Source organism: Chionomys nivalis, chromosome 6, assembly GCF_950005125.1.
Source record: "Chionomys nivalis chromosome 6, mChiNiv1.1, whole genome shotgun sequence".
NCBI classification, from domain to species: Eukaryota; Metazoa; Chordata; class Mammalia; order Rodentia; family Cricetidae; genus Chionomys; species Chionomys nivalis.
Genome location: NC_080091.1, coordinates 4,857,247 through 4,987,518, shown reverse-complemented (window position 1 = coordinate 4,987,518; position 130,272 = coordinate 4,857,247). Strand labels below are relative to the sequence as shown.

The 130,272-nt window shown below is 55.8% G+C and overlaps 5 protein-coding genes, 1 long non-coding RNA gene and 1 pseudogene across 18 annotated transcripts; 5 read left to right on the top strand and 2 right to left on the bottom strand.

The window, feature by feature from the left end:
- Positions 1 to 49,731: 49,731 nt before the first annotated feature.
- Positions 49,732 to 72,562, top strand: Tcf3 (transcription factor 3). 6 transcript variants are annotated; one of them, XM_057771844.1, is made up of 18 exons: positions 49,732 to 50,059; positions 52,242 to 52,373; positions 55,211 to 55,283; positions 61,449 to 61,522; positions 61,617 to 61,695; positions 62,583 to 62,650; positions 63,127 to 63,259; positions 63,874 to 63,923; positions 65,052 to 65,154; positions 65,230 to 65,387; positions 65,467 to 65,596; positions 65,924 to 65,982; positions 66,077 to 66,155; positions 66,790 to 66,863; positions 67,057 to 67,339; positions 68,488 to 68,620; positions 71,491 to 71,717; positions 71,849 to 72,562. In XM_057771844.1, exons 2-18 carry the CDS (start codon positions 52,302 to 52,304, stop codon positions 71,989 to 71,991), a joined length of 1,938 nt encoding a protein of 645 aa, XP_057627827.1. In that variant the 5' UTR covers positions 49,732 to 50,059; positions 52,242 to 52,301; the 3' UTR covers positions 71,992 to 72,562. The 6 variants fall into 6 exon arrangements, with proteins under 6 accessions (XP_057627827.1, XP_057627825.1, XP_057627828.1 ...); XM_057771842.1 differs by lacking the exon at positions 71,491 to 71,717 and adding an exon at positions 68,768 to 69,003; XM_057771845.1 differs by having other exon boundaries at positions 67,054 to 67,339; positions 71,494 to 71,717.
- Positions 72,563 to 75,224: 2,662 nt separating this feature from the next.
- LOC130875936 (cytochrome b-c1 complex subunit 10) lies at positions 75,225 to 79,288 on the top strand. Of its 4 annotated transcripts, none has more exons than XR_009057263.1 (3): positions 75,225 to 75,506; positions 77,395 to 77,545; positions 79,056 to 79,288. XR_009057263.1 is itself a non-coding variant. In XM_057772252.1 (3 exons), exons 1-2 carry the CDS (start codon positions 75,304 to 75,306, stop codon positions 77,513 to 77,515), a joined length of 171 nt encoding a protein of 56 aa, XP_057628235.1. In that variant the 5' UTR covers positions 75,225 to 75,303; the 3' UTR covers positions 77,516 to 77,545; positions 78,837 to 79,288. The 4 variants fall into 4 exon arrangements, 1 of the variants encoding a protein (XP_057628235.1); XR_009057262.1 differs by having other exon boundaries at positions 78,837 to 79,288; XR_009057264.1 differs by having other exon boundaries at positions 75,225 to 75,512; positions 78,837 to 79,288.
- A 2,017-nt stretch (positions 79,289 to 81,305) lies between these two features.
- Mbd3 (methyl-CpG binding domain protein 3) lies at positions 81,306 to 88,857 on the top strand. Of its 4 annotated transcripts, none has more exons than XM_057772645.1 (7): positions 81,306 to 81,658; positions 85,901 to 86,060; positions 86,208 to 86,429; positions 86,830 to 86,920; positions 87,327 to 87,504; positions 88,148 to 88,333; positions 88,413 to 88,857. In XM_057772645.1, the coding sequence occupies exons 1-6, from the start codon at positions 81,549 to 81,551 to the stop codon at positions 88,326 to 88,328; spliced, it is 942 nt and encodes a 313-aa protein (XP_057628628.1). In that variant the 5' UTR covers positions 81,306 to 81,548; the 3' UTR covers positions 88,329 to 88,333; positions 88,413 to 88,857. The 4 variants fall into 4 exon arrangements, with proteins under 4 accessions (XP_057628628.1, XP_057628629.1, XP_057628627.1 ...); XM_057772646.1 differs by having other exon boundaries at positions 81,312 to 81,562; positions 86,292 to 86,429; XM_057772644.1 differs by having other exon boundaries at positions 81,398 to 81,562.
- On the bottom strand, positions 83,402 to 84,077 carry LOC130876194 (40S ribosomal protein S13-like; annotated as a pseudogene).
- Positions 88,858 to 93,121: 4,264 nt separating the features above from the next.
- Mex3d (mex-3 RNA binding family member D) lies at positions 93,122 to 99,401 on the top strand. Its single transcript, XM_057772076.1, has 2 exons — positions 93,122 to 94,182; positions 97,995 to 99,401. The coding sequence occupies exons 1-2, from the start codon at positions 93,366 to 93,368 to the stop codon at positions 99,386 to 99,388; spliced, it is 2,211 nt and encodes a 736-aa protein (XP_057628059.1). The 5' UTR covers positions 93,122 to 93,365; the 3' UTR covers positions 99,389 to 99,401.
- Positions 99,402 to 109,368: 9,967 nt separating this feature from the next.
- LOC130876562 (uncharacterized) lies at positions 109,369 to 110,533 on the top strand. Its single transcript, XR_009057287.1, has 3 exons — positions 109,369 to 109,490; positions 109,872 to 109,973; positions 110,334 to 110,533. It is a non-coding gene; the product is annotated as an uncharacterized LOC130876562 (long non-coding RNA).
- Positions 110,534 to 113,413: 2,880 nt separating this feature from the next.
- On the bottom strand, positions 113,414 to 122,431 carry Plk5 (polo like kinase 5 (inactive)). Of its 2 annotated transcripts, none has more exons than XM_057773100.1 (15): positions 122,227 to 122,431; positions 120,255 to 120,362; positions 119,977 to 120,093; positions 119,470 to 119,599; positions 119,290 to 119,377; positions 119,116 to 119,211; positions 118,342 to 118,540; positions 118,132 to 118,258; positions 117,911 to 117,987; positions 117,381 to 117,450; positions 117,045 to 117,122; positions 116,105 to 116,261; positions 114,914 to 115,043; positions 114,726 to 114,836; positions 113,414 to 113,993 (listed from the first exon to the last, which is right to left on the bottom strand). In XM_057773100.1, exons 1-15 carry the CDS (start codon positions 122,332 to 122,334, stop codon positions 113,799 to 113,801), a joined length of 1,791 nt encoding a protein of 596 aa, XP_057629083.1. In that variant the 5' UTR covers positions 122,335 to 122,431; the 3' UTR covers positions 113,414 to 113,798. The 2 variants fall into 2 exon arrangements, with proteins under 2 accessions (XP_057629083.1, XP_057629082.1); XM_057773099.1 differs by lacking the exon at positions 122,227 to 122,431 and adding an exon at positions 120,483 to 120,863.
- Between the last annotated feature and the right edge of the window lie 7,841 nt (positions 122,432 to 130,272).

The window sequence follows — 130,272 nt, the reverse complement described above, 5'->3', positions numbered from 1 at the left end:
TCAAGGGGAGAGAACCACGCAGTGGAAGGGTCGGCAGGAGTGGGGGTGGGCGGTGGGGTGGGAACTTCACCCCAGCCCCTGGCATCCAGGTACCCAGAGAGTCTTGAATGCTCAGGTGGAAACTCCATCCCAATCTCCCTCCCCACTCTCTCTCCAAACCCTGCTGCACCTCAGAAAGCTCTCGCCAGAGATGCTCAAGACCTCGCCCACCAGAAAACAGACACATGATTCTGTCTCTTCCTTTCCTGTTTCCTCTCTGGGGGCCTGGAAAATCACCCAGGGGCGCTGTACCCATTAAACCTGGGCTTTTTCTAATTTGGTTCGATTTGGTCTGATTTGGATTGCTGTGTCAGCAGAGAGGCTTATGGGGTACACAAGCTTTTCATGGAGGCTGGGAGGATGGGACTGGGAGGGTGAAGGAGGCTGGGAGAGTGGAGGCTGGGAGGATGGGACTGGGAGGGTGGAGGCTGGGAGGGTGGAGGCTGGGAGGATGGAGGCTGGGAGGGTGGAGGAGGCTGGGAGGATAGGACTGGGAGAATGGAGGCTGGGAGGGTGGGACTGGGAGGATGGAGGAGGCTGGGAGGGTGGAGGAGGCTGGGAGGATGGGACTGGGAGGGTGGAGGCTGGGAGGGTGGAGGCTGGGAGGGTGGGACTGGGAGGATGGAGGCTGGGAGGGTGGAGGAGGCTGGGAGGATGGGACTGGGAGGGTGGAGGCTGGGAGGATGGGACTGGGAGGGTGGAGGCTGGGAGGATGGGACTGGGAGGATGGAGGCTGGGAGGGTGGGACTGGGAGGATGGAGGCTGGGAGGGTGGAGGAGGCTGGGAGGATGGGACTGGGAGGGTGGAGGCTGGGAGGGTGGAGGCTGGGAGGGTGGAGGGTGGGACTGGGAAGATAGAAGCTGAGAGAGAGCAGGCTGGGGAGGGTGGAGGCTGGAAGGGTGGAAGCTCCCAGAGGAGCCCTGCAGCTGGGATTGATTCTCCCATCGATCTTAGGGGAGCTGGAGCCAGCAAGGATGGCTCCACACTGGGAGGCAGGGGGAGGAGAAGGGGAGGGAGGGGGACAGGGAGGCACCTCCTTCCTCATCCAGGCCCAGCAGAGCCTCATTGGAGAGCATCAGGGGACAGATTCTGAGGGGGCAGCAATGCTGCCCCTACCCTGGCAGGGTTGAGGCTTCCTGTTGTGGCCTGCTGGGTTCTTCCAGACCCCACTTCTGCCCTGTGTTCACCCTGATTTTCCCAAGAGACCTTTCTTCGATTTCTCTCCTCTTCATCTCCTCTGTCTTAAGTAGCCCAGGCTGGCCCCAAATGCACTAAGTAGCTAGGGATGACCTGAACTCCTGATCCTCCTGCCTCAGGCTCTGATAAACAGTGAATTCCAGTCCTGTCTGGGTTTTGTGGGTGCTGAGCCAACCCTCCAGCCCGACTGCATGAATTTTCAACGCCGTGTTCCCACTGGAGGGGTCTCAGCATGTTGAGAGCCTGTGGGCGTGTCTGTGTGAGCCTGTGGGCGTGTCTGTGTGAGCCTGTGGGCGTGTCTGTGTGAGCCTGTGGGCGTGTCTGTGTGAGCCTGTGGGCGTGCCCTGTGAGCCTGTGGGCGTGTCCATGTGTCCCTGTGTACTCATCTGGGAAGAATCTTTTTTCAAAATTGCTTTATTTTCTGTGTATTACACCACATGCATGCAGTACCCATCATGGCCAGAAGGGGGGCGCAGGGTCCTCTGGCGTTGAGTGACAGCAGGTTGAGAAGCTGTCTGTGGGTGCAGGGAATCGAACTCCTATGCTCTGCAGAGCAGTGAGCATTCCCAACTGTGAGCCCGCCCTCCAGCCCTGGGATCTTTTCTCTTTGCTTTTTGAGAGGTGATCACCACGAAAAGATGTAGCCCTGGCTGTCTGGGAATTTGCCTCAAAGACCAGGTTGACCTTGAACTCACAGAGAGCCTCCTGCCCCTGCTGGGATTAAAGGTGTGTGCCACCACCGCCCTACAAGGGCACGGGTGTTACCTGCCTCCTCCTTAGGAGTCAAAGAGATGGAAGTGGGAGACACAACACAAGAACTAAGACAAGGTAGCCGTACAAAATAAGACAGGATCGCGGTGGAGACATGGTGTTGGGGAAACCAGCCCTTCAAACCCACAGCAGCCGCTGTGAAAGGCTGGACACCAATGGTCTGAGCTCCCCAGCAGGCAAGGCCTTTGAAAGGCTTGTGGCCTGGGTCCCAGAAGCCATCTCTCGGGTGTGGACAGTTAGACCCCGTCACTGTCAAGGTGACCCAAACCGGAACCACCTGGGAACTGGGACGTCAGTCAGACTGGCGTTTCCTTCTTTGCTAACTGATGTTGGAGACCGGTGATGCTGTCCTTGGGCCCGTGGGCTGGCTGTGTCAGAGGACAAGCTGAGCTAGCCTTGGGGTGCGGACTGGACACAGAAGCGCCCTCCAGGGCCTCAGCTCAGCTCCTTCCTTGCTGGAATGTGAGCCTTAAGTCAGATAAATGCTCTTCTCCCTGTGTGCTCCCCACCAAAGGGGAAGAAGCCTTTCGCCATCCACACAGGAACAAAACCTTTTTCCTCTGCTCCTCTCTCACTGCCTGGTACAGTGAGCTCCAACACAAGGAGCGGAGCGCACACGCACACACACACACACATACAAGGAGTGCACACTCACATACAAGGACCGGAGTGCGCACACACACACACACAGAGCGGAGTGCACACACAAGGAGCGGAGTGCACACACACAAGGAGTGCACACACACAAGGACCGGAGTGCACACACACACACACAAGGAGTGCACACACAAGGAGTGGAGTGCACACACAAGGAGTGGAGTGCACACACAAGGAGTGGAGTGCACACACACATACAAGGAGTGCACACACACATACAAGGACTGGCGTGCACACACACACATACAAGGAGCGAGGTGCACACACACACACAAGGACCAGAGTGCACACACACATACAAGGAGCAGAATGCACATACACACACAAGGAGAGGAGTGACACACACACAAGGCGTGCACACACACATACAAGGACTGGCGTGCACACACACATACAAGGAGTGAAGTGCACACACACACACAGACCAGAGTGCACACACACACACACACAAGGAGCAGAATGCACATACACACACAAGGAGAGGAGTGACACACACACAAGGCGTGCACACACATACAAGGACTGGCGTGCACACACACATACAAGGAACGAAGTGCACACACACACACACGGACCAGAGTGCACACACACACACACAAGGAGCAGAATGCACATACACACACAAGGAGAGGAGTGACACACACACACAAGGCGTGCACACACACACACAAGGACCGGAGTGCGCACACACACAAGAGCGGAGTGCACACACACACACAAGGAGTGCACACACATGAACCCTTCTCATTGTTCTTCCCACACTACACAGAGTCTGGTGCCTCAGTTCTCACAGCTGCTCAAACACTCCCAATCACCCAGAGATGATTTCCATCTTTAGCCCAGGCTAACCTTGAACTCACTATGCAGCTGAGGAGGACATTGAATTTCTGAACCTGCTGGGGTGTGTGCCCAGCCCTCACCAAGAGGTGATCTGAGGTCATGGGACGATGGTCACAGTTCTCAGTGGACACAGAGCCACCGCGCACTGGGAACCCCGTTATCCGTGAGACTGATGTCACACCGGTGCCCAGAGGGGGGTCTCCAGATCACAGTGTCTCTGGTGATCCCACACCGGTGCCCAGAGGGGGGTCTCCAGATCACAGTGTCTCTGGTGATCCCACACCGGTGCCCAGAGGGGGGTCTCCAGCTCACAGTGTCTCTGGTGATCCCACACCGGTGCCCAGAGGGGGGTCTCCAGATCACAGTGTCTCTGGTGATCCCACACCGGTGCCCAGAGGGGGGTCTCCAGATCACAGTGTCTCTGGTGATCCCACACTGGTGCCCAGAGGGGGGTCTCCAGCTCACAGTGTCTCTGGTGATCCCACACCGGTGCCCAGAGGGGGGTCTCCAGATCACAGTGTCTCTGGTGATCCCACACTGGTGCCCAGAGGGGGGTCTCCAGATCACAGTGTCTCTGGTGATCCCACACCGGTGCCCAGAGGGGGGTCTCCAGATCACAGTGTCTCTGGTGATCCCACACCGGTGCCCAGAGGGGGGTCTCCAGCTCACAGTGTGAGGTGGGGAGCCTGTGGCACAGTAGAACAATGAGCAAGCGCTTGGTACCATGAGACAGGGTAATTCTCAGCTGCACAGTTAGCTGGAGGCCTAACTGGCTACATTGGACCCTGTGGGATTTTGTTTGTTTGTTTAAGGCCTGGTATGGTGGCTCATGCCTTTGATCCCAGGACTCTGGAAGCAGGGGCAGGCGGGTCTCTGTGAGTTCCAGGATGGCCAGGACTACACAAAGAGACCCTGTCTCAAAGACATACAAAGAACAAAGACAAAGTCTCACTATTTAACTCACGCTGGCCATGAACTCACAGCTGGTCTCCTACCTCAGCTTCCACGCGCTGGAACATAGGTGCCTCCCGCTCCTCTCGGGACTCTTGCATCTCCAAGAACCCCTTACCAGGTTTCACCAGTTTCTAGTCACACTCGTTGGGGCTGTTTGTTTGGGTTTATATTTATTTATGCGTGTGGGTGGACGTGCCATGGCTGGCATATGACACCAGAGGACAAATTCTGGGAGTCGGTGTGCTCTGCCATAGGAGCGTGGGGGACTTGAACTCAGATTGTGAGGCTTGGCAGCAAGCCCCTTCCCTTGCTGAGCCCACTCGCCTAGCCTCCTCTGCTGTCTCTGAGGATGGAGGGGCCTGTATGTCCTGCCAGGGGCTTGACACACAGTAGGGACACACAGTAGGAGCCAGTCACTGCAGGCCACGGACTGAAGGTTCCTACCTTCCTGCATCTCCAAGGCTGGAGAAGAAAAAGAAGCAAATTTTAGACAGACTGAGTGGGAGCGGTAAGCTGTGGCTCCCCAGGCGGGACATCGACCCAGCTAGGGGCGGGCGTCTGGCTTTGTTTGGGCGGAGGTGGGGGGCTTGGGGTGGGGGCGTCCCTGCAGACAGGGCTGCCTCTGCAGCGAGTGCTCTCTCTCTCTCTACACACACAAAAGCAGGAAGCGCGCATTAAGTCCATTATCAATATTTTGCCTGGAAAAAAATACGAAAAGCATTTTCTTCTCTGAAAAATTAATAACCTAGAAGGAGGGGGTGGGGAGCCACGCTTGAGCCTGGGAGGGAGAGGGAGGGCCCTGGCTTCTCTCCACACAGAGTACCAGGGTGACTCCTCCAACACCTGACTGTGCCCCCCTCCCCCGGGCTTCCAGTCTCCACGAGATGGTCCTGCCACCTCCACCTCCAGCCTCCCCCTCTGAAGATGGGCATCTTCCACACTAGGTCAGACACCAGCTCCCACCTCCCCACAACAATCCTGCCTCTCCAGGAAACTACTCTATCTGCAAAGCCCATTGCTGGTACTGGCCACAGTGGCCTTATACCCACCTGTGCATCTCCCTCTGTTCCCACATCTGGGCATCCAGGAGCATCCTGGGAGCCCCAATCACTTTCGGAACCTGAGTATCACCTGTATATACATCAAGTCATCAAGACAAAGAACAATGCCCTGTGTGTCCCTTGCTTGTCCTGGAGAGAAGATTCTAAAACACGTTTGGAGGGAGGGAGGGAAAAACACCTTCTTCCTGGGTCCCAAGTTTCTTTTCTTGTGACAGGATCTTGCTGTGTAACCAGGCTGGCCTCAAACTCACAACAACCCCTACCTCAGCACCTGGAGTCCTAGGATGATGGCTGTGTAACACTGTATCTGGCCTCAGCCTCCGAGGGGTTCTGAACGGTCCGATCTTGTTGGGTCATGGACTGAGCCTTCTGTTCCTGCGACCCTGGTGGAGCCCCCTTATGTGGAGAGACTGCAGTGTTCTGGAATAATTCAGCTGCTGCAAAACCTCACAGGCAGCATCTACAGCCAGACACAGTGGCGCTCCCCGCTTATCACCACAGTAGGAAGGAGAGAGGATTGGGGTTCAAGGACATCCTCTGGCATCATGAGTGTGAGGCCAGCCTGGGCTACATGGGACCCTGTCTCAAAGCAAAACAGTAATACTGTATGCCCACAATCCTCCTGGCCTCCCAGAGGACAGGTGTGAGGCCAGTTTTTGGGGGACTCAAAGGCCCAAGTAGGATCCGAGAGTCCCCAAATCACCAAGGTTAAGTTGTTGCTGCTTGGAACCCCTCTTATAGGGGCCCCCGACTCTGGTTTCCCCAACTTATAAGGCATCCTGGGACATCCAGAGAAGCCCAAAGCAGTTCTCAGGGCTGTGGCTGGGAGCAAGGGGTCTGGTTTGGGGGTACCTTCTATACCTGTCCACCTTGTCCATCCTGAGCCCCCACCTACGGTGTGCTCTGGATCTCCATCTCCCCTCTCCACACAGGCTGAACCTTTACTTGTCCCTGAGACCCAGCTCCCTGTCCTGGGCATAGCCTTGCCTCTTCATTATGGATGAGGGGGGGGTTGCATTGAGATGTCTCTGCAAGACCCCACACAGCTCCCCGAATCCAGCTGTGCCCAGGTCACCAAGGCACAGAAAACAGCACCACCCTCCTCTTCCTCTTGTCTCACATCCAGGCTAGCCTAAAACTCATAGCAATCCTCCGGCCTCAGCCTCTCAAGTGCACCATCACACTGGGCTGAGAGTATAGACTTTTAACCTGTGGTGGGGTGATCTGGGAGGGCTTTCCTGGGAGGTGACTGCATCTGAGGTTGGCGATGGTTCTCCTCACTCCCAACCTTGACCCAGTCCTGTTGGGTAGACAGACTACCTCAGGACAGGGGTCCTGGACCTGCCTCTGTGGAGCACAGCCTGGGGATGCGCAGGGGAGGGCTGCCTGACAGGAGGGAACATTTTTTCCGAGGCGGCTGCCACGTCTCTTCTAAGGCCGATATTGAACCTTCTTGTCAATGCTGGAGCTGTAAGTGGAAGAAAAAAAAATCGCTTAATGGGCTTCTGGAGGCTGGCGCAGGCGGTGGGCGCCCGGGCCGCCAAAAAGGAGGTGGCGCTGAGCCCTTGAAAAGGGAGCTTCACACATCCGCTAATCACCTCCCAGGCGCTCACCCCATTTGCGCCCCCCACGCCCACGCGACGGAGGAACTTCCATGTCCCTAGCCCCATCTCCGATGAGGACTTGAGTACTCTCCCTCCACGGATGGTGTGCGGAGCCTGGAGCAGGGTGTGGGGTGATGGGCTGGAGGCGGGGGTCTCGGTCTGAAACGCAGAGAGGAGAGGGAGCCCTGGGGTTGCATCTGGGGGAAGAAGGGAACCCAGTGTAGACTGAAGACTAGAAGGTCACTAAGCAAGGGTTAGACGGGTTAAGGGCAGGGAAGGCGGGGGGGGGGGGGGAATAAGGGACACCTCCACTCCCACCCCACCCACCCCCTCCAGCTAAGGGAAGTAACAAGAACCAGAGGCTTTCTTCTTTTTCTTTCTGGAACTGCGGATGAAGCCAGAACCTTGCACAAGGCTAAAAAGTCATTCAACCCCTGACCACGCCCTCAGTCCCCCAACTGGGGTCTTCTGGGAGGGCTCTACCTCTGACCACACCCCAACCCTTCCCTGGGGGACTTCTCAGCGGGATTCTACTTCTGACCTGGCCCCCCAACCCCTCATTGGATAATTCCAGGCAGGCCCTCCACCACTAAGCCGCAGTCGGACACCAGATTCGACTTCAGAACGTTTTTTATCTCTACAGAAGCCTTCCCTGCGCAAGCTATTTTGCAGGTGCAATTGAAGCACCCAAGTGACTGAGGAAGATTGCCCAAACCTGGAAGTCAGCCTTAGCTACAGACTTATACCTTATTTTAAGAAGGCAAAGTCTTGGGCGGTGGTGGCACATGCCTTTAACTCTGGCAATCATGAGGCAGAGGCAGGCGGATCTCTGTGATTCTGAGGCCAGCCTAGTTTTCAGAGTGTGTTCCAGGACAGCCAGGACTACACAGACCAACAGACAAACAAGCAAAATAAGAGGGAGAAGGCTTTTTTTTTTTTAATATTTTTGGCCTAATCTTTGGTTGAGACAGGGTCTCCTACACAGCCAGGCTTGTAGCCCAGGGTGACCTTGAACTCCGGATTCTCCTGCCTCCACTTCCAGAGTCCTGGGATGATGGCTGACACACCTGGCACCATCCAGATTTTATGACTGCCTTTTAAATTCTGCCGGTGAGTGTGTATTGCTTTCTAGAAAGATCCAGCAGGAGAGATCCAGCCGGCAGCAGCCTCTGAAAGAATTGATTGGAATGTAGTATGATCTTCGGCTAAGAGGATCTAGCACGCCCCTTCCTAGGGACACTGTAGCTGGAGATGGGGGTGGGGCAGCAAGCGGACTTAGTCAATCACCTGACCCATCCAACTGGGTTAATAAAAGCCAGCTGGGGAAACACCTTCGGAAATCCATACACCTGGCAATGTCCGGGGGGACACCGTGCTAGGGCACCAACCAAGGCTCATCCGGATGCGGGGGACACGCCCTGGGTGTGTGACGTGTGTGTGCTAGGAGTCTGGATGATGTCCGTGGGACACGGTCCACAGTCATTTTCTTCTGTCACCCAGAGCTCAGTTGTCAGTCCTGGGGACTAAGCAATGTTCACAGTGACCTGGGCTTTCATCCCAGCACTCGGGAGGCTGAGGCAGAAGGATTGCAGAGAGTTTGAGGTCAGCCCTGGATAGGAAGGAGATGAACATAGCTGAACTCCGAAGCAAGACCCTGTCTCAAAAACAAACAAGCAAGCAGGGGCTGTTGAGATGGTGAACTCAGTGCCCTGCATTACCCTCTGACCTTCACGTGAGCAGGCTCATACACATGCACACCAAAGCTGAATAACTGTCATTTTAGAGACTTTCAGCAAACAGCATGGGCTAAGGAGATGGCTGACTTCAGATATCCAGCACCCACATAAAAAGCTAGGTCACGCAAGGCTGCCACCCCAAACAAGACAGGTACCTCCACTTTTTGCACACTGGGGTGACAGGCATGTACCACCATACCTAGCTGCTTTTGTTCATTTGAGACAGGATCTCACTGTGTAGTGCTGTTTGGTCTCAAAATTTCAGCCATCTTCCTGTCTCAAGCCTCCACAATGTCACCATTTTATTTTAGTTTTTTTGTTTTGTTTTGAGTCAAGATCTCTTTGAGTGATTCTAGCTGTCCTGGAACTCACCTATAGACCAGGCTGACCTCGAACTCACAGAGATCCACCTGCCTCTGCCTCCCGAGTGCTGAGATTAAAGGCTGTGCCACCACCACCTGAGTGGTATTAATCTGTAAATTAACTAATGTATTTTGTGTATGAGATAGACAGCATGGTACATGTGTAGACATCAGAGACAGTTTTGGGGAACGGGTTCTCTCCTTCTACCGTGTGGATCCTGGGATCTAAGTCAGGTCACCAAACTTGGCACTCACCTCACTTGTATTTTATATGTACATTCGTGCGTGCGTGTGTGTGTGTGTGTGTGTGTATGTATGAGTGCCTGTGTGTTTGTGCGTGTGTGTGCCTGTGTGTATTGTGTGTGTGCATGTGCATGTATGTGCCTGTGTGTGCATGTGCGTTTGCATGTGTGCGTGCCCCTGTATGTTCGTGTCTGTGTGTGAATGTGTGTGTGTGCACGTGGTGTGGGGAGAGAGTTCGGCATCAGTACCTTCTCCAAGGACTTTTCATTCATTCATTGTAATTTTACTCTGTATGAATGGGAGCTTTGCCTGGGCACCATGTGTGTTCAGTATCTGCAGAAGCCAGCAGAGGGCGCCAGCAGAGGGCGCCAGCAGAGGGCGCCAGCAGAGGGCGCCAGCAGAGGGCGCCAGCAGAGGGCGCCAGCAGAGGGCGCCGGATCCCTGGGAACTGGAGTCCCAGACAGTTGTGAGCTGCCATGTGGGTGCTGGGAACCAAACCTAGGTCCTCTACAGGAGAAGGCAGTGCTCTTGGCGGCTGATCCATCTCTCCAGCCTTATTTTGCTTTATTTTGTTTTGTTTGAGACAAGTTCTCACTCTAGACCAGACTGACCAGAGAGAGCCACCTGTCCCTGCCTCCTGAGTGCTGGAATTAAAGGTGTGTGTCACCGCACTCCACTCCGATTTTGTTTGTTGGAGACAAGGTCTCAGTCTATAGCCCAGGTGGCTATATAACCCAGCAAGTCTCCAGCCTTGGACTTTCAGAGTGCTGGGGTTACAGAGGCTGTATGGGTTGCAGCTGCAGCATGCATGGGGGTTACAGAGGTTGTGTGGGTTGCAGCTGCAGCATGCATGGGGGTTACAGAGGCTGTGTGGGTTGCAGCTGCACCATGCGTGTTCAGGCACAAATGTGGAGCTGCCAAGAGGGCCTGCGCACTCACGCGCACTCTGGCTCTAAGCTTCCCCAAGCTCTCAAAGACAATCTCCTCCAGCCCACCACGTCCATTAGAAGGGACATCAGCCAGTTGCCAACCAGTTAGTCCTTTGATGAGAGCTGTCTTTTATCTTCAGCACGCCCCGCCAGCTCCCGCCTCCCTCCCCATCCCCACTCGATAACCAGGTTAAGATAAAAATTGAATCCCAGTGTCTGCATTCAGAAATAACCCTGCAGAGCCCGGTCAGCAGCTCATGCTTCAGCCCTGAGAAGCCGAGCCCAGAAACCAGGGAGGGGTGGGTGCAGGGGGGACCAGAGAGGAGCAGAGGAGCTTACAGGGGAGCAGGGGGAACAGGGGAAGCAAGGGAAGCAAGGGAAGCAGGGGGAGCAGAGGAGCAGGGGGAGCAGGGGGAGCAGAGGGGAGCAGAGGAGAGCAGGGGGAGCAGAGGGGAGCAGAGGAGAGCAGGGAAAGCAGGGGAGCAGGGGGGGCAGAGGGGAGCAGAGGGGAGCAGAGGAGCAGGGGGAGCAGAAGGGAGCAGAGGAGCAGGGGGAGCAGAGGGGAGAAGGGGGAGCAGAGGGGAGCAGAGGAGAGTAGAGGAGCAGGGGGAGCAGAGGAGAGCAGGGTGAGCAGAGGAGCAGGGGGAGCAGAGGAGAGCAGGGGGAGCAGAGGGGAGCAGAGGAGCAGGGGGAGCAGAGGGGAGCAGAGGAGCAGGGGGAGCAGAGGAGCAGAAGGGATCAGAGGAGCAGGGGGAGCAGAGGGGAGCAGAGGAGCAGGGGGAGCAGAGGGGAGCAGGGGGAGCAGAGGAGCAGGGGGAGCAGAGGGGAGCAGATGAGCAGGGGGTGCAGAGAGGGAGCAGAGAGGAGCAGGGGGAGCAGAGGGGACCAGGGGAGCAGAGGAGCAGGGGGAGCAGAGGAGAGCAGAGGAGCAGGGGGGCAGAGGAGCAGGGGGAGCAGAGGAGCAGGGGGAGCAGAGGGGAGCAGGGGGAGCAGAGGGGAGCAGGGGGAGCAGAGGGGAGCAGGGAAGCAGAGGTGGCGAGAGGGAAAACAGCAAATGTTGTGTCTCCTAGACCAGGGCAGAGCCTCAGCCAGGTCAGGAGACTATGGAGCTGGTGCCCACGGAGTGGTGACCCACACAGTGTCCTTTTCTTTCTTCTTCCTTTTTACATTTTCCTTTATTTTGCATGTGTTCTGGAGGTCAGATGACAACCTGCATGTCTCTCCTTCCACCATGTCCCAGGGATCAAAATCAGGTCATCAGGTTCAATGGCCCTGTGCCAACACTGGCCCTTACGTTTCATTTTTTTTTTTAATTTTTAAATTTTATTTATTTATTTTTATTTTTTCTTACGTTTCATTTTGACACAGGGTTTTTACTAAAGGTTTCTCTGTAGTTTGGTTCCTGTCCTGGAACTCATGCTATAGACCAGGCTGGTCTCGAACTCACAGAGATTCGCCTGCCTCTGCCTCCCGAGTGCTTGGATTAAAGGCGTGCGCCACCACTGCCCGGCGCCCGGCTTATTTTTTGAGACAGGGTCTCACTATGTACCCCTGACTGTCCTGGAACTCACTCTGTAGATCAGGCTGAAATCAAACTCATAAAGATCATGCCTCTGCCTCCAGAGTTCCAGTATTAAAGACGTGTGCCACCAACGCCTGGACTAGCTTTTGATGATCTATGCTACATTTTGTTGTATTATTTTGGTTCTGGGGATGGAACTAGGTCCTCTCGGCTGACTACACACTGAGCTCCTACCCCCAAAACATATTTCTGTTTTATTTTGCATACCTGGCAAGGGCTTTACCACAAACAGGGCATTTGGCGGGTTGTTTAGTTTTTCTGTTTTGAGACATCCATAATCCAGGTTGGCTTTAATCCTCCTGCCTCAGCTTCTGAGGGCTGAGATTATCAAAACGGACCTGTGAGATGGTTCAGTGGGTAAAGTGCCTTGCCAACAAGCTGGCCACAGGGTTCAATTCCCACATTGTGGAGACAGACACCTGACCTCCACACACATGACATAGCACATACAGGTAAACAAATACAATCCACAAAACTTTTATATAGGTCAGTGTGAACCATGGTGCCCGACTGTCCCCGCGCACAGCCGAGGACAGTGGGCTGGGGGTCCCTGGTGTGGCAGAGATGCCCCAGGCCCTGGGCGCGAGCCTCTGACTACGGCCCCGCCCCCGTGCACTCTGACCTCACCCTGACGGGGTCGCATCTGCAAAGACTGTCTGCACCCCAGGGGAATGAGGGCGAAGTCCGAAGGTTTTAAACACGGAGGGCTTCACTCAAGTGGCCTCACGGGACGCTCCTCCTCCCGCCTCCTCTGGGGTATCAGGTCCCCGCCGCGCTCTCCCGCTCTCGGTTCTCCGGCTCTCCCGCCCCGCACCCTCTCCGGCCTGCATCCCGGAGATAAGAAACAGGTCAATAAAGTTTCTCGGCCGCGATCCACGCCGCGCGTCCCGGGAAGGTCAGGGGACGGCGGCATCGACCCGCGCCCGGAGCCAGGCCCGGGGCCGCGCTGACCGGCTGACCGCACCCGGAGCCGTCGGCCAATGGGAGCGCGCACACCGCGGTTGCCTAGCAACGCGTTGGCGGAGGGGCGGGGCTGGCGGGGATGCCGGCGCAGTCGATGCGGAGCATGCGCGGTGGGGGCGGGCGGGAGCTCGGCGCCCGCGGGCCATCGATTGCCCGCGCGGCTCCAGGAGAAGGACCCGTTGGCAGGCGCCCGGCGAGCCGCCCCCTCGGCAGCCCCCGACAACGAGGGTTCGAATCCCGCCGCCCCGACTGGGGCGTGTTCGTCTCAGAGGAGGACCTAAGGGACAGGGACAGCGGGGTGACCTCTCCCCAGCTTCCTCGTTCTCTCTCCTTCCTTCCTCCCTACCTTTTCATTACTTCTCTTCTTCCTCTGTCTCTTCATATTTCTCTGTGTGGGTTTCCTGGGTTGGTGCTCATGTTGTTCTGCATGGGCTTTGGACGTTGGAGAGAAGCTCCACAGACCTCGTTGAGCCCACAGCGACACTCCTCCAGTTCCCAACAGGTTCTTGCTGATCCTCTTCAAACCAAGCAGAGTTGGGGCATGGGAGGGGCAATAATGAGACTCTGGTGGGACTGGGACTGGGGGTGTCCCCCTGCCGCTCCTCCTGGGGGCTAGCCTTCTTTGGCTTGTGCGTGCGTCCTTCTGCAACCTCTGCCTCTTTTTCTAAGGACTCAAGCCGTTGTCCCAAGCTCCTCCTCCAGGCATTCTGATAGCATCCAGACTGGGCCACATCTCTAAATACCTGTGGACCCCAGGAACCGTTGTCAGAGCCTAAAGCCCCAGCAGTTGTGAGTTTTACATAAGCAGCCCTGATGACACCCCTACTTGCCCTGCCCACTTCAGGAGCTTGGGGTGAACCCTGCTAGTATTTCTCGACTGCCTCTCCGTCCAGGGAGAGACAGTCGTCCCTGAGGCTTGTGCTGCAGGCAAGTAACAGAGAATTTGTTTGGTCAAACAGCAAGACAGCTGCATCGGGGTGGGGTGGTGATGGTTGAACGTAAAGACCCCTCACTCCCGACCACGTACAAAGGCAGATTGTTGCCCACCTCCCTAAAATGCATACACAGTGATATCCTGGGCTATAATGAGATGAAATTCATGTAACAAAAAGTTAATGATTTCAAAAGCAAAAGTCGCAGGCATTTTAGTTTAATCGCGAGGTCGTATGGCAATACCATTATCTAGTTCCAGGGTATTCCCTGCCTCTAGAGGAAGCCCCATCTGGACGACTATCATCCTGTCCCCCTCAGCCTCTCATGGTCACACATCTACTCCTTGCTTCCCGTCTGCATGGTTCCTGTCGCAGAGGCCACAGTGTGGCTCTTGGGTCTGAAGCTCTCCTGCAGCAGGATGTCCTCGAGGCCCCTCCGCCGATCTTGCTCATGGCTGAGTAGCCCTTGGTGTATGGATGGACCACTCTTTAGTGTCTGTCACTGATGGACTTGCGTCCCTCTTGGCCGGTCAGTGTCTGTCAGTGTCTAGACAAATCTAGGAAGAGGGAAGACCAGTTGAGGAAGCTCCTCCATCAGATTGGCCAGTGGTCAGGTCTGTGGGCATTTTTTTTTTGCTTGAGCATAGATGTGGGAAGGCCCAGCACACACAGGGTGCCATCCCTTAGCTGGTAAGGAAGCAGGCTGAGCAAGCCATAGGGAGTAAACTCTCCACGGCCTCTGCTTGAGCGGCTGCCTCCAGGGTCCTGGCCTGACTTCCCTCGGGGATGGGGCTGCCCCGAGAGCTGAGCAGAAGTCTGTCCTCCACAAGTGGCCTCAGGTCAGTGTTTTCTCTCAGTGAGACAGCAGTCAACCACATCCCTTCCTGCTCCGGTGAACACGGCTCTCTGCGAGGTTTGCTCAGGTGACAAATGGGCCCCACCCGCCTGAGACAGAGCTTCGAGTTGGAGACCCAGGGAAGGTGACATGGGACAGGTCTTGCTCAGCTGCAGGCTTGGACGGGAGGAACGCACTTGGCTCTGTGTCCCTACGCCAGTAGCCCTTAGGTGGGTGGGTGCTGTTGGTTTGTTTGATTTGTAGATTAGGTCTTCTCTCTGTAGCCCAGAGCTCAGAATCCTCCTGCCTCAGCCTGTACCACTGTGACTAGCTTTGAAAAGACAAGCTTGTTTCTTAGTTTATGGAGGCAGGCTCTCAGGCAGCGCAGGCTGGCCCCAAGCTCACTAAGTACCTCAGGATGACCCTGAGCTCCTGATCCTGCTGCCTCCACTTTCTGAGTCCTGGGCCTGTGTCCCCCAAACCTGGTTTCTGCAGTGTTGGGGATGCACCAGGGTTCCTGGCGTAGCAGGAGTGCATTCTACCCATTGAACCGGAACCACAGCCCATGATAAAGATTTTTTTTTTTTTTTGAGACAGGGATTTCCTGTATAACGGCCCTGGCTGACCTGGAACCCACTCTGTAGACCAGGCTGGCCTAGAACTCAGAGATCTGCCTGCCTCTGCCTCCTGAGTGCTGGGACTAAAGGTGTGCGCCACCACACAGATTAAGGAACCTCAAACCCTTGCTCTGCCTCCTCTTCCTCTCAGGTTCCCTTCCATGTGTCTTAGACCATGGAATTCTCTTGATTGTCCCAAATCCCGAAGATATCCATTTTCTTCAACTGCTACTCATTCGGGACCAAGAGACAGGAGTGAGTGTAACCCCGTGATTCTAGCAGAGAGGGTGAAGGTGGGGTAGGGAGGCCCTGGACTCCAGATGGGGTCAGAGGGGTCAGAAGGTAGCCCGGCTGGGAAAGTCTGGACAGGGGCTGGGAGGCATGGAGGGGCTAATGACCTTCCTGCTCCTTCCCTCTGGCTGTGCTCAAAGGCAGGAGGGGCACAGGGGTCAGGATGCCCTGTGACGTGTGCCTCATTTCCCATAGCTGCTGGAGCAAGCTTTTGGCTTTTGAATCTGGTTTATTCTTCAAATTCACAGGTGACCTTCATCCCCACCCTGACATTCCTGGGGTTCCCTTACTTGACCAGAAAGAGAGAGCCGTGTAGCCCAAAATCTGGGGAGACCTGCCTTCAAGAAAATGGGGGGGCCCTGCCAGGCATAGTGGTCCAAGGACTTGGACTCGTCATGGGGAGCTGCAGATGTCTAGAGCAGCAGATGGAGGTTGTGGGTGGGAGCAGAAAAGAAACATTAAGGAACGTGCATTCATTCGACATCCGAGGCACAGAGAGGTTAAGGAACCCATTCAAAGTCACACAGCCACACAGTAGACCAGCCTTCACGTGTGTGAGGGTCAAAGGTCAGCGTCAGGCTTCTTCCTCCAACCTAAGATTTTCGTTTGTTTTGAGACAGGGCTCCACTATCGCTATGGCTTCGAAGTCATAGTGATCCTCCTGCTTCTACCTCCAGAGAGCTGAGATTAAAGTGTGTACCACACGACAGCCCCCCCTACTTTTTTTCAGACAGTCCCTGACTGAACCTGGAGTATATAGGTTTGGCTAAATGCCGGTCAGCCAGCCCTGGCATTTAGTGGGTGGAGGAGCCTCCGAATGCAGGTCCTGAGGTTTCCGTGGCAAGTACCAAGCCAGTTCCCAGCCCTACTCTTTCTCCTCTGTGCCACCCAAAACAGCCAGGGACGGCATGTGGTTATTTATTTACAATCGGGATCTCCTGAGTCTTAAACCGACCTTTTCCCAGTCCTCACATAGTCGAGGATGACCTTGGATTCCCGGTCCTCCTGCCTCCCCTTTCCCAGCTCTGGTTTGTCTGGTGCTGGGGATGGAGCCCAGGTTTTGGTTCATTCTGTGAAAACAACCCTGGCCCTGGGGAAGAATTCTGAAATGCCCACGGCCCCCCGCCCCCGGTACAGGTGGAAGCTAGGGACAATCTTGCTTGAACCCCAGCTCCAACTGGCATAGGTACAGACCTGCTGTTGCAGCCTGTGTGAGGCCCGGGGATCTGGGGGGGGGCTGCGCTCCCCTGCTCCCCCTCCCTGCCCGGGCCTCTGCCCACCTCCCCCAGCCCACTGCAGAGGCGCCGATCAGCAGCCCCAATCGATCGTATTGAGCACTTTTCAAGCTCGGGTGAGTTTTGCGGATTCAGTGTAAACCGCAGGCTGGCCCCCCCCACTCCTCCCTGCTCGCATCGACCTGGGCGAGGGAGCCCCCTCCTCGCTGCCGCACTGACAACTCCGCACCCCGTGCAGGGCGCCCCAATCCTCCCAGGACCCTGCAGAGAGAAGGAGGGGGCTGCACCAGGGGACAGGGCAGTGTGCACGTCGGGAACATGGCAGCCCTGGAGGATGGTACACAGAGAGGGAGGTCTCTCGCTAGGGAGGTGCAGAGGCTGGGGCACACAACTGCCTTCCTCAGTAACCATAACTTCCTGCCTAAATGTCTTCTGCACCCACCTGACCCGATCTTGTGACTCAGCCAGAGTGACAGGCCTCCAGGTTGCTGTCCCCATTCCTGCTCAGGCCTCATCAGAGCTGTCCATGTGGGTTCAGTGCCAGACACATAAGATGTGCTTGGAAAGAGTGGAGGGAAGCTAAGGACCACGCCAGTCACGGGAGCAAAAGATTAGCCATAACTTCATACATCCATGCTGCCCACTTCTCCCCAAACTTCCCTCAAACACCACTCCAGGCTCCCTGTCCTCATGCATCCATCTATTCCTCAATCCACCCATCTACCCACTCATCCATCTACCCATCCATCCACCCAACCACCCACCCATCCATCCATCCATCCACCCACCCATCCGTCTGTCCATCCGTCCTTCCATCCATCCACCCACCCACCCACCCACCCATCCATCCATCCATCCATCCATCCACCCACCCATCCATTTGACCATCCACCCACCCACCCACCCATCCATCCACCCATCCACCCACCCATCCACCCATCCATCCACCCACCCATCCATCCACCCATCCACCCACCCACCCACCCACCCACCCATCCACCCACCCACCCATCCACCCACCCACCCATCCACCCACCCATCCACCCACCCACCCATCCACCCACCCACCCATCCATCCACCCACCCACCCACCCATCCACCCACCCACCCACCCACCCATCCACCCACCCATCCACCCACCCATCCACCCATCCACCCACCCATCCACCCATCCACCCATCCATCCACCCACCCATCCATCCACCCACCCATCCACCCATCCACCCACCCATCCACCCACCCACCCATCCACCCACCCACCCACCCACCCATCCATCCACCCACCCATCCATCCACCCACCCATCCACCCACCCATCCATCCACCCATCCACCTAACCGTCCATTTGTCCATCCACACATCCATTCATCTGTCTCCCTGCCCACCCATCATGAATGCACCACCCATCTCTTGAGATGTTACTCCATGCCACCCTTGTCCGGGATGAATCTGGCTGTGTTCTGTAAGGAATGTAGTTGAAAATTCTCACACTGTAGCCTACAGTTCCTTCCAGTTGAAGGCAATGCTCTGGTGGATATGGCTGCTCTCCTCTTCCTCTCTTCCACAGAACACAGGCCAGTCTCGTCTGTGTCTCCAACTCTGCAACCGTATCTGTGAAGCTGGGTGTGGTGCACACTTTTAATCCTAGCACTCCGGAGGCAGAGCCAGGAGAATTTCTTAAGTTCAAGGCCAGCCTGGTCTACAGAGCTAGTTCCAGCACAGGCTCCAAAGCTACGGAGAAACCCTGTCTCGAAAAACAAAACAAAACAAGAAACCATGAACGCTTGTGAAAGGACTAATGGATGAGAGAAATGAAAGACAGATGGGTGGATGACAGTCTGCTAAATGGGCAGACAGATGGACAGATGGACAGGTGGATGGAGAATGAGTGGAGAGAACAGGTGAACAAAGAGATGCCTAGGTAGTTGTTGTAACTGTTTGTGGATGGGTGGGTGGAGGGGTGGAGGGGTGGAGAGATGAGAGATGAGGGGTAGATGGTGGACAGTGGAGAGGACGCTACAGGGGTGGATAGATGAGAGACGAGGGGTAGATGGTGGACGGTGGAGAGGGCCCTGCAGGGGTGGATAGATGAGAGACGAGGGGTAGATGGTGGACAGTGGAGAGGACGCTACAGGGGTGGATTGATGAGAGACGAGGGGTAGATGGTGGACGGTGGAGAGGACGCTGCAGGGGTGGATAGATGAGAGACGAGGGGTAGATGGTGGACAGTGGAGAGAGCACTGCAGGGGTGGATAGATGAGAGACGAGGGGTAGATGGTGGACAGTGGAGAGGACGCTGCAGGGGTGGATAGATGAGAGACGAGGGGTATATGGAATATGGTGGAGAGGGCATGCAGGGGTGGGTAGATGAGAGACGAGGGGTAGATGGTGGACAGTGGAGAGGACGCTGCAGGGGTGGATAAATGAGAGAGATGAGGGGTAGATGGTGGACAGTGGAGAGTGCCCTGCAGGGGTGGATAGATGAGAGACGAGGGGTAGATGGTGGACAGTGGAGAGGACGCTGCAGAGGTGGATAGATGAGAGAGACAAGGGGTAGATGGTGGACGGTGGAGAGGGCCCTGCAGGGGTGGATAGATGAGAGAGACAAGGGGTAGATGGTGGACGGTGAAGAGAGCCCTGCAGGGGTGGATAGATGAGAGACGAGGGGTAGATGGTGGACAGTGGAGAGGACGCTGCAGGGGTGGATAGATGAGAGACGAGGGGTAGATGGTGGACAGTGGAGAGGACGCTGCAGGGGTGGATAGATGAGAGACGAGGGGTAGATGGTGGATGGTGGAGAGGGCACTGCAGGGGTGGATAGATGAGAGACGAGGGGTAGATGGTGGATGGTGGAGAGGGCACTGCAGGGGTGGATAGATGTGTGTGTGGGTAGATGGTGGGCAGTGGTGAGTGGTGCTGTTCCTCATGCTCCTGGCATCTTTACCTCAGGCTGGCCCAGCGCCTTCCGTGGATGTGGAGAAGAGCAGCCGTGCTGAGCGCCACTCAAGTTCTAGGCAAGACTGAAGGAAAAGCAGACACAAGAGCGAGTTACTCGCTGTGGGGCAGACTCCAGCTCCTGGTGCACGGGCAAGGCTGAGCGTCCCTCAGCCTCCTCCTGGTGGGGGTACAGACTTTGGGAACCACAGTCCTAGCCACCAGGAAGCAGGCGATGGGGTATCTAGACTGCTGTGTCCTGGCACAGGCAAGAGCTGGCAGCTCTGAGATCCCCTTCATAATTAATAAATGAAGACGCTTGTTCATCGACGGAGCTGTGAAGAGAATATTGATTTTTAACCCAGTGCTGGGCGTGTGTGTGTGTGTGTGTGCGTGTGTGTGGTTTAGCTTTTTACACCTCATTTGGAAGTAGGCTTCCCTGAGGAGTTTTAAAACCAAAAGATACTTGCAAGACCCAGCAGGATGGGAGTGGGGAGCAACATCAGCCATGGGCTATGAAAAAATGGTGAGATGGGTAGGGGTGGGACCGGGAGCCAAAAGAGGCAAGAAAGTCTCATTTATTGTGGAAGTCGCTGGTGCTGAGGCTGCCGGCCTCGCAGAGCATATTTGAATATCTGATTGAGGATCAATTATTGGCTGAGTGGAGAAAGTTCACTGGGCAGTTCCCACCAGGCCATGGGGGAGGCTTAGGGGTGAGAAATGGTGCTGTGGTTTTTATTTTTTTTGTTCCACCCACAGTGCATGGTGAAGGGTGTGCACTATGGTAAAATAAACTCGATTGATGAGCACAAACCCACGGAAATGTACCAGGCCCCTATCTCTGAGAGCATTGTGAGGTGTCAAGGGCATGTGGATTGTGTGGGGAAAGGGAGTTCACGAAATCAGCCAGAGATGAAACCACCATCCCCGTCACCATGCCTGGCTGCTCTTTCTTTCTGATGGAAGAGAAACACACCACGGGGAGGAAAGGGAAGGGAAGTAGAGCCATGTGAAGGAGGAGGATATTGGCATTGTTTCTGGAAGATGCGCTGAAGCCTGGTCCGGACCCAGGGAGGGGCGTAGAAGGATAAGGAGTCCCAGCCCTGAACTACATCACAAGCCAGAGATTAGCCTGGGCTACATCTTACGGGCTCTGAGGCTGAGGACGCTTGCTGCCCTTGCAGAGGACCCAGGGTTCGGTTTTCAGCTCCCACGTCAGGCAGCTCACAAGTGTTTGCCACTCCAGTCCTCTTGTGGCCCCCACAGGTGCCAACACACTTGTGGCCCACACTCACACAGGCAGTTTTTTAATTTTAAAGAAAACGGTACCACAAATCAGTGCACTCCTCCCGTTCCTTTTTGTTTGTTTTCCTTGGCTAGGTTTCGAGACTGGGTCTCTCTGTAGCCCTGGCTGTCCTGGAGCTCACTCTGTAGACCAGGCTGGCCTGGAACTCACGGAGATCCACCTGCCTCTGCCTCTAGAGTGGGAATGAAGATGTTCACCGTGCCTGGCTTCCACCTGGTTTGTGTGTGCCTGTGTGTGTCTGTGTCCATATCTAGTGTGTGTGTGTGTGTGTGTGTACATATGTGTGCATGCCTGTGTGTTTCCATGTTCACATGCACACTTGTGGTATGGGGGGTGGGGACAGAGCCTGGAGCTCCCTGAGTCAGTCAGGCCTCTCAGCCAGCCCCAAAGGCCCCTCCTTTCTTTGCCTCCTCAGAGCTGAGGCTGCAGGGAGCACTACCGCAGCTGACCCTTCTGTGGGTGCTGGGGATTTGAACTCGGGTCCTCATGCTTGTGCATGTCTTCCCAGTCCCTCTTTCTGGACTTTCTCCCTGCCTTAGCGTCCTGGGTACTAGGAAAACAGGCGTGAGCCACAGAGTGTGAGGTGATACTTATGCCGGTGACTGCATGGCCAAATTCTTAAAACTTATTCCCATCTTTATATTATGTGCTTGTTGTTTGTCTGCATGTCTGGGTACCACCTGTGTGCCCGGTGCCCCACAGAGGCCAGAAGAGGACGTTGGAGCCAACATGTGGGTGCCGGGAACCTTTGCAAGGGCAGGCGCCGCTCTGACCACTGAGCAACCTCCCCAGCACACACTCCATCCCAAACTCTGACTGAGCCCTTGTCTACAATGTCCCAGTGAGGTGCCCAGATAGGAGGATCAAGTGGGCAAGGTCATTCTGCCACAGATGGAGTTCGGGACTGACGGCTACACGAGACTGCCTCAGAACAAGATAAATAGCAGTTTCCATGGCTCAGCGGTGGACACTGCCCATCTGCCAGGTGTGGCGGGAGAGGTTGAGAATCCCTGTTGCTGTATTGTCGCAGCAAATGTCTTCCTACCAGAAATAACAGATCTCACTGTCTCTTCAGCTAGTCCACGCTTGTTAGCTTTCAGACCAACAGGATTGGAATCTGTACCTGTCTACAGCTGAGGCTGGAGAGATTGCTCAGTGGTTAGAGCACTGGCTGTTCTTGGAGAGGACCCAATTGTGGTCCCAGCACACATCCGGCCGTCCATGACCACCTGTGACACCAAGGGATGTGACATCTTCTCCTGGCCTCCAGAGACACCTACACAGACATACAATACATTTTAAAATTAAATTAGCTGGGCATGATGGCGCACGCCTTCAACTCCAACACTTGGGAGGCAGAGGCAGGTGGATCTCTGTGAATTTGAGGCCAGCCTGGGCTACAGAGCGAGTTCCAAGACAGCCAGGGCTACACAGAAATCCTGTCCCAAAAAACCAAACAAAACATTTGGTGGCTTCAAGTATGTAATTTTCACCTCTGTGTGGTCGTTCCTGAACTGAGGTGTACGTGGGAGTCTGAGCCATCTCACTGGGCTCATCTGGACACAGCCGGCCTGGGGCTTGCAATCGTCTTGCCTCGGTCTCCCCCGGAGTTGGGCTCACAAGTGTCCTCATGCCCAGCACACATGTGAATTTTAGCATAATTTTATTGTTGCCCCTCTATAGAAAAGAAAAAAGCAAGACTACACTTGATTCCCCCCACAAAGAGGCCAACACGGGGGACATGGAGCTGGATCTGTGACTGACAGTGAAATGGAAACGTGTGGATTTGTAGCGAGGGGAATGACATTTCTGCGTCTCTGGTGCCCTTTCACCTCGTACACGCGCTCCGTGTTCGTCTCTGGCTTCTCAGAAGTCTTTCCACTGCATCATCATTGACCTCTAACCAACAAAACTGTATTTAAAGCGTTTTCTTCTGGTTTTAAAATTTATTCATTCATGTGTGTGTGTGTGTGTGTGTGTATGCGCGTGAGTGCATGCACATACAATGCGTGTGCACAGTGCCCACAGAGGTCAGAAGAGGATGTCAGATCCTCTGAAACTAGATGCTAAGTGAGCCGTCATGTGGGTGCTGGGAACCAAGCCCAGGTTATTTCTTGCACTAACCGCTGGACCACTTTTCCAGTCCCTTGATTTGCTTTGTTTTTTGAGGTAGGATTTCACCACGCCCCCTGCATCTGCCTCCTAAGTTCTGGGACAGTGGGCACTCGCCTCCACACCCCACCACGGAAATTGTCTGGAATGAGTGATGGACAGCTCCTCCTGGGCTCTCTTCTGGTGGGAAGGTGCCCGGTTCCGTGACACTGGCCCTCCCTGGAATGAGTGACAGCTGAGTGCATGTCCAAATGCAGTTGTTACGGTCTCTCTGGGAGACATCCCAACTGTCTGGGGACGAAGTCTCTGCGCTTCTCTTGTTTCCAGCCTTCCTCCTGTGTAGGCTCTCCTTCCTGAAGGTGCAGAATTCAGCAGACAACCAAACCACTGTGTATGTCCTGGGCCCTGGAGGATCACGAGCCACAGGGTCAGCCACGCTGGAAGGACCCAGTGGTCTCCACCGTCAAGCCAGGTGCACGGCAGTTAAAGACGATGCTGCGGGGGGGGGGGGGCTTTCTTCTGATGGTTGGGCTTTGGTCCCAGCCCTTCCCCCTCACCTCCCCAGAACCCATCCATCCCTGGATCCCTGTTACGGAGCGGAGCGTCACACTTCATGGCCCTTTGTGTCTGGGTCTCTCCCACAGCAGCCTGTCCTCAAGTTCCTTCCAGCCCATGGGCAGCGTTAAGAGCCTCCCTCCTGTTCACGGCCCAGTGACACTCCAGTTGCCGTGGGTCACACGGAACACACTGTTCACATGTCACCAGCTGCGGACCGTGTGACAGTGAACATCAGTGCAAATGATTTGGTGCTGTGGATGTTCTTAAACTCCAGCTTCTGCTTCCTCGCGTCTCACCTCAGCATTCGCTTGCCATTCCCAGATTCCCTTCCTTTGCATGTGTGCGTGTCCACACATGTGCGTGGCCATGTGGGTCAGAGCACAGCCTCTTGTCTGAGGCAGTGTCTCTGACTGGCCTGTGTACTCCACACAACTAGAGTCACAGAGACGAGGGGACCTGGTGCGAGAACCTGGGCAGGGCCCGCATCAATTTTGTTTTGTTTTGTTTTGTTTTGTTTTTCAAGACAGGGTTTGTCTGTGTAGCCCTTGTTGTCCTGGAACTCGCTCTGTAACCCAGACTGGCCTCGAACTCAGAGACCCACCTGCCTCTGCCTCCAGAGCGCTGGGATTAAAGGCGTGGCCACTACCTTACCGCCACATCAATTAATAATCCCACACAGACACACTCACAGGCCGGTGGCAGTCCCTGGAGAGACTTTCTTCCCAGGAAATCCTAAATGTGTCAAGTTGACAGTGTAAGATGACATCATTACTGTTACAAGTTCGGAACCCCCGTATCCTGACTCTTCTTGAGTTCTTGGAGGTCACACTCAGGACAAGCTTTTCAGCCACTGAGATTTCCCTTGACCTTTTCTGCTTCAGGCATTGTTTCAGACTTATTTATGAATTGTGCTGCTTTTCTCCCTCCCATGCTGTTCGTCTGGCCCTTCACCTCAGTTCATGCGTCCTCTGCTCACCCTGGCTCATGAGTCCTTCTTACCCCGATTTCCTGGAGTTTTCGCTGTTCCCGGTTTTCCCTGGGGCAGCATCAGCACTTGGGGGGATTGATTCACAGACAGAATCAACGCTGTGTCTCAATCGGGCAAACTCCTGCCCCAGCGACTGCTAACCGTTCCGCAGTGCCAACCCCACGACCATTCTTTTTCATACTTTGTGTTAATTTTTGATTTATTGGAGATTTATTTTTGTTTTGTCTTCTCAAGACAAGGTTTCTCTGTGTAGCCTTGGCTGTACTGAAACTCACACTGTAGCCCAGGCTGGCCTGGAACTCACAGCAATTCTCCTGCCTCAGCTTCCCACACTTTGAGATGACCCATATGTGTCACCAAATCTCACTAACATTTTCACTGCAGAGCACTGTACACCAAGCACACACACACGCAAATCCTATAAGTCTTTTTGTTTGTTTTTGTTTTTCGAGACAGGGTTTCTCTTTAGCTTTGGAGCCTGTCCTGGAACTAACTCTTGTAGACCAGGTTGGCCTCGAACTCACAGAGATCTGCCTGCCTCTGCCTCCTGAGTGCTGGGATTAAAGGTGTGTACCACCACCACCTGGCATTTTTTTTGTTTTGTTTTGTTTTGTTTTTGAAGCAGAGTTTCTCTGTGTAGCTTTGAATTAAAGGCCGCGCCACCGACTGCATCCCCTGTAGGTCTTAAGTACTCTTTCCATAGCGAGGAAACAGTCCTTCATCAAAACTGACTCTGAGTGAGTAGTGGTGGCACAGGCCTTTAATCCCACCCCCCGGGAGGTGGAGGTAAGCGGATCTCTGAGTTCGAGGTCAGCCTGGTCTACAGACTGAGTTCCAGGACAGCCAGGGCCACACAGAGAGACCCTGTCTTGAGGAGAGTGTGGAAGCTGGGGCATTGGCCAGTCTTGATGACCTGAGTTCAGTCTCCAAGACCTCCAGGAAGGAGTGAGTGGACTACTGCAAACTGTCCTTTGATATTTCCCTCCTGTCCCTGTGAGTGTGTCTCAGACACACATAAAAACACAATAAATAAATTATTTTATAATAAAAACAAAAGTGAGAAACAGGAGACACTTGACGTGTACTCCCACTGGCTCCTGCACGTGTGTGTACTCCTAAGGTGGAGATGGGGTTTGTTCATCAGTGCGCCCCGTGGGGCATTGACTGAACTCGAGTGTTCTGTTCTATCACCAGCCACATGGGACCTCACCGCTCACTCCAGCAGAGCCTCGTGTCCATCCCTAGTCCCTCTGGACTGCATCTGCCTCACTGTGGGCTCCTCAGACCACAGACTGGTACAGCCAAAACCACAGAGAGGGAATTCCGGGAACAGCCCAAACCAGTGAGACAACAGACAGACGGGCCTCGGTGGATGAGGGCCCCAGGGACAGCTTGAGAGGGTCATTCCCTCCGCTTGCGGTCCTCCCGTCTACCTCCACAGCCCAGGGCTTCCGGCATCAGGTGATCTGAGCCCCAGTCCTCTGAATTTTCTCCAGATCTCAGCTTGTCCTTCAGGTCCAAGAGGCACAAAGAAGACATTTAGATAAGCCGTGCACAGTGATGTGCCTGTTATCCCAGTGCTCGGGAAGCTGATGCAGGAGGATTGCTGTGAGTTCCAGTCTGAGCTACAGAGTGACCCCGTGACTCAGGGAACCAAAACAACAGAGAGGGAGAGAGAACGTGAACAGGAAAGATATGCAGTGGAGGATGGAGAGAGGGGAGGAGAGGGACAAGGAGAACCTTCCAGAACTCTCAGAAAGCCAGAGAGCCCCATGGGGAGCCTGCAGAGCTCCCCATCTGCAGATCTGCGGACATCAGGACATTTGCCCCAGCTTCGTCATCAGACGCCACAGCCCTGTCAACATGCTGGGCCGCTCACAACCTCCGCTTCAACCTCTCTGATCAATCACCCTAAAGAAGCCTTACAGGAGCTTTGGGTAAAGTCCTGGGAATTGGAAGTCTGGAGACTTACCCTGGGTCTCCCTAGTCCCAGCTCAGCCCTCAGAACCAGGCAGAACTGGATCTCAAGACTACTTAGCATGCCTGCGGGTGGCAGACAAGCTTCCTGTTCACTCCTGTGCAAGGGGAGCGTGCCCACGCAGATGGAGTTTGGCTGCGGTGGCTGTCGTCCAGGCTGCTCATGTCCCGTGTCTGTGACCTGGAGAAGTGTCCCTGGGGATGAGGGAACCCTTGCCTTCTACGACTCCCAGGCTCCAGGCCAGCGAGTCGGGTTCATCTGCACCTGTACCAAGGTATTCCACGCATGGCACCCAGCTCAGGAGAGAACGCAGCGTGAACCACGTGGGTCATCTGGCCTGCAGGGAATCTGGATTCTCTTGTAAATGACACGTCTGGACATGTGCAACTCCACACCCTTCCTCCCTATCCATGCCTGGTGTAAGGGCAGGGGAGCAAGAGGCTGGGGCCAGCCTGAGCTAGAGACCGTGGTCCTGTTTCAAACAATGACAGGAATATATGTTTTAAATACAAGATACCTGATGGAAGGTGGTGGCGCACACCTTTAATCGCAGCACTCGGGAGCATCCCTGGAGCGCTCTGGTCAGCTTAGCTGAATCGGTGAGTTCCAGGACGGTGAGAGGACAAGGCAGGCAGAGATGGAGGGAGACACGTGATGTTGGCCCCCACCACCCACATGCACATACACACATGCGCACACAGGCATGAACACATGCACACACACATGTATAAACATGTTCTCAGTGTTGAGGTTTAAGCCCCAGCTCAGAGACAAGCTGGAGCATGGGAGAGGTGACCCAGAGGGACGCAGACATCGTCCACGCTGCTGTGTGCCGGGGCCCCACCTTAGGATCTGTGTCCAGCACTGCCCCAAAGCGGCCTAAACTTCTCCACACCCAGCCATCTCCAGGATCTCAGGACTTGGCTCCCAGCCACCCACAGGCTCTTCTCGGTGACTATCTGGCCAACTGTCACCTCCATCAGTGCGTAAAAGTTATCAGGCCCCACTTCCCAGGCCCTGGTCGTAAAGAACCAATTCCCTGGGGTCCCAGTGGAGGGATGAGCTGCACCCCTCACATCGCCTCCTTCAGCTGTGTCCCCAGTGCCCGGCCCATCCTTCCACTCCCAGCCTCATCCCCAATCGATTTAATGAAGGGAGCTGCGGGTTCGCCGGTGTTTCCGGCAGTTATACACCCCGTTTAAAAATTCTTAATTAAGCAGGGTATTTTCTTTCTGTTTACACTCCAACTAATTACGCTTTTAAAACCAACAATAAAACATTAAGTCCCAGCTATTAAAGGCCTCGATGTGGACCTGCGGCGCGGCCCGTGGGGCAATTTAGGGACCGGCCACTTCCACTGGAGATAGGGTGCCCAGCGTCCCTCAAGAGGGTTCCTGGGCCTTATCCGTTCCCTGGAGGGTGGAGATGGGCCTGACTTCCGCTGGACCTGCACTGATGGAGTTATTGATCGGCTGGCCCGGGCTCGGCCCACCTTCCTGCCATCCTTGGAGCATCACCGTCTGTGCCAGGAAGAGATAGGCAAAGGCACGGCGAGGCCCGAGAGACGGGGAGCCTGAAGGGCCCCAGCTCTGGACTCAGGTCTGTGAGCCCCATGTGGATTCTCCAGGCATGGACTGTGGGAATTTCTGTGGTTTTGCTCCTGGGGGGGATTTCAAAGGTGCCGCTGGGGACTGTAGGGGTATGGCCACGGTGAATGTGCACAGTGCACAAGTGTGAGGGAGCCCAGAGCAACAAGTGAAAGAAAGGGTGGCTGACGTGGCCACACACACCTGTAAGCCTGGTGCTGGGCACCGGGGACGGGGGGGATCCCTGGCACTTGCTGTCCACCAGTTTGGTCACCCCAGGTTCAGTGAGAGACCCTGTCTCAAGGAACAGGGTGGAGATTGACAGCAGGGTCCCCAGAGCCTTTGTCTCCTTCACAGCTGTGGGCAAACATACCCACACTCGCGCGTGTTTGTAAGCAGAGGGCGACGGGGACAAGCTAATTGCAAATCTTTGAAAAAACTCATTCCACCTCAGAAAAGTGGGTGGGACCTTTGTCTACGCCGTGCCAATCTGGGAAAGGCCTAAAACAGAGCAGGTAAAGATGCTGTATGTACGAAAAGGTTCCCCAGAATGAGTGTTGGGGAAAGAAGTCTAGAAGACACAAAACTATGGGCCAAGGGCCACATCTGACCCCTGGTTTGTTTCTTTGTTTTGAATAAAGTTTTATTGTTCCATGGTTGCATTCGCTTACATGACATCTACAGTGCTTCTGATGGACCAGCAGAGACCCTCCAGCCTGAAAGCATAAAGCTTGCCAGACGTAGAGTAGGAAGGCCCTCCTAGGAGCCAGAACGTGAGGACAGTGGGAAGGGAGACCGAGATGGGAATGTTGAAACAGCTAAACTAGGAGGCAGGGAAGGAGAGGAGACAGGCTCGGCTGTGGGATGCTCACTGAGATGAAGGCGTCTGTGGGACCTCCGGGTCAGCTGAGCCTCTCTGGGCCAAGAGTGTGGTTCTCACCTGGGGCCCAGGTATAAAAAGCAAAGTGCTGGAGCCCTCTGTGGAGCTTCGCCAGTGTGAGCAGGAGCTCTTGGTGACCACTGGAAACACTGATGGCTGACACTCACCTTCCCAGAAGCATGTGAGCGCCCACCAGGGTCCCCAGTACCCCTTGGTGCACAGCAGGCCATCGACCCGAGCTTGGCACAGGGGGCACCATGAACCGCATACATGGATCACGGCTGACAAAGAATTTGAGTAAGTGACTCGGGAGAGGTGACCATAGGGCAGGAAAGGTGGGGCCTGGATTCAGCTTCAGCTGCTCAGGGGCCCACAGGAACGCTGGGATCTGTGCAGTGAGCACCCTTCGTTATCTGTGTATGTTCACGTGTGTGCATGTGTATGGGGGTATGTGCACATGTGGGGTTCATGCTTGTATGTGTATGCATGCAGTGGCCAGAAATCAACCTTAGACCTCATTTCTCCAGTACTGGTCACCGTGGTTTTTTGATTTGAGACAGTTTCCAAATACATTTAGTTTTTTGTTTTGAGACAAGGTTTATCTAGCCCAGGCCACCCACAAACTCACCCTGAGCTGAAGGTGGCCGAGTTCCCCTCCTGGGCCGCGCAGAAATGCCCTACTGGGCAGAAGAAGCCCCTCATTCTAGCTTAGCCCTAGAGGCTGAGCTGTGGGAAGGACAGACTCCAAGTTTGAAGGCATCCGGCGGGTGTGGAAAAGGAACACCGGTGAGAAGCTCCGAACACCCCCAAAGTCACAAAGGAGGGACAGGACACAAGGCCAGCCGCCTAGGGCTGGCACAGTCCACTCAAGGCACAGCGGTTCTGTGGGGGATTTTGAGAGGAGGATGGCCCTGGGGAGAGCATGGCACCTTTGAGGACAGACATGAGGCTTGGCTAGCCCTTCAAGACACCAGAGCCTGGATATCTCACCACAGGGAGGTCTCTGTTTCTGAGGAGCCCAGGGCTTCTGAGGACGTGGCTCACAAAGGCCTATGTCCCCGTTGTAGCTTGACACACCTGGGGATCCTATAGGAGCTTACCACTCCAGCCTAAGCCCACGACCTCAGAAACACGCCAGTCCCCTTACCACGACTGACTTATCAGTTTCCAAACACCGTTTTCGTTTTGAGATGGGGTTTCATCAAGCCCAGGTCAACCACAAACTCACCATGACCTTGAACTCCTCACCCTCCTGCGCCACCCTCGGCTCACGGGTGTAGGATGCGCCACCACGCCTGGTTCACACGCTGCTGTGAGTGGAGCCTACCTAGGGCCTTGTGCGTGCTGGCTGAACATTCTGTCCACTGCCCTCCAGCCTTACACACAGCTCCTACCCAGCGGCTCAGCCCCCGAGTCCAAGAAGCCTGGTTCATGAATGATTTACCTGAAGCCCTGTGGTGGTCAGTGTCCTGGTGCTGCCTGACCGGGGTCAGCTGCTAGGACTTGTGTCAGGCCTGGTTGTGTTCCCATTGACCCTAGATGATGACCCTGGACTAGCAGTTTTTCTGAGGCAGGGTCTCATGGAGCCTAAACTGGCCCTGAACCTGTGATTTAGCCAACACAAGCCTCAAACTCACTACGTAGCCCAGACTGGCCTCCAACTCAGTGTGTTTTAAAGAATGGCCTTGAACTTGCTGTGCTGCCAGACTGGCCCCCAGCCTTGAACCTTCCGCACAGGCTATTATCAAATTCTCTATGCAGAACTGGGGAAATGGCTCAGTGGGTGAGAGCATTCACTGACTAGCCCTGACTACCTGGAATAGATCCCCAGAACCCACACAAACCGTGCAGGTCTGTGACTCATCCCTTCTCCAGAGAGACGGGGACAGAACTGACCAGGGCCACCTAGCAGCAAGCCTGGAACATACAACACGGAAGAGTCAAGAGAAAACCTTCTTCAACAAGATGAAAACACAGCCAACTCTGAAAGTTGTTTCCTGACCCCCACCTACATAGACACCACACCCCAGCTGTGTGGCATATTCCTTTAATCCTGGCAGAGACAGGCAGACCTGAGAGTCCACATAGTACAAAGGTCCAAGTCTGCCAAGGATACATAGTGAGACTCAGTCCCCAAATAACTAACTAAATAAATGAATAAATAGCCAGGTGATGGTGGCGCATACCTTTAATCCCAGAACTCTGGAAACAGAAGCAGGGAGATCTCTGAGTTCAAGGCCAGCCTGGGCTACAGAGTGAGTTCCAGGACAGTCAGAGCTACACAATGAAACCCTGCCTCAAAAACAGACAATTGAAAACAAACCCTCCCTCTGTAGCCCAAGCTGACCTCGATCTCACCCAGTAGCTCAGGCTGGCCCGGAACTGCAGGCTCTTGACTAGCCTCCTAAGCTCCAAGGAACACCATGTTACCATGTTTACAGATATGGCCAGAGTGTCTGAGGAGGACTGTCTTATGCCCAGACTCCTCTGTCCACCCTCCCTCACTGCCTGGCTGGAAAAGATAAAGCCGTTAGCATCTGGCCTGTGGTGACGGATGGATGGGCCGGACTGTCCGGGAATCGCCGAGCGACACATCGATCGTTCGGGCCTCCGTGGCTGGCCATGGTTAATTTACGTAGGGCTGGAGAACGCTAATCAAGACTGTTTACAGGAAGTTAACTTTACTGCCCTGACCGCCAGGTACTTCAGAGGAAGACCCAGCTTATTTCCTCAGGAAAAACAAGGCCACCCAGACCCACTGCCAACCTCTGTGCCTGCACACGTGTGATCTGGGCCACACTGAGCTGCCTGCCCTGTGCGTGCGCAGTGTAGACAGCCCGAGACCTGCCTGGCAGATGATGACAAGGACGCGCACCAAGCCAGTCACTCCATCCCCACCCCATGGGCATTGGAACAACATATACAGTAGGTGCTTAATCAATGCGAGCTGAGACAAAGGTCACTCTTTTGTTTTCCCTTCCTTTCGTTTTTTTGAGGCAAGGCTTCCCTGTGTAGGCCTGGCTGTCCTGGAACTCGCTCTGTAGCCCAGGCTGGTCTCCAACTCAGAGATCCGCTTGCCTCTGCCTCCTGAGTGCTGGGATTAAAGGCGTGCGCCACCACCGCCCATGCCACAGGTTTCTAAGTAGCTCATACAATTACTTGCCCAGTGGTGAGACATTGCTTGAGAACAAACCCGGACACCTCTGTCCTGCTGACATTCCCGAGACACTCCACGGCTCTGTCTGGCCTCACCCTGCTTCCTGAGACCACCCAGGGAGGATTCCCGAAGCCCTGTGGGCTGTCTGATGGGGTGAGAGCTGCCATTGCGAGGCACTGGGGCCCTACTGTTACTGTTACCATTAACTATCACTGTCTTTATAAGTTTTTGTTCAAGACAGGGTTTCTCTGTGTATCCTTGGCTGTCCCTGGAACTCAGTCTGTAGACCAGGCTGGTCTCAAACTGACAGAGATCTGCCTGCTTCTGCCTCCTAGGTGCTGAGATTAAAGGCGTGCGCCATCACCGCCTGGTTAAAATAAATATTTTTTTAAAAAAATAAATAAATAACAGCAGGGTGTGGTGATTGATACCTTTAATATCAACACTCAAGAGGCAGAGGCAGGCAGATCTCTGAGCTCCAGGACAGTCGGGGCTACACAGAGAAACCTTGCCTTGAAACAAGAAAGAAAGATAAAGGAAGGAAGGAAGGAAGGAAGGAAGGAAGGAAGGAAGGAAACAAAGAAAGAAAGAAAGAAAGAAAGAAAGAAAGAAAGAAAGAAAGAAAGAAAGAAAGAAAGAAGAACCCATGGAGCCATGTTCTGAGTGGAGACCACAGTTCTAGGTCTACAAACTCAGGCAGCTGAGGAGACTTCTCTGTGCTGCTACCTTGACCCCATTGCTCTTTCTCCTCCCCTATGTAGCCCAGGCTAGTTCCTCCTTCAGCCTCACAGGTGTGTCCCTGGCCTTTGTGTCCCTCACCCGGTGTCATCAGAAGCAAAGACAGCCTGGTGGCATGGCACACACCTGTCTCATCGGAGCCACAGAGAGACCCAGGCTCACAGAATCCGAAGCATCGAATGAATTAAGAGATGGCGTGGGACCTGATCTTCCTGGGAACGCGGGCGCACTGGCAGGTGTTGTGGATGCTGTGACCCACGGTGAAGAAGATCCTGAGGTTGGGGTGAGAGAAGGGAGGACAAGGGAGGAAGAAGCCGGTTTAGCCAATGAGAGAGGCTTTTCTCCCCAGGGCACTAGGAAGTCAAGGTGGCTCTGGAACAGGGGAGGGATGAAATAAGATTTTTTTTTTTTTTATAGAACCATGTAACCTACGCAGGCCTCGAACCTCTGTATGACTCGGCACCGCACCCGGCGTGGCTGGTATTTGCACCGCACCCGGCGTGGCTGGTATTTGTGCCGCACCCGGTCTAATTCTTGTGTGTGCGCGCACGTGCTTCTGTGTGGGCCACGACCCACACATGAAGGGCAGAGGACGACTTGATTATTGCCACTTTTATGTGAGTTCCAGGACTTGAGCTCAGATTGCCAGGCCTTTACCCTCTGAGCATTCTGTCATGCGCATGCGTGAAGTGTTCATGAAAAGGGCGTTGGATCCAGCGGAACCAGGGTCACGGATGGTTGTAAGCTGCCATGTGGGTGCTGGGAACCAAACCTGGGTCTTCTGGGAGCGAAGCCAGTGCTCTTAACCGCCAAGTTGTCTCTCCAGCTCAGCTGCTGTTCTTAAATGTCTCCTGATGACAAACCCACCAGGCAGTGGCTCAGATGCCGTCTTTTGCAGCGTGCAGGCAGCAGTATGCCTTCCTGGGGCAGGGTAGAAGAATGGTCTCGGAGACCACTGAGTCAGATGGTCACGACGGCTGCCCCAGTCCTCTCCAGCTACATACAGTGCCCAGGACGCTGCCCCTGTTGTGGTCTTGGCCTCATTCCTGCACAAGTGGGACATTCAGGTGGGGTATTCCCGCCACCCAACCTCCTTGGTTATCTCTGAAAACACCCCTCGCCTGCATCGCGGCCCCACCACCCGCCTGCCTCCCCTCTCAGACAACATCTTCATTACAGGACCGAGTTGTTTAAATAAATGAATTAATATTGACGAGCCATCAGTGACCTAATAAATGATTAGTTAAGGCACACATACATCACACCGTGGGGATGCCCAGAGCCCTTAATTACTGCTGCAGCGGGGCTAGCAACCCTGCTAGTGCTCAGCAGTCAGGGTACCCCAGAATCCACTAAGGAGTACCCCTGGGGGGGCCCTTAGGGCGTGGATAGGAAGTCCGCACTACTACCCCATCCTGGACACATCTGCACGAAGTTCAGGACCCATGTGTTGTCATCAGACCCCCCAGCTTAGCCACCTTCCGAGGGACTGATAGGATCTGGTTTACAGGTGAAACTCCTGCCAAAAACCTCAGTGAGGGGCTGGGGGCGTGGTCAGTGGTCAGGGTGGAGCCCCGCCTAGAATCCCCAGTGAGGGGCTGGGGACGTGGTCAGTGGTCAGGGTGGAGCCCCCTAGAATCCTCCAGTGAGGGGCTGGGGGCGTGGTCAGGGTGGAGCCCCGCCTAGAATCCCCAGTGAAGGGTTGGGGCGTGGCCAGGGGGGTAGAGCCCCCCCCACAAGCTAGTGCGAGCCCTGGGTACTTCCTCTCACTTTTCAGTACACGCCAGAGGAAGAGCCTCTTCGGCATGTGCGCAAGATCGCAGACAACAGGACCCTCTTCTCTCAAATTCTCTGTCCTGCTGCCAAGAATTCAGCTCTTCTTATGCAACAACATAAAATTCCTCCTTCAGGGGCTAGCGCCGTGGCTCACAGAACCATTTGTAACTCCAATCCCAAGGAATTCAGTGCCTCTTTCTAGACGGCACCCTGGGCACAGGTGTAGTTGTGACTCCCTTACATACACACTGGAAAACACCAGGACACACAGTGTTTTAGACTCCCTCTTCCAGGAAGCGCTCCCAGACCCCAACTGCCTTGGAGGTTCCAGGTCTTCTCTTCCGGTGTTTAAATGGCTCCCTCTTTGATCAGTTGCTAGGGATCCACTGGGACCTTGGTCTTCTGGATGCTTTAAAAACAGAAAGGGCCGGGCGGTGGTGGCGCACACCTTTAATCCCAGCACTCGGGAGGCAGAGGCAGGTGGATCTCTGTGAGTTCCAGGCCAGCCTGGTCAGGACATGCAGGGGGAGGGGGCTGTGACAGGGGTTTGGGTTCAATGATAGAGCATATGTTTGCCTGGCATGAACAAAGGCCTGAATTCCACGCCAGCACCATAGAAGCCACGTGCTGAGGCCTGTCTCTGCCATCACAGTGTTGGGAGGTGCTTTTCCTTGGAGCCCTCCCGGGTGGGTGGAGGGCAGTGTAGAGGCTGCTGACTGTTGGCAGGGGCCCTGATGCCTCCTGAGCCTTCTCTGTCCCTCGTTCCTATTCGAGATCCCTGAGTCTGAAGGGGACACAGCGATGGGAAGGGAACGCACGAGAGGCACACGCGTCTTCACAGCTCCGATCCTCGTTCTCTCCAGTTGTGTTGGCTCCAGACATTGGCGGCTGCCCTAGGAGGCGCTTCCTGGCTGGTGACAATCCACCAGGGCCCCACGAGGGAGTCTGTGAGGGACTAGCACACAGTTCAGCCTTTGGGGGGGTGGGTAGGAACCTTAGAAAGTTGTGGAAGAATGCAGGGTCCCTTTCAAATCTAGAGGGGGGGTGTCCAAGGCTGGACCAGGACTTGTCGTCCAGCTGCATATAGGGCCTTCCAAACATCTCACCTAGACAGCGTAGGAGACACACAGAGCCACCTCCCGTAAGGACATCAGTTCCCACCATCCCAGGCACACACAGTCCAACGAGGCTGGAGAATCAAACAATTGTTTGAGGATTGTTCTAATACCCCAGGCTTACCGTACACCAAACACCCCACTAATGCCACTTTCTGGCCAAGCTACTTTGGAGAAAGAGGCAGAGCCCCCTCTGTGCCTCAGTTTCCAAACCAAGGGTCCTGGGGAACAGGAGTCTGGGGAGGCCCCCAGAAATGAGCCCCTAGTACCCGGGGGAGCCTTTTACAAGAAGCCATCCTCTTTCCCAGGCCCCCAGGCTGCAGTTCTCAGCCCAATAATCTAATCTCGTTTCCAAGGCTCCGATCAATAACCCCTGGGCAGCGCCAAACCGAGGTTCTTAAAGGGCCAGCCGTCTGCCTGGCCATTGGGGATGGTTCCCTTAGCCTCAGCCAGCAAAAATTGTCCTCCATGGCTCCACCCTCTGGCTACATGGTCCCAGGCAAGTGGCCTGGCCTATGAGAAATGTCAGGGCCCGTGGGACTCATACTCTGTCTGTGGGTCTGAGGGAAGAGGGTGGGCATTACTTTTGTCCCCACCCTGCAGCCTGTGTCTTCTTCACCCCCCATCCCAGGGTCTATACCAGGTCAGGTGCTTTTCAGCTCCCTCAACCGGGACCAGGACAGTCCAGACACCTGCCAGCTCCCAAAAGGGACGGCACAAACCCCCACACCTGCATCCCTGTCTTGGTCTCTGGAGGGACCCTCTGTGCAGAGAGGGAAGGGTAGAAGCTTCCAGGACCAGCAGCTGTGGAAATTTCTGGAAGCTGAGATGCAATGTTGCTCCAGAGTTGGGCCGATAGAATCTTCTAGAAATAGCAACGGTAGCCTACTGGGAACAATAATGACAAAATCTTGTTGGATTGTTCTAGAAGTACCCACAGTTGTCCACTTGAGCAATAACAGTGATGGAATCTGCTAGAAACAGCAGCTCTGTTGATGGCTCAGGAGACACGGTGTTCCGCTGGCCTCCAGTGACCCTGTGACCCTGCTCACCCAACAGCAACTGGGATTAAGACTGAGCCTCCCTCCAGCCAGACCACTGTCCACACAGCAAGTGACCAGGCCTGGACGTAGAGTCTAGAGGTCAGAGAGGCTGAATGTATGGGGAAACTGAGGCCCCGGGGAGCCACTGAGATGCAGGCGCCCTCTGACCCTGCTGACCCCTGACACCCTGGCTGACCACCCACCTCATCATCTTCCAGGTCCAGTGTTGGGGTTGTAAGGATGAGCTGCGGTCGATGGCACAGCTGACCCGGTGGCTGCCGTTACCAAGGAGATGGCCTATGACCACCAGGGGTGACAGCGGACACGGGAGGAAGAGAATGTGACCAGAACAGGCCGGCCCATATCAGAGCACCCAGACCGCTTCCTCCCTGTGTGATGCCCGTCACTGAGGACTCTGGGAATGGGCACCCACGCACCTCTGGTGGTCCACTGACCCGATAGAAATGGGTCCCAGCCTGCAGGCTCAGTCCACCAGCAGCCACCCAGAGGCACCCGGGAGATGACGTGCAGCCTGATTTTCTCCGATAGCCTGAACTGCATTCAGCCCAGAAATCCACACAAGGCGTTCTAGATGGAAGGCTAGTCTCCCAGGACCGTGCAGAAGGAGAAGATCCCTCCCTCCGTGGGCCCCAAGCCTGGTTCCCTCCTGAAAACCATGCTGTGGCGCCGAGTCAAGCAGATTTCCATGATCACCTCAGCGGCTGAGCGCGTCCCTTAGCCAGCCATCCTCAGGGTTACTAGGTGCAAGGGTGCACTGGAGCCCCACTCTGGCTTCTCGGAAGTGTTAGGATTCACGTGGAGGAAATCGGTGTGACAGAGGTAACCTAAGGCATGGACTATGCTCACGATCGAGTTTATGGTGAGCCAAGACAAGGGACATGTGAATCTGTGGGGAAATCTTGAGGCACATGAGCTGAGGTAATGGATGTGCCCGCTGCAGCTGGTGAGTCCCTGAGGGCCCAGCACACACATGGCGACGTTCCCAGCACAAAGATCGCCCAGCACAGAGGACACGCGGGCTTATACATGTACTGTGAGCACGGTTTGACATCCAGGACACAAATGCTGCACAACATGCATGTGCGGGCACCAACACACGGTGTAAACACAAGCTCGCGTGGGTGTGCGCACGCCTGTTAAGATACCCTCTAGCAGGACAGGCTCCAAAATCACAGAGAAACCCTGTCTTGAAAAAACAAAAACAACAACAACAACAACAACAAAAAAGATACCCTCTAGCGTGGTGAATCCCCATGTGAGCGTCGCTCTCGGCATGCACGAAGCACGCTTTCACTATCTGAACACGAGAGATCCGAGCCCACGGGCTGCACGGGTGCCTTGGGCACACGGACGAACTGCGTGTGCGTTTCTGAGTGTCGCGCGCCATCTAGTGGACAGGAGCTGAACTGCAGTCAGTTCCATCCGGGGAAGCAGGGGGAAGGAGGTGGTCCCAGTACGACCTCTACCTCCCTCCTGGGGACCAGTGTGTGGCATAAGAGCGGGAAGGAACTGAGTCAAGACTAGGGACTTCAGGAGTCAAAGGCAGGGCAGACACCGCTTGGGTCTGGATGGTCTCTGATTTGGGGGAGTCAGCTTTGTATCCCCGAGACTTTCCTGGCCCGCCTCTCTCCTGGAGGGGTGGTAGGGCTCTGACCTGGTTAGTTTTTGTCACCCTGACACAAGCCAGAGTCATTTGGGAGCAGGGACTCTCAGCTGAGGAAAAACGAAAACAGAAACGCGCGCATCATATTGGACCGTGGCCATGTCTTTATCTTGATGGATGACTGATGTGGGAGGGTCCCGCGGGTCCCGCCCCGGCCGCCCACTGTGGCTCTGAGCTGTGCAGGGCAGCAGGCCCAGCACGCCCGGGAACAGGTCCCTAAGCAGTGTCCTCTGCCTCAGCTCTGCCTTGAAGCTCTGCCCGCCTTCCCTCATGATGGGCTGGAGCTGTGAGCTGAAGTGAAGGCTTTCCTCGCAAGCCGCTTTTGTCGTGGCCTTTATCACAGCCACAGAAACCCTAAGACAGGATCCCATTCTCAGGGAGCCCATAGCCACGTAGGCAGACACCAGGAGGTGTCATGGGTCCGGATGCAGACAGGAGGCCTGGATCCGGCTCCGTAGCCTCAGTCTACTAAGAGTCCAGGGGACTGGATTAGTCTGCGGCCTCAGTGGGTATGGACCAACCTGATCTAAAACGACCAGGGGGGGGGCCTTTTCAGAAAGAGTAGGTGTGGAGGCAGGGACAAAGGCCCTGCTGTGTGACTTCCCCTCCAAGGCCTGGGTAGATTTCAAGGCTGGGCTGCTGAGGGGCCCCAGACTTCTGTCCTGAATGCAGGAGGTGGGGACACTGGACGTGGGACCCCCGAGGTGTCTCTTCTCAGCTTCCCCAAAGTTGAAGTTTTCAGAAGAGACAGCTTGAAAAATCTTCAGAACTCTAGTTCCCCTGGTGGGAGCAGAGGTGGCAATCCCAGGACCAAGATGGGAGGCCGGCCCCTGAGAACCTCGGGAAAGTGAGATTGAGGTCCCCATAGGGCCAGAGACCCCATAACTCCAGGCCGAGCACTTGCAAATTCCAGCCTTGGGCAGCAAAAGTTGCAGCTGCCCAACAATCTGCAAACCTGCAAATGAGGCATAATTAAGGTAATTATGCCACACACGCCCCCCCCCTGACTCTGTTGGCTGTAAGAGCTTAGGGTGTTGCTGTAAGGGGATGTGGGATGCAGCTCCCTTTAAGGACTTTAGTGGGGGCAGCACCGCACCCCAACCCCCGCCCCACTGTGGGAGCTGAGGTGGGAAAGAGAACTCGGTCAAGGATCCTCCCTGACATTGCCTGGCATCAGCCCCACCCAGGCTCAGCCTCACCTAGACACAGCTTCCAATGTCTGTGACGTGACCTGAGTGTCCCCATGCTTCTCCAAAAGCCAAGAACCAGCCGGGCGGTGGTGGCGCACGCCTCTAATCCCAGCACTCGGGAGGCAGAGGCAGGCGGATCTCTGCGATTTCGAGGCCAGCCTGGTCTGCAAGAGCTATTTCCAGGACAGCTAGAACTGTTGCACAGAGCAACACTGTCACAAATAAAAAGAAGAAGAAAGAAAGAAAAGAAAAGAAAAAAGGAAAAGAAAAAGTCATGAATCATAAAGTAGGAATAACCCTGTCTCTCAGCGCAGAGAACATCCTGCAGACACCAGACTCAGATTGCACAAGGTCCAGGCCCACAGCCAGGAAAGAGACCTTCATGGTCACCTGAGGCTGGGTCAGCTCCGTCACCCACACAGGGCAGCACCGAGAAAGAGAGTGTGCGGAATGAGGATGCCTGTGCTGTGCGATGGATGAAGATGGACCCAGATGCCAGCGGGGGACAGATACAGACAGGGACAGAGACTACAGAGATGCACACTAACGGCTGTGGGTGCATGCCTGCATCACCTCTCCGCAAACGGAGGGGGGGTCAGGAGTTCAAGGTCATCCTTGGCTAGGCTGAGAGTCCGAGGCCAGCCTGAACCTGTCTCACGTGAGAGGGTGGGAGAAGCCCTGCGAGGCCGCAGCAGCCCCGCCGAGGCCCCAGCAGCCCTTTCCCTCGGGCTGGGCGCCAGCCACCCGCTGCCACTTGGGCTCCCCTCCCCCTCCTGTGGGGGCGGGCGGCCCAGCTGCTGGAGGCCACACACGACACAGGGCTCTCAGCCCCTGCAGCTGCTGAGCTCCCTGCCTGGGACCTCAAAGTTCACTGTACCCAGAAGCTGGGGCTGTGTGGCCTCCAGATTCATTCTTGAGAGCTTTGATTTCCTCCTCAGTGAAATTGGAAGCCTCCATTGTCCTCCTGTTCTCCCACTGAGTGCAGGGGGCTGCAAAGGGTATGCAAGCCGCTGGGTAGGAAGTAAAAACAGCAATAAGGGCCAGAGAGGGCTCAGCGGGGAGAGGTGCTTGCTGTCAAGTCTGATGACCTGAGTTCGATTCCCAGAAATAACCTGGCAGTAGGAAAAAAAAACAATTTTTGCCCATGTTCCACACACTTATATAGATAAAATTAAAAATCACATTTTTATTATCTAATAACCAGCAGGTGGCCAGCTGGCCAGGGGGTACAAGTGGCAGGGTTGCTTTGGGGCCAGAAAATACAAAGGTCCCGTGTTCAGCAGAGACCAGGACAACCAGGAATCAGGAAGAGGAAGGACATAGGATCACATACTCTTGGAGAATGACCTTGAACTCCCGACCCTCTTGTCTGTCAGTTATTTTGAGACAAGGTTACAATCTGTTTGTAGCCCAGGCTGGCCCAGAGCTCATGGCAATCCTCCTGCCTCAGCCTATGTCACAGAGTTTATATGCTAGGCTGGGACTTGGAGCTCTACCTAGGGGCCATCTGTCCAGGATGTCCAGGAAGGGACCTGGAAATCCCTGTCCCTGTGGCAACAGCCAGAGGTCAAGGAGGTCGCAGGGACGCAGGGACGGTGCAGAGAGGTCTGATGTTAGCCTCTCCTTCCATTGCCTTCTCGTAAGATTATTTGTTTATTTATATGTACATGAAAGTGTTTGCCACTTGAGTGCAGTATTCCTGAAGGCCAGAAGAGGGCGCTGGATCCCTGGAAGCTGGATCCCTGGAAGCTGGTTATGGGCTGCCTGCTGCAGGGGCTGGGATTAGAACTCAGGTCCTTGGAAGTGCAGCAAGAGTTCTCAGCCTTCCTAGGCGATCAACAGTAAGACCCGAACCCTGGGTCCTACAGCCCACTTCCTCTTGTGTGGCCACAGGGGCCCTCCCTAGGCTCACAGGCTTCTTAAGGGACTGCCCCTCCTCAGTCGCCAGGCACCTGCAGCCTCCACAGCCGAGACCAGGACCCCTGTGACTTCCCACAGCCCCGTTACCTGGCTGTCCTGGACTCTGTTTCTTCCTCTGAATGAAAAACCAGCAAAGGCGGGCCACATCTGTGTCCCCAGCGCTTGGGGGGCTGTGGCAGGAGGGTACTGCCTTCCAGATCAGCCTGGGCTACATAGTGAGACCCTGTCTCAAAAAAGGGGGAGGGGGCCGGGCGGTGGTGGCGCACGCCTTTAATCCCAGCACTTGGGAGGCAGAGGCAGGCGGATCTCTGTGAGTTCGAGACCAGCCTGGTCTACAGAGCTAGTTCCAGGACAGGCTCCAAAACCACAGAGAAACCCTGTCTCGAAAAACCAAAAAAAAAAAAAACCAAAAAAAAGGGGGGGGTGCACAGTCAGTAAACCCTAGTTTCAGCCCCCAACCCCACTGGAAAGTTGACTAGGGCGCTGCACACTTGGGGAACAGGGCCGGAAGGCCCCCAGGCACTTGCTGGCCGTTCAGCCTAGCAGCCCTGAGGAGCTCAGGGCTCAGTAAGAGGTCCAGTCTCAAAAGCCTAAGTGATGGAGAGTTACTTTCATTTAATAAAGAAACTGCCTTGGCCCATTTATAGGCCATCCCTTAGGTGGGTGGAGTAGACAGAAGAGAATGCTGGGAGAAAGAAGCTGAGTCAGAGAGTCGCCATGATTCTCCCACTCCAGACAGACGCAGGTTAAGATCTTTCCTGGTAAGCCAGCTCGTGGTGCTACACAGAATATTAGAAATGGGTTAGATCAATATGTAAGAGCTAGCCAATAAGAGACTGGAACTAATGGGCCAGGCAGTGATTAAAAGAATACAGTTTCCGTGTAATTATTTCGGGCATAAGCTAGCCATGTGGGCGGCCGGGTGCCGGGGACGCAGCCCCGCCGCTCATATTACAACACCTAAGTTGGAGGTCCTAGGTGAACTGAATTTGGTGGCCGGTGAGGACAGAGGCCCACAGTGTAGAGTCCTTGCTACACTGGCATGGTGGAGCATGCGCATGTACACACGTGAATAATAAAGACTTTTTTTTATTTATCTATTCATTCATTCTTTCTTTCTTTATTTATTTATTTAGATACAAAGTCTCACTATTTAGCCTTGTAGCCCAGGCTACCCAGGAACTCACTCTGCCTCTTGAGTACTGGGATTGAGGGCATCACCACACATGGTGAATATGTGTGTGTGTGTGTGTGTGTGTGTGTGTGTGTGTGTGTGTGTGTTTTGAGACAGGGTTTCTCTGTTTTGGAGCCTGTCCTGGAACTAGTTCTTTTTTTTTTTTTGGTTTTTCGAGACAGGGTTTCTCTGTGGCTTTGGAGTTGAACTAGTTCTTGTAGTCCAGGCTGACTTCAAACTCACAGAGATCCGCCTGCCTCTGCCTCCCGAGTGCTGGGATTAAAGTTGTGCACCATGACTGCCTGACCAATTTTTTTTTTTTTTTTTTTTTTTTTTTTTTTGGTTTTTTCGAGACAGGGTTTCTCTGTGGCTTTGGAGCCTGTCCTGGAACTAGCTCTGTAGACCAGGCTGGTCTCGAACTCACAGAGATCCGCCTGCCTCTGCCTCCCGAGTGCTGGGATTAAAGGCGTGCGCCACCACCGCCCGGCCCTGACCAATTTTTTAAATGTATAAATAAGTCGGTGACAGTAAAGGAAGCCAACCAATGTTGACCTCTGACCTCTACGGGCTTCATTGTGCCCAAGTCAGGTCTGCCCAACTGTCATGTCTCTCTAGCTCCTGGTTAGCTACGGTTTGAAACATTAAATGTTTAGTCGTTTTGTTGTTTATTTGAGATAGAGTCCAGCTCTGTAGCCCAGGCTGGCCTGTGACTGGGGATCCCATTGCCTCCATCAGCCTCCTGAGAGCTGGAACCCCAGGGTGAGCTGCCACGCCCTCTTCCTCCGCACCCCCCCCCCCCAGCTGCATCTTCTTTGGTAGATCTGGGTTTGAGCCTTTTTTTTTTTTTCTGTCCTGGGCAGAGGGCAAGGAGCCCGAGAATACAGGGAGCTCATCTGACAGCAGACATTTTCAGCCCACCATTTTGTATGCGTGCATGTGTGTGTGTGCATGTGTGTGTATGTATCTGCATGTGTGTTTGCGTGTGTGGGTGTGTGTGCATGTGTGCACCTGTATGTGAGTTGCAAGTGTGTGCATGTGTGAGGTGTATGCACGTGTGTGTGTGTGTGGCTGTCCCTTGTGTGGTTGTACATGTGTGTGCATGGTGTGGTTATGCGCGTGTGTCCATGTTCATGCATATTTGTGTGCGTGTCTGTGCATGCATATGGGTGTGTGTGTGTGTGCACACATGTGTGTATGCACATGTTCCTTGGGTGGCATCCCTTATAAGGGAGCCATCAACTTTATTACTTATTTTTTAGCCCTTTAAAGGTTTGTTTGTCTACATCAGACAGCACATCAGTTGAGGTCAGGGGACAATGCGCAGGAATCTGTTACTTCCACTGTGCGGATCCTGGCATTGAACTCAGGTCATCAGGTTTGGCAGCAATCACCCTTACCAGCTGAGCCATCTTGTCAGCCTCCTCCCTGGAATCATAGAGCTCTTTGGTGGTGTCATAATAGCAAGACAGGCGTCTCTGCCTTGCAGGGGTGGGGGATCATGTCTGCCAGCAACCACAGGAGATTAATACTGAGCCATGAGGGGGGCTGGGAGGCCTCTAGGCAGTGGCAGGGAGAGGGACAAGGCCTGGCAGGGGACCAAGGGCTTGGGTGAGAAGGGTGTGAGGTTGCAGGCACATGGCTGCCTCTGGGTGTTCAGAACTGAACTGAACTAAGGTCGTGAGGGAGGCTGGGAGGCTGGTTACAACAGGATGACCCGCACTGAAAGGGGACATCGGTCAGTTGGTTGGTTGGTGGTGACCATCGGTGATGACCTCCTGTCACCAGTTCCTCCCAGGCCCCGAGTCTCCATCTTGAATTCAGCCCGCACTGCAGATTTGGGTATCTGTGCCCCATTTACCCCACCACATGGTCTTGGGAACTTTCTCATTGTCTGTCATTCTTTCACTCACCCTGATATCACGGCCACAGTTCTGTTGACATGTGGTCGCTTGTGCCTTTGTGTCCCCAGGATCTTTGAGTAACCCCACAAGTCCTCAGCACTAGGAGGTGGCTGGCAATGACTTCTGACCTTTGCTCTTTGTCCCACAGGACCCATAGCCCAGACACCTCTTCCCTCCTCTGTGTAGGCGGATGAGCCAAGACAAAGAGAATCTGACATAGGAGCCCAGCCCACCCTCAAGCGAGGGACCTGACTGTGGTGCTTGGCGTCCCCACATGAATGGGGATGGTTTGCTTAGTCCCCCAGAATAAGTCCTGAGAAGAAGATGGGCACCCTGATATTGACCCAAAGCAGATACCCACAGCTCTGCAAGTAGCGGTCAGCAGAGATGTCCCGTGGGTTGGTGCGTTTCTCGTCCCTTGCTGTGCTTCCCCTGGGGTCACTAGGCCGGATGGTGCCGTGGGGGCTGACGGGGAGGCGCCGGTGTTTGTACATGCCGTCCTGGAATGCGGCAGAGCAGGCCCCAGGGGCCCTGAGTCAGGCCCTGAGGTAGCTGGCCAGGAGCTAGGCTGCTGTCTTCCTAGGCAGGTGACACCATTCTGAGGTGCATGAGGAGGCGCTGGGGGGCCATGGCGGGGTCTCCTCAGCCTGCTATCAAGATGAACTGGGCTCAAATTCAAACTGTGTTGGGGTTGGGGTTCACACTGAGGCCAGGGCAGGGTCAAAGGGCAGGACTACAGAGAGGGCTCCGCAGTTAAGTGCATTCATAGCGTTTATAGAGGACCCAATTCAATTCCCAACTCCATAGGAAGGCTCATGACCATCTGCAAGGCTAGTTCTGGGAGATCTGACGCCCTTTTTGGGCCTCTGAGGGCTCCTATACACACCTGGTTTACATAATACACTACAGCGCGCACATCTCCATAAAAATAAATAAATACTAGAAGAAGAAGAAGAAGAAGAAGAAGAAGAAGAAGAAGAAGAAGAAGAAGAAGAAGAAGAAGAAGAAGAAGAAGAAGAAGAAACCAGGCCAGGGCTCGGGGGCATGGCTGTGCTCCTTGGGTAGAGGTCAGACACATGGAGGATGCGTGAAGCTCAGGGTTCCATTCCCAGTGCCACGGAAGTCATATGTGGTGGCGCACCCCTCATCAACACTGAGGAGGTGGGGACTGTGGGATCAGGAGCTCAAAGTCACCCTTGGTTACTTCACGAATGACTGTCTAAAATAAAAGGAGAAATCAAGCCCACTCTCCCCGTCGTTCTTCTGAAGAGGCCTCTCTCTCAGTCTCTTTCCTCCCTTTTACCCTTTTTTTTTTTTTTTTTTTTTTTTTTTTTTTTTTGGTTTTTCGAGACAGGGTATCTCTGTGGTTTTGGAGCCTGTCCTGGAACTAGCTCTTGTAGTTCAGGCTGGTCTCGAACTCACAGAGATCCGCCTGCCTCTGCCTCCCAAGTGCTGGGATTAAAGGCGTGCGCCACCAACGCCCGGCTCCCTTTTACCCTTTAAAAAAAAAAAAAACAATCAAGGCCAGCCTGTGCTACTGAGACTGTCTCTAAACAAAAGAAAAACTGGGGCTCAGCCTGGTGCGAGGCTTGTGCAGTGTTGGGGACCCACTGTAACCCGCTCCTCACGCAGCCCTCCTGGCTTACCCCTGCCTCCACCTCCGCACCACCAAGCCCTGCTTCCCGTCCTCCCTTTCCCAGGACCCTAAGCCAAGCTCACGCGGGGACTCTCACTTCCCACGAGCGCCGACCTCCCTGTCCAGACGGAGGATTCAACTCTCCTTCAGATCCACTTTGCAGCCCTCCCACTTTTTCTGTCTTGATTCGGGGCTTTCTCAGACCCTGCCCAAGTCCCGGGCCGGGGGAGTCCGGAGTCCAGCTGTCCTTCACCCTACACTAATCCGCAGAATCGGCTGCTAGATTCTGCGACCAGATGCCTGGCTTTCTTATATCGCCGTGCCTGTCGCTCAGCACCCACTTCTGGGGATGGAGCCCACGGCCCCCCAGCTCACACAAGCCCTCAAGGCCTTGCTGGGGGATTTTAGGAGACCACGCCCTCATCACCTGGATGGGGGAATTCTAGAGGGGGCTCCACCCTGACCACGCCCCCGATCTTCACTGGGGTCCTCTAAGCAGGAGCTGCCGCTGAGCAACACCCCCAGCCTTCTTTTAGCTTTTCAGACTACCGTCACCCAGAAATTCACCAGGCTGCCCTTGAACTTGGGCTTCTTCCTCAGTCTCCCGAGCAGCGGAGCTGAAGGGCCTGCACAGAGGCCCAGCTGCCCAATCTCCTAGTCTGTCTGCCCTCTTCGCGGACTGGAATTTTCCTTGGTGCCAGCGGAACACTCCACACGCCTTCGAAAATGACTTTAGATTCCAGGTTGGACACACAGTTCCTACGGCTGGAATGGGAAGGGTTCCGAGGTAGGTGGACAGCTTCCCCAGCATCCACAGCAGAACAAAAGGCACAGTCAGGAGTGCGGGGGCCAGCAGGCCGTGGGCCGCCCTGCAGGGGCCCTGGCTCCAGCCCCTGGCAGCTTGTCCTCCTGCCAGGGCACACCCAAGCCTCAGGACTGGGCAGAGGTGGCAGCCCAGAGAGGGCTCCCCACCATGGGCTGTTCCACCCGGTGACTTAGCCCCAAGATGGGCCTCCCGGGGGAAGACAATGGTGGCTTGTGGGTGTCTGGAGAGCTTCCCTACAGGTGTGTGGCCCTGGGGGTGGAGTGGGGACTCTCGGAACCTCAGTCTCTCTCTGAGGACAATGGACTCACTCTCTGAAGGACGTGACGGCTTGTGATTGGAAGGCGCACCTGGAGCAGTCGAAGTAGGGGGCTTTGGATGACAGGGACTAGAGGGACTACAGCCACACACACACACACACACACACACACACACACACACCGCACCCGATGAGGCCCACGCAAAGCATGCTGCATGCCCTCAAATTCATGGAATCAGGGTTGAGCCACGGGAAGAACTTAAGGCTGCAAGGACAGCGATTCAATCAGAGACCCAAGTCCCTCAGCAGGGACACGAAGGACCGAGTAGGAACTAGTGGAGTGACACCTTCTGTGAGCCCGTGATTGTACCCACCCATTTTCCTTATGGGTAAACCGTGTCCCAGCAAGTAGGATTCTGAGATATGGCAGAAAGAAAAAGGATTGGAGCTGGGGCATCAGGCTAAGGAAGCAGAGAGCTCCCTCAGGGTATATGAAGTCGGGGTTTAATCCCAGCTCCGCACAACCAGAACTTGTAGCACTAGGTCGGGGCACGTGTGGGGCGACAAGAGTTCAGAGTCCCTGGGCGGTGATGGCGCACACCTTTATCCCAGCACTCTGGAGGCAGAGGCAGGTGGATCTCTGTGAGTTCGAGGCCAGCCTGATCTACAGAACAAGTTCCAGAACAGGCTGCAATGCTACAGAGAAACCTTGTCTCAAAAGGAACAAAGACAACAACAAACAGTTCAGGGTCATCCTTGGCTACTTAGGAAGTTGGAGGCCAGCCTGGCTTACAGGAGATCCTTCCTTAACTCTCTACCCCTGCCAGCCGGGAAAGGATTAGAACTTGGAGTTCTGATTCACAGCAGCCCCTAGACCCGTGTGCTGCTGGGGCACGTCCTTGGTATCTGGACGCCACTCTTCTGGCTTCCTTTGAGCTGTTTTCATCAGGCTGACATGGGACACAGCTAGGGCAGAGGCTAGGGAGGAGGGACAGAGGGACATTTCTCTCTAGAGCCCTTAGGGGAGGTGGAAAGTGTTTATTCACTAATTGGTTCTTGTATAGCTCCAACTGGCCTGCAACTATAGCTACCCACTGGCCTCAGACTCAGAGACCCGCGTACCTAAGCCTCCCCTCCAGAGAGCTGGGATTAAAGGCGTGCGCCACAACACCTGGCCTCATTATTTTTTTTATTTTATTTTCATTTAAAAATTTTTGTTTTGCTTTCCGAGAGAGGGTTTCTCTGCGTAGGCCTGGCTGTCCCAGAAACCTAATTCAGAGATCCGCCTGCCTCTGCCTCCCGAGTGCTGGGATTAAATGCTTGCGCCACCACGGCCAGCATTTTTTATTATCCCTATCCCGGAACATCTGTTTTCAAGAGAAGGAAAAGCCGATCCACGTGGGGGTCCCTCTGCAGGAAACAGAATGACCCATAGTTTCCTAACCTTACATTAAGGATCTGATATCCCCTCCCGACTTTGATATACCCGCTCGCAACACATAAGACCCAGGGTCGACCCTAGAAACTCAAATAGAACCCACTCGACGTGGCGGTGCCGGCGGGCATACCAACCAGAAAATAAATTCCAACCTCCGCCCTTCCACCGCCTTCCCCTCGAGAGAGCGTCTCGCCGACTCTCGCTCTGAGAATCCCGCCTCTGCCGTGGGGGGCGGGAATGCAGCCGGGAGTTCATGATGAATGGCGAAAGCCGCTGCCAATCAAAGCTTCCCGTCTGTCCATTGGCTACCTGTGGTGGGCCTTCTCGTGCAATCTCATGGTCCTTCCCGCTTGCGTCATGACGCTTTGCTCAGTGTCTGTATTCCACCGCGTAGGAAGATAGTCCCTGAGGCTTTACCGCGGTCTGGTGGATAATACCTCCGCCGGAAGCACTTTAGTATTAGATACTGGTTGATTCTGGGTGTCATGGTAATCTCTGTGGGTGTTTTGACAGTGGACTGTTGTGAGGTGGTGTGTATTAGTGTCGCCTCAAGAGGTAGTGGAGGGATCCGCGGCGTGCATCCGGTCGGGGCGCGGCTGCGGCGACTCGGGGGAGGTGGCTTTCGGATGATGGGGGCGTGGCTTCCAGGGGGCGTGGCTTCCGCGACGCGGGGCGGGGTGGGGGGGCGGAACATGTCTCCCGCCGCAGGAAGATGAGGCAGCGCCGGCGGCTGCGGGCGTAGCGGGCCACCGCGGGCCACCGCCGCGCGCCGCCGCCTCTGCTACGGTCCCTTCCCGCGGGGCCTGGTCTGCGAGAAGCTCGAGAGAGGCCAGGCGACGCGAACGCGAGTGGGGAGAAGGAGGAGGAGGAAGGACGCGCGCCCCCGAGCCCTGCGCGCTCCCGCCGCCCACGCGCGACCCTCGGGGACGCGCCCGCCACCCTTTTGTCCCCGGGGTCCCCGAGGGCGGTGGGCAGCAGGGAGCCCGGTGTACCCGGTGCATGCCCCCGCCCAGCAGGTGAGCGCACGCGGAGGGGCCCCGGGCGCGCGCGTGGGGCGCACGGGGACGCGCTCATGGTGGGGACCCCCCCCTTCTCTGCTTAGTGCATGGGAAAAAAAAGTTGCCTCCGGGTCTCTCTCGGGTCCGCGGGGAAGCTGGGGATGGGGTGAGCCCCCGGGGGAGAGTTGCACGCGTCCCCCTTGCACAGGGCCCCGGGCCCAGCGGCGCATTGTTCTCTGCCTTCAACTTTGCGCGCCTGGAGAGGGGGCGACGTGGAGGGGACGCGCGTACTTGGGAGCAAACTTTGCCCAGGCCTCTTTTGTGACGGTTCTCTTCGAACGGTCACCCAACTTCATCAGATAGGGGTTCGCTAACTCATGGGGAGTTTGGGAGCGGTGTTTCCTTACCACCTACCCTCAACCTCCATCCTCAGGGAGGGGTCCCCCGATCGGAACTGGAGTTAGGAGGGGAGAGAAAGGACCATCTCCTTATTCCAAGGTTAGGGGTGCCCCAACTCGTGGGTATCTTAGGGGAGGTATCCCCTTACCGCCGACCTCCACCCCTTCATTTGAAAACATACCTTTTAATCCTGAGTGGAGTTTGGAGGGATGAGGTTTATCCCCCTACTCCACAAACTAGGGTTCTCTAACTCTTGGGGATTTTGAGGGAGGTGTCCCTTTCCCACCCACCCTCTGCCAGGGAGGCCCCCCAACCCTGCATCCGAGTTGAAAGTTTGGAAGGAAGAGCGAGGATAATCACTTCGTTAGCTAGGGGTTCCCCAACTCCTGGGGACCTTAGGAGACACCTCTTCCCCCAATACACACTCAGAAATGGGCCCCCTGATTCAAGCTAGAGTTCTGAGGGAAAAAAGAACAGGTCCTTTTGTCTGCTACAAGAAAGGGACCCCTGGGTACAGAGAAGGTGGGGAGACATGGGGACCCCAACATGGGAACATCTGCTCTGTGTTAATGTGGGGCGCGGCACAGCCTGGGTTTGGAACACAGTGGTGGCCTGCCTTCCAGCCTCAGAGAGCTTCCAGCCTCCCTCCCTCCCTCGCTGCTGGAGTGGGGGAGGGAGGAAAGGGAGGGTTGTCCCCCATTCTTCCCTCTTAACGATCCAAGAAGTCTCAGGTAGTCTCACTCCACCCTTCCCCACAGTGTTTGTGGGGCCTCTACCCCTGGGGTTACCTAGAAAAATCGGTTTCAAGTACCCCACAAAAAAAAAGTGTGGTTTCGTACAACTTAGAAGAAAAAAAAAGTTAGTTTCACAGTCTTCCAAAAAAGATAAAAAAGAAAAAGAAAAGAAACAGCAGGGGGAAGGGGTACTCCAGGCTGTTTCATGTGCCCCTCTCTGAGTTGGCAAACAGAAGAGTTAGGGTCCTTGAACTTCTGGACTCGGGTCCTCCTCAGCCCCAGAACCTCCTTCTCCATCCACCTTGTGGTTTCTCGGGTCACCCCTGCCTTCTCTCCTTTCTGGGGAACACTGGGAAAAAGTTAATTTCTTTAATGTGTGGTGAGCTCCTGGGCTTTCCTCTCCTCCCTGAGCTGTGTTTTGGGATGTGGCCTGGCAGGTGGATACTCCCACCCCTGCTGATGGAACAGAGCCCCCGTACCTAAAGGGGAATCCCAGTTCTTGGCACCCCCTGCCCCCAGGGTGATGTTGGTAAAAGGGTGTTTTCAAACTTTGTTCTGAATATTCCCAGATATGTCCTGACAGACAGACTGCTTGGCTTGGTTTTGTCTTTTAACTTTTCTGAATGAGTTTAGGTTTTGGGGGTAAGGGAGAATTTGTGGGTCCCAGGCAAAACATCCATCTGTTCCACCAGTGAAGTCTTGAATTTGGGGGTGACGGGTTTTGAGTGTTCTGTGACAGTTGCTGAATGAGAAGGTGCCACCAAATTTATGGAGGGGGCAGGGCCCAGGCCTTTCTCCCTTCCTCGATGGGGCCCATGGACCCCAGGGGAGTTGATAGGAGTGTTCCCAGCCCCCCAACACCGTTTTAAGATGTGAAACATCATGCTCTGATGTTCTTATGTGTACCCCCTCTATTATTGAAGGTTCTACAGGGGATCCCCCAAAATCCAGGTTGCTTGCTGCCTCCCTCCTGGGCCCCATTGACCCCCCCCAGCCCTTGCCTGTAGTCCCTACTTGTTCACGGTCTCATACCTCTCTCCCCACCTGTCTCTGGTATCACCACACAGGGCTGTCTCTAGGCCTGGGGAGCCCACCCCAGTTCCCACGCCTGTGGCCCTGGCTGGACGATGAACCAGTCTCAGAGAATGGCACCTGTGGGCTCCGACAAAGAGCTCAGTGATCTCCTGGACTTCAGCATGGTGAGCTGCCCCTAATGCCTTCCCCTGCTCCCAGGCTGGAGAGTACTACCAAAGGGGGAGGGGTGTGTGCCAGTAGGCGTGGGGCCCCCAGCTCCCAAAGGTGGGAATGAAGGATTGGGACCCCCCCAACAGGTAGGGTGACACCCACAAAAGAAATGGACTCGCCTACCACTTCAAATGGGGGAACTGAGCCCAGGGAGGAGGTCTTCAGCCTCTCCTTTGCCTTGCTCACTGCAGGAGCCCAGTGTGGCCGTGGGGGGCTGGTGGCATTGACTATAGTCAGGAAAGTGACCATCAGAGTTAGAAATGGTGAGAATGAGGTCCCAGGCTCTGGGGACCTCAGAGACACCCTGTTCCATTAGCATGTCACCGTCAGCCGTGGTTGGGGAGAGGCGGGCAGTTCTTGCCCATTCTGTGGCAGTCCTTCCTTTCCAGCTGTGTGAATGCCCAGAGAGATTGCCGGCTGGCAGAAGTCAGAGCACAGAGACACCCAGGAATGAGCTGGTGGGCATATCCCCACAACTAGGCCCCTGGCTCATCCGTATATGCGGCAGGCACCTTGTGGGACGCTGGGCCTGGGCTTCAGGACCCAGCATCCTTTTCTGAGCTTGTAGAGTCTGGAGTCTTGCTCTCAGCCCCACCCCCAGGAGCACCACTGTGCCCTGAAAGCTCCTAGGCCGACTTCCGGCCTGAATTCCCCTGCTCCTCCCCACAAGGCACCCAGGCCGCAGAATTATGCCAAAAACAAGAGTGCCCATACCGAAACAGCACCAGGCAGCCGGCCTGCGGAAATGCAGCCCAGGGTACGGAGCCCCCAAGGCTCCGGAAGGCCCTGCCGATATTTTTAAGGTCCATCTTATTTTTGCCTCCCTGGCTGAGTAGGCAGAGGCCCGGTCTGCTTGTTTCTTTTCTTTTTTGTTATTGTTAAACTGACAGGTCACGGCCTAGTGGCCCGGAACACACAGCTTGGGGGTGCAGCTCAGCTCTGTTGGACCCAAGGGAACACCCTGAGCCTCCGGGCCACCTCCTCTTTAGTCCAAAGGACCCAGGGTTTCCCCTGATGTAGGTCAGAGAGCATCCTGAGGCACAGAGGAGAAACTGAGACCTAAGGAGGTAGGAGTCACCAGGCAGGAGTCACCTCCTGCAGCAGGGCCTCATGTGGTCGTGTTGGGTGGTAGGTCCCTGTTTGGAAGGCTTTGTTTTTGAGGTGGGATCTCATGTAGCATCCAAGTGTTGGGAAGATGGGGCATGTGCACCTTGTCCTGTCTTTTATTCTTTTTTTTTTTTTTTTTTTTTGGTTTTTCGAGACAGGGTTTCTCTGTGGTTTTGGAGCCTGTCCTGGAACTAGCTCTTGTAGACCAGGCTGGTCTCGAACTCACAGAGATCCGCCTGCCTCTGCCTCCCGAGTGCTGGGATTAAAGGCGTGAGCCACCACCTCCCGGCTTGTCTTTCATTCTTAACTTTTCTCCCTGGTGTGTGTCTGTGTACCCCATTTGTGCCCGGTGCGCTCGGGTCAGAAGAGCAGGGTATCAGATCCTGGAACTGGAGACAGATGCTTGTGAGCCACCACGTAGGTGATGGGAACCGAACCCAGGTCCTCTGGAAGAGCAGCCAGTGTGTTAACCGCTGAGCTGTCCCTCTGGCCTTGCCCCTCTTAGGTGTTCTGAGACAGAATCTCACCCTGCAGCTTGTGCTGGCCCCAAACGGAGCTGCACTCCTTCTGTAGTGGGGGTGGGACGGTGGCCGCTGCGCCTGCCCGACTGTGGGGCTGCGCTGTCAGTGTCTCGTTGTCTAGGGAAAGTTTAGAGGGTGGTGTGGGTAGCCTGGACCTCCGCACCACACAGGTTGGGGGTTAACTGTCTGTGCCTTGGAGCCTTTAATATGCAGAGACTGAGTGCTCTGGGCACGGAAGAGCTGGGAGGGGTCAAGATCCTGCCAGTAAGAGGCTCCCTCCAAGACCCTCACACACATGCCCAGTTCTGCCACCTAGTGCCTCAGTCCCCTCTCCCTTTTTTGTTTGAGACTAGGTCTCATGTGACTTCTAACTCCCTATGTAGCCACGGATGACCTTATTCTCCTGCCTCTGCTTTTCAAGTGCTGGGGGGACAACCTCAGTTTCCCCTTAGTAGGGGCTGGGCCACACTTCCTGGCAGTGTGTGTCTTAAGTGGGGGGCCGCCATGGTGTTTGGGACGTCCACATGCACCGAGACGCTGGCCAGGGGGTGAGGACTCTTGCCTGGCCACCTGCTGAACAGAAGCGTGTTGCAGTCATGCTGGGGTGGGAAGAAACACGTGACCTAAAGTAGATGGTTCAGGCGCTGGACCTGTCATCTACCAGCGCTCTTGTAACTGAAGCAGGAGGGTCATAAACTCAAGGCCAGCCTGGACTACGGAGTGAGTTTCAGGACAGTCTAAAAAGCTACAGAGAATCCCTGTCTTGAAAAACCAAAAAAAAAAAAAAAAAAAAAGAAGAAGAATCAAAAAACAAAGACAAGATGGCCCTACACTTTTTAACCCCAGTACTCAATCAGGAGGCAGAGGCAGGTGAATCCCTGTGAATTCAAGGCCAGCCTTGGCTACATAGCAATTTCCAGGCTAGCCAGGGCTATACAGAGAAACCCTCCTGAGAAATGACACCTAGGATTGGGCTCCCACAAAAACAAATTGTAAGTCATACCCTCTATCAAGTGGGACCCCGTCCCTCCCCTTTAGCCTAGTGTCCTTTCAGCTTCAGAGTTGGCTGCGGTCTCCTTCCAAGCATGTCCTGCCATGGGGTCCCCCGTCCCCAGAGCTCCGAGTTCTGCTCTGCCACTCACTGTTCTCTTCTGTCCCCACAGATGTTTCCACTGCCTGTGGCCAACGGGAAGGGCCGGCCTGCCTCCCTGGCCGGAACCCAGTTTGCAGGCTCAGGTAGGACTGAGGGACGCATCGTCTGTGGGTCGGCCTGTGGACAGTGGCATTTCCTCACACGTGCCCCGCCAGAGTGTGGTTGTTATAGAGCCCATTGGGTTGGACTGACTGGAGCCTAGACCTCTAGGCCCACAGTGTGGCCTGGCCTCCCCAAGTGATTGCACTTTGAACATATATTAGCTGCATGACCGAGCCTGGTTAGCAGGGACGGCAGGGGCTGGGGGCTTCCTAGGACCCAGGACTTGTGAGGTCTCAGATCCCAGCTGGCTGGCTTTTGCTAAGCGAGGGTCCTTCTGGGCCATGTGGAAGGATACATCTGGGAAGCTGGTATGGGTGGTTCTTGCTTACCCCTCCCAAAAGCAAGGCCATCAGTCACTACCCTGCTGGTCTTCCCCTCGGCCTGAGGAAGTGGATGGAAGGCCATCTGGGCACTCCTGAAGGCCTGGAAATCCCCACAGGCTCCCGTCACCCCGGAAGCAGCCCCCAGTCCTCAGTGTCCAGGCTTCCGGCCACGATAGGGGTAAGGTCGGGTTGGCAGCTATTGTGAGGCTGGGATGGGCTGCCCTCTTGGCAGCACGGCTCTCCAGACTCTTTTTCCCTGGTTGCCAAGGCCTGCTCCGGGGCCTGGAGGTGGCTCCCTGAGGAGGGCACTACCTGACGGAAATCTCACTGCCAGGCAGGCTCAGCAGGATGGGACCTTGAAGATACCACTCTCTGGTTTCTATGGTTCCTGTGCAGCCCTCTCAGCTCCAGACCCATGCCCTTGGACTCTCGGGGACCAGGCTTATGTTCAGGCCCTGAGAAGCCTGGCATGTGACCTTGGGGCTGTGTGACTCTGTCCTGGGGACACGATTTTGTGGCCTAGAGCCCAACGTCCTCAGGGGATAGAGATCACATGGGCCATTTTAGGGGACAGCACTTCTATCAGTCTGGGCTGCAGGAAGGGTGTTTGCCCTATTCTTGAAGATTGAGGTACATACAGGGGGATGGGGTGCATACGGCAGGTCCCCCGGCACTGTCGGTACAGGATGGGTGGCAGTTAAGGATCACAGACCTGTCAGTCTTGTGGTGAGTTCCTTCCATGGCTTGAGCCCGCCTGTGTTTGATGAGTTTCTTTTTTCTTGGTAGGGTTTCATTTTGGAATTACTCTTCACAAGCAATGCTGACTTGCAGTGTCTTTTCACATAGGAACCTGTGTGATACATGTTGGCTTGCGGATGCTCTTTGCATAGGAAGGAGCTCTGCTTCTAATCTCTCTCTCTCTCTCTCTCTCTCTCTCTCTCTCTCTCTCTCTCTCTCTCATCTCTGATCCCACCTCTGCTGCATGCATGGAGTCCTCTTGAAGTGTGCCTCGAGGCACTCAGGACGGTTCCTCAGAGACACATCCCTCCCTTTATCACTGCCTGGCCAGGTGTGGAGGTGCACACCTTTAATCTCACCACTCAGGAGGCAGAGGCCAGCCTGGTCTGCACAGGGAACTCCAGGTTTCCAGGGAATGTAGTGAAGTCCTATCATAAAAACAAAAACCCACCAAGGCTTTAGAAAAATTTCTACCATCGTTTCTAAAGCACTGTGTGTTACAGGGTGACTTCGGGGGGTGTTCTTAGAGTTCTGGGTCCTCCCGGGTGCAGAGCATTGAGGCAGTGGTTACCCCGTGGTGGTGATCAGGAGGCTGCAACGTGGGTGCTTTGCCTGCATGTGTATCTGTACCTCACGTCTGTGCCTGGTACCTCTCGTGGCCAGAAGAGGGTGTCAGGTCCCCAGGGTCTGGAGTTGCAGACAGCCGCATGTGGGTGCTGGGAGCTGAACCTGGGTCCTCTGCAAGATCAGTGCTGTCATCTGGCCCAGTGGGTTTATTCTGTTTTATTTGCTGCTGGGGACTGGATCAGGAGTCTCCAAGTAGAGGGCTAGAATTTGGTTGCTGCCAGGCATGGTGGACAACCCCAGCACTAGGTGAAGGAGGGAGGGGGATGAGCAGTTCAGGTCATTCTCTGCTAGATAACAAATGGAAGGCCAGCTTTGGCTTGTGAGTCTCTGTCCCGCCGGCCAGCTCTCAAATAATCACAGGGAGACTTACTAATTATGAAAGCCTTGGCTGATGGCCTAGGCTTGTTCTAGCGCATGCTGGTACCCTCTTCCATCTTGTACTTTCTGTTTCCTCCATGGCTTCTGTGGCCTACATTCCTCTGCTTTCTCTCCCTGGAAGTCCCTCCTCTACCTCCTGCTTAGCTATTGGCCATTCAGCTTTTTATGACACCAATCACAGCAACACATCTTCATGCAGCGCACAAGTATCCCACAGCAGCCTTCCTTCCCAACCTGTGATGTTGACTGGTGTTTCCAGAGCTGTCCTGTGCTGTGTTGGCTCCACATAAGACTGGGTCTGCCAAGGTGGTGGCCAATGCCTGTAATCCCAACACTCCAGAGGCAGAGGTAGGAGGATCTCTTGAATTCAAGACCAGTTTGGTCTACAGAGTTTGAGGACAGCCAGGGCTACACTGAGAAACCCTGTCTCAAACTGCAATGGCTGACCCGTGTCATATTGGGTCTTAGAGAATCCTAGGACGCTTACTGTCACCGTGGCAAATACGGTGACCAAAACCAGCATGGGGAGGACAGTGTTTTGTGTGGCTCATACTTCTACATCATGAGGGGCAGGAACCTGGAGGCAGGAGCTGAAGCAGAGGCCGTGAAGGGGGCACAGCTTCCTGGTTGGCTGGGAGCTCTCTGTGGCTATTCAACCTGCCTTCCTGCTTGCTTTTCTTGTTGGGTTTTTGTTGTTGTTGTTGTTGTTGTTGAGACAGGGTTTCTCTGTAAGTCAGACTGACTTCGAACTCAGAGATCCACCTATATTGCCCTGGATGCTGGGATTAAAGGTGTGCAGCACCACCACCCAGCTCCAAACAGGGTTTCTACAACTGATGCTCTCCTAACCAGCCAAGCTGGCCGGCCCCTGGGCTCAAGGGATCTTCCTGTCTCTACCTCTCCAGTACTAGTAGGCATCATGCCTGGCTTTTTAGGTGGGTTCTGGGACTCGAACTCAAGTCCTCGTGTTTGTGAAATGCGCCTCTGTGTCCTCTCACTGAAACAGCCTGGTCAGTGGGCCAGCCAGTCCCTCAAAGATCAGCCATTCCCACTCAGGAAAAGAGTGTGGGGGTGGGAGCCTGTCATCCCAGCACTCAGAAGGGGGCAGAGCGGTTTGTGAGTTCAGGCCAGTTTGGCCGTGTGCGCCCCACTCCTCAAAACAGAGCCATCTGTTCTCACCCCGTTTCTAATGTTCCATAGCTGCCTGTAAAGTTGCCTTCCTGCCTCTGTCCCTTTGTCCTTGCCTGTCTCCTGGTCTGTTGTATTGATCTTTGTCCTTGGAGAAGAATCGATATTTGCCATCGACTCCTTTCTACTTTCACCTTAATTCCTCTTTGAAAAGTTCTTATCTTACCTTTCTCTGCCGGAGTTTAGGATTCATGTGTTCACTGGTCATTTCGATTTGATGGGGGAGGGTGTTAGGATGGAGTCCAGGGCCTCAAACATGCTAGGCAGACGCAAACTGCCTAGTCTGCCCTCTGCCTGAGTCTTGACTTTGAGGGCCTGTGGGCGTGGTCACAGTGGAGCCCCGCCCAGAATCCCCAGTGAGGGCCTGTGGGCGTGGTCACGGTGGAGCCCCGCCTAGAATCCCCAGTGAGGGCCTGTGGGCGTGGTCACGGTGGAGCCCCGCCTAGAATCCCCAGTGAGGGGGCTGTGGGCGTGGTCAGGGTGAAACCCCGCCTAGAATCCCCAGTGAGGGCCTGTGGGCGTGGTTACGGTGGAGCCCCGCCTAGAATCCCCAGTGAGGGGGCTGTGGGCATGGTCACGGTGCAGCCCCCGCCTAGAATCCCCCAGTGAGGCGCTAGAGCCATTGGTGGGGGTGGAACTCTGCCTAAAATTCTCAGACTTTCTCTACTGAGTTTTTTTTCTGCGTATATATCATGACCATATTATTCATGCAGCTATTTTTTTTTTTTTTTTTTTTTGGTTTTTCGAGACAGGGTTTCTCTGTGGTTTTGGAGCCTGTCCTGGAACTAGCTCTTGTAGACCAGGCTGGTCTCGAACTCACAGAGATTCACCTGCCTCTGCCTCCCGAGTGCTGGGATTAAAGGCGTGCGCCACCACCGCCCGGCTATATTTTTTGTATTTTGTTTACTTTCACTATTTTTCAATGATGTGCGAGTGTGCACATGCATATACGAGTGCGGTACCCTGGGAAGCGAGAAGCCAGAGGCCTAGGGATTCCCGGAACTGCTGATCTTCCATGTGGGTGCTAGGAAGTGAACTCAGGACCTCTGGAACCACCGAGCCATCTCTCCAGCCTTCGTTTTGGGTCTCTTGAGATGTGTGACCAGACTTGTCTCAAACTTGCTTCTGCTCTCGTGACTTTGTCTTCCGGCATCGTGAGTGGAGGTAGTAGGAGGGAAGGCAGGTTGTGTCCTTTGTCCTGCTTGCTTGGGCATCGTCCCTGTTGAGTGGACTGTGGAAGCAAGGAAGAAATGGTGGCGATGGGTGCTGTGAGCCGATGTCCACCCCTGTGAGTTCCACCGTACCGTAGACTGCTCTACACCAGGGCAGGTGATCGTCTCCATGATGGGCTTCATAACGAAAGCCTTGTCATGAATACAGCTGTAGACAGCACGTGACCAGGAGAGCCGTGTGCCAGAAAACTTTATTTATAAAAGCAAGTTGGGAGCCAGAGTGCCAACAGTGCTTCAGAAGAACAGAGCTCTAAATATGGGCCTTCTTTTAAGTTGTCTGGGTGTCATTGAGCCTGGCTCTGGATGGAGGTAGCCGTTTCCTGGTGCTCTGTGGAGCACACCTGACATCAACATCTTCCGTTAGAATGTTTTAATTAGTGTGTATGAATATTCATGATAGGTTATTAAGATGCATAATTTATCAGCTGGGGTGATTTTAATAACTATTAATGGGGTGGGGGAAGGGCTCCCGAGTTTTGTCATTTTCAGAGGGAAGAGACAAGGCTTGTGCTGGAAGGTCTTGGGTTCTCGGGGATCCTTAACATTGCCAGGCTCTGGGATGGAACAATTGTATGCTGAGTTCAGGGGTCACCCAGGCTGGGTCTGGGCTTCCAGAACATCCTGTATGACCCTGGGGTTTATGTTGAATAAGGATTGGTGGGATCACAACAATGTGGGTACTGGCTGCCCATCCGCCCCAGACTGCACCTGATGCTAGTGGTAGTGCCTGTAGCCCCCCTCCCTGCACACTGGAGCTTTACCAGGAAACAAGAAGGTGTAATGAGAGGTGAATATTCATGAGGTGGAGAGATTAATATGTATAATTATGCAAATTAACCACAATTAAACACGATTCTCCAGGGAGGGGATGATGAGCACAGAGGCTCGTAATAAAGTCTCTAGGGTTAGAGAGTTCCTGGTGCAGAGCCTGGGCGGCATTGGGGGCTCATAGGGTACGCGGTGTGGGGAAGGCCCAGGAGGTCCCCCCAGCCCAGAATGTGGACACTTCAGTCCTCCTCTGCCTGTCCATCCAGTTTCACAGTAGGGAAACTGAGGCACACTATGTGACCATGTGGCCAAGTTGGGTGGAGTCAAGGCTGGACCCTGTGGTCCCTGTGTGGGGATGGCCTAGGGGTCAGGAAGGAGAGTTTGCTGTGGGTGGAGTGGCCGTTAGCTGCTCCTGAGGTGTTGGGGGAGATAAGGGCCCAGCCCTGGTTTACTCCGCCCTTCGGGACAAGGTCCTCTGGGCTCCAGGCTCGTTAACCCCTGTCTTACCACATAAACCCTTGACCTTCCTATGAGGCTGCAGAGCCCGAGCCAGGTGTACCACTGTCCCTGTCTGACAGTGTCTGCCTTTTCCCACTGAGCTAGTCGGCTCCCAGGTGGAGCCCCTGCCAGGGAGACCCTGCTTCTCTGCACTTTTGCCAACCTCTCTGACTCAGATGCCCAGTCCTGCACAATCACACATAGACCTGAACAAGAGCCCTGGCCATGGGATTGAGTCGGCACGGTAGCTGAGGTTTTCACAGATGAGTTCCAGGCTGCGCAGGATGGAGGCGGCTGTGCTCATTGCTGTTAGGCGTATCTGGGGGGGTGGGGTTGACCCAAAGCCTTCTGAGTCTCCTGAGAACGGGGCTAGGCTTCCCTTTGCCTTCTACAGGGCTTGAGGACCGTCCCAGCTCAGGCTCCTGGGGCAGCAGTGACCAGAACAGCTCTTCCTTCGACCCCAGCCGGGTGAGACACCTTTGCAAGGCCCAGGTCCCCGGGTTTCCCTTCCCTCTGGGACAGCTGTCTCACCCGCACCCCCCACCCTGCCTGTCTCCCCTAGACTTACAGTGAAGGCACCCACTTCAGTGAATCACACAGCAGCCTGCCTTCTTCCACGTTCCTAGGAGTTGGGCTTGGAGGTGAGTGTGGCCACTCTGTGCACAGTGGGGTGCGGTCACAGCCCTGGCTTCTGCCCCGCCTGAGAGTGAGCCTTGCCTGCTTCCTGGGGGACTACGGAGACCAATCACTGGGCAGTGGGTCAGGAGGCCTGAAAAACCGTGAAGGTTTAACTCAAGAGTGGGATGTTTCTAGAATTCGGAATTGGTCAGCGCTGACCCCTGACCCCAGCTCCTTCCACCATGTCCCAACGTGGCCTCTGAAATTGTGGGGGTGCATGTTCCCTTTTGGGCTTCCTTCTCCTGCCTCTTCCTCGGGTGTCCTGCCTGACAGGATGGCAGGGCCAGAGGGCAGTTCCCATAGAGGCCAGCTGTGTCTGTTCCAACCCATCCTGTGTCATCTCCCTCTCCCCCCAGGGTGGACCCTGGGAGCACTAAGTGCTGGCAGGGTCAGCAGCCCTCAGAATCCAGCCACTCAGGAGGCTGAAGCAGGATGATTAGGAAGTCAATCAGGGCTGGAGAGATGGCTCAGCAGTTAAGAGTGCTTGTTGTTCTTACAGAGGACCTGGGCTCAGTCCAGGTACCCGTGTGGTAGCACACAGCAACCATAACTCCAGTCCAAGGAATCTTCCAATCCCAAGGAACCCCTCTTCCAGGCACCTGCATGGTGCATAGACATACACGCAGTCAAAACCCTCAACCCATCTTACACAAAGAAAAAAAGAACAGAGAAGTGTGTAGATAGTTTGCCCCGCCATTGCTCGGTTCCCCTTGTCCTCTCTCCTGTATCTAGGGGGACTGGGTAGCTGGGCTATCCAGGCAGGGCCCTGCCAGAGGCCCACCATTTACAACTTCCCACTGTCTGGGGGACCCTCCTGAGGTCTCTCGTGACTTCCTTCTATCCCTTGCAGGCAAGGGCAGTGAGCGGAGCGCCTATGCCACCTTCGGGAGAGAAACCAGTGTTGGGGCACTGAGTCAGGTAAACTAAGGCAGAAGGGCGGAGCTGGCCTGATCTCCAAGGTGACCCTTGGGGTTGAGAGTGTGCTGGGGGAGCGGCAGTTGTTAAGCAGCAACCAGGACCAGGCTGTGCACCAACCATGGCCATGTTCATGTCACCTCTCCAGTCCCCAAGCCGCTCAGTAGCCCTAACCCATGTGAGGAGCACAGTTGGCATTGTATGGGGTACGGTTCTTGTGCCCCAACTCGGCTGCTTACACGGGGCCACTGTCAGCGGGGTTCATACCCCAGCGTGGGCCCCTGTGCCCCTGGCGAGAGGTGGCCGTGAGATGGCGTGATGGTTAAGGAGAGGGCACGTCATGGGTGCTGTGTATCGGCGAAACCTGGGGCCTGGCCTTGCCCATGTAGCATTGATCTTCACAGCTGGGAGGGTCTTCAGGCGGGGATCAGGCCTGGCTCTAGACATCAGCTCCAGCTTCCTGGTTGCTCATCCCCCAGGCTGCCTTCCTGCCAGGCGAGCTGGGCCTCAGCAACCCTGGACCACTGTCCCCATCTGGTGTCAAGAGCGGCTCCCAGTATTACCCCTCATACCCCAGCAACCCTCGGCGGAGAGCTGCAGACGGTGGCCTGGGTGAGTTGGAGCTGGAGACGTGCATGTGTAAGGGGCAGTGTGACAGACTGATGCCTGGGCTGGGTGCCGCTGAGCCTCGGTGGCCACAGAGGGCTTCACAGTGGGTGCTTTGATTTGCGCCCACAGGGCATGCTGGTGCCTCTGTGCAGGGGGCCCCCCTGTGTTTTTTTGTATCTTAGTCCCAGTGGGTGGAACTCTGGGTTTTTAGATTTGTTTTCTGAAACAGGGTTTCTCGGTGTAGCCCTGGCTAACCTGGAACTCACTCTGTAGACCAGGTTGGTCTCGAACTCAGAGATCTGCCTGTCTCTGCCTCCAGAGAGCTAGGATTAAAGGTGTGTGCCACCTCCGCCAGGTTTTTGTGGCTGTATTATGAGTCTGAGAGAGACACACATGGATCTACATAGAAAAGAGAAAACAAGATTTCCTGTGTAAATTAGGAGTATGGGGGTCATGGGAGAGGGAAGGAAGGGAGGAGAGCGAAGAAAAATACATACTGCAATACAAACAGTAAAATAAAAATATTGGAAGTGTGCGCTCCTAGGTCCTGACCCCAGCCTTGTAGTGTCCACAGGAGGACATGTGGGCAGTGTGTCCTCTGTTCTTGCTCCCCGCAGATACGCAGCCTAAGAAGGTCCGGAAGGTCCCGCCTGGTCTTCCCTCCTCTGTGAGTATGGGCAGGCCTGGAGCCTATAGTCACCATGTATGGTGGATTCTCCGTGCCAGAATCTGTGGCCACATCCCGTGGGTCACTAGAGGATTGGCATGTGTGGACTGAACAAGCTTCTGTTCCCCAGGGAAGTCCTTCCTCAGGCCTCACTTCCTCTAGCTTAGGAGTGATTTTCTGCCTGTAACCTCTAACAGTAGGGTCGGGGGAGGTGATGGGGGATCCCTGTGAGCTGGTCCCGCCAGGTCCCGCCTGTTCCCAACCACACCCACCTGCCAAGGCTGGAAGTGTTCCCACCCACCGGCTTGGTGTTTGGCTGGTTGCCCACCCTGGCAGATGGCTGCTGGCCCTTGGTGGTTCAAGGTGCCATGTGCCTATGATTTAATCACCTTAAGAAAGGCAGTGTGCTGGATTCTCCAGCCTGGCCACCTCCCCCAGCACTTGGGAGGTAAGGTCACAAATTGCAGGCTGGTCTGTGCTACACAGTGCACTTTGTATACTAATGCCTCGGGCCCCTGCTTCCTCTGTGTCCCCAGAACCCTGCAGCTTCCTTTGATGTCAGTACTGGGGCCAGCAGTGGTGGAGGGCATAGGTCAGGGCTCCCTAGAAACACACATATTGGGGGAGCAGAACTAAGATCAGAGACTATGACCAACAGAACCCAGTTAAGCTAGGTGGAAGTTAACCCAGCAGCCAGCTTAGACTTGCTGCCTGCTCCCCTGCCAGGGCAGGCATGAACAGCTGATCTCTCCTGAGTCCTATGCCAGGGCAGACTTGAACAGCTGATCCCTCCCGAGTCCTGTTTCATGGCAGGCATGAGCAATTGATCCCCTCCTGAGTCCTGTCCCAGGGCAGACACTGGTGGCAGGATCCCCCCTTCCCCCGCCCACACCCCATTTCTTCAAGCTGTCAGAGTTCCAGCCGTTGCCAGCTGGTCAGGGTTGATGCTGGCATGGGTAGGTGGGATTTTGCTTCTGAGAGCAGGGGTCCGATGTTCCCAGAGGAGCAGGGAGACTTCTAGCACTGGCTCATGCTAGACAAGAGCTGAGCGTGGAGGGGACATTTAGGAGGGTACGGCGGGGAGAGATGGCTCCACACCCCTCCTCCAATATTGCCCTCCTTCTGCAGGTGTATCCACCCAACTCAGGTGACAGCTTCAGCAGGGACGCTATAGCCTACCCCTCTGCCAAGACCCCCGGCAGCACCTACCCTTCCCCCTTCTATGTGGCAGGTGTGTGGGGCTCCTGAGGGCGGGGGGATGCTCTGCAGGGCTGGGTCCCTAGGCTCATCCTCCTCCTCCACACAGACAGCAGCCTGCACCCCTCGGCAGAGCTCTGGAGTTCCCCCGGCCAAGCAGGCTTTGGGCCCATGTTAGGAGATGGCTCATCCCCTCTGCCTCTTGCACCAGGCAGCAGTTCTGTGGGCAGCGGTGCCTTTGGGGGCCTCCAGCAGCAGGAACGCATGGTAGGTGCTGTGGTCGGGGGACCTGCCTGCTCCGGTCCTCGACCATCACCGTGCCCCTCACCACCAATTATCCCTACAGAGCTACCAGCTGCATGGATCTGAGGTCAACGGCACACTACCAGCTGTGTCCAGCTTCTCTGCCGCCCCTGGCACTTACGGTGGCACTTCTGGCCATACGCCTCCTGTGAGCGGGGCAGACAGCCTCATGGGTGAGGTCAAACCCAGTGTTTCCTGGGCCCGGGTAGGAGCCAAGAGGCTGCATCAGGGCTCCATGGAGATGAGACACTTGCTGGGCCAGAGCTAGAAAACATGGTCCCCTCCTTGAGGCACCTCAGATTGACCCTGGAATATTAGAAGCAGGCCTCGATGACAAATGGCTCTTCCACTTTACTCTGGGGGAAACCGAGGCAGAGAAGGAACAGGTGTCAGTGTTAGGCAAGACATGACACTGGGGGTGGCGGGTGTCGTAAGAGGGAGGGTCCCACCATTTGCAGGATGGAGGCTCCCAGAACAGGACTTTCTGTCTCGCTCAACAGGTACCCGAGGGACTACAGCCAGCAGCTCAGGGGATGCCCTTGGGAAGGCACTGGCCTCGGTGAGCAGGGGCCTGGACTGGTGGTGGCAGAGGGGGACTTTTGGTAGCCTCGTGGTGGTCCTGACTGCCCCTTCCTCTGTCCCCATCACTGCAGATCTACTCCCCAGACCACTCCAGCAATAATTTCTCACCTAGCCCCTCAACGCCTGTGGGTTCACCCCAGGGCCTGCCAGGTGTGTATGGGATGAGCATGGGAACCATGCGTGACCTCAGGGCTGTCCCCAGGCTGGAGTCCTGGCCAGGTAGTGAGAGGTGGCATGAGGGTAAGGTGGGCCTCCACCTGTGATTTGTCCAGTTGTTGACCTCAGGCTCCGCTCTTGTGAGGAACACCACACCGGGGTGGGTGGTGGTGGCGGCAGGGTATCAACTAGGTGAGGTCAGATGGGAGCCAGGAGCCTCTAGAAGTCCTGGGAGGTAGGGGTTAAAAAAACCCACTCTGCTGGTGTGGTGGTGCATGACTTGATGCCTCAGGAGGCAGAGGCAGGTGGATCTCTGTGAGTTCAAGGCCAACCTGGTCTACAGAGCAGTTCCACTCCTGTCCTCAGCGGGCCTGTCTGGTCGCCTCTGGAGCTAACCACCTGCCCTTTGAGTTCACAGCAGAGGATCCAGGTGTGGAGGGACAGAGAGTAACTGCTGTGTCAGGACTGGCTCCTCTGAGGTCAGGGGTCATGTTCCCCGGGCAGGAAGGAGTTGAGCGGGCAGGAAGGAGTTGAGCCGTGTCTGCAGTGGCTGTGTCGAGCATCTTTGAGTTCATCTAGCCTTGGGTCCCACTGCCCGGGTTCCTTCATGGCTTTCCTTCCCCTCCAGGGACATCACAGTGGCCCCGGGCAGGAGCCCCCAGTGCCTTATCTCCCAGCTACGACGGGAGTCTCCACGGCCTGGTGAGTGTCCCCTCCCTGCTGGCCAGGTATCAAGTGCCAGTCAATCCCATCACCACAGAATTGGAATATGGAGCCCTTCCGGGGGGGAGAAGTCACTCAGTGTGCCGCAAGGGCAGCTTCAAGAGGGGCAGGGACGAGTTGCCTGCTGCCTGGCAGGGGCTCAGTGGACCTTCTCTACCCACTGACACAGCAGAGCAAGATGGAGGACCGCTTAGACGAGGCCATCCATGTCCTTCGCAGCCACGCCGTGGGCACCGCTAGTGATCTCCATGGACTTCTGCCTGGCCATGGGGCGCTGACCACAAGCTTCGCGGGCCCCATGCCACTGGGCGGGCGGCACGCGGGCCTGGTCAGTGGAAGCCACCCTGAGGATGGCCTCAACAGCGGTGCCAGTCTTTTGCATAATCATGCCAGCCTCCCCAGCCAGCCCAGCTCCCTCCCCGATCTCTCGCAGAGGCCGCCTGACTCCTATAGTGGTGAGTCCCAGCGTCCTGGGCTTGATCACCGAGGGAAGGTGGCTCAGTCCAACTTAAGAATTCGGTTGCAGACCTGAACTGGACGCACAGTGGTGTGTCCCTGGGCAGTTAGCCCGCCTCAGGTTCGTGAGAGCCTGTGCCTCTAAACATTGTTCAGTTGGTGGTTCTCACAAGAGTGTGAGCTCCTGCCCTGAGTGTGCACCTTGTAACCCAGCACTGAGGAGCGGGAGGCAGGAGGATCTCTGGGAATGGGGGGCTCCAAGTTCAGTGGGACTCACCTTGGGGTTAAGTGACAAGGGCAGGACACTTGATAGGTGTGACTTGTGTGTGCACACGCATGTATGCACACACGCGCACACGCAGACTGTCAGACCCACCAAGGGGCCAAGGTTGTCCAGATCCTTATTGTTGCTCGCAAGGTTGGGACTGTTGTGTCTGGTTCAATCTGGGGACACTGAGGCAGAGGGTGGGGCCCAGGATCCCAGCAGGACCAGGCTGATTCCTTTGGCAGGGAGGGTGCCTGCTTCTCAGATGAGGGCCTAGGACGGGTGTGGTTTCCATAGTGGATGTCAGCAGGGTCATGGGGACAGCTGGACAGTTCCCTTGTAACAGTTTTAGGGAATATTAGGGCCAGCAGGGCAAAGTTTAGGGCAAGTGGAAGGGAAATGGGATGGTGTCTTAGGGTGACCGTTCTGCTGAGTCTAGGAGGTGACGGGGGGGGGGGGGGGTCCAGCAAGACCGCAAAGGCCCCAGGGCAGGATGGAGCCTGATGGGTTGGAGGCAGAGCAAGGGGGATGGAGGAGGCCTCTAAGACTACGGCAGGCCAGCATGCAAGGGACCCTGTGGGCTGTGGAGAGCATTCGGCCAGTGGAGGACAGGACAGAAATGTCCCACTCTGGAGTTCACAGTGCGGGTTTCTGTCTCCAGTGCTGCGTGTGGTGTGGGACTTGATTCTAGTCTGGCTTCAGCATCAGACTAGATCTTGAGTGGGGAGGGAGCCCCTCTAACCTTGGCCTGAGGCAGCAGTCTTGGTGGCTTGTTTTATTTCCATCTTTATTTATGTCCCCACAAATCAGCTGCGCCCTGGCAAAGGGCCCCTCAGGTGAGCTTGGTGGCTGCTGCCACCCCTCATCCCAGGCTTGTTGCAGGACTCGGGAGGGCAGGCGCCACGGCGGGAGTCAGTGACATCAAGCGTGAGGAGAAGGACGACGAGGAGAATGCATCAGTGGCCGACGCCGAGGAGGACAAGAAGGACCTGAAGGCCCCACGCACGCGCACCAGGTGCCAAACCCCTCCCCTCGGGCCTCGCACACATCACACGCCACACGCACACATACATCACACGTGCACACAGATCCCAGGAGGCGCCTGCAGGCCACCGCGTCAGCTCACTGCCTCCCTCTGGCCCCTGGCTCCCCTCCCCCGTAGCCCAGACGAGGACGAGGACGACCTTCTCCCCCCAGAGCAGAAGGCCGAGCGGGAGAAGGAGCGCCGGGTGGCCAATAATGCCCGTGAGCGCCTGCGGGTCCGCGACATCAATGAGGCCTTTAAGGAGCTGGGCCGCATGTGCCAGCTGCACCTCAGCAGCGAGAAGCCGCAGACCAAACTGCTCATCCTGCACCAGGCCGTGGCCGTCATCCTCAGCCTGGAGCAGCAGGTGCGAGGTCAGTGGGCGGCCCGCGCCCTGCGCCTCCGCGACGCTCCCCTCCCTGCTACCCCAGCCAGAGTACAGTGACTGTCCCTCACAACCAACCAGCACACCCTCTGGTCCCGGACAGGGTTCTCTGCAGGCTGTTCTCTGTACTGACTTCCAGCGCTGACTGTCCCTGCTCGATTCTCCACACTGTTGCTCCGGTGACCAGCCCTCAGCTTACACCAACTGTCCCCACACTCAGTGACCCCATCCTCATCGACTGACTCCATCCTCCCTGACTCCATCCTCCCTGACTCCTCCATCCTCCCTGACCCCATCCTCCTTGACTCCATCCTCCCTGACCCCATCCTCCCTGACTCCTCCATCCTCCCTGACCCCATCCTCCCTGACTCCTCCATCCTCCCTGACCCCATCCTCCTTGACTCCATCCTCCCTGACCCCATCCTCCCTGACTCCTCCATCCTCCCTGACCCCATCCTCCCTGACTCCTCCATCCTCCCTGACCCCATCCTCCCTGACTCCTCCATCCTCCCTGACTCCTCCATCCTCCCTGACTCCTCCATCCTCCCTGACCCCATCCTCCCTGACTCCTCCATCCTCCCTGACTCCTCCATCCTCCCTGACCCCATCCTCCCTGACTCCTCCATCCTCCCTGACTCCTCCATCCTCCCTGACCCCATCCTCCCTGACTCCTCCATCCTCCCTGACTCCTCCATCCTCCCTGACCCCATCCTCCCTGACTCCTCCATCCTCCCTGACCCCATCCTCCCTGACTCCTCCATCCTCCCTGACTCCTCCATCCTCCCTGACTCCTCCATCCTCCCTGACCCCATCCTCCCTGACTCCTCCATCCTCCCTGACTCCTCCATCCTCCCTGACTCCATTCTCCCTGACTCCTCCATCCTCACTGACCCCCCCACTGATGACTCCCCACTGCCCTCACTGACATCACTTCGCTTTCCACATCAGCTGTTCCCGTTATGACTAATCTCCACACACTGACTGTTCTCATCCGGACTTGCTCACACCTCGACTGTCCATGCCTGCTGATCCCTCACATGGGTTTTCTCACATGCTGACTCCCCAACACCATTTACCCTCACTGGCACCGCCCCAACTGCCCCTGCAGGACTCTGCCCCTGCGTTAATGCCCCACCGCAGGTGGTCCCTTCTGCTAGTCATCCGGGTCGACTGTCCCCACACTGGCCACCTCCATCCCTGTCCCTAACGCTCCTTCCCTATAGTGCGTCACCTCTTGACTGACTGACTCTGCCACCCTGGCCCCGCTGGCCTGAGGACTTCTGTCAGATTGTCCCATCCAAGACGCTTGCTGGCCCAGCCTTATCCCAGAGCCTGGCTGTTAGGCTGTTAGGGGCCAGTGACCCCCACTCCCCAAGGACCCAGAGGTCCTATCCCTGTTCACTTTGCCAGGGACCCAACCCACCTCTCTGAGAGCATCTTCTCCCTGACTCAGTTTCCCCATCCACCTGCCCTAGAGCCGGTGAGGGAGGACTTCAGCTTGGCCCCTTCCGCTTCCTTAACCTGCACTGCCCTGGCTGCCACCATTAACACTTTCTCTCCTGCAGTGTGGGCTCTGCCGAGCCGGCTCCACTTTCTCCTTGTTCCAAGGTCTCTGTGTCTGTGGTGACAGAGCGTGTGGTCCACCTGTGTCCCACACGTCTGCCTCATCCGCTGTCTGTCTCTCATGCTCTTCCCTCTGCCCTGGCTGTCCCCTGCCTTTGCTTGCCACCTGCCGCCCTGCACCTCGCACCTGCCGCCCTGTGGACAGGGCTGGCCACACCGCCACCTCGGGGCCTTTTGTCCCATAAGGCCCTGCATGGCCTCAGGGGAAGGAAAGGGTTCATTGGGCACACAGCCTCTGTGCCCACATGCAGTTTGGTCTGCGCGCTTGTCCTGAGGTCTGGGGCCACTACCGCCACCCAGAGGGATATGGTCCATCGTGGGCAGCAGGGGCATGAGCCACAAAGGGCACGTGCTGGCCTTCACAGCCTAGGTGACTACCGTCTGCACCCCTAGGGCTCAGCTCAGGCAGGACAGGGTCTCAGCCTTGTGCTCGGGCATTTGGAGCTGCTGCCATGGTGTCCATCACAGTGGAGATGGGCACTGCTCCTGGCCCAGCTAGGGTGGCTGTGGCTCTGGGGTGCGGGGCTCAGGCCCGAGTGCCGTTTGTTTCCATGAGCCTTCTAGGCCTCAGCCCAGCCCTGAATCCTGTCACCCAGAGCCATGAGCAGGGACAGGGACAGCTAAGAAGCCACTGCCCTGTCTGGTCCCACCTTCCTCCACATGTGTTAGAGGAGGGTAAGGCCTCTGTCCTTCCCAGAGACAGACGCCCTTTGGGGTTGTCCACATTGAAGAGCTGCCATCACTTGTTACCACGCACATTCCCCAACACTGGCCGCACCCGTGTCACTCACATTAGCACACAGCGTGCAGCGGCCCGGCCCCCCCCTGACGGAGGCTCGGTGCTGTGACCCAGCAGTACGGACGAGGTGCTGTCCCTGGAGGAGAAGGACCTGAGGGACCGGGAGAGGCGCATGGCCAATAACGCACGGGAGCGGGTGCGCGTGCGGGACATTAACGAGGCCTTCCGGGAGCTGGGCCGCATGTGCCAGCTGCACCTCAAGTCGGATAAGGCGCAGACCAAGCTGCTGATCCTGCAGCAGGCGGTGCAGGTTATCCTGGGCCTGGAGCAGCAGGTGCGAGGTAGGCTGCGCCCGCCCCATCCTGCTCTGCCCTGGCTTGTTGCTGGCCAGGGGTCGCCACAGCACAATCCCAACCCTCCCTGTCCCCAACTGTGGACAGTCTCCCACTGCGCTCTCCTCCACTCCCCCCAGAACGCAACCTGAACCCCAAAGCAGCCTGCTTGAAGCGGCGGGAGGAGGAGAAGGTGTCTGGCGTGGTCGGGGATCCCCAGCTGGCGCTGTCGGCTGCCCACCCTGGCCTGGGTGAGGCTCACAACCCACCCGGGCACCTGTGAGCCAATGCATGGATCTCCGTGGGACCAGGGACCACCACACTCTGCCCGGAGGGCTCCGGCTCATCATGGCAGCAGCAAGGCTCCACAGATGCTGCGGGGCCTCAGGGCTCCATGGCCCCAGGAACCAAGCTGAGGGGAGCTCTCCCCATCCATTAACCGAAACTGGAAACAAAAGCAGCATGCTCACTTTTCAGAAAAGAAAAAAGATGCCTTAACTGTGGACGAAGGAAGAATTGGACCGCACCCTGGCGAGGGGCGACCGGGGACTGGTTCTGGTTCAGAGCCACCAGCACATCGTGCCTAAGCGTTTTTTTTTGTTGTTGTTGTTTTTTTTTTTTGTTTTTTTTTAAGGAGAATAAAAGAACATTAGTTATCAGATTTTTTTTAAATGTAGACAAAACTTAGCAAGAACGAGGCCTTCTGTGTCTTATTACTTTTTTCTTTTAGCTTTCTTTTGCGTATGTTTTATAAGCAACAAATTTTTGTATAAAAGTCTCCTGTCTATTGCTGTTTCTAGAACTCAGTGTCATGTTTCATGGTCTGCAAGGTTATTAAAGTAGCATTTAAAAGACCCAGTGTTGATCAAAGGGTCACCCCGTTCCCGCTACACGTGAGCCCAGTGCCTATTTGTACCCGGCGTGTGCTCAGCAGCGGAACCATGGTCTCTGCCTCTCTTCTCAAAGGTTCACACTCCTCCTTCCTCACTGCCCTGAATGCTTGGGTGACGATTTGTGGGGTCTCTAAAGGGACAGAATTGATAGAGTATTAGTGTGGCTTAGGGGCTGTGACCTGGGTTGTCCTAGTCCCGAAGCAGGATGTCTCAGCAGTCCCAATCCAGCGCTGCAGTCCTGGAGGAACCTAGGGGTCTGCTGGTCGCCAGACTGCACTGGAATCCTGAAGAAGTGGGCTCTCACCAGGAAAGGAGTGCCTCAGCCACAGGGTAGACGGACCTGCCAGCGAGAGAGGGCAAGCAGGCAGAGAGCAAAGGATTCCTTCTGTGCCCTTTTATGCAGGCTGCCACCAGAAGGTGTGGCCAGGTTAAGTCCAGTCGAGAGATCTCCAGGTGGGCCCAGCTGCTTGGGTTAGGTGAGATACAAAGCTACCTGTACTTAGCTGCCGTACACACAGCCACAGCTGGCTCTTCGGCGGATGGTGCAGGCTTTGGCTTCCCTATCTCGGTAGAGTGGCCGCAGGTACCCTCCAAAGTATCTTCACCCATTTTTCAGATCCTGGCATCGTCATTTCTTCCTATCCTAGCCTCTGGGGTGGGGGATGTTGGGACCACCAAGTACCCCTACAACAGTTCACACCTGCTCCATGCTGACTTTGGTCCCTTTGGAAGCCCCAAAAATCTCCAGTGAGGAAAATTTGTTGGGAACCATGGTAACACCTTGTTAATGGTAAACCTTATCCACCACTTTGGCCTGCAGACTCTGCACCTCTGGAACAGCTGGATTGGAGGGAACACAGCCTGGGTCACTGGCAGGCAGTGAGGGCCCATCCAGGTTCCCCTCTGCTTTATGCAGGGCAATCAACCTGTCTTCAGCCCAAACACCCGTGAGTCCTGTTGCCCAGCTGCAAGACAGCAGAAGGACTGAGGTGGCTCAGTTGGTAATCGGCTTGCACATGCATGGAGCCCTGGGTTCCCTGACGGCCTGCATAAGGGTCGGACTCCCTGAACTGCAGTTAGAGGGCTGTCACTTTACACAGCTGCTGAGTGTTAGGAGAGTCAAATTCCCATGACTGCGTGGCAAGCACCTTACCACTGAGCCCCTCCCTCTACCTTACTGGGTTTGGTTTTGGGGTTTTTGTTTTTGAACCTGGTTCCTCTGTATAACAGCCCAGGCTGTCCTGGAACTCCCTCCGTAGACCAGGCTGGTCTTGAACTCAGAGATCGCCTGCCTCTGCCTCCCTGCTACTGTGATTTAAGGGCGTGTGCCGCCACCAACCAACCCAGTGTGTGTCTGTCGCTCTGTCTGTCTGTCTGTCTCTGGTCTTTGGAATGCTCTGTAATCAAGGATAGCCCACCCCTGAGATCCCAGCACTGTGGGCTAAGGACAGAATAGAAACCGCAGCCCCCAGGGAGAGCCATGGGAGCTGTGGCATCCAGGAAGGAGTCCAGAGCAGGTCAGGCACCCACGAGCCAGGCACTAACCACTAGTCACACTTCAAAGGTGGGGCCCAAGGGACAAGGGACTGACCTTCCTATGGGCCTCTGTGTCCCTCCATCCAGGTGGGACAGTCTCAAAATGCTTCCTGGAGGATGTGTATCTGAGGATGTTCCCACCTTCCTCCTGCCAGTCTGGCGTGTGGTCAGGGAGCTTACTGAGAAGTTTTGATATGCCCATTCTGGGAGGTCAGCCAGGACAGGAACTTAGGTGGAAAGGGTGACCAACGAGGGCCTGCCTGTGCGCCAACCACGGGAACCCAAGGTGGCCTGTAAGAAATGCCCGAGCAAGTATCTCAGAGTCTTCGAAGGCACAGTGCGATCTAAGCCTTTCCCCTTGGCCCCTCTGCACAAGTCCCTTACCTGCGTGGCCTGTTTCCTTCGGTTTAAATCGGTGAAGGGCAGGGCTGTGGCTCAGTGGTTAGCCTGCTCTTCTAGAAGGCCCTGGGGTTCCACCTCCAGCACTGCCTGCCTGTACCGGGCCTGGTGGCACAGGCCCAACACTTAGAAGGTGGAGGCAAGAGGATGAGGAGTTCGAGGCCAGCCGTGGATGTAGGAGGCACCCATCTGAAAAACAGTAAAGAGTGTGAGGGTTTTTTTTTTTAAATATTCATTTTATTTATTATGTATACAATATTCTGCCTGTAGGCCAGAAGAGGGGACCAGACCTCATTACAGATGGTTGTGACCCACCATGTGGTTGCTGGGATTTGAACTCAGGACCTGAGCCATCTCTCCAGCCCGAGTGTGAATTTTTTTGAGAGTGTTTTCTTTTGAGACAACGTTTCTCTATGTGGCCATGGCTGGCCTCGAACTCACGGAGATCCTTCCGCCTCTGCCTCCCCAAAGCTGGGATTAGAAGCGTGCGCCACCACCGGTGTGTATTATTAAAGTTATCAAATTAGTACCCGAATCAAATTAGCCCGAAGTCACCCGTTCAGGCTCAGAACCAAGCAGTCCCAAGCAGTTTGCTAGACACCCCGCCCACAGAGGCGGGATCTAGCGATGTCTGAAGCCCTCCCCGGAAGTAGATATCAATGTCTCTGAACCGACTTGCACCGCCGCCGGAAGAGCTAGGTTCGCACATGCGCAGCGCTCCAGGACAGCAGGAGCAGGGTGACCCTGAGTGCTGAGACCCTGCCGCGATGCTGAGCAAGTTTCTGGGCCCACGCTATCGGGAACTGGCCAAGAACTGGTGAGGAGGTCGCCCGCCGTCCCACCCGTGTGCCCTGGGGACATAGGGGGGAAACTCTGCTGGGGCAGCTGAAGACTCCAGGACACAGTGCAGGTGGAGGATGAGTTGCTTCGAGCCTCGGTTTCCCCAGCCCGACCTGGGGATCCCTTTGCGGTACGGGTCAGTACCCTGCGCTCCTATGGCTCGGGACTCCGACTTTCAACCTAGCACCTTGCAGCCTTTTGCTGATTTTGGCCTCCGTTCATTCTTTCTTTCGTTTATTTATTTTTGAAGCAGTGTTACTGTAACCCAAGCTGGCCTCGAACTCCCAGCCACTCACCACCCCCTGAATGTTCTCTTTGCATGTATGTCTATGTAACCGCGCTGGCGAGAAGAGGGCATCGGATCCCTGGACCCAGAGCTAGCCATAGTTGTGAGCACCTTGCGGGTGCTGGGAATCGAACCTGAGTCCTCTGGATGAAGAGTCATCTTTCCGGTCCCTTTGTTTCTTCTTTTAATTTTAGTTTATTTACACTTATATGTATACGCGTGAGTTTCAGCTCGCCTGCAGCTGGAGATGCGGTTCTTCTACAAGGCAATGAACCCTCCCAACCACTGAACCTCCCAGCCCCCACCTCTTGGCTTTTAATTTTTTAAACTTTTGCAACGGTGGCAGTGAGATTCAGGACCATAGTGCTGTTGTTAACCTCACACCCCAGCCCCCTGAAACGACTGTCATCCAAGAGTGTCGGCCCCAGCTGTGGCTGAGTGGGTGGATCAGTTGTCCAGCAAGCACGAAGTCTGTGTTCCAGTCCCACACTGCACACGTAGGAGATGGAGGCAGGGGGATGACGAATTCAAGGCCAACCTTGGATACAAAAGATCCTATTCACGGCAACAAACGGTGTGCATTATAAAAGTTATCAAGTTAGTACTACAGTCCCAAAGTCAGCCTTCCAATGTCTCATGCAATTCTGGGGTCTCAGGGGCCAGCCCCAGTACCACAGGCCTGTCCTCCCAGTACTGGGGCTCTGCAGGCAGAAGAACCAGGAATTCATGGCTGTTCTCGGGTACATGTGTATTCCAGGCCAGGGAGGGACACATGGAACCCTGTCTCGATAAACAGATGATAGGCAGTTGGTGGGCTGACGGGTAGGTAATGGGTGCGTTAATCCCTACAGCGACACCACACCTGACTGTATGGTACTGGTGACCTCAATGGAAGGCAGCGCAGATTTTGTTACTGTTACAGGCAGATGTTAGGAATTTTTCCTAACGTGAGCTCTCTGCTGACGCAAATTCCCAATCAAGCCAAATCAAAACAAGCCAAATTAAGAAATACCCAGGTTTAATGGGAGCCCTGCGCTCTCGGGGGGGTGGGGGGCAAGGGGGAACTGGGAGGCTGCGCCCACCAGGAGGAAGGGAAAGAGACCACGTGTGTTTCTCCTTTGGGAGCTCACACAGTCTGTGGGAGTGGTCCTGAGCTCTGAGGACCACTTGCATGCTGGGATTTGGAGTCCAGACCAATACAGCTCTCAGGGCTGGGGGCTATGCTCCCAACTTAACAGAGGTACTGTTTGTATCTGAAGGTTGGAGGTGACACCTAGGTGTCTTGGTAGGGGACAGGGGAGGGGAGGATTTAGCAGTGTAGCTGGGTGATCTGCATAGTTCAGCTTCACAGGCGATCTCCAAACTCCACGTGGTCCCATTGGTCATAAGCAACTGGACCTGTGTGAACTGGACTCCCGGCAGCCCAGGTCTGTTGTCCAGTACAGAAGGTCTTCTGATGAACCGGCCCCAAATATCCACCTGACCCAGCAAGGTTTCCATAGCCGTCCAGTGCTTGGAACCCAAGTTCTTTTTGTTTTGTTTGTTTTGTTTTTATGGTTTCTCTGTATAGCTATGACTTTTGGAGTTTCGGAGCCTGCCCTAGAAGACTCGGAGATCCCCCTGCCTCAGCCTCCCGAGTGCCCTGTAGACGAGCACTGGGAAAGCCCTTGACTGACATCGGCGTGGGGTGTCATGGGAGAAGGGTTCTCATTAACTGCCTCTGTCCCTCCAGGATCCCCACTGCCAGCATGTGGGGTGCCGTGGGTGCCGTGGGGCTGGTGTGGGCCACAGACTGGCGTTTGATCCTGGACTGGGTACCTTACATCAACGGCAAGTTTAAGAAGGATGATTAGGAAAACCCCGTCACACTCAGGATCTCCCTGGTGAGTCTGAATGTTGGGCCTGATTGTTGTGGGGTGGGGGTTCTGGGGTAGCCAAGAGGTAGAGCAGGGATCCCTCAGACCTTCCCACACCCAGGACTCCCTCAGCTGCTGAACTGGCTAGCGGCCTAGCTCAGAGCTGGTGTCCGAGGCTGTCCCTTGCCCCAGGCCTCTTGGGATAGGCTGAGGGTATGCAGCCTTCATCAAGCCACGGTAAACTGGCTATTTTGCTTATGTTGAAAGTTTGATGCGCATAAGGCTGTCCTGTGTAGACCACTTGTGTGTGCGTGTGTGTGTACACTTACATGTGCGCATGCACTGGTATGATGGGTACCGAACCTGAGCCCGCCACTTTGGCTAGGTTATATGGCCAACCAGCAGCTCCCTGGAATCTGCTTGTCTGGTGCCATCTCTCTCCCAAGTGCTGGGCTACAGGCGTGCACAGCAGTGCCTGGCTTTCATGAGGGACCAGAGATTCAAACTCAGTTCCTCATTCTTGCATGGCAGACTCCTCTCACTGGGCCATCTCCCTGCCCCTCTACTTTTTCAAACTTTTTTCCCCCCCGAGACAGGGTTTGGAGCCTGTCCTGGCTCTGACTACTTCATTTTTTGCAAGGTGTGTATGTGTGCATGCATGTCCACAGAGACCAGAAGAGGACCCCTGGCCTAGCATCCCTGGTAGTTATGAGCTGCTGTGTGGTGCTGGGAACTGAACCTATGCGTGTCGTCTGTACCTCACTCTCTGATTGGCTACAGCAGCCAGCCAGTCATCTGGGTTTTCTGGCCTGTCAGGTCCACATCCTATGGCAGACGCCTTACCTACTGATTATGTCCTTAGTCCTCTTTCCTCACCTTACAGCTCAGTGACACTGTTGGGGTTATTCACAGAGCTCTGGGCCCCTGGGCTGGCTCCCTATATGCTTGGCTCACCTGATGTCCCCTTCCCCAGGCTCACACCTGCTGTCAGCTCACCTGATGTCCCCTTCCCCAGGCTCACACCTGCTGTCAGATCACCTGATGTCCCCTTCCCCAGGCTCACACCTGCTGTCAGATCACCCGATGTCCCCTTCCCCAGGCTCACACCTGCTGTCAGCAGCTCACCTGATGTCCCCTTCCGCGGGCTCACACCTGCTGTCAGCTCACCTGATGTCGTCCCCTTCCCCAGGCTCACACCTGCTGTCAGCTCACCTGATGTCCCCTTCCGCTGGCTCACACCTGCTGTCAGCTCACCCGATGTCCCCTACCGCGGGCTCACACCTGCTGTCAGCTCACCTGATGTCGTCCCCTTCCCCAGGCTCACACCTGCTGTCAGCTCACCTGATGTCGTCCCCTTCTCCAGGCTCACACCTGCTGTCAGCTCACCTGATGTCGTCCCCTTCCCCAGGCTCACACCTGCTGTCAGCTCACCTGATGTTGTCCCCTTCCCCAGGCTCACACCTGCTGTCAGCTCACCTGATGTCCCCTTCCGCGGGCTCACACCTGCTGTCAGCTCACCCAATGTCCCCTTCCCCAGGCTCACACCTGCTGTCAGCTCACCCGATGTCCCCTTCCCCAGGCTCACACCTGCTGTCAGCTCGCCCGATGTCCCCTTCCCCAGGCTCACACCTGCTGTCTCAGGAACAGCTCAGCCTCGTGAAGGATGCTGAGGAAGCTGGACACGGCCAAGTCCCGCAGCACCCGGGGAGCCTCTGCGCAGATGGACACTTGGGCTGCCTTGATGGGTGTACATTAAACCTTGTTCTCACACCTCCGACGCTCGGTCTTCTTGTGCCCGCCACCTGGTTCCCCCTTGTCCTCAAGGCTTCCCCACCTCAAGGGTCCTTTCAGCACCCAGTGTTTAGCGATCTGGGAGTCTTCACTGGCAAGCAGAAATCCTACCACACTTCAGGAGCTTCTAGATGGAAAAACAGTTTGTTCTCCGGGGCTGCCCAACAAGTCACTCTCCTTTTTTTTTTTTTTTTTTTTGGTTTTTCGAGACAGGGTTTCTCTGTGGCTTTGGAGCCTGTCCTGGAACTCGCTCTTGTAGACCAGGCTGGTCTCGAACTCACAGAGATCCGCCTACCTCTGCCTCCCAAGTGCTGGGATTAAAGGCGTGCGCCACCACCGCATTTTAATGGCTTTTAAATTAGTGTTCAGGGCCCCTGCGGCCACCATACCCAGCATAGCAGGGCTTCTTCCTTCAGGTTTCGTTTGTTTTTGAAACAGGGTCTTAGGTAGCCTAGGCTGGCCCCAAACTCAACATGTACCCAAGGCTGACCCTAAACTTACCTGACTGTCTCCACTTTACAAGTGCGGGGATGATGGGTGTGACCGCCATGCCTGTGTTTGTGGGGCGGAGAATGGCCCCCAGGGCTTCCTGTATGGTAACTCAGAGCTGAACTGAGTACTCTCCAGTCCTGGCACGATGGTACACATTTTCACCTAAGAATTTTATTTCCTGTGGGTTCCGGATAGAGTGGGCTGGGCGCTGACTTTGTCTCAGAGTCCTGAGTACAGAGCACCCACCTGTCTCGCGCTCCGATACATGGAGAGGCCAGCCTGTGCTACTTGAGACCTGGTTTCAAAAAAGGTGGGTGGTAAAGAGCACTCGTTCTTGCGGGACACCCAGCTCCTATTCCAGCACTTCAGGGTGCTCCAGACTCAGGAGGCCCCGCCCCCCTGGCCTCTGAGCAAATCTTTAATAAAAACAACCCACCTAGGCCTGGTGATGCAGGCCTGGCATCCTGGCTGTGCAGGATGCTCAAGCAGGGGGACTGGAGTTAAAGCCAGCTTGAGTGACCTTTGACTTCAGGGGTGGTCAAGCTGTGTCTTTCAAGCTTGGAAGGCTGAGGTACAATGGGGGGAGAGCCTGTCCCAAACCAGGCTGGGGTGCGGCCCAGGAAAACTCCAGGCTGGGGAGGGGACGAGGCTCTGAGTGTGGTGGCACACACCTGCCATCCCAAGGTCTGTACGGTTGGAAACTGGGCTACTTAAGACGCCTTATTAGTTTAAAATAAAATGCAGGGGGCAGTAACCTGCTTGCCACGCAAACATGAGAACATTGTCAGCACCCACAGAAAGCCCAGCAGGGAACCTCCCTGGCCAGCCAATTTAGGCAAACGGTGAGCTACAGGTTGAGAGACTCGCCTGGAAAAATCAGATGGTTCTGGACAGGCAAAGTACAATTATTTTTTGAGACAGGGTCTATCTGTCCTGGAACTCACTATGTAGGCCAGGCTAGCCTCAGACTCGCACAGATTGGCCTGACTCTGTTTCCCGAGGGCTGGGATTAAAAGGTGTTCGCTAGCACCGCCCGGCAAGAACAGGAGTCTGGTGTGGTGGTGCTCGCCTGTCAACCAAACAGTGTAGAGGCTCGGGCAGGAGCCGCAAGGTAAGCAGGACTGGATTGGAGTTGTACCAGATCACAGTCACAATGGCCAGGAGACAGATGGGAGTCCCGCCAAATGCACACTGCGCAGGTGCAGGCGAGCGCGACCCCAGGACAACCCGCCTGGCGGAAACGATTGCAGCATGGTAGGGACCAGGTGCAGGACGCTTAAGGCGTTCAGAGCGCAAGCGCGGTTGCGGTCCCGCCTTCGTCACGCTGATTGGCTGCCCCCGCCGATTGGTCTTGTCGCCACGGGGCGTGTCCTGCCAATGCGGCTGGGCGGGGCGCGGAGGGGCCCGGGCTGATCCCATTGGCCTCACCGCCGCGGGGCCGGCCTTGCGAGCGCGTGGGGGCGGGGCCGAGGCTGCGGCTGCGCAGACGCGCCCCACGCGCGGGCGGGTGGGCGGAGCGGCCCCCCTAGCGGGGGCTGGGAAGCACGGGGAGGGGGCCGAGCGGGTGGCAAAGCCGGCGCGCGCCCGGCTGGGGGCGGAGGGCGGAGGCCCGCGGGTCGGAACAGCCGCGGCGAGCGGCGGTGCCGGCGGAGGGAACCGAGGCGGCGACGAGCCTGGGGGTCGCGACTTGCAGCGGCGGCGGCATCGGCGACGGCGGGCCCGGAGGCGGGCGGAGAGCCGGGGCGCGATGGAGCGGAAGAGGTGGGAGTGCCCGGCGCTCCCGCAGGGCTGGGAAAGGGAAGAAGTGCCCAGGAGGTCGGGGCTGTCGGCCGGCCACAGGGATGTCTTTTACTATAGGTGAATGAGCGCGCCGGCCGCGCAGGGCCCCAACGGGCGCCTCCCAGCGGCCTCTGCGGCGGCCTGGGCGCCCCTACTGCGGGTCGCGGTCTGGGCCGGGCGACGTGCGTGCGAGAGTGCGTCCTACGTGCTAGATGTGGCCAGTGCGCACGCGCCAGCCGGGGCTCGACGCTCAGTGCGCGTGCGTCAGACCCAGCGCCTGCCCTCCTGCTCGTGAGGGCCTCTTCGCGCTGCTGTCACTCAGCGCGTGTGCGCCACGCGGGGCTTTCACTGGCCCAGTACGCGTGCGCACCGCCCGCGACTGCAGCCTCGCGGCTTCGCGCCCTCCTGTGGCGCGAGCTTTTGTCCTCTGCGGAGTCCGGGACCGTGCACGCCGGGCTAGGGGCGCCCGGCCTTGGCCAGACGCCGCTGGGAAGCAGGGGTGGGAGGGGGCTGGGCTGACCCTTTGACCCTTGAGGGGAATTCGCGGGGACCATAGCGGGGTTCCGGGGAGCAGGGCGAACTGCTCCAGGTGGCCTGATTCCCCTCGGCTATGTATTTTTGCCTTTTTTTTCTTTCTAAATGCCATTTTTGTGGTTTTTCTAAAGCCGTCTCTTACTCGTACCCCCAGAAGTGACATCTGCCATAGTGATTTTTGAGTACTGTGAACATTTAGCCTTTGTTGCTTTTGTGTCCAAGACTTTTTTTTTTTTTTTTTTTTTGATGCAGTGTCTAGGTAGTAGTCTACGGAAACCAGGCTGCTTTGCAACCCTCAGGGAGGGCAATGCCAGTTGTCCCAATTGCAGCCGAGCAACCTGCACCTGCTGTTGTCTTCCCTCGGCTTTTTTTTCTTTTCTTTTTCTTTTTTTTCTGCGGTAGTGGGCATAGAACCCTGGGCCTCGGGCATGCAACTGCCCCCTTCCCCCATTTCAGTCAGGATTGTATGGGTGCTTTGTGCGGAGACTCGGCTGGCCCCTTGCTGTTGTACAGTCACGGGTTTAGGTAATAGATAAGGTTGGAGCCAGAACCAACTCAGGTTCCCTTTGGGTTGAAATGAAGAAGGCCCTTGGTTCACAAAGGTCTGAGGGGGGCTGAAAATGGTGTCTCCAGGTCACATGTGCATGCGGCCCCGCCCCCTTCTCCCTGACTTGCCCAGCCTTGTTGGAGCTTCCTAAATCTTGTTAACCCCGGGGGTTCTGTCTTCTGGAGTCCTTAAGCCATGATCTCAAGTCTGCTACCTTCTTCCTGGAGCACACAAGATTCTCCTCAGCCTGCGAGAGCTGAGCTGTCACCACCTCTGTCTAAAGCCCAGAGTGGTGAGAAACATAACTGGTGTTTGTTGGGGCCTGTGGCCCTCCTCTTGTCCCCAGGCTGTAGTTATCCTCCTTGTCTCGTCCTCCTTTACCCCAGGATAGCTACAAATGTCGTCCAACTCATTTGTGCATGGCATCACTGTCACGATTCTGTCCGGTTCCATGTGAACTCTTAGGCCTGGAACCCTGTCCTGGTGTTACTGCAGGTCCACACTGCCTGCTGAGGGCAAGCTCGAGCTGTCAATAGACTTCTGTGTTGGGATCTGCAGAGCCACGCTCAGAAAGGAACAGTACCCACATGGGAGGTCGCTGCCACAGCCATTCTTACTTGAGTTTCTTTTGTATTTTTTGAGACAGGATCTTGCTGTGTAGCTCAGACTGGCCTGGAACTTGGGGACCCTCCTTCCTCAACCTCAAATGAGTGGCATGTGCCACCCTGCCTGGTTTGTTGATATGTTTCGACCTGTATGCCAGATTCGCTCATTAAGAGGCAGTGGGCTTTTAGCATGCTCAGACAGGTGGGGTCACCATCAAATATGATTTTGGAACATTTATCATTTTATTTATTTATTTGTTTTTATTCAAAGTGATTTTATTGCTCGTGTATACAAGGGAATTGATGCCACCAAAGCAGAGGCTGTGGAGGACTCATGTTTCCAGTTGGGTGGGAGGACCGCTTGGTCTTATGGTAACGAGCCAGCCGGTGAATTCTGCTATCAGAATCAGCGGAAGTTAGCATCCTTATCCTTTCTGTTCCTCTCAAGATGCTTTCGGACAGCGACTGCCTTCTTAATCAAATGGTAGAGATCCTCAGGGAGATCAGGGGCAAGGCCTTTGGATTTAAGGATTCTTAAGATTTTATTACCAGTCACAAAACGGACCTGGGCCACACCGTGCGAGTCCCTCAAGATCACACCTATCTGGGAGGGAGGGAGGCCTTTCTTGGCCAGTTTGTAAATCTGTTCCTTCAGGTCGTCAGATGTCAGCTTCAGCCACGTGGGGACGCTGCTGCAGTAGGGTACCGCCCACTGGGACAGGCCCTTCCTGGGAGCGTGCATGCGACCCATGATGGTGGAGGTCTGGCATCAAAGAGAGAACGAGGGAGGAAACTCCCGGAACATTTATCATTTTAAAATGAGTACAGTCAGGAGGATCAGGAAGCCTTCGCCTTACACTACCCTGTGCTCCCTCCCACCCCTTAAGCAGCTGCCAGTCAAAGTCCTGAGCCTGGCTAGGGTCCACAGGGTTGGATCTGAAGCTTGGGACATCATGTGGGCTCAGTGCTAGCTAGCCCAGTGGTTTTGGGATTCCAGGCAGTATGGGCTAGGATGCCTCATGCTGGGATTTGCAGACTGGTGACATGCCAAGCCGCCGGTCAGCTGTTGCTGCGATTTCCTCACACTGGGGAATCTCTCCTGGCAGAGGATTCCGAGGGCTCTAGGATCCTGAGTATACCTGGGGCATTGTCTGTCTGGGCAGGACAGTCACATGCACGAGGTTCCCAGCAGACAACACTATCTGAGCTATAAAGAGTTACAATGATTGCCAGTGAAATGTAGCAATTGCCTGAGTGCCAGACCTACCAGAGGCTCCCTGCAGCTGCGGGGCTGAGACTGGTTGGACCCAGAGCTGCGCACACGCTAGTGCACTGGTGCACGCTCACCACTGTGCCACAGCCAGCCTGTCAACATTTCTGACTTTACTGATAACAAAGATTATGCAACTGTAAGACCAATCCCAGAACATTTCCAGACCTAACAAATCTACTTGTTCTGGAACGTTCCCTATCCATGGGTTACCCCACATGGTGTGGCCTTTTATGCCTAAGTATGATGTCCTCAGGGCTCCTGCATATTGTATGTCAAAGCTTTGCTCCTTTTCCTGGCTGAGTAATGCTCCAGCATGCGGTGAGCTATGCATCTGGGACTACACAGGCTGCCCCCATCTTCTGACTCTGTGAGTGTTTAGCACGGGGTTGGGTGGGATGGGATCCAATTTCCAGAAGACACAGAATTTAGCTGGGGCAGTTAGGGGTTGTCAGACCTACCCCTGTCCTGTGTGCATGGGCTCAAGAGAAAGTGCCATTTCCACACTTGGGAGTTGAAGGCAGCAAGTTCAAGGCTAGTCTGAAGTACATAAGACCCTGTCTTAAAACCAATCAAAAAAAGCTGGGGTTCACTCAGTGTAGTCCTGAAGTCGTGGGTCCTACCTCCAGCAACAGGCGATGGCCACTCAGGAGCTGGAAGCAGCAGGATCAGGAATTCTTGGCTATATACTGAGTTTTGAGGCCATACAACCCTGTATTGGTGATTTCTAGGGAGCAAGAACTGGTTTCTGGCCTGGGCAGCTCCAATCCCTCATAGGGAGCCTTTGGGCTTTATCACTTGTATTAGCTCAAGGCCCGACTTCTTAGGGCTGTTCTTTCTTTTTTTTTTTTTTAATATTTATTTATTTTTAATTTTTTTTTATATATTTTTTTCTTTTTTTTTTTTTTTTTTTTGGTTTTTCGAGACAGGGTTTCTCTGTGGTTTTGGAGCCTGTCCTGGAACTAGCTCTGTAGACCAGGCTGGTCTCGAACTCACAGAGATCCGCCTGCCTCTGCCTCCCCAGTGCTGGGATTAAAGGCGTGCGCCACCACCGCCCGGCTTTATTTATTTATTATGTATACAATATCCTGTCTGTGTGTATGCCTGCAGGCCAGAAGAGGGCACCAGACTCCATTAGAGATGGTTGTGAGCCACCATGTGGTTGCTGGGAATTGAACTCAGGACCTTTGGAAGAGCAGGCAATGCTCTTAACCTCTGAGCCATCTCTCCAGCCCCTTAGGGCTGTTCTTATTGCTTGCTTTCCTCAAGACCTCTTAAAACCCTGAAGCATGGTGAACACTCCCTCCCAAGGGTGGTGGGTAGAGGGTGGGTCCCGCTCTGGCTGATCAACCTCCCTCCCGCAGCCCCAGCGGGAAGAAGTTCCGCAGCAAGCCACAGCTGGCACGCTACCTGGGCGGCTCCATGGACCTCAGCACCTTCGACTTCCGCACGGGAAAAATGCTGATGAATAAGATGAATAAGAGCCGCCAGCGCGTGCGCTACGACTCCTCCAACCAGGTCAAGGTGAGGACGGTGACGTCGGCGGGGGCGGGCCCCCGGGTTAGCCACCGTCGCCATCGAGTCAGTACCTCCACTGGCAGAAGCATGGCGCGCATTTGGTTTGGTGGGTGGGAGATCTGCCCGCCTGATCGCCCACCTAACACCATTCAGGCTCTGGCTAAACGCCTCCCTGCCCCCTCCAACCCTCCATGGACCCTGGTCGGAGCGGCCCGCTGCAGAGTCTTCTCCCCCCAGGGCAAGCCTGACCTGAACACCGCACTGCCTGTACGGCAGACTGCATCCATCTTCAAGCAACCGGTGACAAAGATCACTAACCACCCCAGCAACAAAGTGAAGAGCGACCCACAGAAGGCGGTGGACCAGCCGAGGCAGGTGAGACTCACCTTTGTAGGAAACCTCGAGTTTTCGTACTAAAGCTCCTCCTTTAGGGGTGGAGGGAGCCAATGTTGAGTGAGATAGGCAAGCGCCCTGCCCCAGAGCTGCAACCCCGGCTTCTAGATCGTTGTATTTACTCTTTAGAGAGACCGACGGGCTAAGCATGGCTGCCCACACCCTTAGCCCAACACTTGAGAGTCTACATTTTAGGGCCGGCAAGAAAGCCTCTTTTAAAAAGACAAAACAAAACAGCATAATAAAAGCCAAGGCTCCTCTCTGTTTTTCAGGCCTATTTGTAAACATCCCTAGGGCCCCTGAAGGCTGGTCTGGATGGGTGGGGTCACAGGCAGGGCTCCGCCTACCTCTGCTTCCTGTAACCTTGCCTCTCTCCCTAAAGCTGTTCTGGGAGAAGAAACTGAGCGGCTTGAGCGCCTTTGACATCGCGGAGGAGCTTGTCAGAACCATGGACCTGCCCAAGGGCCTGCAGGGTGAGCTGGGGCGGGTAGCCGCTGCCCTCTGGACATTGATAAAATGGGTGGGTGCCCTGGTGGGGTTTTTTGTTTTTTTAAAGATTGTGTGCGTGCCTGTGCGGGTTTATTTGCACCACATGCATGCACGTAATAACGGAGGCCTGAAGGCATCAGATACCCGGCGACTGGAGTTGGTGTGTTGTGAGCACTGATGTGGGTGCTGGGAAGTACTCCCGGGTCCTCTGGAATAATAGTAAGCACTGTGTGCTAGCCATCCCTCTAGACTCTGTGGGACCCTGGCATGCCTCAGGCTCAGAAGCCTTTGCCTGGGGATACAGGCTTTGGTGGGGCCTCTGGATTGCCTTCTTGTCTTCTGACAGAGGCTAGCCTGTGAGGTGATCCTGCCCACACTGTCCTTCCGCAGGGGTGGGCCCGGGCTGCACAGATGAAACGCTGCTGTCCGCCATCGCCAGTGCGCTGCACACCAGCACCCTGCCCATCACAGGCCAGCTCTCTGCAGCCGTGGAGAAGAATCCTGGTGTGTGGCTAAACACTGCGCAGCCACTGTGCAAAGCTTTCATGGTGACTGATGACGACATCAGGTAACTGGTGGCCCTTACACCACCACCCCCAATTTTCAGTTAGTCATGGCGGGGATGCAGGGCAGACCAGCAACTTCCTGGGTTCTCAGGAATGTGCTAGAATGGCTGGGGTCAGGTGGGACCGGGGGAAAAACAGTGAGGTTTAATCTTGGCTCAGTAACCATGACTACCACAGGCCTGGGAGAATCAAGAAACTGACAAGCTGGGTGGGGCGGGGCTGGACCTGAGTACAACCCTCAGGAAGGGTCCGAGGCTTGGCTGGTAATGGCCAGGGAAGTGGAGGACTTTACGTGGCTTTGATCCTCTGGGATAGGACTTCAGGACAAGAGGCCCTGGACCTTGAAGAGCTGGCCTGGGTTTCCTGCCTCACACCAGGGTGGGTCAGGACAGACAGGGACAAGAGCAGGACCCTGTGGAACTAGATTCGGGTCCCATAGTGGCTCCAAGGTCCAGCACTTGCCACTCTGTGGACGTGGGCCTGCAGCTGACTGTAGCCTGTGGCTTCCACATAGCTTGGATGTGAGAAGCTGAAAATGTTAGACCAACTATGGCTTGAGCTGATGGGGAAGCTGTGTGGAGTTTCTGGAAGGGTTGGTGGTGGCACGCCTGTGCCCGTGTGCCCTGTCAGAGTGTGTGTCCCCAGGAAGCAAGAGGAGCTGGTGCAGCAGGTGCGCAAACGCCTAGAGGAGGCGCTGATGGCCGACATGCTGGCCCACGTGGAGGAGCTGGCCCGTGACGGGGATGCACCACTGGACAAGGCCTGCACTGAGGACGACGAAGATGAAGATGAGGAAGATGACGAACCAGAGCCTGAGCGTGTCTAGCGCAGGTGGTGCAGGACAGGGTGATAGGGTGCCGGCCCCGTTCCCTAGTCAGACTGCTAATGACTTCCCTTCTGCCGTTTCCAGATGTCCTGGCCAAGTTCAGGTTGCAGACTTCCCTCAGCCTTGCCTGGACCTGGTGGAGGCCAAGCCAGCAGGCAGCAAGCCTCCATCTTCTTCCCAGGCCTTTCCAGCTGCCGGGTCTCAGTGCAGGGAGCCCCTGTGGGCCTTGGACTCATTTGCCCCTGTGCTTCCTGGCGATAAACCCCACACTGAAAACTGAAGGTCGGAGCCCCACTTGGGAGGTCGCCTCATTGTTACCTTCCTGTATCCTCACCATAGGAACAGGCCCTGCTTGGCACCAAGGACACCAAGGAGCTACAAGCTTTGTTGGGCACTGGAGGGAGGTTTTGGTTCCTGCCTTTCAGTGTTGGGCCAGGGTCTAGGCTGCTGCCAATCTTGGGTTGCTCAGCCTCCCCGAGCTGAGGGCCAGCAAACAGCCAGGAACTCGGTTTCCTTCAATAAACCTATGGTAGGAACTTCTTAGCCTCTGACCTCTCACTCTGCGAGCCACAGCTCCACCGAGCCCACAGTGCCCACTGCTGAAGCCATGGGACTCACCTGCTTCTGAGCCTGTGGGGTCACCCATCAGACCCTTCAGCGGTTCTGCAGAGCTCACCAGGGTCTCCTCCGGGCTGGACAGAGCCCAAGGCTAGAGCTGGTGCCTCTGCCTGTCCTCACCCACAAGGACCACCCTTCCTGTCACTGGGTTGTACCAGGGCAGCCTCCTCCAACAAAGTTGCCACTCTTGTGTGGGTCAAACTGTAGACAGCTCTGGGTTCTCTGGTGCTGACTGTAGTGACCTGTGCCACCCCAGAGGACCCAGGGTTTGTTAAGTTCCCTCCGAGACAGGGACTAGTGACCCCAGCATCTGTGGGTGGGATGAAAGTGTGGCTTCCCCGAGGCTCCATCCTATAGAGCCCACTGACCTGGGGTAGACAACTCTGGAATGCCATCACCCTGCTGCCCCACCAATGAGAGGACTCCCATCTTACCCTCTACTGTGAGACCTGCTTTCCTTGGGCAGCTCTGCATCCTTCAGATAGGACCAGTCCTGCCCTGGTGACACTGTTCCCCCACAGGACCTTCCTTCCACACAGCCGCCCAAAGAAAGGCACCGTGTCTAGGCTCTAAGTCACCTGTTGGTGGCCCCAACAGGCCAAGAGACGGTACAACCTCTGGTGGGACACCCTGTGGTGGGTTTGGGGCTAAAGGCCCTCAGGTCCCACGAGAGAAGGAATGGCTCCCTGCTCCTAATCTGCAACGCGGTTGAAGGCTGATCTAGTGACTAGCTGGTTCAGGGCACCTCACTGTCCCAGGAGGTGGGGATGGAGTCTGCACCCGAGCAGGTGCATGGGGCACCCTCCAGTCCTTCCCAACTGCACAAGCCATGTGCTGGGAGCTGTGGGGGAAGGGTCATGTGATACGGCCTCTCGTGATGATGGGATATTGTGGGGCTACATGGAGGTAGTTAAGTATCTGGTCCTGGGGTTGGAAACCATGGCACCATGCTGATCAGAGGGGAGAGATCCTCAGCACTGATTCCTGCAGCCATTTTCAAAAGAATCAAAGGACTCTCCAAATTTAGCTTTACTATTATATGTGAAGCCTGAAGTGCCAAGAGCACTCATACGCTCGGAGCCTTGTGTGCTGGCTTCAGCATGGTGTCCTGCAGGGTCACACACCTTTAATTCCAGGGCACTGGGGTGAAGGCCGAAGGACTGTATGTGTGCTGTGTACATAGAGGCCAGGAGAGGGCGCCAGGACTCTAGGACCGGAGTTCAGATGGTTGTGAGCCTCTGTGGGTGCAGGGAATTGAACCTGAGTCTACTGGAAAAGCAGCCATTGTTGAGTTAAGAACCATCATCTCGCCGGGCGGTGGTGGCGCACGCCTTTAATCCCAGCACTCGGGAGGCAGAGGCAGGCGGATCTCTGTGAGTTCGAGGCCAGCCTGGTCTACAAGAGCTAGTTCCAGGACAGGCACCAAAGCAACAGAGAAACCCTGTCTCGAAAAACCAAAAAAAAAAAAAAAAAAAAACCATCATCTCTCCATCTATAGTTCTTAATTTGGAGATGGGGCAGGGAACCTAGGGCTAAGGGCGTGAGGGGATGTGCTCTCCAGCTGAGACCACCAACCCCCCAGCCAAGTGCCCAAGCCGGAAGTGCCCAGTTTAGTCAGTGTGTTATTTTACTTTATTGGTTTGTTTGTATGTTGTTCATGCACCCCCCCACACACACACTCACTGGTGTGCACCTGCATGCAGGTGGCTAGCAGCATTCTGGGGTCGTTCCTCGGGTCTCGTCCATCAGATCACTCTCAGGGGCAGGGCCCACACCTTCAAGTACTTCAGACCCGTGAACACGATCCCACTCCTGGAGTCACTCACACTCCAAACAAACCCCACACTTCAGCCCCACACTGTCCCTTTCTGCCAGCGCTGGGAGCCAGGGCTCCCTGCACACCTGGCGAGGGCCCAGCTAGTGTCTTGCTGTGATGTTTGTAGACAATCTCACTCTAGACCAGGCAGTCTGGAACTCTGAGAGATCCCCTGCCCTCCCTCCCGAGTGCCAGGACTAAAGATAAGCCACCACACACTCAGTTCACGCTTCAATTTTTTAACTTAAAAAAATGTGTACTTGCCTGAATTTGTCTTTGCATCATAAGCCATCAGGAGCCCACAGAGACGGAGGTCTGACAAGGGCGTTGGATCCCTAGAAATGGAATTACATGCAGTTGTGAGCTGCTATGTGGGTGCTGGGATCACAAGCACACTGTGGTAATCTGAAGTCGCTTTTGTGTTGTCTCCTCGGCCCCTCTCCCCAATCTCTTGATTGAGGCGTCCCTGGACTCCTGGCATTGTGTCCTCAGAACAAACTATGACACTCTGACTCTTCAGGCTCTCCCCCGCTGCTCACCTCCCTTCCCAGAACTTTCTTTCCTCCGTGCTCCATCAGCCCAGATCCAAAGCCCTGGGGGGAGGGCAGAGGTGACCCGCTTGACTGCCAGCATCCCAACGCAGCCTCTGGCTTTGAACACCTGCCAAAGCTGCTGGAAGTTTCTGCCAAGGGAAGAAGCTACAAGGCCAGTAGCTGAGCCCTGGGCGGGGGTGGGGGTACACATCAGCATTAGGAAAAAAATTAGTGCTCCCCCCCCACAAGGCAGGGTTTCTCTGTGTAGCCCAGGCTGTCCTGGAACTCACAGAGACCCACCTCCCTCTGCCTCCTGAGTCTGAGTGCTGGGATTAGAGGTGTGCACCACCACTGCAGCCCAACTTTGATTTCTTAATGTTATTGTTGTTGTCTTTAAATAGGATGTCACTGTGTAGCCCTGGCTGGCCTGGCATTTAAAGGTGCCAGCTTTTTTTTTCACCCTGCCAGCTCTTGATCAAGAGTGAGGTGACATCTGGGCAGGAGACAACACGCTGGAGGTACCAAGATACTCCTCAGGGCTGCAACCTGCACTGTGTTCATGATGGTTATACAAGTAACCGAAAGCCATAGACAGGATAACACACACACAAACAGAGGAGGCCCTGTTGTGGCTGAGGCAGCTGAGGAGCAGGGACAGCCTATGCCCAGAGACACCATGCAACTGGCCTGAGTTGCAATCAGCCATAGGCAGGGACCCAAGCAAGGTCCATCCTGTTCCTTCAGTTCATCATGAGAAATCACACAGGAACGCCGAGGCGTGTGCACCAGCTGGGGACAGGATTCCCGTCCTCAGAGTCCAGGCCCCTCGGCTAAGAGTGGGTCTCGATGACTGTGGGCACTGGCTGGTGGGAAGCTACTCACCCCAGAAGCCGCCCCCCCCCCATCCAGGGGATGATGTATAAGTCTGGGGGTATACAGTCCCCTCCACCTCCATCCCCAAGGAGGATGAGGTGTTAGGACAGGAGACTTGACTTGGGAAAGGACCCTGAGGGGCTGGCCAGGCACATGGCAAGAGGTGTCCGACCAGGGGCCTGCGCTAGCAGGATACCAGAAGGCAGGGTCATCTAAAGGGTCCCCAGCTCATTAGATGTACTTGGATAGAGGCCCCGGCTCAGGGAAGACCAGCTAGGAGAAGTGCCTGGCAGGCTCGAGAAGGGGACGGCCACACTGTGGAGCAGAGAAAGGTGTCATGACTTTAGGGGTGATATGGGGGACGGGAAACGCTATGGAACCCCAAACGAGAGAAGTCTCTGGGTTCTGGAGGGCAGGGCAGAGACGGAAGAAGGACCTTTGCGCTGACAGAGTGAGGTGCGAGGGAGAAAACACCTTGTGTCCGCGAGGGGCTCACTGCCAGAGGGTCCCTAGAGTCCCCAGGCACAGCGGGAGGGATTCTCTGATTTCGAAGGGCGGGGACCGACTTGGGAAGCTCGACACGAGGAGGAACGCCACACTTTGCGTGCAGAGGAGAGTCCATCTGTATCTTAGAGCGCGCACTAGGAGGAAGGAGGATAGCGAGGCCAGGGGTGATGGGGATGGGAAGCTGGGTGATGGGGAGGGCCCCTGGTGCACACCACCCTCCCCAGACGCCTCGGGACGCAAAGACGAGGCTCCGAGTACCCACGGCTCCGGCGACCCACCTGCGGCGCCACCCGCACGTGTGAGCGCGCTGGGGGGGTGGGGAGGAGGTCGAACACGTGACCTGCGGCCCGGCCCGCGCATGCGCAGCGGCGGTGCCCATTGTTGGCCGCGGTGACGTCGCGGGGCGGGGCCGGGGCGGGGCGGCGGGAGGGCGGAGGGAGGGAGGCACGAGCGTCCCGTGCCACCGCCGCCGCCGCGCCGCCGCAGCCGCCGCCGCCGCTGCCGCCTCGGCCGCCCAGGAGCCGCCGTCAGCCCCGCCACAGCGCCACCGCCCCGCAGCCCCGCGTCCCCGCAGCATCCCCGCGCCGCCGTCCCCGCCCCGCCGCTGGATGCCGGCGGCCGGCGGCCGAGCTCGCAGACGCGGAGGGCGGCGCGGGCGGCGGCGGCGGCGCGGGCCCGAGCGCTAAAGCCATGCCGGGCTCCAGTGGGCAGCCCGACGCGGGCGGGGCGGGAACCAGGACCACCGCCGGCGACCCTGGGCATCCACACCCTGCACTCGCGGGAGCCGAGGATGCCGCGCCCCGGCCGCCACCCGAGCCCGACGATGCGGCCGCTGCGCTGCGCCTGGCGCTGGACCAGCTGTCCGCTCTCGGGCTGGGGGACGCGCGCCCCGGAGATGAGGAGGGGACGGCGACGCGCGGCGCGGACGGGGCGGCGGAGCGCGGAGAGGACGGGCCCGCACCCCCCGACGAGCTCGAGACGGCCGTGGCGCCCCCGGTGACTGGTGAGCCCTCGATGGGCGTGGGACCCTCGATGACCGGTGCACACTCGATGGTCCTCGCACCCTCGGTGACTGGTGCACCCTCAATGGCCCTGGCACCGTCGGTGACCAGTGCACCCTCGATGGCCGTTGGATCCTCTGTGACCTGTGCGCCCTGCATGGCTGTGGCACCCTCGGTGACCGTGGCACCTTCGATGGCACTGACACCCTCGGTGACCGTAGCACCCTCAGTGACTGTGGGACACTCGGTGGCCCTGGCACCCACGATGGCCGTGGCTTCCTCGGTAGCTCCTGGCGGGCTACCTCTTCTGGACCCCGACGTGAGCCCCCGGCCATCTCCCCCAGACGTGTTCGCCAGCTTCGCGCCACACCCGGGCGCCCTGGGTCCCTCGACGTTGCTGGCTGAGCAGTTGAACGTGATCGGCAGTCGCAAGAAGAGCGTGAACATGACCGAGTGTGTGCCTGTGCCCAGCTCGGAGCATGTCGCGGAGATCGTGGGTCGTCAGGGTGAGTGGCTGCCGTCGGAGGGTGGGGGGAGTTGCAGGGTTACTGCTTATCCTCGTTGATAGATGCCAGGGGGGGGGTGTTTGACGGGGGGGGGGAACAGCTCCTACTCATTCTAATCCTGAGTGGATGTGACCAGGAGACCCCGGGACACGCCCCGCGTGGCTTCTGGGTGGGCCTCGGTAGATTCCTTGGCGCCTTTGTTCAAAGCCGCCGGCTGCTGCAGAAGTTGGGCACAGCCCAAGCTGTGGACACTGCCGCCGCCATTGTCTGGGTTCCTGGGGGCAATCACAGTCGATGTGCCATAGCTGGGGACACTTTAAAACACAGCCCCCCCAGAAGTGGCAGCCAGGGCTGGGCGGTGGGTGCTCCACCCCCCACCAGCACCATAGACGTGGGGCGGGGCCAGTTCAGATTTGGTAGCCCAGGGAAGGTGCCCGGAGGGTGAGGAGGGATGTGCAATAGCTTAGAAGGTGCACCCCTCATCTCCTTAGGGGTTCAGACTAGGGTGCTGTAGCCTGAGAAAAGAACTCTAGCCCTAGGCCGTCCCCTGAGCTTGAGAAACTGGGATTTATAGGACCTCCTGGCTGCAGCTCTCCAGTAGGGTGTAGCCCCTTGGAGCCCATCTTGACATACTGACCCCCAGTAGGCCTAGGGTGTAGGAATCCTAGCTACCCAGGATATAGGATATAGGGGTCCCTGCTGCAGCACTGGGGAGCTGGGGAGTGTCTCTGTTGTCCTCCCCATTGTTCTCTTTGTTCCAAAGCCAGGCTGAGATTCGCATGGTGACATCAGGCCAGCCTTTGCTCATTGGCCCTTGAGCTACTGGGGCGGGCAGGAGGGTAGTGGGCAGTGCCTGGCCCTTCACACACCCACAGTAGCCTGCGCCGGGTACCCCCGACTGACATGGGGGTCCACCTGGTTGTAAGAACTTTAGGGTGGGGCTCAGGTATCTCTGGACCCTCTGTAGCCCATGGAGGTCAGCTGTCCCCCTCTAGCGGGTGGGGGCACCTCACGACCTCGTTCCCTAGTTACAGGTGGGTGGGGCAGAGCCAGTGTCTCCTGCCTGCCCCTTTGCTCATTCTTTACCATCCTTTCTGTGCCTGCTGAGAATGGGCTGTGCTGGGCCTGGGGGCTCATGGCTAGAAGTGGCAAAGGCAGGGGTGGGGACGAGTCACCCGGGAAGCCAGCTGTCCCTTTGTGTAGGCAGCCTCTGCCACCCCGGGTTGTCTTCCTCCTGGTGTGTCTCCCTAACCGTACCAGGACCAGCTTCCCAGATTCGTCCAGTGTCTGTAGACTTGTGTAGAAGCCAAGGCTGGTAGTCTTTTGTCCCAGACCTGGCTACCTCCTCTTCCTGGAGGTGGGTCCTCCTTACACAGCTGAGCTAGGGGATCAAATCCAGGGCCTCTGTGTTTAGTCCCTACCTGTAATTGGGACCCAGATTTTGGGATGTCATTAGTGGCCCTGAGTTCACTGCCCGCTGGGGTGCCCCTCCCCCTGACACTAGTGTGTGGTACACAAGTGTGTACTGAGTAAATGGACTCAGACCCCGGGAAGGCATCCTGAATGCCTGAATGTGGAAGGCGATGCCAGCCCCACTCCTCCTGCTCAGTGCCCCATCCTTCTTGCTGTGATAAAACATTGACCAGCAGCAGCCTGAGAGAAAAAGGTTTGCTTTGATCTTCCAGGGAGGGAAGGCAGGCAGGGCCTGGGGCAGTGACCACGGAGATGCCCCCCAGGGCTCTGTCAGCCTGCTTTCTTATTGTACCCAGGACCACCACCCTAGGGGTGGCTCCACCCACCGTGGGCCGGGTCCTCTCCATCCATCATTCATGAAAATGCCCACAGATCACACCCACAGACCAATCTGATCACTGTGGTTGTCGGTTGTGCGTGGTGTCTCCGTGCCCACCCACAGTGTTCTCCGCGGGGCTGGGTCAGGTGCACGCTCTCCCCCTGAGCACGAAAGATGTTCTCGTACTTGTCCCCACACCTGACCAGAGCAACAGGGGCCAAGGTGTCCCCTGGCACCATGCTGTCCATAGCCTCAGTCTTTTCAGATGTAGAATGGGTTGGAGGGTATTTGGGGCTGCGCCCCCAGTCACTCACAGGGTTGGGGGGAGTCCCCTGAACCAGGACCCAGGCCAGTGTTCGTTACTGCAGTCCCAGCTGTTTGTGTGTTTGTAGTTCAGGCTGACCTCCATCTTGGGGCTGTCCTTCCTCAGCCTCAGACTGGTGTGTGCCAGCATGTCCTGCTCCTTGTATCCTCTTGGTACCTAAGGCTACCTACCATCCGGGCCAAGGCATGTGGTCACAGCCAAGGAGTAGCTGCCGACTGGAGTGTGTGTGTGTGTGTATGTGTGTGCATGTGGGGGGGGGTACCCTTTCCTCATTTCCTGCCTCCCCTTCTAGGTTCACATGCCTGTCCCTAGTTGCCACCGTGTCCCTCAGCTGAATCTCACCTCTTTATATAGAACGGTGTATGAGCCAGGCTGTTGTCCCGTAAGCCCCTGGTGTTCAAACACCTGAAGTCGGGGACAGAAGACCCTAGGTAGTGGGGTTCCACCACCACGCCCAGTCCCTTCCTGCCTTCCAGTGTATAAGAGTTGAAGCCATGGCAGCCAGATCAGGGGCAAGCCTGGGGCACTTTGGGGGTCCTATGGAAGAAGACATGTTAGCCAAATAGGGGAAAGAGGCCCTCAACCCCTGGCACTGGAAATGGCAGGAAACTCTGGCCACGCTTGTGAGAGAGGTGTGACTTCCATAGCTGAGACCCCGTTCTGGTGGTCATGGTGCACACTTGCCAGGGCTTGCTGGGCCCACTGCGGCGGCCTGACGCCCCCTGAGGAGCGCCACCCACGGTGTTCCTGCTCCAGCTCCCAGGTGTGCTGCCCCCAGGAGAGTCCCCAGTCTACAACCATAGACAAAGACCTGGACCTTCAGCCAGGCTGTGATGGCGCACACCTTTAATCCCTGCACTCTGTGAGTTCGAGGCCAGCCTGGTCTACGAGAGTTAGTTCCAGGACAGGCTCCAAAGCTACAGAGAAACCCTGTCTCGAAAAAACAAAAAAACAAAACCCCAAACAAGACCCTGGTGTCCCCGGTGGCCTGGGACACTCCCGTCCTCTGCACCTCAGCCCCCACCCCCACACTGCACCTCAGCCCCCACCCCCACACTGGCGTTAGAGGGTCTGGACCTGATGGTTCTCAGGTTAGCTCAGGCTGGCCTCAGACTCACTGTAGAGCCCCGCCCGCCGTGAACTCCTGCCCTCCTCCACTTTAACAGTGCCAGAGATGGGACTGAGTGTCGCCAGGCAGCCTGAGCTGGCCTCGAACTCCTGGCAGTCCTCCTGCCTCAGCCTCTCAGAAGTGTGCCACGGCGTTGCGATTAGCCCAGTGAGGATGGCGGCAGGCTCCTGACGTTACTTCTGAGTCCTGTTATCCTGATTATTGCTTTTCCGCTAAGGCGGGGAGGGACACAGTCAGGCCACAGCTGGCGTGGATTCTGAGGAGGCTACACTCAGTTTCCTTCCTTCCTTCATTCCTGGGGAGCAAATTCAAGACAGTGTGGCAGTCAAAGGCCGAGTGGTGGGAGTTGGTTCTCTTCTTCCACCGTATTGGTCTTGGTGATTGGGGTTCCAGCCTTCAGGCATGGTAGCCGACTCGGCTCTAACCCTGCTGCGGTGCTTGCTCATCTGGCCGATCCTCTGTGCCCAGAGATGGAAATGAGGCTCAGGGTAGGAGGTCTGTGTAGTGTCTATACGATGGGCAGTGTATCCACTCGGGTCCTGGGTCACGTGTCTCTGTCTTCCTAGGATGCAAGATCAAGGCCTTGCGCGCCAAGACCAACACCTACATCAAGACGCCAGTGCGTGGGGAGGAGCCGGTCTTCATTGTGACTGGGCGCAAGGAGGATGTGGAGATGGCCAAGCGGGAGATCCTGTCAGCCGCTGAGCACTTCTCGCTCATCCGAGCCACGCGCAGCAAGGCAGGCGGGCTGTCGGGGGCCACCCCGGGTCCCCCCAACCTGCCCGGCCAGACCACCATCCAGGTGCGCGTGCCTTACCGCGTGGTGGGGCTGGTGGTGGGGCCCAAGGGTGCCACCATTAAACGGATCCAGCAAAGGACGCACACGTACATCGTGACCCCCGGTCGCGACAAGGAGCCAGTGTTTGCAGTGACCGGGATGCCCGAGAACGTGGACCGAGCTCGGGAGGAGATCGAGGCACACATCACGCTGCGCACCGGTGCCTTCACGGACGCGGGGCCCGACAGCGACTTCCACGCCAATGGTACCGACGTGTGTCTGGACCTTCTGGGAGCTGCAGCCAGCCTCTGGGCCAAGGCACCTCACCCGGGACGGAGGCCTTCCGCCGCCACCAGCAGCCTGCGTGGAGATAGTGCCCTGGGCGCAGCCAGCACCCCCGAACCCTTCTACGTGGGCAGCCGTGGAGGGCCGCCCCTGCCGGACCCAAGTCCCAGCAGCCCCTATGGAGGCTCGGGCAATGGGGGCTTCACGTTTGGTGGGGACGGGCCCGGAGCCCCCACGGGGACAGCCACCCCTGAAGATTGTGACTTTGGTTTTGACTTCCTGGCGCTGGACCTGACTGTGCCTGCCACAGCTACCATTTGGGCACCCTTCGAGCGAGCTGCGCCCCTGCCAGCCTTCAGCAGCTGCCCCGCGGTTAACGGGGCACCCGCGCAACCCAACACAGGCGCGCGGCGCAGCAGCAGCGGGGCGGCCACCACACCGCGCCACTCGCCCACGCTGCCCGACCCCGGAGGACTCAGCCTGGAGCTGCCCCTGGCCCGTCGAGGCGTCCCGGATCCAGTAGGTGCTGTGCCCTGGCGACCCCCGCAGAGCGCGCTGCCGCCCTTCTCAGGCAGCACCACCTTCTCCACGGCCCCCTCTCTGCCCAGCCCCGCCCCGGTGTCCTCCACCCTGGACGCCGGAGCCTCAGAGGGCAACCACAAGCCATCTACCACAGCGGCCAACTCCTCCGCGTCCGCAGCAGCCCCGGGTCCACCCGCCGCAGCCTTGGCTCGCGAATGTGTGGTGTGCGCAGAAGGCGAGGCCATGGCCGCCTTGGTCCCCTGCGGCCACAACCTCTTCTGCATGGATTGTGCTGTCCGCATCTGCGGGAAGAGTGAGCCCGAGTGCCCCGCCTGCCGCACGCCGGCCACCCAAGCCATTCATATCTTTTCTTAGTGCACCCCTACTCGACGGGGGGAGGGGGGGCCTGCTTCCCCTAGCGGGAGGGGGGAGAGGTAGGGAGGGAGAGGGGCCCACGCGTGTCACAAACAGCTTTAACTCCAGCAGCAGTCGCGGAGGCCATCGGCTTGCGGCCCAGCAGCAGCGCCTCCGTTCTTGACAAGTGACAGTATTGAGTGAGCCGGTGACAATACAACCGGAGAATCCTGTTTGCACTTTTTAATTAAGACATCCCTCCTTGTTTCCGGGGTGATCTTAAAACAAAACAAAAAAAATAACACGATATTTACAACTCTCACTGGATTTAACAGTGTGGATTCTTGTAGAAACTTCCAGAAAAAGGCAGGTGGCTTTTTCCCCCCCGACACACACTCCCTTTTTTTGGGGCAAATATATACCATTTTGTACATCAGCCACGGGGTGGCCAGAGGAGGGTAAGGGGAGGGTATCAAGGGGTGTCCCATCAACAAATTTGTAACTTTTGTTTTATTGTGTTTTTTTGTTTTGTTTTTTAAATTAAGACTCAGTGTTGCCGTTTTTTGTTGTTGTTTTTTAAAAAAAGTTTTTAAAGTTTTTTTTTATTGTTATTTTTACTTCATACTTCCTGTGTATATGTAGGGAATTTATATTAGATATACGTACTTTATGGAATAAATTTTAAGAACTAAAATATATTTTATTTTAAATAAAGCAACGAACCTTTAATCTTTGACAGCTAAATCACCGATTATATATTTGCTGAACTGATTTAAGGGTTTAAAAAATTGTATCAAGAGTTTTATTTTTGGACTTGACAGCCTTCTTAATAAAGTTGTTTTCCTATATGTAAGCACTGGCGTTCACGTGGTGTGGGAGACGGAGACCCTGAGGATAGGGGTGTCGATCTGTGCTTGGCTCCATTGCCCCCCAGCTGTGAAATCCTGGCTCTCATTCCTGACAGTCTGGAATGAAGAAATGGAGTTGACCAGGTGGTGGTGGCACACCTTTAATCCCAGCACTCCAGAGCAGAGGCAGGTGGCCCACAGAGAGAGTGTTCCAGGACAGCCAGGGCTACACAAAGAAACCTTGTCTCAGAAAACCAATACAACAAAACACTGGTTCTGCGCTGCAAGGAGCACTGGTGCATACCTGGTTCTTTGGTTCCCCCTCCATAACAACAGGTCCCTTTATGAAGGCAAGCTGCCCCTGGGGGCTACCTGCCTGGTGAGGAAATGGGGGACCCACTGTCCACCGGCGCACGCCTTTAATCCCAGCACTCGGGAGGCAGGGGCAGGTGGATCTCTGTGAGTTTGAGGCCAGCCTGGTCTACAAGAGCTAGTTCCAGGACAGGCTCCAGAGCTACAGAGAAACCCTGTCTCGAAAAACAAAAACTAAAACTAAAACAAAAGACAGCTCTTCACACAGCCCATTCCAGCATGGTGGGAACCAGAACACACTGCGCAGCCTGCAGAGTTGCCTGCGCCTGACCAAGTCAAACATGCCCTCTCCCCAACTGTTCCCAGCTTCGGGACCCCAAAGTGCCCCAACTTCTGCCTTCTTCCTGGCTGTATTCCAGCTTTTAGTAACTGATACACAGCAGGAGGCAGGGCCTGCAGGGAAGCTAGGCATGCAGAGGAGGTGGCTGGCTGTCATATAGGTGGCATTCAGAGACACTGCACCTGACACCACCACCACCCCACCTCACCCCACCCCCCGCATCCGAAAGGGAGTCACTCCTGAGGCCCGCATCCTACCCTAGGAGCGAGGAGACTGAGGTGTTTGAATGAAGGCTATCCTTGGCTCTGCCACACACACAAAGATAAATCCCAAGACCTCCCACTAGGACCCTATGTCCTGGAGGTGCTTCCCAGAAGCAGTGAAGAACCTGGGGTTCCCTGGGTGGGCATGGCGAGGTCTCAGGTCTGAGTGTCCTTGGGCTCATCCCCCATACCTTTGGCTTCAGACTTTCCGACTCTTCACTGTTGGCTCCTAATCCTCCGGTCTCAGCCTCCTAAGAGCACTTGGGAGGCAGAGGCAAACAAATCTCTGAGTTTGGGGCCAGCCTGGTCTACAGAGCCAGTTCTAAGCCAGGGCCACACAGAGAAACCCCGTCTCAAAAATTAAAAGAATCTAGAGGCCATCCTGGCTCAGGATCGGGGAGATTGGCGTCTGTTGTGCCCCTGGCCACTCAGGAGGCTGAGGCTGGATGTGGATTGGAGCTGTGCCTAGGTAGAGCGCTTGCCCAGGCTGACCGGCTTGCCCAGGCTGGCCGGTGCAGGCCTGTCATCCCAGCACTCAGGAGGCTGAGGCTGGAGCATTAGGAGCCACAGTGAGAGTCAGATGACACCGGAGGCCACAGGGTTGGGGATGCACCCAAGGGCACAGACCTCGGCCTTTGAGATAGCAGAATCAGTCTGTTCTTCCCTGGTGTTTCAGTGACTCCCCTGAGGCTCTCTGTCCCCACAGCCCAGAAAACACCAAAGGCCATGAGGGGGCAGCTGCAGGGTTACCCAGGGGCACAGGACCTGGTTAAACTGCAGAGGGGGTGCATGGGGAGGGAGAGCGGGTAGCCAAATCGCCACCGTTTGGAAAGTGACCTGCAAGAGGCCTAGGGTAAGAAACAGGAGAGGGCACAGGGGCAGCCGACGACCCGTGGCACACCACTTCAGGAGTCTGGGTGTTGGGTGGATCTAGCACTAATCCGACCTTCTTTTCACTTAAATTTAAAGACTGACTTATTTTAAGCACATGGATGTGTGGCTCATAGTGATCGTGGTGGGGGTGCCATGGCATTCCTGCGGAGGTCAGAGGTCACGTACCTGCTGAGCCAGCACATTAGTCTGCTATATTTCTTTGCTTTCTTTTTTATTCATTTCATTATTTATTTATTTATATTTATTTATTTATTTATTTTGGTTTTTCGAGACAGGGTTTCTCTGTGGTTTTGAAGCCTGTCCTGGAACTAGGTCTTGTAGACCAGGCTGGTCTCAAACTCACAGAAATCTGCCTGCCTCTGCCTCCCGAGTGCTGGGATTAAAGGCGTGCGCCACCACCGCCTGGCTTATTCATTTCTTTTTTTTTTTTTCATTTTTTTTCATTTCTTTTTTTTAAATATTTATTTATTATGTATACAATATTCTGTCTGTGTGTATGTCTGCAGGCCAGAAGAGGGCACCAGACCCCATTAGAGATGGTTGTGAGCCACCATGTGGTTGCTGGGAATTGAACTCAGGACCTTTGGAAGAGCAGGCAATGCTCTTAACCACTGAGCCATCTCTCCAGCCCCCCCCCGCCCCCCGTCACGTTTCCACAAAGCCTTTCTGTGTATGAGTGCATGAAAACCACTGTGTGCTTGCGGAGATCACAGCTCAGCTGCCGTCTTCACCGTCAGTCTTGTTTGCTGCTCCCAGGAAGTCTCCTGTCTTCACTGCTGTCCCAATGTCAGATTCTGAGATTACGCTCCTGCATCCAGCTTCATGTGGGTTCGAGCTGCGTGGCAGCCTGGCTCTCCCTAAGGTCCCCGGCCTCCTGAGTGTTCCTCCGCTGACGCTGCACACACGGGTCATCTGGGGAAACAGCCCAGTAGTTAGAGCACTGGCCGCTCTTGTGGAGGACCAGGGTTCAACCCCCAGCACCATCTGTAATTATAGTTCCAGGGCATCGGACACCCTGTTCTGATCTCAGTGGGCACTGGGCATTCATGTGAACAAAACCACACACATTAAATAAAATAAATAAATCTTAACCCCAACACTTGGGAAGCAAGTGACTCTCTGTGCATTCCAGGTTAATTGGGGTGATACAGTGACACCCTAAAAACAAACGAGCCAGGGAAAGACTCGGTGGGTTAGGACACTCGATGCCAAATCCAAGGACTGGCGTTGGATAACCAGGACCCACGTGGGAGGAGGGAAACCGCTCCTACAGATTTGTCCTCTGTTCCACAGGTGTCTCACCCCACACACACATAAGCAAAACCAATAACTTAAAACAGTAACAACTTCAGAAAAGTATCCAGTCTTAGGACCCAAGGACATGTCACCTAACAGAGGCAAGGACACACTGCACGGGAGCATCCTTGATCACAAGGGAACAGGAGCCCCCACATGGAATTGTTCTCAGTGGGCCGGGCAGTGGTGGCGCACGCCTTTAATCACAGCACTCGGGAGGCAGAGGCAGGCGGATCTCTGTGAGATCAAAGCCAGCCTGGGCTACAAGAGCTAGTTCCAGGACAGCTAGGACTGTTACACAGGGAAACCCTGTCTCGAATTGCTCTCAGTGGCTAAGGTGTAATAAAGCCGGTAAACCACCCTGGTCAGTTACAGGATCCAGCCAGTCTCTGCACCCAGACACTCGAGAGGTGGAGGATCAGGAGTTCAGGTCCAGCCTGGGCTACATCATTGGCAGGATGACTTGGGTTCCATGAGACCCAGTCTTGTGACATGGGGACATTGGGGATGAGAATATTTGAATTTCTCTCCCCGCACCAAATCTCAGCCAACAAATCCTTTATTTCTTCTTTATTGTTTTCTTTCTTCCTTTTGGAACGGGGGTTCCTCAGTGTAGCCCTGGTTGTCCTGGAACTAGCTCTGTAGACCAGGCTGGCCTCCAACTCACAGAGATCCTCCTGCCTCTGCCCCCTGAGCGCTGGGATTACAGGCGTGTGCCACCACTGCCTGGCTATTTTCATTTCTTCTTCATCTCTAGATATATTTGAAATTTGATCTAGTAATATCGTTTCCTGGTGGAAGCTCCCAAATGTCATGCAATATCCTTAAACCCACTAAGGCTGCTGTGTCCACTAGGGCTCAAATGTAGTGGGGGAAGCCTTTTACTCGCTCAGTATACTAATTTCACGATGAATGGTGGAGAAAGACAAATATTTCTCCTGGCCTGTGAGGTGGCTGAGTTCAGTCCCCAGGACACAACCGATTTGTGACCGCCCCACGGGCTCCTGCGCGTGCACATACACACAGAAACTTATTTATGAATTCTGTGTTTAAAAGCTCACCGCCCAGGGGCCAGCCTGGTGTAAGAGCAAGTTTTAGGACAACCAGGGCTACACAGAGAAACCCTGTCCCTGGACCAGGCCGCTGTCTTCTTTCGCCCTTGTGTGGCTAGAGCCGCACTTAACACCCTGTCCGCAACCACTGATTGCACTTCCAGAACCTGCCGCGAGGTGGCGGCGTCGCCGCGCTGCTCCCACCAAGCAGCCAGGTCCCCAGGGGTTCTCTTGCTTCAGACTCTGACAGTGGTAGCCAGAATGGGGTTTTAAAACTTTAATTAAAGCCGGGCGGTGGTGGCGCACATCTTTAATCCCAGCACTCGGGAGGCAGAGGCAGGTGAATCCCTGTGAGTTCAAGGCAGCTTGTTCTACAAGAGCTAGTTCCACGACAGCGAGGGCTGTTACATAGGGAAACACTGTCTCAAAAAACAAACAATAAAAGGAAACTTTAATTAATTTTTTTTTCTTTAGGTAGCATCTCACTATGTAGGTCTGGTTGTCCTGGAACTCTCAGTGTAGAACAGGTTGTCCTTGAACTCACAGGCATCCACCTGCCCCTGCTTCAGAGTGTTGGGATTTAAAATATGTGCCACACCGGGTACTGGTGGTGCACACCTTTAATCCCAGCACCCGGGAGGCAGAGGCAGGCGGATCTCTGTGAGTTCGAGACCAGCCTGGTCTACAAGAGCTAGTTCCAGGACAGGCTCCAAAACCACAGAGAAACCCTGTCTCGAAGAAAAAAAAAGAAAGAACAAAGAAACAAAACAAAAAAAAGAGGTGTGTGCCACTACGTCTGATTTCAGTGTAGATTTCAGTAGGAACGCCTGTGGTTCTGTGTGCTGGATTCCAGACGAAAGGCCCTCGGGAAGCTGAGCAGGAGGATCTTTGGCAATTCCAGACCAGCTTCTGCTACTTGATCTAAAAAACAAACACGTAAAAGATGGTCCGTCTTGACGGCTCTGGGGGCAGTTGGCAGGTTCCCAGAACCGTTCGACATGATAGGAGAAAGTTGCCCTTCCCCTCCATGCACCGCGGGGCACCGACCTCAAAACAGCAGTAAAATTAATGATTAAAATTAATTAATAAAAAAATTAAAAAAATATTTTTTTAAAGATTTACTTATTTATTATGTATTCAGTGTTCCTCTGCATGTTTGCCTACACATCAGAAGAGGACACCAGATCTCATTACAGATGGTTGTGAGCCACCGTGTGTGTGTGTGTGTGTGTGTGTGTGTGTGTGTGTGTGTGCTGGGAATTGAACTCAGGACCTCTGGAAGAGCAGCCAGTGCTCTTAACCACTGAGCCATCTCTCCAGCCCCTTAATGAATATTTTTAATTGTCAAAGGGCCAGGGCTGGAGCTCAGCAGGAGGGCACGTGCCTAGCGGGCACAAAGAAAGCCTTGGTCCCACCCCAACTGTGTGTGGGGACACAGGATGTCCTTTCTTACCGGAGGGATTCTGAGAATCATCAACCTCAATTTACAGAGGCACCGAATCCACCCTCTGTCACCCACAGCCACTAGATGTCTGTAAAACTCTGTGTGTGTGTGTGTGTGTGTGTGTGTGTGTGTGTGTGTGTGAGTGAGTGTGTAGACAAGGTTTCTCTGTGTATCCCTAGATGTCCTGGAACTCAGGTTGTAGACCAGGCTGACAGAGATCCACCTGCCTCTGCCTCCTGCCTGCTGGGATCAAAGGTGTGCGTCACACCCGGCAAAACTGTCAGTTTTTAAATCTCCCACAGCAAAGACTCAGCTTGCCTTGGCCATTTACAGTTTTATAAATTTACTTTGATTTTACATGTATGAGTGCTGTCCACACATGTATTCCGTGCTTCCGGGCGTTACATGCATGCACTACCCGCAGGGCCAGAAGGAGGCATCAGCTCCTCCAGCAGGAACTGGATTTACAGCTGTGAGCTAGCTGTGTGGGTGCTGGGACTTGAACCTGGGTCCTCTGAGCCAACTCACCATGCCCCCTGGGCACTTCGTCTATGTGCAGGTCTGCCCCCCACAGTCCCCAGTCTGTCATTTACACAGAAGGGGTGTTCTTGACCCATGGATTTGATTTTTGAGCTAACTGGGTTGGGTACCATAAACACTATTTCAGGTTACCCTGGGACCTATGGGGTGCTGAGCAGGAAGAACTCTGGTCCTCCACTCTGTGCCAAGCGATCCCTCAGCCACACAGGATCTCCGGGGGCGCCATGACCCCCCCAAGTCATGCCTCTGCACCCCATGGTCTGTGGGTGCTGTCTATGTGAAAACCCTATACTGAGTGAGGTGACAAGGGAATGGTTGGGGCCACCCGGGAAACAGCTCGCTGGCTTTGGGGTCTAATGTGGTCAGAGGGAGAGGGGGCGCTTATGCCATGGTGCATGGAGGTCAGAGGGCAACTCGTGGGTGCGGAGTCTCGCCTCCTACCGTGTGACAGGGAGAGTGACTTCATATCCTCAACCTTGGCGGGAACGCTTGTCCCCACCCAGTATTATTTTGTTTTCAATAATTAATACAGAGTCTCTTGCCCCTGAGCTAAGGAACGCCCGTCTGGGGAATCCTGGGCCTACCCGGGGTTGAGCAGTGTCTTTGAGTTGTGGCAGATCTGCCGTCCCCAAAGCATTCTTAGGAGTGGGGAACCCCTCTACCTGGGCCACTGGGCTTCCAGGGGCTGTTTGTCCCTTCATTTCTTGTTTCTTTCTTTCTTTTTTTTTCCCATCGAGACAGGGCCTCCCGGCTGTTATGGAATTCAGTCTGTAGACCAGGCTGGCCTTGAACTCAGAGAGATCCACCTGCCTGTTTCCCAGTGCTGGGATTGAAGGCGTGCGCCACCACCTCCCGGGTGTTTCTTTTAAAGATTTACTTATTTTATGTGTGTGGCTGCCTTGCCCACATGCATGCCTGGTGCCTGTGGAGGCCGGAGGGGCTGTTGTGAGCCTCCGTGTGGGTGCTAGGAATGAAACCCAGGTCTTCTTGCAGAACAGCCTTTGCTCTTCACGCCTCCTGAGTGACCTCTGCGTGTGCTGCTAGGAGAACAAGCTACATGGGTGTCCTGCAGCCTAGGTGCCGAGACTCACCCTGGACTCCAACTGTCTGGGCCCCAGGGCAAAGGAGGCACCTTCTGAAGCCCAGTCTGGCCTTGAACTCACAACCTAGGCCAGAATGACCCTGTGTTCCTGATTCTTCGGCCTCCACTTTGAGTGTGGGGATGGTAGCTTAAGCTATGGCATGCCCCAAGGCCTCCACCCTCAGTTCCCTTGCCCAAGCCCGGACCTAGTGATCCTCCTGACTCAGCGGGCTGAGTGCTGCTGTGGCAGGTGTGCACCACCACACACTTAGCTTGGTCTCACTGACTCACTGAGGCAGCGTCTCGGGATACAGACCTGTGGGTCCCCTGACTGATCTTAAACTTGTGACAGTCACTTCTCAAGCACCGCAGGCATGTGCTACCAGGCCCCAGTGGCGGGTGACTGGAGCAGCGAATCACCAGGTGAAACCAGTTTGAGTCAAAATGTCCCTTAGTACCCCTGTGTCCTCCCACACACATACCAGGTTCCACCCTGCTAGATAGAAAATTCAATTCTGGTTTATTCTAAGCAGACCAAGATAGATTTATGTCCTCTTTGAGACTCCGTGATACGAAGGGGAGGGGAGATGGACCCGTATAGATTACCTGCAGAAAGACATAACCCTGCCAGCTGTGAGTCATGCCTCCGCCCCGCCCTTCACTGGGGATTCTAGGCGGGGCTGCGCCCTGACCACGCCCCTAGCCCCTCACTGGGGATTCTAGACAGAACTCTTCCCTGACCACACCCCCAGCCCCTCCTCACCGGGGATTCTAGGCGGGGCTCTACCCTGACCACGCCCCCAGCCCCCATCACTGAGGGATTCTAGGCGGGGCTGCACCCTGACCACGCCCCAACCCTTCACTGGTGGGATTCTAGGCGGGGCTGCACCCTGACCACGCCCCCAGCCCCTTACTGGGTCTTCTAGGCGGGGCTCCACACTGACCACGCCCCCGGCCCTCACTGGGGGGATTCTAGGCGGGGCTCCACCCTGACCACAGATTCCTTTGCTTTCTGAGAGAAGGAGTCTAGGCTATCCAGGCCGGCCTCCTGTCTCTGCTTTTCTAGTACTAGGATGACTGGTCTGTGCCAAGCGTCCCAAATTCACCCCCATTTTCTCTACAGTTTACATAATGAGGAATCCCAGCGTTTAGGGATTTCACACAGCCACTGGCACTCACGGTTGCCATGGCAGCTTCCACCTGCAGCTGCAGGCCCCTTCCTTGCTCCTGATTGGAGGCGTCACGTGTTTGAAAGCACCAATGAGGTGGTCCAGGGTCACCTGTTGCTCCCAGATTAGAAGAAGGGAGACCTGAGTGTTGGAAACAACAATCTGGTTCTTCACGTTAAGTAGGCTCAGGATTTTCTTCAGACACACAAATATAAGCAGTGTTAGGTGAGACTTAATGAAAGTTTTATTTGTTTTTCAATTTTTTGATTTGTTTGTTTGTTTTTTCGAGACAGGGTTTCTCTGTGGTTTTGGAGCCTGTCCTGGAACTAGCTCTGTGGACCAGGCTGGCCTCGAACTCACAGAGATCCCCCTATCTCTGCCTCCCTACTGCTGGACTAAAGAAGGTCAATTTTTTGTTTTGTTTTTGAGAGACAGAGTCACATTTTGTCTCCTAGGCTGGTCGAACACTCAGCAATTCTCCTGCCTCGGGTTGGCGTTCCAGGCATTCGTTTTCAGGTCCAGTTTAACAGCGCCGCTTTGTCTTTTCTTCTGCCGCTCTCATTCTCGGTTGCTCATTATTTATTATTGCTGTGTGCCTCCGTGTGAGTGTGGCGGGTGGAAGACAACTCGTGGGCGGTTTCTCTCTATCACGTGTGTCTCAAACTCAGGGCCTCAGTCTCCCCTTACTCACTGAACCATCTTGCCAGCCTAGAGTTTTTTTTTTTAATTGTTTTTGTTTGTTTGTTTGTGTTTTTGAGACAGAGTCTTAAGCAGCCCAGACCAGTCTGGAACTCTGCACATGGTTGGGTATGACCTTGAGCTTCTGATCTTCCCACTCCCACCTCGCCAATGCTGGGACTACAGGCAAGCGTCAGAGCACCTGGGTCAGTAATTTTGTTTCTTGGTCTCCCTGCTAACCCCTCCAACGAAAATTCCAGAGTTTCAGTGGGCGGCAGAGTGGGCAAGAGTCCATTTGTTGAAGTTCTTTCTGCCTAGAAACAAATCGTCCTGGGAGGTTAGGAATTGATGTATTCTGTAGTTAGTTTATTTTTAATAAATCACCATTGTGGGCTCGGGACGTGGGAGATTCTCACAGATCGCTACTGAGCAGACGCCCACGGGCAGATGGAATAGGCACGTTAGGTAGGTCATTTAGCAAGACAGTCCCTCGGGGAAGCTCACCCTGTTCTGTCCTGTTGTTACCCCGAGACAAGCATTCTGGGTAGACACAAAAGTCTCCAAGTCACCCTAAGCTTGACCTACAGCCACAAAGTCAGATGCGATGGCTCCTCGCTCAGCTCAGCCCTTGGGAACAGTGCTCTGAGTTTACATCCAGGACTGTGGTACTAGGTGAAACCTTCAAAGAGGTAGAGGCTGCGGGCGTGGCTGGGGTGGAGGGGTGGGGTTACAGGCGTGGCTGGGGTAAAGGGGTGGGACTGCAGGCGTGGCTGGGGTGGAGGGTGGGGCTGCAGGCGTGGCTGTGTGGAGGGGTAGGGTTGCAGGTGTGGCTGGGGTGGAGGGGTGGGGCTGCAGGCATGGCTGGGGTGGAGGGGTGGGGGCTGCAGGCATGGCTGGGGTAAAGGGGTGGGACTGCAGGCGTGGCTGGGGTGAGGAGTGGTTTCTGCTAGTCCTGGGGACCTGGGCTCCCTAGCCAGGACCCACCTAGTGGCTCACAGCTCCTGTGAATCCAGCTCCAGGGCAGCGGCGCCCCTTCCTGGCCTTTGCAGGTACTGCACGCTTATAGCGTACATTCTCACACATAAACAGAAGAATGAAAAGAAATGGATTCGGGCGGGCATGGTGGTGCACATTTTTAATCCCAGCATGCGGAACACAGAGCCAGGAGGATCTCTGCGAGTTCAAGCCAGCCTGGTCTACAGAGGAAGTTCCAGGACTAGAGAGAGAGAGAGACAGAGACAGAGATACAGAGTTGGAGGGAGAGACTGGGAGAGGAGAGAGGGAGGGAGGATGGACGGAGGGAGAGACAATAGTTTTAACTGAGGGTATGATGTCAGTTCCACTCTGTTTACCACCTAGTCCACTTCAGGAGGGTGTGGAGGGTAAGGTCATGTGGTCTAGCCTGGCCAATGAGCTCTACACTGGGGCCTTGGTAGTGGGCACACAAAAACAGAAGGCGTGGGGGCTGGAGAGATGGCTCAGAGGTTAAGAGCTCTGGCTGTTCTTCCAGAGGTCCTGAGTTCAATTCCCAGCAACCACATGGTGGCTCACAACCATCTGTACTGAGATCTGGCGCCCTGCTCTGACATGCGGGCATACATCGAGGCAGAACGTTGTATACATAATAAATAAATAAATTTAAAAAAAAAAAAACAGAAGGCATGGTTTTTATTCTCCTAGGCACTGAACTGTTGGGCTTCCTCTCTCCCTCGCTCTCCCCGCTCTCCTTCTGAGATAGAATCTCGTGTAGCCCAGACTGTCCTAGCTCCTGAAGCTGACCTTGGACTCCTGATCCTCCTGCCTCCACCTCCAAGGCACCGAGATGGCAGGGATGGCAGAGGTGTGGCCCCAGCTGACAAAGGAACCCAGGGGCCTCCACAGGGCGAGGCGAGAGATCTTATTGTTTTTTTGGTTTTAGCCTTTTCTAGACAAGGTTTCTATGTGTAGCCCTGGCTGTCCTGGAATGCCCTCTGTAGACCAGGTTGGCCTTGAACTCACAGAGATCCCCCTGCCTCAGCCTCCTGAGTGCTGGGATGAAAAGCATGTGCCACCACTGCCTGTGTTTATCCTTATTTTATGGGCGTAAGTGTATCACCTGCATGTATATCTGTGCAGTGTCAGCCAATCAGGGGTCCTAAACCTTAGAAATCCCTCACCCTAACTGAGCTTGGGGCCCTCAGATCACATCCATGTGTTGGAAACAGAGAGTTCGAATTTGAGTAAAGGCTCTTTGCTTTTACATATGGGCTTGGTCCCTTTGTTGGTTTTTGGAGGCTCTGTAGATCTGGGCATAACAGTAAGTGCTGGCTTGAAAGATGGGGCGACAGTGTGGTGGTTCGAAAGAAAGCGGGTACCAAACTGACAGGCACTATTAGGAGGAAGTGTGTCACTGTGGAGGCGAGCTTTGAAGTCTCATGTATGTTCAAGACAATCCAGTGAGACAGCCTACTTCCGTTGCTTTCCCATCAAGATGTCTACCTGCATGCCGCCATGCCCCACTATTGATGATAATGGACCGAACCCTTGAAACTGTAAGCGAGGCATCCCAATTAAAGGTTTTTCTTGCCGGACGGTGGTGGCGCATGCCTTTAATCCCAGCACTCGGGAGGCAGAGGCAGGCGGATCTCTGTGAGTTCGAGGCCAGCCTGGTCTAGAAGAGCTAGTTCCAGCACAGGAACCAAAAACTACGGAGAAACCCTGTCTCAAAAATCAAAAAAAAAAAAAAAATAAGTAAATAAAAAAAGGTTTTCCTTTATAAGAGTTGCCATGGCCATTGCGTTTCTTCACAGCAATAGGAGCCTTAACTAAGACAGGCAGGGACACACACACACACACACACACACCCCACACACGGGAAGAGAGAGAGAGAGACAGGCATACAGAGAGAGAATCCTTGCCTTTGTTTCCAGTCCTTTCCAACAGCGAATGATTCCAGCTCATCCGCACACCGAGGACCATGTGGTCCTGAGCAGGACCGAGGCTCTGAGCACTGCATGGAGGGACCTCCCGGACACTGTGCTTAGTGAGAGGACCAGAGGCAGTAGCCCGCACAGTGTGGGACCCCATGATGGGAAATGATGAGTTGGTGGGGACCATGGGTGCTGGGGTAGAGGAGGAGGAAGCTGGCAGCCGTGTCTACAGAGCTGTGCAGCAGAATCGTCATCGTCAGCCAACGGCAGACTGTAGCTCACCAGCAGAACACCTCCCTGGCTCCACTTTCTGCTTTTTACTGCTCCTCTTCCACACTTCCTTTCTCTCCGTCCCCAGGCCTCCGACAACCCCACCCTGCTCCATGCAGATCCCTTTCCCCCTCCAATCTATGCCAAGGAAGGCATGTGGTCACATGACCTTCATATCCAGAGCACCCACCACCTTTGCTTGATGAGGCCACCTGTCTCTGCTCCCCAAGTGCTGGGATTAAAGGCGTGTGCCAGCACCTCGCGGCTGGCCCATCCGCTCTCTACTCAATCTAACCTGTTTCTCTTCATCTACATTTGCCTCAGGGCTTTTTACCTTTCATTCTGTGTCCCACTGTCCTGCTTACACCGTGTCTGTCTGTCTGACTGGCCCCTGGTGTCTCTTTTTTCTTCCTGAGCCTAAGTTCCTCCTCCTCCTACTTACTCTGCTTGCGTGGAAGTCCCGCCTATACCTCCTCCCGTGCTATTGGCTGCTCAGCTTTTTATTAGACCAATCAGGGGCCTTAGGCAGGCAAGGTGAAACAGCAACCCATCTTTACATAGTTAAACAAACACAACATATCTTTGCATAGTTAAGGAGAAAACATTTCTGCATCGTTCAACAAATATTCCACAAGTTCCAGGCCCGCCTGGGCTACAGGTCACTCTGATTTACAAACAACAACAGCAAAATGCTGGAGAGACGGCGGCTCAGTAGTTGAGGGCACTTGTTGCTCTGGCAGAGGAGCCAGATTTGAGTCTCAGCACCCACATGGTGACTCACAATGTTCTGTAATTCCAGTTCCAGAGGTGTGGTGTGGGGTCCTGACACCCTCTTCTGGTCTCTACAGACACTAGACGCTCGTGTGATGCCCAGAGGTGCATGCAAGAACATTCATGCACAGAACATAAATGAATCTAAAATAAACAAGCAAAAATAGATAGACTCCAACTTACAGAAACATTTTTTTAATGTTTTTATTTTAATTTTTAAAGAAAATCCATCATGGCCCAACAAAATTCTATCTTAGTTATACCATAAATCTTATTTTATTTTATTTTTGGTTTTTCAAGACAGGGTTTCTCTGTGGCTTTGGAGCCTGTCCTTTGTGCTCTTGTAGATCAGGCTGACCTCGAACTCACAGAGACCCACCTGCCTCTGCCTCCCGAGTGCTGGGATTAAAGGCATGCACCACCACCGCCCAGCTCATACCATAAATCAAAGACCCCAATGTGTCCACCCTCCATGGATGCCAACTGTAGAGCAGAAGCAGACAGAAGCAGATAGAGCCCAGGTCTCCAGCACCAACATGCAGAGGTTCAGTCAGACTTTCTGACTCATCTGACACTGTGGAGCAGGCGTAGCGCATGGCGCAGGTGCTGGTGGATGATGGGAGTGCAGCCATGACTCCGTAGGACGTCCAGTGAGTAGGAGCTGCCCGTACCCGGCCTTCCCAGCTCCCAGAGGGTGAGCAGAAAGCCTTCACCTTCCCCACTCAGTACCAGCTGTGTTTGGGACGTCCTGAGGCTGACCTGGGAGAGAGTGACATTAAGATCACGGTGACCAGAACCGACCATGCTGGCCTCGGTTCTGACCCTACGGACGAGCACAGACACTGGTAGAGGGTCTGCGCCTGTGAGAGCCAAGACCGGAGGCCCAGGGCTCCATGAAATCAACAGAAATGGTCTCAACTGGGGATCCCCATCCCACCCTTCAACCCGGTACCACACACCTTCCCTTCATTCTCTCTCCTTTCCTTTTAATTTACTATTTGTGTATATTTGCGCATGTGTTTGTCACGGCACACACGGAGCCGTCAGAGGACAACGTGCTGGAGTTGGCTCCGTCTGCCATGTGGGTCCTGGGGGCTGAACTCGGGCCATCAGGCTTGGAGGCGAGCACCTTCAGCAATGCGCCACTCGCCTACCCATCCCTTAGTCTCTTTCATTCAAAGTTTCTATGTAGCCAAGGATGACCGTGAACTCTCGAGTCTATTCATCACAACATCCCCTGTCTTCTGTCATTCATGCTTCCCTATGCCCAGAGCAGCCGCAGGTTCAGGCAGGGCCTCAGCAGGTCACTTGGCTCCATCCCACATCCTCTCTGGTTCTCTACCCCCTCGACTTCACTGTGCCCAGAGACCCAGGATTCCCTAGGGCAGGGAGGCTGCTGTCTGGCTCTGACTGGGCTGAGGACACGGGATGTGACCTCTGGATTCCATATTCTTTCGAGGTCACACAGTCCCTGGTATCCCGGTCACTTACCTGCACGGTCCCATTGCTAAACAACATAACCAGTGCCCAGGAATCGGCAATGAAATTCAGCAGAGAGAAGTCAGGTGAAGCGGGTGCCACAGCCATGGACACAGTCCCCTCCTGTGGGGACATGCTGGTCAGGGTCCTCCGGATGGACACCTCCCTCTCCTGTTCCTCCCCACACTCCAGGCTCTCACCTCCCTCAGACGCCTCTGCATATAGCAGTTAAAGAGCCGCAGGACAGCCAGCTTGGCACGCAGTGGGCTGGGGACATCCCTCAGGGCGAAGGTCCACAGAGTCCCTTGGTCAGGTTGGTAGGAGACATGGCTGGGGGCCAGGGACCTGATGAGTCTCTGTCCTGATGACCCATGCTTCGGGGGGGGGGGGTTCCTCCCTCGTAGCTGTACCTCATTGCTACCCAAGCATCACTGTGTTGCATATAACTCTGGCTGGTGGTCAGTCAGGGCACTGGCCACCCCAGGAGCACCTCTCATAGGCCAACTACATCAGGTTCAGGCTCCTCATCTGTCTCCATAGAAACGGCCACTACCCTCCTGGCCAGCCCAGCGGCCTCCCTGACTGGCCGCCTCTCTCACTCCAAGAACACTATGGTAGAATACCAGTGCTTGGGAGGCGGGCTCAGTAGCAGAGGACACCCCCAAAGTTCTCGGTTCCATTCCCAATTAAAAGAACTAGAAATGAGTCAGGGGGCCACAGAGATGGTCAGCATGAGAACCCGAGTCGGGTTCCCAGCACCCAGGTAAGAGCCAGGTGGGGTGGCAGAGGCAGGAGGATCCCTGGGACTCACTGGCCAGCCAGCCTAGTGGAAATGAGAACCCTATGTCAGGAATAGGAGGAGGAGCCATTGAGGAGTGCAGGTGCAGGCCTCTGGCTTCTTCATGCACGCCAGATCAGGCCGGCACACCATCATGTTCTTGTCACACACAGTGTGAGTCGGTTCAGCCTGACGCGGTCTGACGTCAGCTCCTTTGTGTTCAGAGACGTTGTGTTTCCCTGCCTTAAGTAGCCCAGGCTGGCCTTGAACTTGCTCTGTAGCTGAGGGTGGCATTGAACTCCTGATCCCCCTGCCCCTACCTGAGGTGCTGGGATGACAGGCGTGGGTGGGCCTGTTCACACCCTGGTGGGGAGGGAACCCTGGGCCTTGTGCCTGCCTGGTGAGAGCTCTTGTCTACTGAGCCACCATCTGACTTCTCCAGGAACATGGCTTCCCCAGTGACCCCCCCTCTCCCACCTCAACTGGTTTTCGTCATGTGGTACAGAACAGGAAACCAACTCCGTCGTTTGTGACACCCCATAAACAGGTGATGAAAAAATCAAGAGAGGTGGGGTAGAACTGAGTCCCTGGGGATAGGAGTCCCAGCAATTACCCTCCTTGGGGGCGCAGGGCCATGTGGGAGCCATCCCGAAACAGCACGCCACTCCCCCCATCGGACAGTTGGTAGCCAAAGCCGTACTTGAGGGAATAATCCACCCACTTGGAAGCCCAGAGGACAGGCCGCTGCTCCCCTGGGGGTTCCTGGGCAGCTGAGCAGAAGGGGAGAAAAAAGAGCCAGGGTCAGGCACTGGGCTGGGAGGGGAAGGGTGAGGAGGGGCTGGGCTGGGGAGGGGTAGGATGAGGAGGGGCTGGGCTGGGAGGGGAAGGGTGAGGAGGGGCTGGGCTGGGAGGGTAAGATGAGGAGGGGTTGGGCTGGGAAGGGGCTAGGCTGGGAGGGGAAGGGTGAGGAGGGGCTGGGCTGGGAAGGGGCTGGGCTGGGAAGGGGCTGGGCTGGGAGGGTATGATGAGGAGGGGCTGGGCTGGGAAGGGGCTGGGCTGGGAGGGGCTGGGCTGGGAAGGGGCTGGGCTGGGAGGGGAAGGGTGAGGAGGGGCTGGGCTGGGAAGGGGCTGGGCTGGGAGGGTATGATGAGGAGGGGCTGGGCTGGGAAGGGGCTGGGCTGGGGAGGGGCTGGGCTGGGAGGGTAGGATGAGGAGGGGCTGGGCTGGGAAGGGGCTGGGCTGGGAGGGTAGGATGAGGAGGGGGCTGGGCTGGGAGGGGCGGGGCTGGGAAGGGGCTGGGCTGGGAGGGTAAGATGAGGAGGGGCTGGGCTGGGGAGGGGCGGGGCTGGGAAGGGGCTGGGCTGGGAGGGTAGGATGAGGAGGGGCTGGGCTGGGAGGGGCTGGGCTGGGGAGGGAGAGCTTGGGTGGGCTTTGCTGGGTTGTGTTGGGGTGGCTGTGGCTGCGGAGGGAGGTGAGCTAGGGTGAGGATGCTGTGGGCCTGGGCTAGGCCCTTCGAGGCCCCCTGAGCCTCCACTTTCTTCTGGCTGTCCTACCCACAGGTGCTGCATCCAGGCATAGGTGCATTTTCCTGGTTGCCGCCTCCACCTGAAGAGCCCAGCTCCCCTTTGGGTCTGTTAAGACAGAGTCACATAGGTGCCCAGACAGCAGTGAACATCCACCAAAGAGGGGGTCCCCTCCCCCTCCATCAGCCGGGTCCCACACCGGCCCTCCCGAAAGGTCTTATATCAAACCCTGACTATCCCAGGAATTTGTTAGGTTTTACAGGTGGACACACTGAGGCCAGCCGCGGCTGTGGTCCTCATCAGGACACAGAAGTCCCTATTCCGAGTCCTCGGCATCTGCCCCCGGCAAGGCTCTCTGCTGCTCACCTGCTAGGTTGGTCTGCAGGGTCCCGAGTGTGAGGAGGACTGGACTCTCAGCACAGAGAGGAGCCCTGTCCTGAGACAGCGGTGTTTGGAGAGAGCAGAGGTTAATGTACCTCCTATTCCTGAGGGAGCCCCCAGAGCCCAGCACCCCACTTTACACAGACAAAATTTGCCTGCTGCACAAACTCATGTAGCAAGCACTCAACAAATGCAGTGAAAACTGAAGTGAGCAGGGTCCTGTGGTCTCCAAACGTTAGGGTGAGGGACAGCTGGGCCTGGAGCTGTAGCAGCCCCAGTGAGGGGGCTGTGGGCGTGGTCAGGTTGGAGCCCCGCCTAGAATCCCCAGTGAGGGGCTGTGGGCGTGGTCACGGTGGAGCCCCGCCTAGAACCCCCAGTGAGGGGCGGAGGTGTGACTCAGAGCTGGCAGGGTTCAAGGTCTGGGGTCTCTAGAGTGGACGGATGCAAGTTGCTTCAGTCCAGGGCTTCAGGAAATTCTAGGCGTTCTTCCCCGTAACCCCCACTGAACTGCTCACCTCATTGCTGAACTCCACATGGTCAGGTTCCGTCCCTTCTTCTGCAGGGCCTGAAGGCTCTTTTGAGGTAAAGGGACCTGAGGGAAGCACAGGTTTGGAGAACAATGATTGACAATCGCTCCTGCCATCCTCCCCCACCTTGGTCATGCAGGTGGAAGGGAGACAGATACCAGGCCTGAGGCAGGTGAGAGGCTGTGACAGGCTAGGGGACAGCTACTCACAAGGTGACCGGCACTGGGTCAGCAGGAGCTGGCCCACTTTGCGGAACAATCTGCCCAGCGGTGGTGGGAAGGCAAAGCCGGGCGGGCTGTGGCAGGAATGTGGAGGCAGCCGCTCTGGAGTGAAGCCCTTGGGAGTCAGTGAGCTGGGGTCAGCCCTGGATCTAGACAGTCCCTGGTCCCCAGGGGCTCACCCGGGGGACACCCCCTCACCTGAGTAAAGAAATCGTCCTGGAGTACGTGGTCCAGGCTGGGCCGCTCAGCAGGGTCGGGTGCCAGGAGCCGCGCAATGAGGCTGCGGGCGCTGGGAGACAAGTGAGCGGGCTCGGGGTAGTGGCCTTCCCGGATACGTCGGTACATCTCCGACAGGGGCACCGCAGCGAAGGGGGGTGTGCCCGTCAGCACGGTGTACCTGTGCCGGGGCAGGCGGGCAGAAGTGAGTTCACACCTTTGTCTACACACCTGGCCACGCCCAGCCCACCCCAGACTCCGCTGCCCCGGCTCCATCCCTGCCCAAGACACAATCCACCTGGCTGCCTCCCACCTGTGCCACCTCCCCAGTGACCTGCGTCACCTCCCCAGGGCTGGCAACGACAAGTGTGCACTGCCATGCCTGGCTGTGTGGTCTGGGGATGGCATCTGGATTTCATGCGTGCTCACTTTTACCAACCGAACCCTAGCTGCAGCCACACTTGAATTTAATTGGCACCCAGGATGGGACAAGAAATCCAAGCCTGGACATTAAGGGCCAGGTGCTCACTGGGTGAAGAGGCATCATCTTTACTCTCAGCACTGGGAAAGCAGAGGCAGGGGGATCTCTGTGAGCTCAGAGCCAGTCTGGTCTACAGAGGGAGTGCCGGCTCTAGCTAACACGTGATCATCTGTTGTGTGCATACACACCCACCCCATGCTCGCTCTCCTTGCCCACGCCCGGTCTCCCCGGGGGCCCCCACCACCTCCCCCAGACCCGGTCAGCCTCCCTCTTACATGACGCAGCCCAGAGCCCAGATATCAGACTTGCAGGAGTGTCCGCTGCGGGACACCACTTCAGGAGCCTGGAAGTTTGGGGTTCCGCAGAGCACCCTGGGAGGGGAACCATGGGAGGTTCAGGAAGGCCGGCCAGGACTTCCTGGCCCCACTCAGGACCACCAAGACCTTTACCTGTGGCAGTGACCGGTGGGCCCCATCCGGGCAGCCAGCCCCAGGTCTCCGATCTTCACCTCCATGTTCTTGTTAAGGAAGAAGTTACCTGCGGGTGGGGGGAGCGCGGCATGGGAGCATTGTAGCCCCCAGCCCTTCACCACCCTCACAGCACCCCAAAAGTCCCTTCCTCGTGCTTACTGGGCTTCAGGTCCCTGTGCACGATGCGATGCTGGTGCAGGTAGCGCAGACCGCTGACCAGTCCCAGAAGGTAATAGCGCACCTCAGGCTCCGTCAGCGTCCTCCGCGCCTTCAGCACGTGAGCCAGGGTCTGCGGGCGGGCGGACCGGGCACTCAATAGATGGGCTGTGGACACTGTGCGCACACCCGGGCCCAGGGAAACCCCGCTCGGCCAGGGCGAGCACGGCTGAGCTGTGTGGGCCCAGGTGGGGACAGGGGACACTAGTGACTGGGCAGAGGGCAGGAAGCGGACATGGCGTGGGCACAGGGAGACACCGGTAGTTACGGGGACCTAGAGACACAGACAGGACAGACAACAGGCCTGTCTGGCTCTCAGTGGCCTGGCCCAGGCCTCACTCCAGTCACCCCCTCGAGCAACAGGGGCTCAACACAGCTCAACACCGCCTGGTTTAGCGAACCCAGAGCCAACACACGAAGCCCTGCCCCACCCACCAGGCCCACGGCTACCTGGCGGCTGCAGTACTCCAACACCATGTACACGTGGTCGCGGTCTGCGAAGTGTGCGTGGAAGGCCACGATGTTGCGATGGCGCAGACGGCTGTGCAGGGCGATCTCACGCTCCACCTGTGTCCCCACGAAGGTCCCTGATTGCGGTGCAGGCGACAGGCCCCAGGCCTGGCTCGCTCGCAAGGAGGGAAGCAGGGCAGCCCTGGGACAGGTTTTGGACAGGTGTGTGTGTGTGTGTGTGTGTGTGTGTGTGTGTGTGTGTGTGATGGCTGGCTCACCTTCCCGCGCAGGCGCAGCCGCCCCGCCCCGCCTCTTGGCACCACCTTGAGGGCGAACACCGCGCTGGTGGACATATCTGTGAGCTTGTAGCAGCGGCTGAAGGCTCCCTGCAGAGAACAGGAGACAAGATGCAGACAGTGGGCCACACCCGAGACACAGGCCTGCTACAGACTCACCCTCGGACACCCCACACCACAGTCCCCCCCAAAGAGATGAGACCCACGGACTTTGTCAAAGCAGGAGGCCCATGAGCTCTGCTGCACAGGACAGTGAGGGACCCATGAAACCCAGAAACACAGCACACACACACAGCACACACACAGCATACACACACACAGCATCCACATACACAGCATCCACACACACACAGCGTCCACACACACACACAGCACCCCCTCACAGCATCCACACACACACAACATCCACACACACAGCATCCACACACACACAGCATCCATACACACACAGCATACACACACAGCATCCATACACACACAGCATACACACACAGAATCCACACACACACAGCATCCACACACACAGCATACACACACAGCATCCACACACACAGCATCCACACACAGCATCCACACACATACAGCATCCACACACAGCATCCACACACACACACACACAGCATCCACACACAGCATCCACACACACACAGCATCCACACACACACACACAGCATCCACACACACACAGCATCCACACACACACAACATACACACACAGCATCCACACACACAGCATCCACACACACAGCATCCACACACACACAGCATCCACACACACACACAGCGTACACACACACACAGCATCCACACACACACACAGCATCCACACACACACAGCATCCACACACACACAGCATCCACACACACACAACATACACACACAGCATCCACACACACAGCATCCACACACACACAGCATCCACACACACACAACATACACACACACAGCATCCACACACACAGCATCCACACACACAGCGTACACACACACACAGCATACACACATGCACACAGCATCCACACACACACAGCATCCACACACATACACAGCATCCACACACACAGTATCCATACACACAGCATACACACACACAGCATACACACACACACAACATACACACACACAGCATCCACACACACAGCATACACACACACAGCATCCACACACACAGCATCCACACACACAGTATCCACAAACACACAGCATCCACACACACACACAGCATACACACATGCACACAGCATCCACACACACACACAGCATCCACACACACAGTATCCACACACACAGCATACACACCCAGTACTTCCACCTACAAACACAACGTCCTCCTACCGCCTTGACACACATCCACAAACAGAACTTCCACACACACCTACAAACAGCATACCCCCACTTGGATCATCCACACACAGCACCCATATACAAACCAGTTAGACACCCCCACAGCAGGTCCACACATGCACAGCACCCAGACTGACAACACCCAGACACACGCACACACATCACACACCCAGACAAACTATCTGGACACACAACACCCAGACTCAGAGCTCAACACCCTCCAGCGCCCTTGGCCACCAAGGGAGCAATCCCCAGTCGCAGCCAGGTAGACAAGTGGGTGCAGGGCACGGACCGCACGCGCTGCTCAGCACCCACCGCGGGGGGAAGTGACAGCCTTGCCATTGCATGTGGAGCACCAGTTGTGCACCCATAGGACACTCAGTGCCCGGCTAACGCGGGCGACGCGCACACGCCCCGCACAGGCCCGCAGACAGCGCGCCAAGTGCGGTTCCCACCTCGCCATCCGCCCTGCAGCCCGGACCCCAAACTCAGGGAACCCGAGGCGCCAATCATCGCGCGTTCATTCCCGCCCAGCCCTCGACCCTTCCAGCTCTCCCCCTTCCTGCGTTTTGAACTCGGGTGTGTGTGAGCGCGAGCGGGAACCCCCACCTTGCCGATCAGTTTCCCGCGCCGGTACACACGCCCCGAGCCCGGGTCGCGCAGGAAGGCGGCCACCAGCTGGCGGCTCCGCCGCCGCCGCTGTGACCGGGGCTCCATCTGCTGGGGTGGGCCTGGGCGCACAGCGGGCGTGGGGACTGCGCAACCCACTGCCGCCGGCAACACTGCTGCTCTGGGCCCGCCAGCTGCCGGAGCCGAGCGGGTCTTATTGGAGAGTGGGGGCGGGGCGGGGCGGGGCGGGGCGGGGCGGGGCGGGGCCCGGACGCCCAGCGGATCCTGCCAGCACCAGCAGGTGCTCTGGAGCAAACCCGGAGCCAGGCTCAGTTCCACCGCGCTCCCATCCCTGCGCCTCCTAGGACCTGTTGACAGCACTCGGTTCACCCATCGGGGAAACTGAGGCCCAGTGGACTCAGCTGGTTTATTTGCAGAGAAGCCCACCCCAGGAGTCTGTCTGGGGTGTATGGAAGACCTGAGGCTGGTGGACCAAGTGCATCTGGCTGGGTCCTCCCTACAAGAGAGAGCGGCCTGTGGGACTTCATCAACTTGGGCACTGGGAAGCCACAGCAGCATTCAGAGGGAGGGCAACCTAGAGAGGTTTGGTGACATAGGGACCAAAGACAAAAGGCTGGAAGGCTACGGGTACAAGTGAAACACCGTGGGGTGGGGTGCCACGGAAGAATGGCAACCAGGATGAGGGGCAGAAGGTGGGCACTGGCTGTGATAGCCGAGTGAGAATTGACCTTTAAGATGGAGGTGGAGGCTTAGATGCGGCTGATAGAAGAGATAGCAAGCTAGCCTGGAGACTCTTCAGAACCTCAGGCAACCCCTCTCCCGAGCCCACCCTCCCCTCCAACACCCCTCTCGTGCTGCAAGCAACCATTTCTGCACCCCAAGGATGTGGGTCCCTGGGCACCGCCACCATGTGCTGGCTGGGAGTCCCCTCAGTCCCAAAGCCAGGCAGGCACAGGGCAGGCTGTGAGCCCTGCCATCTGCCTCTAGTATTAATCCCTGAACGTTACATAACACAATAAATGGGGAGGGATTAGCTTGACTCCCAGCGGCTGGATTCAGGTTATGGAATTTTCCAGAGCCAGGATTTAGAATCTAGCCTGGCTCCCTGGCTCGTGCCACCGAGGGGGACAAGAAACATCCCTCGAGTGCTCATATCTAACTGTCCCCCTGGGAGCATTCGGGAGCCGCTCCGTGTATCTTGTGGAAAGTGGCTCATACAAGTTACTGGTGTCACCTTTGCAGCTGGGGTGAGGGTCCCTGGTCGTCAGCAGCAGCCAGAGAGCCCAGAAGCCCAGATAACAGGAAGCTGGTGCGGGTGGGGGTGGAGAGGGGGTGGCCAGGCACCCAGTTCCCTCTCTCTAGCCCACCCTCTTCCAGGGTCGGCTCAGTCCATCGTGGGCTGAACACCTACTGTATTTGCTGCGTATCTTTCGGTTGGTGGGGTACCTACTTTGTGTCCCAGGTAGCCCAGCCTAGCCCCTGTAAAATGATTCCACATTTAAAAGCTATAAGGAGTTGGTTCAAGGTTCAAGCATATGGAGGAAGAAAAAAGGGTTGGGGGCGGGGGTTTGTGATGGTTGCCTCGGAAGACTGCTAGTCAGAGTTCTATTCCTGGGACCACAGTGAAAGGTGTCCTGTGACCCCCACATATGTGCTGAGCCTGCTCATGTCCACACTCAGACAGACAGTAAAAATGACAAAATTTAAAACGCAGTTTGGGGCCGGGCGGTGGTGGCGCACGCCTTTAATGCCAGCACTTCGGAGGCAGAGGCAGGTGGATCTCTGTGAGTTCGAGACCAGCCTGGTCTACAAGAGCTAGTTCCAGGGCAGGCTCCAAAACCACAGAGAAACCCTGTCTCAAAAAAGAAAAAAAAAAATGCAGTTTGGGGTGCAAGACAAGAGTTACCAGGTTTTTTTTCCTGCTGGGATCTGGTCCCTAAATTGTGTGCTATTCATGCCCCAAGTGGCAGACAAGGAGGCTCCCGCAAGCTCAGGGTCTCCCAGCATGGCTCTCAGGTGGGGCGGACCTCAAATATCTGACGGCTGTATTTTTGTCTCCTGGTTTCCAGCCCCAGGGAGCAGAGACAAGCGCTTGGGCGAATGGCTGAGTCCACAGAATAACAGAAACTTCCTGGGGAAGAAGGAACAGAGTTGCTGGCCTGGAGCCCTGGAGCATGCTGATCTGCTGATGGCTGTCTCCCTGCTCCCCTGGCTGCTCCCGGGGTGTCTCTAGCTGAGTCTGCACCTGAGAGCTGGGTGGCCTCCTCCCAACCTGTGCCCCTCTGAGAGAGGGTACCCCACCTCAGCCTGGTCCAAGACACTCTTGGTTCTCCTGAAAAGCCTCTGACAACGTTAGGAGATGGAGAAATTGTAGGATGGGTTTGGGGTCTCCTTTGGGGGTGGTGGAAAATGTCTAAGTGAAATTTACCCCAGGATCACTGTGCGGTGGTGAACAAAAGCTGTGAACTTTGACACAGATGTGTGCTTCACACTCATTACAAGGCTGTGGGGGTTGTGGTTCTGGCTGCTCAGGGGTTGAGGCAGGAGGATTGTGAGTTCCAAGCTATCTTTGATTACAGTGTGAGTTCAAGAGGTAACCTGTGCTAACTAAGACCCTGACTAAAAAACTCAAAGAAGCTGAGTGGTGGTGGCGCAAACTTTAATCCCAGCACTCAGAAGGCAGAGGCAGGTGGATCTCTGAGTTCAAGGCCAACCTGGTCTACAGAATGAGTTCCAGGACAGCCAGGGCTACACAGAGAAACCAGGACAGCCAGGGCTACACAGAGAAACCCTGTCTCAAACAAAACAAAACAAAACAAAAACTAAAAACCAATAATAACAAAAAACTCAAAGGAAAAAAAGATGGACAGAGACACACAGATGTCCCAGCAGCCAGAAGGACACAGCAGTGTCCACGAAGGCATGGCGGACACGTGGTGAGGCCCATTCCCATCCTGGAATACCACGCAGCCATGAACAGGACTGAGCTGACACCCACAGCACAGAGGGCTCTCAGGGACATGGTGCACACTGGTAGACAGGAAGTGCCCAGAGAGAGGAAGTGGGTTTGTGGGTGCTGGAGAGTTTCTGTTGCATGGCACAAGAAAGTTCTGGATATGAATGGCAGGGACAGTTGCACAGACCTGTGAATGAGCCATGCACTAAGAAGAGAAATGCCCATGTAGTCCAGGGTGGCCTTGAACTCCTAGCCCTCCTGAGTTCTAGATGACAGACACGCTATCACAGCTGGTAAAAACTGGCTGTCTTTACGGTAGGCATTGTCACCAAGCTCCCACAGCCCACATCTTAGGCCTGACTGCCCTGCGCCTGCCGCGCCCCAGGCCCAGTCCTGGTTCCTTCCTGTCCCTGTGCTTTTGCTGACCTGAGACAACCCTTCAGACTCAGCAGATCTCTCTGGAGAAGTTTTGGGAAGCTTTGCTCAAAGCGCCTGCTGCAGGTGGAGGGGGTGGCTGCTGCCTGCCACTGCATCTCCCCAGAGACTCTCAGGGCTTGTGTGTGGGTCCCTGAGGTGGCCCAGGCCTCCCAACCGCATGACTGAGGAACGGTGCGCTGTTCCTATCTGGGTTCCACGTGGCTGCACCCGTGAGCTCTCAGCCACTCACGAAAAGTCCCCAGAGACTTGGAGTCCCAAGCTCGAGGAGGCAGAAGGGAAGCGACTATCCTGAGCACTCCAAAAACCCCAGTATCTGAGCAAAGTGACCCAGCATGAGCATGTGTTAGAGGGACACCCAATGCGCTGACTGCCCAGGAAGGTGACTTTAGTAGTGGCAGTGGGGACGGGCTGGCATGAGCCACTCACGTCCCTCCCACATGTCACTCTGAGCCCCTCATATGCAAAGCCTGAAGCAAGGGCTCTGGGCAGAGCCACTCAACCCTCAGGGCCACTGAGTTTGGAACCCAACTGGGGACTGAAAATTGAGGAAGCTGAAGAAAGGACCAGAAGGATGGCCTACCTCCGAGCCCATCCACTCCGGACAGCGGCTCTGCCCTGGATGTCAACTGTTTCCTGTCCAGTTCAGAACCGCCAGGAAGGTCTCGACACTGTGGCACCCTCAGGGTTGGACCGAGTCAGCCCCATGTGCCCCCCCACACCTCTCCTACCCCAGGGCCTTTGCACACACACCCAGCCTTTCCTACCCTGGGCCTTTGCACACACACACACACACACACCTACTACCCAAGGACCTTTGCACACACACACAGCCTGTCCTACCCCGGGGCCTTTTTGCACACACACACACACCCCTCTCCTACCCCAGGATCTTTGCACACATACCCAGCCTGCCCTACCCCGGGCCTTTGCACACACCGTTGCATTTCCACAGAGCACTCATGTCTTTCCAGGACAGCCCAGAACCTACAGATGGATGCTGGACACACACTGTGCCCCACCCACACTGGAATAGCATACAGCCACAAACAGGAGTGAGGCTCCCCGGCACATGCTGGAGGATCAAGAACAAAATTCCCTGGGCTGGAGAGATGGCTCAGTGGTTAAGAGAACTGGCTGCTCTTCCAGAGGACCCGGGTTCAGTTCCCAGCACCCACGTGGCAGCTCTGTTTGCCAGCCCAGATCCAGGATCCAACACCCCACACAGACATAAAAGCAGAAAAACACCAATGCATGTAAAAAATAAGATGAAAAAAAAGAAAAATAAAGTAAAATTTGAAAAAGAAAAACCCGATTCTCTATTCCTGAAATGTCTACTCAGACTTTTTCTTTGTTTTTAAATTTTATAGTTATTGAATTTTTATTTTATTTTAGTTCTGCATATGTCTGGGTATGGGTTGCACGAGCTTGCGGTCACTCATTCCCCTGGATTCCCCCAGAGCTGCTCAACATGGGTACTGGGAACTAAACTCGAGTCCTGTGCAGAAGCAGGAAGCTCTGCGAGTCATCTCTCCCTCCCTCTCTCCCCCTCTCTCTCTCAGACAGGCGCTCATTGTGTAGCCTTGACTGTCCTGGAACTCACAGAGATCTGCCTGCCTCTGCCCTCCGAGTGCCGGGATAAAGGACGAGAGTCACCACGCCCAGCCCTGAAGTCTTGCTTACCGCCCCCAGGTGGTTCTACCAGCAGCTTCAAGGTCTGACTTGTCCCTGAGCTGTCATCCACGTTCCTGCTGACAGGGTTGGTGTCCTCAGGGGGCCTGCATCCTTGGTGCCACCGACAGCAAGTGGGACTCCTGCGGCACAGGCCGCGCCCCGCATCTTTCCTCCCGCCAGACATGGCATCGACCTCTAAACAGGGTCATTGATCCCCTCGCTGAGCAGGGTGCTGTGTGGATATCGGAACTAGCCAGGCTTCTGCAGGAGCCATCTGTTTTTGTCTGTGTAGGTCTTTTTGCTAATGGCAGGGAAAGAGCTGAGTTTCAGTATGGACGGGGTAGGCGGATGATGGGGAAGGAGTGAGCCAGGTATGGAAGTACATGCCCATGGAAGTGGAGGCATGAAGATTCCCAGTTTAGGGTCAGGGTCATCCTTCACTACAGAAAGAGTCCAAGCCCAACCAGGGCAACTTGAGACCCTGTCTCAAAACAGGGGGGGGGGGGAAGCGGGCTTGCTGGCCAGCCTAGGTGAATCAGCAAGTTCAAGGGAGAGACCCTGTCTGAAAAAGACACAGGAAATGTATACACACACAAGCGAACCCGAAACAATGCTGCCAACACAGAAAGCAATTTAGGCATCCCACCTCAGATCCTCCTGGATCCAGTTTCTGAGACCCTGGCTCTGCCTGCCTGCTCCCTGTAGTTCTTTTTTTGGTTTTTCGAGACAGGGTTTCTCTGTGGTTTTGGAGCCTGTCCTGGAACTAGCTCTTGTAGACCAGGCTGGTCTCGAACTCACAGAGATCCGCCTGCCTCTGCCTCCCGAGTGCTGGGATTAAAGGCGTGCGCCACCACCGCCCGGCTCCCTGTAGTTCTTTTTTTTTTTTTTAAATATTTATTTATTTATTTATTTATTTATTATGTATACAATATTCTGTCTGTGTGTATGTCTGCAGGCCAGAAGAGGGCACCAGACCCCATTACAGATGGTTGTGAGCCACCATGTGGTTGCTGGGAATTGAACTCAGGACCTTTGGAAGAACAGGCACTGCTCTTAACCTCTGAGCCATCTCTCCAGCCCCTCCCTGTAGTTCTTGAATTGACAAAGAAGCAGGTACCAGGCGGGAGAGCGCAGTGGCAGTCATTAGGAAAAGTCAAAAGAAACATTTCCTCCATTACCGAGCACCCAAGAAAGAAGAAAGGAGCCCGGAGCTCTCCCATCCCACCCTTGCTCAGGATTGCCTGGACAGTGTGGGTCCTAATTCTGCCCCCTCATGTGCCATGGCGCAGCTGGGAGCCCCGGAGACCCCTAGTCTGGATCGGGTGATGGGACCCCAGTGTCTCAGGAGGCAGAAGGGAGCATTCTGGGAACCAGGTGGTAAGGCACCAGTCCTCAGGGACCTCAGGAGAGTTCTGGTTCCACAGGGCGCCATGAGGTTCCCTCTTCCTGATTTTTGAGGCAGTCTCACTCTGGAGCCTAGGCTGGCTGTGACTCGATGACTTTGAACCCCTGATCCTCCTGTCTCCACCCTCTGCATTTCTTGGATGTTAGGTGTGTGTAACCGCTCCTGGCTGTTATGTTGGGGATGACATCCCCCCTCCCAGGTTTTTTGCAAGTGCTTAGGGGTGGCTGTGCCAGATAAGCCCCGACCCCAGAACCCTGTCTTGTGCTGAGACCGAGTTTCATGTAGCCCAGGTTAGTTCAAACATCTTATGTAGCTGAGGATGACCTTAACTCCTGACCCTCCTGTGCAACCACGCCCACTTGTACCCTCTTGATAAATGTTCAAGTGCTGATGCCAGGGTCCTGAACATACGGATAGCCAAGAGCCGCACTAAATCCTGTCCCCTGTCCGCACCCCGTCCTGGCAGGGCCTCGGAAATGGGTCCTCGGAGCTCCGAGGATGGGGACCCAGCTGGGTGGGGCCTGTGGAGCTGAGCTGTCCCCAGCAGCAAAATTAACGGAGCTCTGGCTCCCTCGTGCGCCCTCTACCGGGCGGAGCCGGGACTGCACGAGGCGCCGCACAGAGCCTGCTCCGTACACACCCTGCCGAGCTCAGCACTTTCTGCATAAGCGCTGGTAGGACCGGTGCCCGCTCTATGGCCTTGCAGGGCTCTGCTTTTGTGGCGCTTTTGCCGCGCGCCTGCTTTACCGCGTATAGCGACTGCTGTAGGGACTCTGGGGAAAGAGCCACTCTTCAGGGCAGAGTGCCTGCTGTATACTATCCCTGCGAGGGGATATGCCTGTTGTATGTGTGTGCCATGCCAGGCACAGTGCCTGCTGTACGCATGTTCTGCAAGACATAGTGCTTTCTGTCTTCATGTATCATGGGCCAAGGTGCCTGATGTGCATCTCCCCTTCAGGCCCTGCTCTGTGCACTCCCTGGGGAGTATAGTTCCTGCTGCTTATGTCCTCTGTAAATCAGCATCGGTGGCATTGCCGTCCCCAACACTGTCCCCATCTTTGCTTCACTGAGAGGCCCCTTCCTCTCACATCAGGAATTCAGGACTGTCCCTTATTCTTGTGCTGACCCCAGCTGGGCCACCCCTCTCTGTGGCCCCTGTTCCCGACCCTCCATGCCAAGCCTTAACTCTTTTCATCTGGGTGATGGGCGTCAGAAGTTGGAGTGATGGCCCGGTGGCCTTCTCCCCTCACTGGGACTGGCTGCTTAGCTCACAGTGGCTTGCAAAATAACACTAGGTGGTTATCCTCGGAGACGTTTCCAATGGCTGGCCCTTGCTGGGCCCTGAAGCAGGTGTATACAGTAGGCTCTGTGCCCTGCATGGAGTAAATACTGCAGGCAGTCTGCGTTTTAGGGAGTGCATACAGCAGGCACTGCGCCCTGAGGGGAAAGTGCCCGGACCCTGGTCAGCCAGGTGGGCTTCCTACAGGAGGCAAGTTCAGAGTCCAGGAGCAGCGCAGCCCACACGGCACCGACCATCGGAGTGTTGCAGACTTCC

Coding starts and splice junctions, on each gene's coding strand:
- Tcf3 (XM_057771841.1), top strand. CDS start 52,302: ATGAACCAGTCTCAGAGAATGGCACCTGTGGGCTCCGACAAAGAGCTC. Junction 65,388..65,466: donor TCCAGCAGCAGGAACGCATG/GTAGGTGCTGTG, acceptor TTATCCCTACAG/AGCTACCAGCTGCATGGATC. Junction 66,864..67,053: donor ACGGGAGTCTCCACGGCCTG/GTGAGTGTCCCC, acceptor CCACTGACACAG/CAGAGCAAGATGGAGGACCG.
- LOC130875936 (XM_057772252.1), top strand. CDS start 75,304: ATGCTGAGCAAGTTTCTGGGCCCACGCTATCGGGAACTGGCCAAGAAC. Junction 75,354..77,394: donor CGGGAACTGGCCAAGAACTG/GTGAGGAGGTCG, acceptor CTGTCCCTCCAG/GATCCCCACTGCCAGCATGT.
- Mbd3 (XM_057772645.1), top strand. CDS start 81,549: ATGGAGCGGAAGAGGTGGGAGTGCCCGGCGCTCCCGCAGGGCTGGGAA. Junction 86,430..86,829: donor CGGTGGACCAGCCGAGGCAG/GTGAGACTCACC, acceptor CTCTCCCTAAAG/CTGTTCTGGGAGAAGAAACT. Junction 86,921..87,326: donor CCTGCCCAAGGGCCTGCAGG/GTGAGCTGGGGC, acceptor GTCCTTCCGCAG/GGGTGGGCCCGGGCTGCACA.
- Mex3d (XM_057772076.1), top strand. CDS start 93,366: ATGCCGGGCTCCAGTGGGCAGCCCGACGCGGGCGGGGCGGGAACCAGG. Junction 94,183..97,994: donor GGAGATCGTGGGTCGTCAGG/GTGAGTGGCTGC, acceptor CTGTCTTCCTAG/GATGCAAGATCAAGGCCTTG.
- Plk5 (XM_057773099.1), bottom strand. CDS start 120,842: ATGCTGTGTGTGGATGCTGTGTGTGTGGATGCTGTGTGTGTATGCTGT. Junction 117,451..117,910: donor ATGTGGAGTTCAGCAATGAG/GTGAGCAGTTCA, acceptor CCGCTGTCTCAG/GACAGGGCTCCTCTCTGTGC. Junction 113,994..114,725: donor TTAGCAATGGGACCGTGCAG/GTAAGTGACCGG, acceptor ACTCTCTCCCAG/GTCAGCCTCAGGACGTCCCA.